This window comes from Jaculus jaculus, chromosome 8 (assembly GCF_020740685.1).
Source record: "Jaculus jaculus isolate mJacJac1 chromosome 8, mJacJac1.mat.Y.cur, whole genome shotgun sequence".
In the NCBI taxonomy this organism is placed as follows: Eukaryota; Metazoa; Chordata; class Mammalia; order Rodentia; family Dipodidae; genus Jaculus; species Jaculus jaculus.
In genome coordinates, this window is record NC_059109.1 from 135,354,872 (window position 1) to 135,498,265 (window position 143,394).

Consider the following 143,394-nt stretch of genomic DNA (forward strand, 5'->3'; position numbering starts at 1 on the left):
GGTACACTCACCTGCGGGGGTTACACTCACCTACAGGGGTACACTCACCTGTGGAGGTACACTCACATGTGGGGTACACTCACCTACAGGGGTATACTCATCTGTGGAGGTACACTCACCTGTGGGGTACACTCACCTTCGGGTGTACACTCACCTGCAGCAGCAAGTGGGACATGGAATATCCTAGTCCATTGCTTTTCTGCCTGTTCTCATTTGAACCAGAATCTCATTCTGATCTTGGAGCTTGTCTGTTTTTTTTGTTTGTTTGTTTTTGTTTTTTCCTTTTTTTCGAGTTCCAGTGATTCTTGGGTCTCTGCTGCCCTACAGGACTGGGGTTCCAGGCACACGTGGCCATGCCCAGCTGTTTCTGTGAGCTCTGGCAATTGAACTTGAGTGGTCTCTCAACTTTCTTAAGGGCCCTGTTACCTGCACAGAAAGTGCTCATAACCACTGAGCCATGTCTCCAGCCCTCATCCACCCTTTTTTTTTTTTTTTTTTGGCCTCTCATTGGCCTGGAGCTGACAAAGTAAGCTCAACTGGACTGGCTGGCCCGTGATCTCCAACAATCATTCTGCGTCTGCCTCTAAAGAGCTGGAATTACAAGCACATGTCGCCATGCTTGGCTTATGTTACATGAGTTCTGGGATGGAAACTTATCCTTATATGTGCCAATTTTGCTATTTTATTTTATTGCTTTAATACATATTTATTTGAGAGATAGAGAGAGAGAATAAAAATGGGTGTGCAAGGACCTCCGGCCACTGCAAATGAACTCCAGATGCATGCACCATTTCATGCATCTGGCTTTACATGGGTACTGGGGAATCGAACCCTGGTCCTTTTAAGCTTTGCAAACAAGTGCCTTCAACTGCTGAGCCATCTCTCCCACTCCAATTTTACTATTTAAAAATTGGTTTATGTTCATTTTTATTTAATTATTTATTTGAGAGTGACAGACAGAGAGAGAAAGGGGAAGATAGAGAGAGAGAGAATGGGCATGCCAGGGCCTCCAGCCATTGCAAACGAACTCCAGATGCATGTGCCCCCTTGTATATCTGGCTAATGTGGGACCTGGGGAATCAAGCCTCAAACTGGGGTCCTTAGGCTTCACAGGCAAGTGCTTAACCACTAAGCCATCTCTCCAGCCCAATTTTACTATTTTAAAACATTACATAAGGCCAGATGTGGAGGCACACACCTGTAATCCCAGCATCTGGGCGGTGGAGGCATGAGGATCAAGAGAGTTCAGGGTCATCCTGAGCTACGTATTAAGTTGGAGGCCAGCCTAGCCTTCAGGGGACCCTGTCTCAAAATGCTTCTCTCCTTCCAATCTCATCACTGTGGTACACAATCTTCCTGGCTTTGTTCTTGTTTGGGGGCAAGGCCCCTCCCTGCAGGCCCAGCTGGCCTCATGTCTGGGCTTGCCTCCTGAGAAGAGCTCCTTTCTCCCTGAACCACAGGGCAGATGTGCTTGGAGAACCCTTTCATTTTCCAGTTAAGTTCTCCATGTCCCCTCAAACGGATAAGAACTTTCTGGAGAGAGTCAGGGTCCATCAGAAGGGATTTCCCAGTTTGGCTCTCCTGAGTAAGGACAAGTTTCAAGGCTAGGAGGCAGGCCTCTATTGGCCAAGGATGAGGCAGGTCACCACCACAGCTTCCCCTATAAGGACAGCAGGACCTCCAGGACTCCGCATCCAGATGGCAGGTGTGTATCAAGAGCCACGGCAAAGGGCTCAGCCAGCGGCCGCTCCGCTTGTGAACATGCATCTGCTGCAGCCAGGCCTGTTATCAGACATTGTCGCAGTCAGCCAAACTGGAGTCTTGGTGATATTTTTGAGAGAGAGAGAGGGAGAGATGGAAAGAGGCAGAGAGAGAGAATGGGCGTGATTGAACCTCTAGCCTACTGCAAAAAAAAAAAAAAAAAAACTTCAGACATGTGTGCCCCCTTATGCGACATTGCACACTGGCATCACTGTGTGTCTGTGAACATGGGACCTGGAGATTTGAACATGAGTTCTTTGTTCTTTTCCTGAAGTAGGGTCTCATTCTAGCTCAGGCTGACATGGAATTCACTATGGAGTCTCAGGGTGGCCTTGAACTCACGGCGATCCTCCTACCTCTGCCTCCCAAGTGCTGGGATTAAAGTCAAGCGCCACCATGTGTGGCGAGTTCTTTTTTAATTTAATTTTTATTTTTATTTATTTCTTTTCAAGCAGAGAGACAGAGAGAAGAGAAACAGAAAGAATGGGCACACCAGAGCCTCCAGCTGCTGCTAGAAACGAACTCCAAATGCATGCACCACTGTGTACCTGGCTTGATCTGGGTTCTGGGGAACTAAACCTGTGTCATTGGGCTTTGCAGGCAAACGCCCTGGCCACTGAGCCATCTCTCCAACCCCTGAATATGAGTTATTAGACTTCACAGGCAAGCTCTTTAACCACTAAGCCATCTCTCTAGCCTGATATTTTTAATATTACAAATATTTAATAATGCTTTTCAGCTGTGAGGGTTTTTTTGTAGAGTATTTTATTTTTATTTACTTACTTGAGAGAGAAAGAGATAGAGAGAGAGAATGGGTGCGCCAGAGCCTCCAGCCAATGCAACTGAACTCCTTTTGTATCTGGCTTACACAGGTCCTAGGGAATTGAACCTGGATCCTCTGGCTTTACAGACAAGTGCCTTAACCGCTGAGCCATCTCCCCAGCCCTATATCAGAGTTACCGGAAGGCTGCAGGGAGTGACCCCGTGGGACGTGGGGTGGCTTTAGGTACCTGTGGGGGTTTGTCTTCATGGCCAACTTGATTTGACTGTTACCTAGGCAACACACCAGTGTCTGTGAGGGAGTTCCTGGGCAGGTTTAACTGTGAGGGTCCCCACGCTGTGGGTATGAGCAGCGCCATCGCGCTGCCCAGAGCCCTGACTGAATACAAATGCAATCAGGAGAAAGCAAGCAGTTCCCCAGCATGGAGCGCTCTCCACCTCCTGACCGCAGGCACGTGTGACCGCCGCCTCCTGCCCATGCCTCCTGGCCTCCCTGCCACGGTGACTGTGCCCACCTCGCACTGAAGAGAGCAAGAATGAACTTTTCCCTCCCTCCTTAAGTTGCTTTGCCAGGTGTTCTGTTGTGGCTACAAGGGAAGTGACTAACACCACCGAACACTAAACCTTTGCTGTCCTTTGAATTTATTTTTCTTTTTTTAAATATATATTTTTTAAATCAGCAGTTTTTATTTATTTATTTGAGAGAGAGAGGGAGAGAGAATGGGTGCACCAGGATCTCCAGCCACTGCAAAAGAACTCCAGACATATGTACCACCTTGCATCTGGCTTACATGGGTACTGGGGAATTGAACTTGGGTCCTTAGGCTTTGCAGGCAAGCACCTTAACTGCTAAGACATTTCTCCAGCCCCAAATATTTTTAATTAATTTATTTATTTGAGAGCAAAGAGGCACATAGAGAGAGAATAGTGTGCCAGGGTCTCTAGCCACTGCAAACAAACTCCAAATGCACGTGCCACCACTTTGTGCATCTGGCTTACGTGGGTATGGGGAATCAAACCTGCGTCCTTAGGCTTCACAGGCAAGTGAACTTCATGTGTGTGTGTCAGTAACAGGGGGAGTTGGGGGTTCTGGGGTGCTTTCTAGAACCCTAAGCCCAGAGTTCATATCTGCAAACTAACCAAATTGGCAATTCCAGATTTAAGAAAATGATTTTTAAAATACCACATTTTATTCAGGTCTTACAAAGATATGGGTAAGGGAGAAAACTGGGGTTACGGGGAGATAAAGTGCGGAGAAGGGAGATATGCCATGTGGAACCCAGGAGCCCGTGTATGCTGCATGGACCCCATGAGCCCAAGTAAATGAGCACGGATCTTAAAAGAAAACACAAAAAGGGATTTTAAAAAAGCATATGCTTTCAAAAATATTAACAGTAAAGACAGTAATAAAAGAGTTTTTAAAAAGTGTCCCTTCCCATCCCAGCCAGGGTGGGAGAGAATCCTGAGCCTTGGGAGACTCAAGAACATTACTGCCACTTCCGGTGAGAGACAGGAAAATGCCCTGCTCTCCCCACAGTCCGGAAGGATATGCTTTCAATTTTCGCCACCACACCTGGATGCACGTAGACAGGTGTCCCAGCCAATCGGCCTGGGCTTACAGGAGAAACCCGCCCCCACCTAGGCAGGGTGCATGTTCAAGAGAGAGATCAATGGGGTAAGAGGGGCAAGCAGCAAGGCCTGTGGTGGACACAGCAGGGCGGGCTGAGACAGGGTGTGCTGTCCTGAGATCCCTGCCCTTTGAGGGCCCTCCTGGTCCTGCCTAGTTAAACTAACTAACCGCCTATCACGGAGCCCCCACAGGTCAGAGGACAAATTTCGGGTGTCAGTCCTAGCCCTTCGCCCCCTTTGAGGCAGGACCCTATGTTGTTCTCTGCTATTTTTGCCAAATGGCCTGGTGGATTCTCGTGTCCTTCTCTGCCTCCCTCCTCACCCACGGGCCCACGAGGATGACACATACCTGCCACGGTGTTTGACTGTTTTCCAGGGGTGCTGAGAATCTGAACTTGGGGACTCATGCTTGCATGGCAACTGTTTTCCCCATTGAACCACTCCTTCAACCCCCCAAAGTTGGTATTTGAATGAGAGGAAAGGAAGAGGTGGTGTGAAGTGAGAAAATGGTGTGATCACAACAGTGGTTGTTCTATGGGCAGAGGTAAGAGTCACCGAGGTGACTGAGAATCGGGCAGCGTGCATTCGCCCAGCGGAGGACCACCAGTTCCGGAGAGCCCTGCAGATGTCTGCCAGGCGACGGGTGATGGGAGGCCACCGTGTAGCCCGCGACTCAGGTTGGGCACCCACACTCAGAGGCAGGGTAGCCAGGCTGGTGGTAAATCCTCAGCTCTGCCCTGGAGGCCACGTTTGACCCTCCAGCCCCCCCAGAACAGTGTGAGGCCCGTCGTGGGAAGATTATATTCATTCTGCGGGACACACTTTAAGGGCTTTTGTTATTAAAAGGGGAAAGCATGCCTGTGTCATGTTTTTATGTGTCCTGAGTTGTTTTTCAAGGAGGAAGGAGCGCTCTCACCCCCCTGCAGTCTCCCCGTTTGGCTTTCATTTCCTTTCAGTCCTCGGGTGCCGTGTAAAACGGGGCTGAGGAGTTCACGGCGAGGACTCGCGCGGCCTCCCTGCCCGAGCCAAGTTCTCAGCCTGTCCTCCGCATGTGTGGCGAGGGCTCCCGGGCGGGAGCGGAGACGCCCGAGGACCTTCTGCCAGGAGACCTGGGCCCATAGAGTCCGCTCGCAGGCTGGGCCCCACTGCCTGGCACCAGAACCCCAGACACTGGGCCTCCAGCATAGGTGCTTGACCTTCACAGAGGCTTGTCACGATGTGAGACGGGGGTGCAGTTAGGGTAACTGGAGCCCCGAAGGTAAAAAAGGCAGGGAGGTTTGCCCTTGCTAGAAACCAAAGATGATCTGACTTATCTCTTGCCTAGACCTGTTTGTCCACAAACAACCAGAACCCCCTCCTGGGAGGGCGGTCTTTCACAGGATTTAAACATCATGGTTGGTCAAGTTCAGCCCCCAGACCTTGGTGCCAGGCTAGCCTCTTCCTGAGATAGCCCCTGTCCTTAATCAACCAGCTGTCCCTCTGGTTCACCTGAGCTGAAAGACAGCCCACCCCCACTAACAGGTGATAGATATCTTTGTCAGGAGAAGGCAGGCTCTCTGATCCCTTGGGAACTTCCAGCCGTGGGTGAGTTCCTCCCCCAGCCCTTACTCTCCACATGGGCTCCTTACCCTCCGACTTCCCACACGGCAGGAGCTCCTTGAACTGTCCTTTTTCTTTCTGTGCTTTTATCCCCCAGGCCCTCCCATGAGATCTCTAGCCACGTGGGTGCCTTTCCTTAGCTCTGTACTTCCCTCAATAAACATAATAATTTAATAATTACCTCTCTCAGTCTTCTTTTTTTAATTCAATTCTTTGATTAAAATTAGAAATAAACCACCTAGGGTTTGGGGTTCAAGGGCTTTCCTGGATCCCGAGCACCCCATTATAGATAGATAATGCCATGGACACCCTCATCTGGAGAACTAAAGGCTGAGGGGACCTCATGTGGACACCAGATCAGGAGATAAGTTTCAAACTCAGCCCCCCGCCCGGCTTCCAGAAGGCGCACACACTGACAGCCCACATGGGGACCCTGGTGTCTGTGAGGTGGAGAGAGACCATGACTGGAGACGGTGGCCTGTGTGGGGCGGAGCGGTATAGTCTGTCCAGCCTAGAGAGTCCCTCCACCCTGGCCACTGGTCTTGACAAGGATGTTTCCCAGAAGATTTAGCATCTCCCACTTGGAACAGGTGGTTTGAACGCAACGTGTCCTCCGTAGCCTCGTGTGTCCTAACACTTGATCCCCAGTTGGCGGCACTGTTTGGGAAAGTTGAGAAGCTTCTGGGTGGTGGAGCCTTGCTGGAGGAGATGTGTCCCTGGGGGTGGGCCTCGGCACATGACGGCCCAGCCCCACTGGGTGCACGCCAGCCTGCTCCTGTGTTTTCTCCCTGCTGCTGGGAAGGCGTGACGTGCATTGTCTGCTCCTTCCATGAGCATCTTCCGCTCACGGCTGTCAGCCAGAAAAAAACCCTTTCCTTCCATCAGCTGCCTCTGGTTGATACTTTGTCCCAGCCAAAAGAAAGTAACAACAGGTGTTGCAGTCCTGGTGATGGGTGCTGGCCCTTCACACACTGGCCTGAGAGAGAGAGATCCTGGGCAGTGGGGTCCCAAGGGCTCAGAGCCAACCCTGCCAACTGGCAGCCTTTAACAGCAGCCACGGCAGGATCCGGCCCTTCCCCACTGCTTGAGAACAGCTGGGAGCCAGTGTCCTTTGTCCCCAGGAGACGCCCTCACACCCCCCACGGAGCTCTGCCCAGGAGGACAGAATCTGGATGGCAGCGGTGGAGAAGCGCCGAAAAGACACTGCGGGACGGGCACGGGGACATGGCCCTCCATGTGCAGGCCAGATGCAGGCCAGGGAGTCCAAACCACATCAAAGTGACCAGAGCCTGGGCCAGAGAGGGAGGCTCTGAGGAGTCACCCAGTTTGAGGACAGAACCCCAAGCCCTTCACAGCCAGGACCAGGGACACTGAGGTGTAGGAGAGATCCAGTGTGGGGCTGCTGGGGAGGAGGGCCTCACACTGCCCCTACCTCCGAGCCTGGGGGCGAGTCCTGGCTCAGCCTTGGCAGGCTCATGAGAGTCACAGCTCCAGCACAGCCCGGCTCATTGATCACCAAGCTGTTCTGCCCCTGGGCCTCAGTTTTCCCATCTTTAAAAAGAGAGTAATACTATCTGCCTAATGGTGTTGTTGGAAGAGTGAGTTACTACAAGCGGCACATGACAATGGCTCCCTGCGGGCTCTCCTCTGCGGGCAGCAGACCTCAGCTGTGCCACCAGCCTCTACTCTGTGTGGTAAACTGAAGTCCTTACAGTGTCCCCCCAGTGTCCCTGTGGCCATGACCTGCCCTCACACGTGGCCTTGGTGGCTCCCTCCTTGACTCGCTTCCTCACACCGCCCTCTGTGGCAGGGCTGGTCCTACGGATGACGCGGGCTCCGGCCAACAGCGTGGCCCCTGCTGCCTCTTGCAGGCCAGCTCACACTTCCGGCCTGATACGGGTCCTGGTGACCCTGGTCTAGGAGTCTCTACTTGTCACCTGGAGGACACAAACCATGGGGGCAGCCACCTCTCAGAGGAGGTGTCCCGAGGGTCAAGAGTGTGATCCAGACCCCGCACACTGGTTGTTACAGGTCCACAAGGGTCAGGCATGTCGTGTGCTTGGGGTTCTGTGTTTCTGACAATCTCACAGGGTTCCATGGCCCTTGTCAAGCTTTCCTTACCATGTTCCTGAACTGTTTTTTAAGTTAGTTTTGCTTTTTATAAAAATATTTTCATTTTTATTTATTTATTTGACAGAGAAAGAGGGGGAGGGAGAGAGAGGGAGAGAATGGGCACACCAGGACCTCCAGCCATTGCAAACGAATTCTAGATGTGTGCACCCCCTTGTGCATCTGTCTAACATGGGTCCTGGAGAGTCGAACCTGGGTCCTTCAACTTTGCAGGCAAACGCCTTAACCACTAAGCCATCCCTCCAGCCCTAGTTTTCCTCTTTGGGATAGGATCTTGTGTAGCCAAGGATAGACTCAACCTCACTATATAGCTGAGGCTGGCCTTGAACTTTCCCAAGTCCTAGGATTTATGGAGTGGGTCACCACACCTGTCTGGGTCTTGAATTTCTTAATAGTTTCTCAACCAAAGGCCAAGTTCTTATTTTGCACTGAGCTCTACAAATTGTGGGACTGGTGCCAGCAAGAGCTCTCGGCCTCCTCTTCCTTGTCGGTGAGGTGACGGTGACAGAGGACGAGGGCCCGGGCCACAATCTGGTCAGAAGAGAGCATGCCCGGAAAAGCTTTCCTGTGAGGAGAGGCGGTGCGGTGGTAAGTACGCTTCCTGCGCAAGTGTGAGAGCTGCGGGGGGCTGAGACCACCACATTCGAGTGTGCAGGATCCGTGAGAACAGCTGGGTGAGGACACCCACGTCTGTCACCCCGGTCCTGTGGTGAGCAGAGACCCGAGAATTGCAAGGAGCCTGGAACGGCAAGCTCCAGAGTGAGCAAGAGACCCCATTGAAAGAAGAGACTGAGGGGCCATGAAGCACCTGACCGAAAGCGGCTTGTGCGGGGAAAGGGTTTATTTGACTGATAGACTGGCGGGGAAGCTCCATGGTGGAGGGGCAGTTGTGGCATGAGCGGAGGGTGGACAACATCGGGCAGACAAGTGTAGCAGGAGAGCGTGTCAGACGCTGGCAAGGGGAAGCTGGCTACAACACCCATAAGCCTGCCCTCAACCACACACCACCAGCAGCAGGGCTCCAGTTCCCAAATTGCCACCGGCTGGCGACCCCGCATTCAGAGCACGTGAGATGATGGGAGGCGCTTAATTCCAACCACCACCGAGGGTGCAGCCAGGGTTGCAGGAGAGCTCAGGAGTGCTGCGGTGGTACGCGAGAGTGCACACACCACACACACACACACACACACCATACACCCCCCCACACACACACCACACACACACACACACACACACACACCACACACACCACACACACACACACCACACACACACACCACACACACACACCACACACACACACACACACCACACACACACACCACACACACACACACACACCACACACACACACACACCACACACACACACCACACACACACACACCACACACACACACACACACACACCACAGACACACACACACACACACACCACACACCCACACACACACACACACACACCACACACACACACCACACACACACACACCACACACACACACACACCACACACACACACACACCACACACACACACACCACAGACACACACACACACACCACACACACACACACACACCATACACACACACAACACACACACACCACAGACACACACACACACACACCATACACACACACACACACCACAGACACACACACACACCATACACACACACACACACACACACACTACAGACACACACACACACCACAGACACACACACCACACACACACACACACCACAGACACACACACACACACACCACACACACACACCACACACACACACCACACACACACCACACACACACACCACACACACACATACACACACACCACACACACACATACACACACACACACCATACACACACCACACACACGCACACACACACACACACACACCATACACCATACACCCACACCACAGACCACGCACCCACACACCACACACACACACCACACCACGCACACCGCACCACACCACAGTGCATGCACCACACCACACACACCACACTTACCATGCACACGCAAAAAGAACAAACAGCTTTCCCTGTCAAATAAAAGCCCACCAGTGTCTGGTGGACATCTTTCCCAAGAAGGTGCCCAGGTGGCCAGGAGGCTCACGGAAAGACTCCGCATCGCAGCTCATTACGGAAGTGCACATCAAACCATTGCTCCCATGCCTGTCATCTCCGCTCTTGGGAGGCTGAGGCAGGAGGATTGCTATGAGTTGGAGGACAGCCTGGGCTACATAGCAAGACCTCATCTCAAACAAAAAGGGGCATGGCTCCGTGAGCCAGGATGCCGCTGCCCTCAGGACGGCGGGAAGGAGAAAGGGAATGCCGCAGGTGCTGGAGAGGGTGAGGGAAGCCCCCCCTTCACACGCCGAGGCGACAGGGGATGGTGCTGTCACCCTCTGGGGAGCAGGCTAGCAAGTGCTGCCCGAAAGCTGCACGTGGGCTTCCCGTGATCCAGCGCTGCGCTGCGAGGCATGAGCCGCGAGGGAGGAAGTGGACGGCTGCGGCCAGCTCTGCTCTGCTGGACCAGCACGCAAACAGCGCGGCTCCGGGAGGAAAGGGGTTACTCAGGCTTACGACCGCCAAGGGACATCGTCAGCGGTGGACCAAGCTGGTTCCCTTTGATAGATCCAACGGGAAAGAGGAAAAAAACCAAACCAAAGCAAAACAAAAAAACCTACAGCAGCAAACACAAATAGCCAGAGCTCAAATTGACATTACCGTCCCTAGTAGGGCTGGACTGAAGGCCCCCAGGCAGGGGCTTGCCTGCTAGGGACCAGAGTTGCAAGCTCAGTCTTCATAAAAATGCCCAGCTATGAGGCCATACGCTCAAACCCCCACACGCACCCAGGAGGAAACCTGTGCATGAGAGACGGGGAGATGCTCCAGTGGGCCAGAGCTCGTGGCACAAGCATGAGGGCCTAAGCCGGACCCTCGATTCTCATGTAAAAACTGGCTGTAACACTGCGGGTGTGTAATCCCAGAGCTGGGGAGGTGGAAGCAAGAGACTCTCGGGAGCCTGCCCAGTAGCTACGCTAGCCAGATCAGTGAGCTCTGGCCTCAGTGAGAGACGCTGTCTCAAGACACAAGGTGAAGAGCAATTGAGAAAGACCCTTGTCAACCTCTGGCCTCCACGTGCATGTACATGTGCACCCACACCCACACACGTGTGCCCACACACACTTGAACACACATGTACACATGTCCACTACATACACATGAAGAAAGAGGGACTGAGAGGATGGCTCGGCAGGTGACCGCACTTGCTGTGCAAGCATAAGGACCCCAGTCTGATGTGCCCCAGTACCCACGTAAAAAAAAAAGCCAGGCGCGGGGCTGGTGAGATGGCTCAGAGGTTAAGGTACTTGCCTACAAAGCCTAACAACCCAGATGCAATTCTCCAGTACCCACGTAAGGTCAGATGCACAAATTGACACATGCATTTGGAGTTTATTTGTGGTGCTAGAAACCCTGGCATACCCATTCTCTCTCTCTCTCCCTTCTCTGTCTCTCTCTCTCTCTCTCTGCTTGCAAATAAATACATAAAAATACTTCTAAAAGCTGGGCATAGCCTCATGTAACCCCAATGCTGAGAGGGGCAGAAGGAGACAGACAAGGAAATGAAACAGAAGAGCAAGCGGGGACCCCTGACACTCTCCTCTGGCCTCTGCATACATGCACATGGAAGTGTGCGTGTGCCACACATACAATTGAAGAAATAAAAACATATTTTTAAAAAATATGCGTGAGAAGGAAAATACTTAGTAGCAGAGGCCAGTAAGTTTAAAAGGAGATATAAAGGGAAGAGAAAGGAAGGGAGGAGGGTACTTAATAGGTTGATATTGTATATATGTAAGTACAATGATTGAGATGGGGAAGTAATATGATGGAGAACGGAATTTCAAAGGGGAAAGTGTGGGGGGGGGAGGGAATTACCATGAGATATTTTTTATAATCATGGCAAATGTTAATGAAAATTAAAAAAAAAAGAAAATCAGATCCAATTTCCATATGTACTGGGTGTGGTGAGTGCTTGCTGGGAAGCTAGGAGCAAGAGCCTCTTGAATGTCCACAATATCTTGTATCTTTATCCATATTTTGTTACACAGGTGTGTACGTTTGTCAGAACTCAATAAATGATACACTTATAAAAAAAATGATGCACACAGGCGGGTGTGGTGGTGCACGCCTTTAGTCCCAGCACTTGGGAGGCAGAAGTAGGAGGAGCACCATGAGTTTGAAGCCACCCTGAGACTACACAGTAAATTCCATGTCAGCCTGGGCTAGAGTGAAACCCTGTCTCAAAAAAACCAAAAAAAAAAAAAAAGATGCACACAAAGTATTTACAGCAAGCCAGATATTCAGCATGTACATCCACACGGGACAGTTATTCAGCCAGAATGATGAAGGGAATATGGGCCCAGGCTCAGCATGAATGGAATCACCCTGCAAACACAATGCTAGATGCAAGAAGCCGCAGAGCCACACATACAAGAGCTCCCTTACGTGACACGTCTACGGTGGGGGTGGGAAGCCCACAGGTACCGGAAGTAGGTGTGTGGGTGTGGGGCCTGGGGGGGAGGGGCGGAGGTGGAGACCCTTGAGTCCACCCAGGGCGCCCCAGTGACATCACCACAGCCAAGCAGCTTATGACCGCTGCCTTGCTTTTTCCCCAGCTCTGGGGGGAGGGAAGGCTCTTGATCAGGTGTGGCCCCTGCTGAGGGACAGGCTGCCCACTTCCTCCTCTGTCCTTGCAAAGAGCATGAGGAAGGAGGGCTCTCCATAGAACTCAACTCTGGCCCTAGCCACCCTTCTGTAGACCCTACCTGCGCCAGCACATTGTGGTCAGACTCCAGCAGAGGAATTCTAGCATGATATTATTAGTCATAACACTTGGTATCGATGGAAGCAGGACTTCCTTGGGGACAGGAAAATGTCCCCAGATGATTGTGGTGAGAGTCACTCAGCTCTGAACACATGCCGCCATGGACTGCACAGGTCAGGGCGAGCTGTACAGCATGTGAACTGTAGCTCATGAAAGCTGGACAGACCTACATGTGTTTAGAAGTGTCTGCAAACTCGAAAGCACCAGGGAGGGTTGTCGTGATCACAGCACTGTGTTCCTGCTAACCACGTGCGTGCACACACACACACACACACACACACACACCACACTCATGTCCCTGTGAGTGTCCACCCCACTTGAGCTGCACACCTGACCAGCTGCACACCTGTCCTCCATCCTTCCGGGAACGTCCCTGTTGCCTTGTCCCCTGGGAGAGGCCCCAGATAAACACCCAACCAGGAGGACTCAAGAGCCCCGCTGCAAGACTTCTTGTTTTTGCTATATCCTACGTACTGAGGCAGAAACTGGCCAGACAGACACGTGTCTAGAAACTTCCTCAGGGCAGTGCCAGCTGTATCTTTTCACTTTGATTCCAAATGCAAGTGACAGCTGGATAGGGACAGAAATGTCAGACGGGGATGGGGATTCAGATGGGGTGGCTCCCCTGCCCCCCCACCCCAAGATTGTGCGTGTCCCTCTCAGCGCTCTTGATTTTAGTCTCGCAGTTGCAGGATGGCTCAGAGACAGAGGAGGGGCCACAGGGGTGGTTTTCCTGGGCCAGGAGAAGCTGGGCTTTTCTGAAACCTGCTGATCGCTTCTCTAAGATATGGTTCTGGGGAAATTGGAGCTCGGTATGTGGAAGAATGAAAGTAGATCCTGACCTCTCCCCATGCATGAGAATCAAGTCCAAATGAATCAAAGGCCTTTACATGATTCCCGACACTTGGAAAGTACTAGAGGGAAAAGTAGGGAGAACCCTTCAACATACAGACGTAGGCAAAGGCTTCTGAATAGAAGCCCAGTCATTCAAGAGGAAAGACCACTAATCAACCACTGGACCCCACGAAATCAAAACGCTTTTGTGCAGCAAAGGACACTGTAAATTGAGCAAAGAGGCAACCTACAGAGTGGGAGAAATCCTTGCCAGCTACACATCTGACAGAGGATTAAAATCTAGGATATGCAAAAAACTCAAAAAAAAAAAAAACCCTAATACTAAGAAATCAAACAACCCCCCCCCCAAAAAAAGGGCTATTAAAAACAACTGACTTGTTTTTAATGAGCATTTAAAAGAAGAAATACAAATGGCCAATGATTATTTTTAAAGATGATACCAACATCCTTAGCCATTAGGGAAATTAAAACTACTTTGAGATTCCATCTCACTCTGTCAGAACAGCTATCATAAAGAAATCAAATGAGGGCTGTAGAGATGGCTTAACAGTTAAGACACTCACCTACTAAACCTGACGACTCATGTTTGATTTCCCAGTACCCAGTAAAGTCAGATGCACAAAGTGACATATGCATCTGGAGTTCAGATGCAGCAGCTGAAAGCCCTGGTGTGCTCATTCTCTCTGTTTCTCTCTCTTCCATCACTATCTGCTTGTAAATAAATAAAATAAAATTATATATATATATATATATATATATATATATTTCCAACTCAATGAAAAAAAAAATAAATCAAATGACAGTAAATGCTGGTGAGGGTACAGGGAAAAAGAAACCTTTCTATAATGTTTGTGGAACGTAAATTAGTACAGCTATTGTGGAGGTTCCTGGGACAGCTAAAACTTGATTTACCACCGGGCGTGATGGTGCATGCCTTTAATCCCAGCACTTGGGAGGCAGAAGAGGATCACCGTGAGTTCCAGGCCACCCTGAGACTACGTAGTGAATTCCAGGATAGCCTGGACCAAAGTGAGACCCTACCACGAAAAACCAAAAAAAAAAAATTGATTTATCATATGACCTAGCTATACCACTCCTTGACATACTCCCTAAGGACTCTATTCAACACTTGTCCATCTATATTTACTGCTGTTCTAGTCAAAATACCTAGGCAATGGAACCAGCCTAGATGTCCATTAAATAATGAATAGATAAGGAAGACATGGTACAGATACACAATGGGTTTTATTCAGCTGCAAATAAAAATGAAATTTGCAAGAAAATGGATGAATCTGGGAAAGATTATAGTAAATGGGGTAAACCCAGGCTCGGAAAGTCAAACGCCACACGTTCTCTCTCTAGCTTCAAAGTGTTAGACTTGTGTGTGAGCTTGAATAAGAGTCAGCAGTAGAGGCCAGAAGGCTAGAAAGGGGTCATGAGGGGGGAGGTGTCGGGAGCTCTCTCAAAGATGATTGGTTGAGAGGATTCCGCCCACGAAGGTCAATGATACGGAGACACTGGTATACTTGCAAAGGAGTTTACTGGGATGAAAGTCACACACAAGCAAGTCCAAACTATCACAACTAATATTATAGCTAATATAATATATAACCAAATCATATTCATCACTACTAACACAAGAATATTTCTAACGAGTCTAACATGTATACGACCTGATATCGCGAGACTTGGGTTGCGACATCTCTGACGCTTTACGACCTGGCAACGCGGGGTCCGTGCTGCGACTTTTTTTTTCTCGGTTCGCGGTCTTTTCTCGGTTCGCGGTGTTTCAAACCGAGTCTTGATCGTTCGGACAGCGTGTCGGGCAGATGAATTCAGATTGGTGATGCGTCTCGCGGAGGTCTCGGTCCGGACTGCTGAGCAACCTTTCAGTCAGTCATAGTGTCGGGAAGACTGAGCCAACGGTTGCTGAGCAGCTGGGGTTTTTATACCTTCCACTACTTGTCTAGAGTTCCACACACACACCTGCTAATCTCCACTATGTCACCGCACACAGCTTAGTCTTAGTTTTGTTTTTTACAAGCTTTGACTTTGCACTTTTTACTCTCACAACAAACTTGTTTATCCTAAACTGGCCCTGGACCATATGCTGGTCCTTACATGCTCATAACAGGAGGAGCGGGGAGGGCTTAAAGGAGGCGTAGAGAAGGTGTTCCAGGAGGGGCAGGACACCGGGAATGGCGAGGTCTAGCAGGGTCAGGGGAGGAGGTTTAATCAAAATTAAAGATTTTATGAGTAAGCCACATGGAAGCCTACTTTGTTGCTGGCTAAATATATATTATTATATTATATTATACTGTATTATATATAAAGAGTTTGGTGTTGGGAGTGCTGCTGGCTCCTGGCCACTTTCCCCACTAACCCATGATACGGGGCAGCTCGCTGCTGCTGGCCTGTCTGTGATCAAGACCGTGGACTTGTCTGGACCCCTGTCTACCCAGAAGCACTTGCAGCTTCTGGAGGGAACATGGCTTGCGGACAGGAGGCAGGCACACAGCGTACACCCCTGCCATGCTCCATGGCTTCTAGGCCTCCAGACAGTACCATGGCTCAGTGCCCACTGGGCCATGGGGTGCACAGGGTACAGAGGGTGGATACAGGGTGTGGGAGAGTGGGGTCTGCTTAGCATGGCAGGCCGAAGCTTTGAGCAACCATGACTGTGGCCTCGCTTAGCCCAGTTTCACTGAAGGTCTGTTCCCATGAGGAGCGGTGGCACGGCAGCCTGTGGCCTCCACTGCCGAGCAGCGAACTGAAAGCGACCATGATGACAAAGGGCACACGGTCTCTACCTTTCTTCCCACCCTCCCAGCAGCCTGGTGCAGGGGGTGATAGAATTACACCCACTTTGTACATGAGAACGGTGAACCTCCCAGGGGTCAGTAGCGCGGTCAGCAAGCAGGTGAGCTGGATCTAACCACCGCAGAGCCTTGGGGATGGATGGGTCTCACTTCTAACAGCCACCACCACACCTCCATGGCACCCCCTGGACCAGGCTCCTCTCACATGGAAATGAATCCGCTCTGGTGTGAGTGTGCGGTAGGCTCAACTCACCCTGACGTTGTAGTTACTTGAACTTTATGAGCCAGGTCACCCAAAACACTTTCATGGCTGATATGCAAACAAAGACCTCCCATAGGGGCTGTCTATGACTGCAGGGTGCCTGACTGTTCAAGGAAGAGAGCCTCGCTCAATGAAGGGCCTTTCCCACAGGCCCATGTCCAGAGGGAAACCGGGGAACTGATGAAGTCCTTCTGTCTACAAGCCTCACTACCCACGCAGAGGCGGAGGGACCAGCCCAGGCATGCCCAGCCTACTCCTCCCCGCCGTTCCTCTCCAGGCCCAGCCTGCTCCCAGCTCCCAGCTCCCAGCTCTGGTTTGGACTGGGCCCTTTGAAATGCTGTCATAATTACAGAGGCACCGGGCCTGTGCAGCTCTGCTGTGGCCAGCAATTTCAGTAATGACAGTCCTGCGTGTGGTTTATCTTTGAGGTTTCCAGAAATACAGGGACTTTTCCAGACACTTGCGAGTGTCTACCACTAGTGACCGGGTCAGCATGGTCCTGGAAGGCCATGGTGATACGGGGTGTTAGGAGTTCAGGAACAGGGTTCTTGAACCCCAAACCTTTAGTTTGTGTCTACTTTTAACAAAAGCATTAGATAAAATAAAGTCTGAGAAGGATAACTATTAAATTATTGTATTTATTTAGGAAAGTACAAAACCAAGGAAAGGAAAATGAAGACACCCATGTATGGTCTGAGAGCCCGTGTGGATCCAGAAGAAATGTGAAACGAGATTTGAGAGAGAAAAGGAGAGAAATCACAGAGAGACCCTGCCCCGTGGCGGGCACGAGGGGTAGAGAGCCCATGTGGGAAGACACAGGAGTCTTCCCTTGTCTTGGCGCAGCCGGGCAGAGACAAGGGAAGCCTGCCAGACCTCCATGTTCAGGAGCCAGCCCCGAGAGACTCGCCCTCCCCTGGCCAGTGTACCTGTGACCTTATGGTGGCAGGCCCTCCCTTCTGGCTCAGGTGAGCCTCAGTGACACCTAATTGGTCTGGGCTAGATGCTGGCTCAGGAAGAGAGTAGCCATGATGCCAAGTTCTAGGAGCTGAACTTGACCAACCACAATGTCAGGATTTGATTTAAATTCTAAGAAAGGGGACCTCATTCCCAGGAGAGGCTCAGATTGTGGGGAAAAAAAAAAGAAAAACAGATCTAGGGAGAAGATTAAGAAGACTGCAAGGATTGCAAGGATAGGCCAAAAGACACTCCTGTTTTTACTTTCAGGGCTCCTGTCACCCTAAGCTCATGGGACATGCCCCATTGTCCCAGCAGAGTCCCTTGTTTTTATTTTAATCCTCACTCCCTCACTCCCTCTCAATGGGGACAGTCCCCTGGATGAACTGTGTGTTCCCTGGGGTGGCTCTTGGGGAACCCCAAGTGCAGACAGTTCTTGACAATCCATCCTGTGGAGCAGAGACCCAGATGGTCCAGCTAGAGGGATTCTGGGCATGGTGGGGATTTCCTGGGATGGAGTACTTCCTGTTTCAAAACCAGCAAGTCTTGGGCAAACCAGGACACCCAGTCACACTATTTCTGTGCCCCCTGGGAAGAGAACACACGCATTTCCTTTGATCCAGGCACAGGCCTTTCTTCAAAGAACTATTAAGAAGAGAAAAGGAGCCTGGTGTAGAGGTGCAGGCCTTTGATATCCCAGTACTTGGGGAGGTAGAGGTAGGAGGATCACCATGAGGTCGAGGCCAGCCTGAGACTACATAGTGAATTCTAGGTCAGCCTGGGCCAAGGCGAGACCCTACCTGGAAAAACCAAAGAGAGAAGGAGGGAGAGAGAGAGATGACCCAGCAGATGCAGGGGAGGAAGAAAATCGCAGGGGACAAGCCAGGAGCCCAAGGACAAAGCTGCAAGCACTGCCGAAGCTGAGGAGGGCGCTTCCTAACCCTGCACCTTCCCAGAAGGACTGCTCTTCAGTAACCGGCCAGGAGGTGATGGGCAGACCTGCTGTAGGATTTTTTTTTTTTTTTGGTCATCCTATTTGTTTAGATTTGAAGTCTAAGGCAAGGGTCTATCACACTGGCACTACAGAGGAAGCCATCAGTGAACACTTCACTCAGGTCTGCATAGTCAGAGCACAGTGCAGGGCTGAGCCGGTCACTTCTCCATCTGCTGGGCCCTTAGAGCAAAGGGGCTACTTTCTCCTGGATTATCAAGGTTGCCCATTGGGAGTGGCCAGTGAACAGGAAGTGTACTATGTGCTCATGGGACGTGCCCAGTTGTCACAGCAGAGTCCCTTGTTTTTATTTTAATCCATCCCTACACAGGTTTGGGCAAGATGTTCTTTCTCTGGAGTCTAGTTGAAGTTTTCAGAACATGGTCCCTGAGTGTGTCATGTTTATGGCCCAGGACAGATGCTAGAAGGAATAAAGTGTCACCATCAGTCTGTGGGAGGATCTAGGTCTCCCCTGTGTGACAGGAGACCATACTGACAGGCAGAATAGTGTAGGGAATAGGTTTGAATGGGAAACAAACCTAGGTTCACAGCCACATTCCTAGCCATGTAGTCTTGGGACAGTATTTTTCTCTCTTGGACCTTCTCAAAGCCCACCCAGTGCCTTTGTGTAAGTAGGAAAGAGGTGACCATTCTGGGTAGGTACAGCAGTAGTTGGCCTGGCAGTGGAGCTGGGCTGCTTGGTAGAGGGAAGTGCAACATCTTCCATACACAGGTTGGACCAGCAGCAAGGATGGAGATGCTCAGACAGACTCACAGCCGAAGGCTTGAAACAAGAATACACCTTGTCACGTTTCTGTCTCCAGCTCCAACGGTGCCCCTAATAAGTCAGGTGAGATTATGAACCCTCCCCCGATTTGATTTAAGTCAATAAATTCAAAATTCGATGGATTAGGATTGGGCAGTTGGCATGTGCGTGAGGCCCTGGGTTCAATGTTAGCACTGAAGAGAAGACCCTCCACTCCCTTCAAAGAGCCAGAAGAGAGTAGTGAACTAACTCACCGGAAATGAGAAAGATGCTTTCTCAGGAAACCCTTTCCTTGGTGTGGAGATCAAATTAATTGGAAAGCTAATTGGATGGAATAAGGCTAATCTTTGCACAGGCTGGGTCTGGGGACACGGTAAACCATGAGCCTTGGATGGAGCTTCGTGAAGATGGGGAAACTCACAGCTTCTCCAAGGATTTCCTGATGAAATAAACCTAAACAAACCACTCATGATCTGGCCTGATGTGAACTTGTGATCTGTCTTACGCTCAGACTCTCCATTGTTTTGACTGCCTGAACCTAAGTAAAAGCTGTGCGTACAGTCATTTCGGGGAGCAGTACAGTGCACCCCCTGACCCTCCTTTAACTCATATTTTGCCTGGTGAGTGTTCATTTCACGTTTATCCAAACACCACTGGACAGTGTTGCCGCACCTTGAGGTGACATGAGCACACATGTTCTCCCCACATAGGGCACCGATGACAGGTCAAAGGACAAGTACACCAAAATCAGTTCTGGTGAACCAATGAGCTTACTCATCAGCGCTACTCACAGAGCGGGGTGAGGGGTCGCTTCCAGGAGCAACAGATGACTCAAGGCAGCTGCATCACTGAAAAGCCCAGCCCAGCACAGGTGACGAATCACGGAAGCTGTGTCTGGAGCTCACTGGACAACACGCAGGCCGCTCGCTGGTCAGTCTCGAGCACACTGCACCACTTGGAGGCTGCGCGATTGGAGAGTTTGGAGCACACTTCATGGCTTTCCCTCAACTCAGTCATGAAGTCTCAGCGAGCCATTGGTTTGCCTTTATGCAGCCTTAGGGGAGGGAGCATCAAGGCAGTCTTCTTTTTTTTTTTTTTTTAATTTTTATTAACATTTTCCATGATTATAAAATATATCCCATGGTAATTCCCTCCCTCCCCACCCCACTTTCCCCTTTGAAATTCCATTCTCCATCATATTACTTCCCCATTACAATCATTGTAATTACATATATACAATATCAACCTATTAAGTATCCTCCTCCCTTTGTTTACTTTTTATTCATGCGTGGGTGTATGCTGGGGGGTTTGTGCACCACAGCACATAGATGGAGATCAGAAGACTGCCTTGTAAAGGTAATATGATGGAGAATGGAATTTCAAAGGGGAAAGTGGGGTGGGGAGGGAGGGAATTACCATGGGATATATTTTATAATCATGGAAAATGTTAATAAAAATTTTAAAAAAATAAAATAAAAGTAAACAGAGGGGCTATAGAGATAGCTCAGCGGTTAAAGTTGCTTGCTTGAGAAGGCTGCCACTTTGAGTTTGATTTCCCAGTGCCTGTGCCAAGCCAGATGCACAAAGTGGCACATGCATTTAGAGTTCGTTTGCAATGGCAAGAGGCTCTGATATGCCCATTTTTTTTTCTCTCTCTCTCTCCTTGCAAATAATTAAATATTTTTTAAGTAAAAATACTTGGAATCACATTAACAGGTACCTGCCTCCCTGCGGACAAAGCCTGCGGGGTCTGGGATGGGGACGGTCCCCCGTCACGCTGGTCTCAGCGGCATTGTCACCTCTCGGAAGGGCCATCCCCTCCAAACACACCTGTGGGAACATTCCACTGTCTGTCAGCCTCCCTGGGTGACACTTCCTGGGCTGGTGGCTGTCACACACTTGTTTGGGTCTGTCTCCCTCCTGGACTGAGAGTCAGAGAGCTGGGTGATGTCTGTCCTATTTCCTGTAGCATGTCTTGTTTCTAGAATAATCCCTAGTGCAGAAAGTGGAACGAGTGCATGTGAACGTGGATGTTGAAAGGATCTGTCAGACGTTTATCAACAGGACGCAGGGGTGGAAACATTCTGGCAAGCATGAGGTCTGGGGGCCAAGCAGGCCAGAGCAGGCAGGGGCCTCAGGCGCTTGAGGGATGAGGCCAGAGGCAGGGTGTGAGAGGGGGTTGAGGCTAGACGAGGGAGGAGGGCTCATGGGGCCTCAGGGAGTACTGGGACCTTGCTTTGAGGTCAGCAGGAGGTGACCAGTGTCTTCCCTCTTAAAGTATCATCTTATCAGTATATATTTTAATAATTTATTCGTATTTATTTATTATTAGAGAGAGAGTTTGTGTGATAAAGAGAGAGAATTTGCACACCAGGGCCTCCAGCCACTGCAAACAATCTCCAGATGCGTGCACCACCATGTACACCTGGCTTATGTGGATACTGTGGAACTGAACCTGGGTCCTTAGGCTTTGCAGGCATGTGCCTTAACCACTAAGCCATCTCTCCAGCCCAGTGTATTTTTATTTTACACATATGTACTTCATGTACACATTTTTTGTTTGGTGTATGTAGCAGGTATGTGTGTGGCATATACACACGGGTGTGCACATACACACAGACCTGTAAGAATGTGAGTGGAGGCCAGAGGAAGACAATGGGTTCTCCTCTATTACTCGTTTGCTTTTTTTCCCCTAATGCAAGGTCTCTTGCCGAGCCTGGATCTCCCCATTTTGCCAGTAGAGTGGCTGACCAGGGAGCCCCGGGACCCTCCTGCCTCTGCCTCACTCAGCACTGGAGTTATGGGCATGTGTGGTCATGCTTGGATATTTTAAATATTTTACTTTTCATTTTTTAAAATATTTCATTTTTATTTATTTGTGTGTGTGTGAGATAGAGAGAGAAAGAGAGAGGGAGACAGATAAAGAGGCAGATAGAGAATGGGCACACCAGGGTCTCCAGCCACTCTAAATAAACTCCAGCCTCATGTGCTACCTTGTGCATCTGGCTTACGTGGGTCCTGGGAAATCGAACCTGGGTCCTTTGGCTTTGCAGGCAAATACCTTAACCGCTAAGCCATCCCTCCAGCCCTGTTTATTTATTTTAGAGAGAGAGAGAGAATATGAAAGAGGGGGTGGGAGAGAGTGAGAGAATGGTCATGCCAGGGCCCCTGACCACTGCAGATGAATCCAGATTCATGCACCACTTTGTGCATCTGGCTTTATGAGTGTACTGGGGAATTTAACCCTGTCCTTAGGCTTTGCAGACAAATGTGTTAACCCCTGAGCCATGTCTCCAGCACTTATTTATTTTTTCTGTTGTTATTAGTTTTTGAGACAGGGTCTCATGGAGCCCAGGTTACCCCAGAACTCATTATGTAACTGAGGATGACCTTGAGCTTCTGATCTTCCTGCCTTCACCTCCCGAGGAATGGGATTATTGGCTCTAGCTTAATTGTCCATGCAAGCCCCACTGTGGGGAAGGCGGTAGGACGCAGGTGTCTAGCAGGAGACTTCGCCGAGCCAGGCTGGCTGCAGGGGAGAGGCAGGGTCCGGGATGCTCGGGAAGGCTGGGTGGGAGTTCAAGCACAGACTGGAGGCAGTGAGGCTGGGGAACAAGCTCTGCTGAGACTGACTTTCCGAAGTGGGGCTGATTGGATGGGGCTGGGGTTGGGGTGAAGGGAGAAGCAGGGGCTAGAGATGGAGGTGCATCAGGCTTGAGGTAGGGTGCAGCTTTGCCGTGCAGACATCGTGGGGCCAGCAGGATCCCCACGCCCAGAGGGCAGCTCTGCAAGTGAGCAGAGAGTGGTCATAAGCCACTGCAAATGCAAGCGGATGCTTCTATGCAGCCCTGCAGGGCGTCCCCACGTAGACCCAGTGGTTGGGTGGCTTCGCGTGGATGCTGTGCTGGACGAGACAGACACACCCACTCAAGGGTGTCGGAGTCCTCAAGGGGACATCTCTCCCACAGGGGCCAAGCCAGGTACAGGGGACCCAGCTCCAGGCCTCCAGAGCAACTTAAGGCAGCTGTGAGGAGGCCAAACTCCAGTGGCCCTAGAACTGGGCTTTCCGCAGATGCCATGCTGTGCACCAGCTGGCTGAGCATGTCAAGGGGAGGCTGTCACCTCAGGGCACACAGACTGCCACGGGGGCTCACGGAGACCCAGGAGAATCATTGTCACGGTATGAGCAAGAGGGACGAAAAACCCATGGGCAGTGTTCTGTGTAGGCAGAAAACACGAAGCACAGAGCCACGTGGGCACAGCAGACACCCGCAGGCCTGCCCGGGGCAGCAGCAGGACGAGCCGCTGCTTGTCACAGGTCACCGACGCCCAGCAGCAGCCCTGAGAGATCAGCCTCCCTCATCTCACAAGGGAAAACTCGGAGGCTTGGTGCGTCGCCAGCCCTTAGCTAAGACTGAGGGCCCAGCCTTCAGCCTGCTGCTTCATACTCACCGCCTGACCACTGGCACTTCCTGCCCCTTCCCGGCCTCAGTTTCCCTACTTGTGTGTGGGGGGACCGATGTGCAAACAAGTGTTTACAACAGTGGGGGGAAGTGCTGACCTGGGTTCCCCCAGGGCTCTGAGCAGCCTGGCGGGCCCTCCGGGTTCCTAGCTTCTCTCCTGCGGCCTGGACAGCATGCACTGTGGCCAAGCCACCCACTGCTTAACTGTGGCCACACTGGCTGCCCACTGCTTTCAGATGTGGTCCCTTGACTTGGTCAAGCCAGTAAAGTACTCACTTCTCTGCTCAAAAGCTACTTAATAGTATCATGAGTGTGGAGAACAATGGGCAAAAGGAAGGTGATGGTGGTGATGGTGGTAATGCTGGTGGTGGGAATGCCAGCGATATTTATGGTGGTGCTGGGGATGTGACGGTGGCGGAGATGGTGGCGATATTTATGGTGGTGGTGGGGATCCCAGTGATATTGATGATGGTGGAGGGGATGTGATGGTGGTGGGGATGGTGGCAATCTTGATGATGGTGGTGGGATGGTTGCAGTCATGATTGTGATGATGATGGTGGTGGTGGTGATGGTGGTGACTCAACGTCTCTTCCACATTCACTATGAGTCAGGTAGTCCTCTAAACACTGCATGTATGCCTCACTCAGTCCTCCCAACTCTCTCAGGAGACTCAAAATGAGTTTATGCAGGAGATCCTAACAGAGAGATTAAGTAAGCACCTTGCCCAGCATCCCGCAGCTGGCAGATGGAGCGAGGATATAAGCCCAGAAACCTCGAGATGAGATGTCTCAGTCAGATGGCAGGTGGCCACCCAAGACAGACCTGAGCCTACATGGAGGGAGACTGAGGCCAGAGGAGGATGAGTTCGAAGCCAGTCTAGGCTACATAGTGAGACCCTATCTCGGAGCTGAGAAGGCTGAGCCTGCAACAAGTGGAGGCACAGTGGCAGGAGGGGCTCACAGAATCAGAGAACAATCCCTACTTACTAAAATAAGATTAAAAACAAAACAAGTCCGCCTATGAGTAGGGGTGGGAAAGTTCTGGAAAGAAGCACAGCTCGCATCCACAGCGCTCAGTGAGAGTGAAACGCTGCTGCATGTGCGGTTTCCCCTCCACCCTGGAGATGGCTCGTAGTAATTGTCAACTTGACAGGACCTAGAATGTCCTCCGAGAGATTATCTAGACCAGGCGAGTCTCTGTGTATGCCTGCAACAGGTTATCTTGTTCGGGTTCATGGAGCTAGGAGAGCCCACCTTAGCTGTGGGTGCTGTCGTCTCATGAGCTGGGGCCTGCCCTCGACAGACAGGCGAGAGCTGTCTGAGCAGCAGCTTCCGTCGTTCTCCGCTTCTCACTGTCCTGAATGTGACCAGCTCGGCCTCAAGCTCACGCCTTCCCCCGACCAAGGTGGAAATGTAACCTGGAAACACGAGCCAAAAGAAACCCTTCCTCCATTAAAACTGATTTTTACTGTTGTTGTTGGTTTGAGTCTGGCCCAGACTGTCCTGGAATTCACCATGTAGTCTCAGGCTGGCCTCAAACACACAGCGATCCTCCTACTTCAGCCTCCCGAGCGCTGGAATGAAAGGCGTGCGCCCGCCACCACGCTGGGCAAAACTGAATTTTGTCATAAATCACTGCCCGCATCCTTGTCGCAACAAGAAATTGACTAATCCAGCCCTCACACCATTCTTTGTTTCCAAATCAAGGCTGGAGAAGTGAATAAGGGCAAGAGGTGACCATGGGTGAGCCAATGGAAGGCTGCGGCGTGATGCTGAGTGACCACCCCTGCCCACCCACCGCTCGCCAAGGGCTGCACCCTCAGTCAGCTCCCAGGTGTCCCTGGAGCTCACAGGCCCCACCTGTGACTGAGGACCCACGGTCAGAACCACAGTGTGCTTCTTCTAGGTGGGTGTCACACAACAAGTGTGCCCACTTCATTGCCAATGTCCCGCTGCATGGCAAGTGTCCAGCCTGCCAGGCTGTTTACACTCTTTGGGATGCCATCCACTGGGCAGTCGGGGGAAAGCCCGTGCTATTCATCCCAGGCACACACTGCCACCCCTCTCTCCATCTGGGCCCAGGGCTTCTGTGAGGACTGGCCCCGCGTTATCAGCAGGCTCACACCAGAGATAAGGAAGCTCTGGCTCAGCCCGCTAATGGTGTTATTTTAGGCAGCACTCAAAGGATGGAGATAAGGTCAGCAGTTGTCCCCTTCCTTCATCGACACCCCAAGCGGGTTAGATGAAGACAGGTGCTGGGTTTGAAGGTTGGAGTGGACTCAGGAGCCCAGAAACTGTCCTTCCCAAAGGCAGCTGGAAAGGAATTTCTCCAGAGTGATTCTACCTCTCACAGCACCACCGGGTGACCAACTCCTAAACCACGGTGAGAATGACCTTGCAGGGTGGGAGAGCCAAACCATGGGACTCCGGGTGAAGGATGTGGGCGGTGCCTTATGCTAATACCTCCTCAAACAGAGAGATCCCAGATTGACCTGGATTCCATTAGAAAGAGCCAAAGCTGGGCTGGAGAGATTTCTTAGTGGTTAAGGCTTTTTGTCTGTAAAGCCAAAGGATCCTGGTTCAATTCTCCAGGACCCACTAAGCCAGACGCACAAGGGGCCTCATGAGTCTGGAGTTCGCTTGCAATGGCTAGAGGCCCTGGTGCACCCATTCTCTCCCTCTCCCTTTCTCTCTCTCTGCTTTTTTCTCTCTATCAAATAAATAAACAAAATATATTTTTAAAAAGAACCCAAGGAAAAGAAAAAGACACAATTTTTTAAAAACATTAAAAAAGAAAGAGCCAAAGCTTACATAGAACTGATTTCTCTGTTGCCTACAGCATGTCTGTGACATCAGTAACTTAGATGAGCACCCTGAGGGTCAGACCCGAGCTCATTGCGGCCAGTCTCTGCCCTCCACCCACCTCTACCTCCCCCGCCTTCACAGCCCCTATGTGCGTATAAACTGTTCTTGGGGGTTATTTAGTCTGTTGTTTGTGGCTTGCTTGCAGCATTAAACAATGACGTGAGCTTGGGCAAACACACCTCTAAGGTCAGATGCATCATTCTATGCCCCGTCCCCGCCACTTCCTCTCCCACAACAACATGCAGAAACACCAGCTACAGCGTGGACTGGTCAGCGGGCAAGATCACAGCTCTGAGACCACGACTCCCTTGGAGCCCCTCCTGGGCACACCCTAGAAGCCTCACGGATGACCTCTAAACACTGGCTAGTTCTACCAAACAAATGCCACCTAAGCCCAGCCAGACCTGAAGGGGGAGACCCTTAAAGAAACACCAGGACTCCCTCCAAGGTCAGGTGGCTAGTTGAGGCGGGCAGAGCAGAGGTCACATTTCCTGATTCCCGGCCTGTGGGTAATAATGGCATCTGTTTATCAAACGCGGCCAGTCAGCTGTGTTGCGTTCCATGATGTAAGCACAATGGACGAATCACTGACCGCCTGTGACGGCCTCACCCACAGCCCCTCTCCCTTCCTGTAGGCTGGTGGGGCTGAAAGCCCAACACATGTACCCCAGGCTTGGTTCACTGGCCATCCAAGTGCCGCACAACCACCACAGCTCAGGTACAGCAGACAGGGCCTGCTACGAAAGACCACATCTTGTTTTGTTTTGTTTTTCGAGGTAGGGTCTCACTGTAGCTCATGCTGACCTGGAATTCACTATGTAGTCTCAAGGTGGCCTTGAACTCACGGCAATCCTCCTACCTCTGCCTCCTGAATGCTGGAATTAAAGGTGTGTGCCACCATGCCCGGCTTTTTTTTTTTTTTTTTTTTTTTTTTTTAATGACACCTGCAAAAGAGACTTTGCAGTTGGAGACAGGCTGAAGTTCTTGAGCCCGGAGATGGTGTCCTGAGTTCTGAGGTTATGCCCAGCTCATCACAGGCCTGCACACTCTGCGCTGCCCTCTTCCGTGTGTGGCCTCTGCCCACTTCCTGCCACCCACCTCTATGGGCCCTAGCCACTACACGCCAGACACATGTGCCACTTCGTGCATCTGGTCTTGTGTGGGTACTGGGGATTTGCAGACAAATGCCTTAACCACTGAGCCACATATCTCCAGTGCCCCCTTTTTTCTGCTGTTATAGTTGATTTTTTTTTTGTTTTTGAGGCAGGGTCTCATGAAGTCCATGTTACCCTGGAGCTCACTATGTAACTGAGGATGGCCTTGGGCTCCCTGGGCAAGTCCCACTTCCTTCTGAGATCCCTGGTTATGTCCTACCCAGCCCCGCCAGGGTCAGGACTTTTCCTCGGTGGCTGTGTCCTCATGGTGCCCTCTGCCACCGGCGAGCAGGATGTCCTTGTGGAGTGGCATACGTGGTGGAGGTCCTGCTCCACCCCTCAGGCACAGGATCCAGGGCAAGAAGAAAAATGTAGGGCTCGTGTCCAAAGGTACTAATCAACTCAAGATGGCCACGGTGGAATGTGAAACCACACTCGGGAAGGGGCCTTCAAAGGGTGGGCTGTGGTGCCCTGACCGGTGGGTGGGTTGTACCTGACCTGAGAGGGGCCCATGGAGCTGAGCGGCTGATCTGTAGATGCACGTCAACCCTCGGAGCTACTTGGGGGCCAGCTCGGGGCTTCCGTCACAGGGTCAGGGAACAGCTCTCTCCCCACCCCCCGTCACTGCTCACCGTGCAGGGCTGTGGGGTGGAGGAGCGCCGGACTCAACAGGGGTGCCGGAGTGCGCCTCTCCCCGCCAGGTGCACCCCGCCTCCATCCAAACAGCTGTCGAAACTGAAGGCCTTGGAAAGTGGAGTGTTTTCCTCTTCTATTTTTATTTCCTCAAATCTGGGACCAAGAGAGGCCAGTGCCAGAGCACTGAAGGGCCTGAGCCAGGAGGATGGGGCCCGCAGGCCAAGGGGAAATGTCTGAGGAGGTCACTGTGTATGTCTTTGGCAGGGATGGACATTCACCAGCCCAAGTATGGGCTGGGGTCTGGCAAGGCTGGGTCCTAGGAGAGAGGGTCCATCCTGGGGCTGGTTAGGACTGCCCACATGCCCACACTTGAGGCATCATTTTCATTGATATTATGCAAGCAGTGCCTCTCGAAAGCACCTTTTTACATTGCCCCTGTGTGGATCGCGCCCTCTGGAGGCACCTTTAGATTTTATGTGGATAACGCCCTCTGGAGCCAGCTGTTCAGTGCCCCACCCATGGAGGAATCAGTAACATCCTGCAAACATTATTCCCACCTGAGTTCAAGGTGGGAAGGAAAGTCAACTGCTCACTCAGCTTCCAGGCCTGTAACTGAGTGTGACTGAAAAGTGCAAAGTTCTCTGTGCCCTGGGCAGTTCCCCTCCTAGAGAGAGCCATCAGGGGGCCTGCTCTGGGATTACTAAGACTCTGATGACCCAGCATCCAGGCACACCAAGGAGTAGCTGGGAGATGGGTGACTTTCTTGGACGACAGTCATCATCATAGGCACATAAAACTAACCACCCAAACTGAGTCTGGCAGGAAGGAGCACGGACTGAGCTGCAGCCGTTACTGTAATGTACATGCCTTGTGCCCTCACTCCTTCCCGATGTGTGTGTCGGAACAGCTTTCTAAGAAGGCCCTCAAGAGACCAGGCCCTCTGCCTAATCCTTTTTCATTAGTCCTGTGGGGAAGGGATTTGCAAATGGGACCCCTAATCAGTTACTTAAGACTAATCAAAGGGGCATAGAATCTGAAGATACCCTTATTTTGGACATCTGGCCCTAAGACTGGGAGAATGAATTTATGTTGTTCTGGGCCACTAGTTTGTCAAAACTTGCTAGGCAGTTGCAGAATACTTCTATAGTCACCTTCAAATGGTCTATAGCAAAGGACTTGATGTCCACATGAGAAACACCTACACGCGGACCCGGATGACCCACTGCCAACCCTCCCTACCCCCACACCATGATCGCCAGGCATGAGGATCAGAAGAGGAGGATCACCCCAATTCAGGGGACTCAGAGTTGAACCCAAGCTTTGGAGTTCAACTCTCAGGCTCAGCAATTACTAGCAGGGGATTTTGAGCAAATTCTGTCACCCAAGACTGAATAGGGCTGGGTGAGGAGTGAAGGAGTAAAGGTTTTGAGGTGCCAATGGACAGAGAGGAGGACCCCAGCAGAGGATAAAGTGACAACAGCGAGGGCGAGGCCACGTGAGCCACAACACATATCTGCAGGGCCATGGGCCACGGGAGTGGGAGCCACGAGGACTCCCCTGCCCAAAGCTCTTGTCTCTCCCATTGTAGTTTTTACATGCCCACTCTGCCAGACGCTCGGGGGCAGGTAGATGTGCATCTGGGGACTGGGAGATGGCTCAGTGAGCAGAGTCTATGTTCAGATTCCCAGCACCCACATAAAATGCTGGGTGTGGTGGCTACCCCTGGAATCCCAGCACTGGGGAGGTAGAGTCAGGAGGATCTCTAGAGCTCACTGGCTAACCTGACTAACCTAGCTGGCAAGCTCTGGGCCAAGAGACCGTGTCTCAGTAACAGATGGGTATGGCCAGGCGCGGTGGCACATGCCTTTAATCCCAGCACTTGGGAAGCAAAGGTGGGATTGCTGTGAGTTGGAGTATAGCCTCAGCTGAGTGAGACCTTACCTTGAAACAAACAAACAAACAACAACAATAAACAAAGCCCCTGTGCTCAGTAAACCATTGAAGGCTGGAAAGATAGCTCAGTAAACGTACTTGCTGGCAAAAGTCTGCAGCTCCAGGTTCAGTTCCCCACTATCCATATAAAGCCAGGTGCACAAAGTGGAACATGCATCTGGAGTTTGGTTTCAGTGGCAAGAGGTCTTGGTGCACCCACACTTTTTCTCTCTACCTATGTATCTAGGTCTCAAGTAAATAAAATAAAACAGGTGGGACGCATTCCTAAGGAATAACACCTGAGGCTGTCCTGTAGCCTCCAGACACACACATGTGCACACCTGCATGCACAACCACACGACACGTGCCCACACACATATGAACACGGCTACACACGCACACACACAACACACACAAAATGTGCATCTGCTATTTAAAAACGGCTGTTGGCCCTCACCCCTCGGTGAGAGGCAGCAGGGTGTGCTGGGGCCTGTGGAATACTGGTCACACTTGTTCAGTCAAGAGCAGCGTGCAGGAAGGGCCCAGATGGCCAACTCTGGAGACTGCTCCAGAGGAGCCCAAACTTCTGACTTTCAAAAACATGTTGGCAACAAATTCATGTTTTAAAAAATGTGTAAACACCACTCGGGGGGAATAAGACACGTCTGGGAGGCTGCATCTGGACCTCCATCCGGTTTGTGGTTCTGCTCTTCGGCCTGGAAAACAGAACAAAAGCTAAATTGTGTGTCAGGACAATGACAGGAGGGTTTGGAAATTGCAGGGGCTGGAACTTGTTAGGAGTGGCCGCTGGGTCTGAGTCAATAGAGGAAGAGAGTGGCCTGTCCAAGTATCAGCTGAGATTCTAGAAACATCCATCAGGTGACCTCAGTGCATACTTCAAAGAGAAAAGGAGCCCAGATGAACGCTGCTCCAAGCACGATGGGGCATGTACCTTCCCCAGGCCCACGTGGGCCATCCAACCTCCGCAGCTGGCCAGCCACGGCAGCCCCCCGACTGCCCAAATTGACACACACAGGAGGACGCCAGCTTTGGGGCCAGCACCACTTTCAAGCTTTGGATGTGCGGGAGGCCCCTCTTTCCTCTTGTGCCTCTACTTTATTGGGATGACTGAATCCTTCAACTATGTTAGCAGTAAACACAGCTAATTTGCCCCCTGCCTCTTTGAAGCAGCTGCTGACAGCTGGGCTGTAATTCAATCAAGGACCTCTGCAGTCGGGCCTACCAGAGTCACATTAGTTGTTTGGTCCCCCCTCCTGCCTAGAGCCCCACACAGCTGCACCAAATACTGACGAACGCCCGCATCGCCCCAGGCCCGGATGATGCATAGCGGGTTATAGCAAAGGCCAAGGCCAAGGGCTCTCAGCCGATGGAGACTCCAGTGTCCAGGAATAGAGAGAAAAGAAAGAAAGAAACCAAAAACAAAACAAAACAACACAGACACATCGGTCCAACAACCAGAACCAAATGTCTCCTTTTATTGCAAAGTCAAAACCCTTTTTCTTTGTCTATTTATACAGAATTTTCACTAAGGACCACTTTATTCGACAGCCATGGGTCCATCGGTCCAACTGTTAATAAATAGTCTTAAATAGGAAAACAAACGTGGGGTGTGGGGGGGGGAGTGAGCTTGTCCTCAACAAGGATGAAAGGAGCATTTTGAAAAGGGCTTCTGGTGGAAATAAATAATTTCTTTGTCTTGTCACAACTATTTACATGTTTAAATGTACAAATGATGCTATCCAGGGGCCGCCTGGGGCGTTAAGTAGTAAGAAACTTATGCCAAGAAGGAGTCACGCAAAAAGCCCCGGATCTGCCAACACATGTAACAAATGACAGCAGGATTCTCTTCCCCAGTGACCAGGCGGTGGAGGTTATAACCCAGGGTACTGAAGAGGAGAACTAAGCAACAGAGAGAAAGAGCAAAAGCGCCCAGTGTTTCCCAGAACCCACCTGACAGAGACGGAGACCCGCTCCCCATTGGACCGGTCTCGCCTGGATCATCTCATCCTTTGTGGATGAAGGAAACGTTTTCAGACAGTCAGGACTCCCCACAGCTTCATATTGCGGGCGGGGGTGGAGCTGGTGCTAATGCAGTTATGGGACCACAGAGCCACACAAGGCAAGGAGTGGTCTGTGCCCAGAGCCACATCCCAGTCAACAAGTATGGTCAGGAGGTGACCCACCGGGTCCTTCTGTTTGTGAGTTGAGCCCAGCACATCCCACACCCTCAAGACTGCCCAATGTGCTCTTCCTCTCTCTCATGTTGGGGAGCGAGCCTGTTTGCCAGGCCCTCTGACAGAGGTCAGAAAGTGAGGCAAGGCTGTCACAAGGAGAAGGCTCTGCTCCCACTGTCAGAGGCGGGGGGGTGGGGGGTGCTTGGAGGACAGCGTCCCGCACACCCTATACCCGAACCTGTACCCATGGGACCTAGTAATCCTGTTTCTACTCGGGGTTGAGCTGCAAGGTTTGTCTTACTGTCCTTCCTTGCCCACACTGCTGCAGTTTCTCTCTGATTTCCTACCCTGGGGAGGGTGTGTGTGTGTGTGTGTGTGTGTGTGTGTGTGTGTGTGTGTGTGTTACGCATGCGCGCTCGTTCATTCCCGCCCCCGCATGCATACCTCCTCAGCCTCCTCCTCTGAGCAGACATTCCTCTTTTCCCCTCCCTACATCTCGAATTTGGGCAGGTCTGGGTAAACACAGGGCCCTTGAGGCTTCAGATTGAAACCCAATGGGAAGGAGGGGTCCTCCCCGCCTTCCATAGGCCCCAGCTTCTGTTTATTGAGGTTAGAATAAACCAAAAAGAAAAAAAAAATCAGGGATTAAATTGTTTAGGAAAATATATCTGTAACATCCTAACCATTTTCACTCATGGGTTTTATTGTGACATTTATTACAAGGACTTCCGCTTGACTTCCCTTTAGCACAGAGACCGAGCGCCCACCCTGGCCACACCTTTCCTCCCGCGCGGCTCAGGGCCCGGCTGAGGGGAACTTGTAATTACCTCGGGGAGCCAGAGCACCTCCGGACTGCGTGGCGGGCCGTGGCCAGGACTGGTTCTTTGGAGGCATTTTTTTTTTTTTTCCTGTTAGGCGCTGCTTGTCACAGCATGTAGGGTCTTGTCCATAGGATGCCTCTGATGACAATCTGCTTGCCAACCACTGGGTGCTCAGACCCTAATGCCTTCCACCCAGAGATCGCAGAGGAGGGCTCAGGAGAGGCGGCTGGTCTTCTGGCTCCTTGCCAAAGTGGGCAGTGGCAGATGCTGGACGGTGAGACACCGCAGATCCAGAGAAACGTGGCTCCCCCCTCCCAAGGGTCAGACTCCTGGCAGGGGCTAGTGGCAGCCGCAGGCCCGCACCACCATGTTCCTGTATTTCTTCAGGATGACGTTGGAGCTGTCGTCAAAGTAGAGGACGGAGATGGCGTTGAGCTGGGTGGGCGCGCAGCAGGGCTTGGGCACCGTGTCCGGGTTGATGAAATGGACCTGCAAGACAGCCAATGCCAAGAGCACTGAGAGGCGGTGGGTGCTGGCAGTCTGGCCTCTGGACTTCTCCAAGATGGCCACGTGGTTCACGTTCAGAGCACACCACGAGACCTAACCAGGTTTAGGACATGTCCCCATGTCACAGATGAGAGATCCAAAGGACAGTGTCCAGGGTGCACAGCGGGGGCAGAAGCAGCGGGGAGATGCGCGTGCAGCTGGGGAGCGGTGGGGCTGCCCCGCACCGCGAGGGGTGAGGCCTTCCCCGACTTAGGCAGAGGGAGGAAAGGAGCTTTGTCTTAAGGACTTGCCTTGCATGTGCAAGGCCATAGGTCCAACTCCCAGAACCTCAAAAGAAAGAAGAAAAAGCCCAAAAGCTCTTCCGTCGTCAAAGGTAGAGCTTGGACCAGAAGAAATGACGGGGTGAGGTTTCTCCCCAGGACTGAAGTAGACGGGGGGGGGGCACGGGACAAGGAGACAGCGCTCCTACACGGAGGGGCCGGGGAGGGGTGGCCCTGGCGGTGAGCGCTGCGTCACCAGAAACATTCAAGCCAGGGTATTCGAGCAGGTGTCATGACAGGCTCAGATGATGCTGGTGGCAGGGAGCTGAACCTGGGACTCTAGGCTGAAAGCAAGGCCCATCACTCTTCCAGAGGCTCTTGTTGGTACAGTGGGAATTACAGCATCTAGCCGGGCGTGATGGCATACGCCTTTAATCCCAGCAGAGGAGGACTGCCGTGAGTTCGAGGCCAGCCTGCGACTACATACTAAATTCCAGGTCAGCCTGGGCTAGAGTGAGACCCTACCTCACAAAAACCAAAAAAAAAGGGCTGGAGAGATGGCTTAGCAGTTAAGCACTTGCCTGTGAAGCCTAAGGACCCTGGTTCAAGGCTCGATTCCCCAGGACCCACATTAGCCAGATGCACAAGGGGGCACACGCGTCTGGAGTTTGTTTGCAATGGCTGGAAGCCCTGGCGCACCCATTATCTCTCTCTATATATCTGCCTCTTTCTCTCTCTCTCTCTCTCTCACTCTGAAATAAATAAATAAAAATTAACAAAAGAAAATTTAAAAAAAAGAAATAAAGAAAGAAAGGGGAGGGAGGGAGGTAGGGAAGAAGGAAGGAGGGAAGAAAAGAAGGAAGGGAGAGAGGGAGGGAGGGAGGGAGGGAGGGAAGGAGGGAGGAAATAAATTACAGTGTCTTCCCAGAGGCTTCGTGTGGGGTGCTGACTTCAGACCCTTGTTCTCGTCTCACGGTCCCCAGTGATCCTACAGAAGGTTGACTTGAACTAGCCATCTGTCCACCCCTTCACTCTGGCACTTTGTCCCTCTGAAACTCCCCCTCCGCCCACTGGACAACTTCCTCCCCTGGAGAACGACACCCTGTGGCCAAGGGTGTAAGGACTGCTCCCTGCAGAGTCCCCAGGTCCTGGGGCTCAGTAGACAATAAAGAGCTTGAAGGACTGAACCTCAAAACTGAGTCCAAGAGCAGGCTGGGAGGGGCAGCCACGAGCCCCTCAAGGGGCCTGTGGTCCTGACAAACTAAAGCCTACACCCGTTCCAGGGGAGGACCAGAGGCCGGAGGCTGAGTCCACAGCCAAGTCCATCTCAACACAGAGTGGCGTGTCAACACTCAAGAGTGTGGTCCCCAGCTCGGGCCACTGCTCAGTGAGGCACAGTGACCAGTGCCCACACTGCTGTAGGAGCCCAAGGAGTGGGAGGGTCTGAGGCTGCGTTTATTGTCACTTGCATAAGACATCGTCTTCAGCCTGCAACAGACATCACCGTGTGGCAGAGAACTGCTCATGCTCCAAGTTGGAGGCAACAGAAGCCACCTGGACCAACCCCCTTGCACTGATTACACCTCTGGGTGGCACCTACCAGTGTCTGCACGATGGCATGGTTGGTGGCATTCATGTAGGAGTTCAGAGGGAAGGCACACTCCCCCTCACAGTAGTAGGCGGCATAGCCTTCGGGCGCGATGATCCAGTCCTGTGGAGAGAAGAGAGTGGGTGTGGGGGAGCAGCTCCGATGTGGACAACCTCCTCCTGTCCAGGGGACCCAGGGTCTGGTCACGGGCCTCCTAAGCAGCAAAGGGGTCCTGCAGGGCCAGGAGAAATGGCCTTTGGTGACCCCAGCAGACAAGTTAAGGAAGATGGAAAGAAAATGGTTCCTGAAGGGACATCTCTGAGGCTGTGAGTCCTGGACAGGAGGTGGCACAGCAAGGCAGACTGGTGTGACAGAGACCACCCAAGGAACCAAGTCTGCCCCTGTGAGGTGGTGACACACCCAAGCCCGCCTGCATAAGAGACTGGTGACCTGCCGAGGCTCAGGTGACCATTGCAGACAGGGCAGACTCCGAGCCCAGGCACGCTGATGGCAATATACCCTTCGCGCTGGCGCCAGTGTCTGCTCGCACAGCAGTGCTGCCCAGCCCACCTTTAAAGTCCTCGCTGACCCTCGGGCGCGCGGGATCTTCCAGCAGCAACCCTGGAGTCCGGTTTCTGCTCTAGCTCCACAGTGCAAAGCCGCTCAGCTGCCCGAGAACGGCGGGGAAGGGCCCCGTGGCTTTCTGCATGCCCCGTGCGCTGCAGGCAACTAGGCGCTGTACCAGCAGAAGGGCCTGGACTCTCCTAGCTAACGGGCAGGACATCATACCCTCATGATCTCGCGACGCCACACTGGGCAGGGGCATCTGAGCTGTGTACAGCAGACACAGAGTCAAGGGCACTGCTATGGCTCCAGACCCCACGGCGGGGGGAAGGGGTGGTGTCCATGAGCAGATGCTGGGTCCTCAACATGCAGGAGACCTTTGTCATGCATAGGACCTTCCCTGTTGTCCCTGAAGCCACAGGTTGGCTCAGGAGCAAGTACCTGACCCCATCGGGAATCTGAGTCATGGGAAAGGGTAGGAGAGGCCAGGGGAGGGAGCCGGCTCTCCAGGCTGGGTCCAAGATTCCAAGCCCCCAGTGTTGGGTTCCAGGTGCCAATGATATTCCTGCCCTTTGGGTCACATGGGATGTCCACAGGCCCAAGTCCTACTCGGCCGTGGCTGGACACGCGGGGTGACGGGGACTGCGGCAGCCCCTGCCCTTACCTGCCAGCCCAGGTCTCGGAAGCTGACAAACAGCTCGTGCTTCCTGCAGGCCTGCCTCTGGTCGCCGCTGCTGGCTTCTGTGTTGACAAGGAGGAGAAAGAAACACGTGTTTGGGACCCTCTGGCTCTGGCAGTGGGGGAGCAGCCGTTGAGCATGGCGCTCCGAGCTGTGTGGCCTCAGTGGGGCCTCCAATCCCGCTCAGAAGGACCTGCCTCTGGGCGACCTTGCCGGGGCGGCCAGCCTGACTCAATCCCTGCAGGGCCGGGAAGAGCAGCGCTTGGGCCTGGGGCCCAGGCCCTCCCTGCCACCATGGGGAAGACCCTGGAAGGCATCGAGTCAATGCCCCTGGCCCTCCAGAAGTGCAATACTGAGGGTTCTCTAAGAAGCAAAAATAGTGTGCTGGGGGGTTTTCCAGAAGGACATAAGCTTGTCATCATTTGGGTCAGAGATCAAAAACTTATAAACATGGCCCGAATGTCTGTTTGTCTGTCTGTCCATCTACTCTCCCCACACCAAGTTGTTTATTCTTCCCTCCAAGCAACTACAGGATCGGCCTTTTTCTGAGCTTCCCATAGCATTGTGTCACACTCAGCGTCTGAAACACCAAACCTTCCCGCCACCGCCAGCCTGGGCCCCGGCACTCTCCTATACTTGAATGCCTGACCTGCAACCTGTATATGGCTGGCTCCTACTTGGCAATCTAGCCTGGGTTCCAATGCCACCTCCTCAGAGTCCTCCGATGTCACCGCTGTGTCCCTAAAGCCTAGTGCTTGTCGGGGGAGCGCACGGGTCCACAAAGACACACCACAGCTTCGGCCCATGCCTCTGATGCTCTGCACATGGGAAGGCCCGGGAAGGAAATGAAAGCAGTGGGGGAGGTGGCCAGGGGCAACTCACAGAACAAAGTGGGAACGTCCAAAAGAGCAAGGAGGGCTTCCTTTGCTGACCTGACCCCGGGTGAGTCCCCACGGGCTCTCACGTGGACCTGGACGGAACAGCTCATGTCGCAAAGGCCCCTGGTGGCAAACCCACCTTTCCCCAGCAGCTGGTTCCAAGGCTGAGGACTGCCAGCACATGCCCTGCCCTGAAGGCAAGGGCAGGTGGCGCAAGTCAAACCTCAGAACCCAGGGGTCCGCCCCCCCTGCCACGGCCTGCAAGAAGAGCACGGCTCCGTGTGGCTGCGGCCTCAAGGCCGAGCACGCTGAAGACGGGCCGGGCAGCAGCTGCAGGCACTGGGCTGGGCTTCCACTGCTCAGCTTTGGGCCGGCCGAGCCCAGATCTGACCTGCCTGCTTCTGTAGGCTAAAGCCCAATGGGCTTGGGTTTCTGTGGCTTGCAGCCCACCTTTCTCAAGGGAAGCCCATCCCAGTACAGGGAGTGGGTCAGCTGGAGGCCAGGGGAGGATGATGGAGGGGAGAGCCAGAGTCAAGCCAGCCTGTACGGTAAGGCCTGACCCCAGAAGGCAGGGCCAGCAAAGGGGCTGCCCCAACCCCGGATGCCACGCTGCCTCCCCCAGCTGTTCTGCTCTGGGGGAGAGCCCCCCCTGCCCAGGTGCCTGAGTACTCAGACTGGCGGCTTAGCCAGCGTCTGCTTGCAGCAGGCGACCTTTCCCTACACACCCCTGTAAACATGTGAATATCATAGCCTTTTCCTCTGAGCCCACTGACAGGCCACTAGGTGTCTGTGAAGGGTGACACTCCTTTGGGGTCTGTCTTCTTGAATCACAGGTAGCCCACCTGCAGGAGGCTTGGAGGTTAGTATGAAATGGTGCAAGGCCAGGCAAATGCTAACACTCCAAGGTCAAGACCAGAGCACCATGAGAGAAGAGCCCACAGAGCTGGGTGACGTGGTCTGCCCTCTGGAACAGTTGCCAAGTGGACATCTAAGATGGCATCCATCCATCACAGAACCAGAGCCTGGGGCTGCAGTTGGCTCTGCAGACCCCACAAGCCCATACCCCTCCTCCCTGTCCCGGGACACCGTGCTTTGCTCCACACACTCAGTTAAGTAGGCTCTTTTAAGCAGGACTCGAGAAGAAAGTGCCACGATCGATCAGCAGCCTCCGCCAGGAGTTCAAGAGGGCGAGTAGCGGCTGAATCACTTTCTCAACTCTGTCTTGAAGTCAAGCAAAGATACATGGCTTCATGTCCAGACCTAAGGCCCAGCAGGAGGGGCCGGGGGGGGGGCAGTGTCCGAAGCTAGTTGTGGGCCTGCTGTGGAAGGCAGCCCTGTACTTCCACCCTGGGACCGTGCTGCTCCGGGAGGAAGTGGTTAGAACTCCTGGTTCTAATCCCAGATCCTTCTCCACAACAAAAAAGCACCAGCCACCAGCCATGGTGCAGCCACCTCTGCCAAACCCTGCCAGGACAGCTGACAAGTTAAGACAGGTGTTCAGCCTCACGGCCACCCCCGTGGGTCAGCTGAGGAGGGTGGCCGATTGCCAGGGTGTTGGGTTGAAGGAAGTGAAGGGCCCAGGTTCCCCACCCAAGCGGCAGCATCTCAGGAGCAGTCGGAGTCCTGAGGCGGGGAAAGAGAGCTTCATGCAGAGGCATGCTAGGACCCGGGCCCCTCCCCGGGCCGTGTGCGTGCGTGCGAGACAGCAGTCGACCTGTGTGGCCCTCCAGCAGGATTCCTGGCTGGTGGTCACGTGAGGAGGTGGGAACACTTCAAAAGGTGCTGGGCCCACACCCACGCCAGCGCCTTCTCACCAAACCCAGGGGCTTATTTATTTATTTATTGTTAAGTTAAAGTTCCAGGCAGGGTTTGGAAGCACTTAAAACAAGCATAGAGAGTCGGAATCCACAAGGACACGGACTTCAAGCCAGGTACAGAAGCCACCTGTGAGGTAGTGGCCGCCCCACCCTGGGGCTAAGGTAAGTGGGCATCCTGTGGGAGTGGGAGGGGCAGTGTGGGGAGGGCAGCTGCGAGTCCTCAGGCCCAGGGCACACAGCTGTAAGCCGAGGGAGACTTGGCTTCGATGGGACTTGCCAGCACTTCTAGCCAGGTGGGTTTGCAAAGGCCTCTGGGTCGCCTCCAGCGGGGAGCCACACCCTCCCGTCACCCTGTCCTGTTCCCTTCTCAGAGCAGCCAGCCTGGCCCCACACCTGCGCCACACTCCTCAGCCGGAGACTAAAACTCCCACGTGTTCTTGGGATGGATTTCACACCACGTTTTAGTTCCCAAGAGAATGTTCTAGCCGCCCACACTTCCAGCTCACTCTCTGACGCAACTACTCTGACTTAAGGTGCCACGGAGCCTTGGCACCCACAAGGCCAACAGGCCACTACAGTGGGACCAGCCTGGCCTCGCTCAGTGCCCTCGGCTCACTGCCCATGGGAAGTCTTGTCTGCACCCCTGGCATGAGCCTGGTTACCTAGTCGTTGCCCTGTTGACGGTTGCCACACACAGGTAAGGGTAACAACCACTTTAGCCTGTGCCACACAGCTCCTCGGGGCAGCTTGCACCCAAACCTACCACTGAACCCCAGTCCCAGCAGCCCCCAACTATGAAGGGGCTCAAATAGGTTCTAATTTGGGGGAAAGCCTATGAAAGGCTCCACCGGTGAGAGAGAAATCCTTGTGAAGTCCCCAGTCACACACTCTGGAGTCACGTGGGTCACTGGCAGAGAGCAGGAGGGCCACCCTGGGTGACACTGTCTCACGAGCATCAGCTGCCACCCTGAGCCTCGCCTTCAGTTACTCCTGAGTGGCTCCGTCTCGGGCAGAGGAGTCCCGGGCAGAAGTGAACGGCCGCCATCAGCCAGCACACCAGCGGGCTCAACTCACAAGTAGCTTACTTGTGCCAATAAATATCCGACTTGTCAATATGCCTAATCATATCAGAACCACCAGACACGAGCTGATCAGTCACACGGATGAAACCCCTGCACCCGCACTATCAAAGAAGGAGCACCCCAACACTGAGACATGGCAGTCACCCGGTCACGCCATCGCGAGCCTCGCCCAGTGAAATAGCCACAGTGAAGGAACTCCGCCTCTTGTCCTCGGGCTCCGACGTGAGCGCAGTGCCTCCCGTCTGACAGTGAGCCCGCTTCAAGCTGACCCTTGAGCCTGCCTCCCCCCAGACTTGAGTTTGACAGCACTGCCTGGAACAGCTCTGAGCTGCCTTTGGTAACACAACTTCTCTGTCCCCACAGTTCCCCGTGGGCGCGCCAGCTCTCTGCCACGAGCTTCTGGTCAGCCTCAAGCCCCACAGCCCTTTAACCCTCTCTAAACCACTGTCGTAGCTGGCTAGCTGGGGCTGGTTACCTCCAGACCCTTCCCTACCTCTGGGGCCAGGAATAACCGCCCCCCCCCCCCCCACTGTGAAAGGGGGTTGCCAGACAGACACGTCCTCGCTGGCAGATGAGAGAGAGAATCACTGGGTTTACAGCACACTCACTGCTCTCCAGTGCTGTTTCAACTCACCACACCGTGGTGGCTTTATGTCACACAAATGTCATGACCATATCCTCTCACAGCTTAGGAGCTCAAAAGTCCAAAACTGCCCTGCCAGGGAAAGACCCAGTGTCCCGGGCGCCTTCCTTCCAACGGCTCTGAAGATAGTCCCTTTTCTGCCCCTTCTGTCTTTGAGAACCGCCCACATCATGCCTCGCGCCCCTGTCCCACCTCACGGCCCCATCCGACCTCCAGAGCCAGCTCCCAGCGTGTCTGACTGTCCTCGTGTCTCTGACCCCAGAGGCAAAGGTTCCCTCGCTCGAAAGCCCATGTGATTGCTGTTCCACTGGGCCAGCTCCTTATTGTAAGGGAAGAAGATGGCACCCCTAATTCTCCCGGCAACCCTAGCCCATGGTCAGAACCTATACACATGTTCTTGACACACATGTTTTTGAGGGGCCACTGTTCCATTAGCCACAAGTGGCTTCCCAAGGAGCCAGGAAAAGAGCAGCTCCCAGGTCACCCAGCCACGTGACGTGACAGGGGTTTCTTTTAGCCACACTCTGAGCTCCTGGGATCTGAATAGTCACCTGTACTGTCTAACAGAAAGTGGTTTCCTGGTGACATTAATTGCCCAGAGCCTTGCTTTCAGTCTGGGAAACCGAGACATTTTCCTACTTGTGGAGGCAGCCCTCTGCGTGAGGCAGCTGAGGCAGTGTACGAACTTGAGCACAGAGGTTCACAGCACTGGCCTCAGACCCACTCCAGACCAAAATGTGCCACCACAGGACCCTGGCAACTCAGGCGGCCAGGTGCCATCAATGTCCACCCCCTCGTCAGCGTGTGTGCCAGCTATGCCTCAAGTGCCACGATCAGCCCAGCCATGTGGAGCACAGTAAATACCCGGCAAATTAGAAAGTACTTAATAGGTATTGTGGGGGGGGGGAGCAACAAAATTCACCTAAGATGGGCAGATGCCACCAAGCAATGCCGACTAAGGAAATGCGTGCAGTGTGAGGGACAGCCCTGGCCCTAGATTCCAATGCCAGATCTGCAACCCCACGTCCCCAGGCAAGCTGCTTAACCTCTCCAAACCCCAGCTTTGCTCCTCTGTAAGGCAGGAGGCCATCTGACACTGGCCTCAAGAACATTACACTCCCGTGCAAAAAGCTGTGCCCCAGCCCCCAGGAAAGACTGAACCCTGCCGCCCCCAGCAGCGTCCCTCCCGGAAGGCCTTACCTCTCATCCTTCAATGCATTTCTGAACTGTTTGCAATGAAAATGTCACTTTGATTTGGAAATTTTTTTTTTTCCTGATACTAATGAAACATCAGATAAACCTAAAAGTATCTTAAGTAATACATATTTTAAAAGCCTTGTTACCACTACTGAAAAAGTATTCAAAGCAGTCATGAGGGTCAAGCTGTTTTATATTTCTGGAAACAAAATAAAGACACAGCACTGTTTCTCCTTGGCTCCCTCTCCAGGCATGGCCTCCCCACTACTGGAAAGCATTCCATGCATATTTTCATGCTCTCCTCTGCATGCAAGTGCGTGTGTGTGCGTATGTGTGTGAGTGAAGTGTGCGTCACGTATGAGCAAATGTGTGTGTGTGCGTATGCATATGTAAAGCAGAGGTCAACGTCAGAAGTCTTCCTCATCATTCTCCATCTTATTTATTTTATTTTTTGGTTTTTCGAGGTAGAATCTCACCCTAGCCCAGGCTGACCTGGAACTCACTATGGAGTCTCAGGGTGGCCTCGAACTCACGGTGATCCTCCTACCTCTACCTCCCAAGTGCTGAGATTAAAGGTGTGCACCACCATGCCTGGCTTCCATCTTATTTTCTGAGAAAGGGTCTCTCACTGAGCCTCAAGCTCACCATTTTGGCTAGACTAGCTAACCAGTAAGCCCTGGGAATAGGTCCCCTGCCTCTGCCTCCCCAGCACTGGAATTATGAGTGCACCCCCATGCCAGGCACTTTACATGGGTGCTGGTCGTTTAAACTCAGGTCCTCCTGCTTTCATGGCAAACACTTTACCCACCGAACCATCTCCCCGAGCCCCTAGCTTATTGCTTTCACAGAATGGAGATATATGCTGGGAGTGGGAAGGGATTTGGAGATGGCTTTGGGCTGCCTGTTTTTTCAGAGGGATACTCCAACCACCTGCACAGATTCCAAGTGGCCTCTCTGCTTGCTGGGCCTGCTGTCCTCCCGCTCTGTCCACTCAGACCTCCCATGGGAGTGTACCTGTCACACTGGCCATCCTTAGCGCCTCCTGGTTCTTGGGTGTCTTGGAGCGATTCTGGCTACGCTGCTTGCCGCCTGTGGACCGGATGCTGCGGAGATGGACTTCGGTGGCCTTAAAGAAGGCCACCATGAAGGGCTGCTTGTTCTGTGGCCCGTGCCGCCCAATCAGTCCGGCCAACTTGGGGTTGATGCTCTGCCCTGGAGAGGAGTGGGTACAGGGGAGGGGTGAGCCGCTGTGTGAACAGCCATGACTCCGCCCACACCCCGCAATCCATTCATGCACCTGTCTGAGTGCCCACAGGCTCCAGGAGCTGTTTTAGGGGCACAGTGTTTTCTGGTAGGCCCTGCCAACGGCAGGAGTCAGCACGCACTGCCCCAGGCTTGCAAGGAGGTTATGAACAGTAAGCCAGCACGGGGAGGGCTGCAGAGCCAGGCTGAGGCTTACCTAAGATCTCAGCCTTGCACCCCATGGAAGCACCACTCACGTTTCACTGGCCAGGGCAGGTCCTGCAGCCAACCTGATTTTGGGGAGCAGCGAGCATGCCCGTTGTGTGCCTAAGAGGTAGGCCAGTCACCAACAACCCCAATGATGGTGGACAGGCCATTTGAGCAGAGACCAGATGACAGTGTGTAGGGATGGGCACTCTAGGTGCCCTTGGACGAGGCCTTGGAGGACAGAGAGAAGCTGGCCTCCAGGAACTCAGGAGTCTACTAGGTAAGAGGGTGTCAGGGGATAACTGATAAGGGGCAGGGCACACAAACCTCCCAAGGCCCAGGGGCAAGAGCGAGCATTTTGCCGGAACTGTTTGCTGGATGGATGGGTATTCCTTAAAATCCACGTACTCCAGAACCTTAGAATGTGATTGGTATTTGGCAAGGCCATACTGCACCCATGAAGAGCCATGGAAGGTAAGCAGACAGACACAGAAGGCAGAAGCCAGGACTTGCCAGGCATGCTGGGAGCTGCCTGCAGCAGAGAGGCCAGGTCTGGCCAATCCCCCACCCCACCCCGAAGGAGCACAGCCAATGACACCTGGGGACTTGGAGCCTCCAGGCTGTGGGACCTTGTCACAATCTCTTCCAGGTAGGACAGGCAGACAATGCTACTGTAAATGAAAGGCACTGGGCTTGAAGACTGCCTCAGGCCCCCTCTGGAGGCTGAACGTTGGGCTCAAGGACAAAAGCAGGAGGCCAGTAAAATAACCGGAGCTGGGACCTGGGAGCCTGGGGCAGCAGGGGAGAGTGGTAAACACGCCGGATTTTGAAGTTCGTGCACATATATATTGTTTCACACGTGTGTGTGTGTGTGTGTGTGTGTGTGTGTGTGTGTGTGTGTAGAGAGAGAGAGAGAGAGGTGCACCAGGGTCTCTTACTGCTGCAAATGCATACCAGATGCATGTGCCACTTTTTTGCATCTGGCTTTATACAAATGCTGGGGAAATCAAATCCAGGCTAGCAGGTTTTGCAAGCAAATGCCTTTAATGACTGAGCCATCTCCCCAGCCCAAAGTTTGCTTTTGAAGAGCACATTTGGAATGTGTTTTAGTTTCAGTTTTATGTTTGGAAATAAGTTATAAAAGCTGAAAACTTCTGGGCCCAGTAGCACCGACACGGCAGTCACCGCCATGACTCCAGAGGTGGAGACCAGGGGATCCCAAATTCAGGGCCCAGCCTGAGCCTGGGCTGGGAGCGCGGCTCGGGGGACAGCACTTGTCTAGCACATGGGAGGACCTGGCTCCACCCCCAGCCCCACCACACAGACAAGCAACGAGAAAAAGGAGGATATAAAATGTTCACGGAAGCGCCACCATCACCCGGCTTCCGCAGGGGTGATGCCTCCGCCACAGTGGTGTGAGTCCAGGGCTGGAAAATGGCAGGTTCTGATAGTCTTTGAAGGAGTGTGTTGAGAGACTATGGAAGGTATGTCAAAGAAGGCAGTTCTGGGCTGGAGAGATGGCTCAGTGGGTAACCCTGCCTTAAAAACAGTGGGCAACACCCGAGTCCACACCACACAAGGTTGTCCTGCGGCCTCCACATGCACACCTGCTGTGGCATTTTGAATGGGTGGCCTCCCGACCCCCCACCCTGCCTTTTTGTTTTTGGTTTGTTTGTTTCTCAAGCTACGGTCTCGCTCTGGTCCAGGCTGACCTGGAATTCACTATGTCGTCTCAGGGTGGCCTCGAACTCCTACTTCTGCCGGTATTAAAGGTGTGCACCGCCGCCGCCACCACCGGGCTCGATGTAGGAATTTTATTAAAGCTTCTTGGATTTTTAGCTACCTGGCTGGAGGAGGAGTCACGGTGGGCGGATCTGAATTCCAACACAGGACATACAAAGTGTCTGAGTCCTGCCTGGGCTCCTGTGGTTGGGCTGGGTTTTCTTTTCTTATTTTTTTATTTTCTCTCTCTTGCTTTTGTTGGTGGGTTTTCTCGTTTTCGACATTATGGACCCTCGCCTAGACCTGTAAGCTTCAAATAAAATGACATTCCTCCCATAAACTGTGCCTGCTTTGGAGGCTCGTCCCAGAGACCTTCCGCTGTCTAATACACCTGCACACATACAAACATGCATGCACAGACAGACAGACAGACAGACAGACACATGTCCCCCCACATGCCCCCCCAAAAGGAAGGCAGCTCTACAAGACCACCATGTGCTTGGCCTAAGCCCCTTCAAGGAGGAAGGGCCTTTACCAAGGTGGAGAAACTTAGGGGTGAGGAGGGGCACACAGCCCGCAGAGCGTAGGTTGGCATCACAGATGTTCTCTGAAGTCCCTATTTGGCACCCAAGGGACGCAGTCAGGCGGGCAGCAAAGGTTCCCACCTGAGCTAGATGGGCTCTGGCCGAGGAAGGAACAGTTCTTGTGAGTTGAGGGGACCGGGCACAGAGAGGCGGTGGACGAATGCCAGCCCCTCAGGGCGGAGGGAGGCTGCCGCCCACGGCTTGAAGGGTCTACGCCGGGAGGCTGGGCGGGCTCACCCGAGACAGCTTGGGGCTGGTTGACAATGAGCAACAGAGCCTGGTGCCCACTCTCTTCCACGGACAGCCCAAGGCCCATGGCAGATGGCATGGAGCGCCCAGTGTGGAAGGATCTAGAAAGGATAGCATAGAGGATTCCAAGAGAGCCTGAGGGCTAAGGAACCCAAGGGAGAAGACGGGAGTGATGCCCAGACCTGTGGATCAATGAAGATGATGTCAATGGACACAGAAATTTAATCTGGTGGCGAGTATTCCGGAAGGGGGGAGCATCAGATGGAGAGCATGCCCTCGCACACGCGACAGGATGAGCTCACAGGCCTGCCTGGGAACACGCAGCTTAGAGGCAACAACACGAACCTGAACCCACACGAGACTGGCTAGGACAGCGTTTATGACCTCAGCTGCGGCACCTCCACATTTAGCGACAGTGCCCAAGGCCAGCAAAAGCAATGGTTCTGGAGGCCACTGGCCCGTCCACGTCTGAAAGTGACTTCATCTGGGGTCTCCAGATAGTTTAGAAGTCAGAAGCCCAGCCTCCCAACCTCAGCTCAGTACTGGGGGCGGGGTCGCATGGGGTTTACAAGAGTTCACGTTTAAGAGAACAATTTCCCCCGCCCCTACAATCTACCTCCCCACCTTTAATGCCCAGCATTCCTGCATTCTTGAGTGAGGGTCCTCCAAGTTCATCCCTCTATACTGGGAGCCAGTCTATAAAGTGAAACCATAAAGCTGGGTCCCGAGGAACTGAAGGCTTTTAGGGCAGAATAAAAATGCCTCGCCTGAAACCCCAAGGCCACCACAGAACCTTTAAATCCAAGCATGGGAAGCAGGCCCCACTGTGCAATGGGCTGGCCAGCACCCACCGCATCCGTGTGTCCATGGGACCCTTTCCCTGGATTCCATAGACAGCTGTGGCCAAGCTGACCTGACCCTGGCCCCAAGGGTGGGAACCTGGGGTTTGACAAGAGATGCCTACTACTTCCTGTACGGTCACTGCTCAGGATTGGGACATGACTAGTTCCGTCTGTGCATGGAAGGGAGGCATCCTAGAAGTTTCTAGCAAACACAACTTCCACTCTTAACTGTCTCCAAGCAACCTCCATGGCACGAACAGCAGAGACAGGGTCTCTGGTGACAGTGGGCCACCAGAAAAAAAATGGCTTCCATTCTTACTTGCATTCAACTCATGCACCTCCTCAAGACGGCTCAGTCTAAGCTGATGTCTGGGGTTGTCCTTAGCCCTTCCCCCGAGGCTGATGTCAGGGGACACGGGCACAAGCTGCCACTGGGCTGGTGTGGAGCAGCCCCTCCCCCCCACGGGCAAGTGCTGACTCTGAACCTCTGACACCTATTTTGGGAGAGATTCGGGATTTCTGCCTAAAGGCTGGAAGACAGCCCAACAAACATCCCACCCGCGTCCACAGAAAAGAGCCTGGCAGGTCCTCGGATTGGTCAAGTGCATGGTCAGCACAGGTGATGTTATCTTCACTGTTAGTTTGAGGGGTTTAAAAAATCACCTGGCAGCCAGGCGTGGTGGTGCACACCTTTAATCCCAGCACTCGTGAGGCAGAGGTAGGAGGATTGTCATGAGTTCAAGGCTACCCTGAGATGACAGTTAATTCCAGGTCAGCCTGGACCAGAGTGAGACCCTACCTTGAAAAACCGAAAAAAAAAAAAAAAAAAAAAGAAAGAAAAAATCACCTGGCAGACACACCCCAGGTGTGTCTGTGAGATTACTGCAAGACAGATTTACATGGACTGGGGAGACGCTCAAGGGATAAACTGCTTGCTACCCAAGCCTGAGTACCCGAATTGACATCGCCAGACTCCAGGTAAAAGCCAGACACTGTGAGGGCCTTTCTGCAAACCCAGGATGCCATGGCAAGATGAGAGGCACAGACCAGAGAATCTCCCAGAGCCCGCGGGCCAGCTGGCCTTGTCAACGCAGAATGGAGACAATGAGAAGAGACCCCGCCTCGTTAAAATGAGGTGGAAGACTTATGAAGTTGTCCTCTGACTGCCCCACATGAATCATGTCATGCACAAGCCCCTATCACCCCCCACATAAATATATGCTGAAAAAAGTTAAATAAAAAAATGTTAAGAGAAAGTTTTAGCTGAGGAGAGAAGATCCACGCTGCACGTGGGCAGAACTGTCCTGTAGGCCTGGGATTCTGGACTGAATGCCCAGGAGAGCTGGCTAAGAGCCAGCGTCCACCTTCTGCTTCCTGACTGTGGGTATGGGAAGCTGCCTCACTCCTGCCGCCGCCACGCTTTCCCTACCACGATGGACTGTGTGTCCCCAAGCTGGGAGCCAAAATAAACGCTTCCCTCCTAAGCATTGCCAAGTACTTTGTCACAGCAGTGAGCAAGGTGACCGACAGACACCAAGGATGACCAGAACCGCTGCAAACAAGCTCACTCACAGCACACCTCCCGCCCAAGCGTTCACGGCTGCACTGGTCCCAACAGCCCAGAAATGGAACCTCGAAGGGACCGCAGACACTGCACGGGGCAGAGGGGAGTGGACAGCTGGAGCGCCGAAGGGCATTTTACACAGTCTCAGGTTCCTGACAACCGTCAGCATCCTCGGGCAATGTCACGTGGTCCCTGACAGGCAAAATATCCCCATGGAGAGCCATAGCTGTCTCCTTATTCAGTCTGCTTGATCTTTCTTTTACTATTTAAAGAGATTTTTAAAAAAATATTTTACTTATTTATTTATTGGGACTGACAGAGAGAATGGGCATGCCAGGGCCTCTAGCCACTACAAATGAACTCCAGATGAATGCACCACCGGGTGCATCTGGCTTACGTGGGTTCTGGGCAATCAAACCCAGGTCCTTAGGCTTTACAGCAAGCACCTTAACTGCAAAGCCATCTCTCTAGTCCTTTTGTAATATTTATTTAGATATTAAAGAAAGGAAGAGGGAGAATGAATATGAATGGGCACACCAGGAACTTGCTGCTGAAAACCAACTTCAGATGTTGCACCCCTTTGTGCATCCGACTTTACGTGGGTACTGAGGACTTGAACCCAGGCCAGTGGGCTTTGCAGGTGCCTCTAACCTCTGAGCTATCTCCCCAGCCCCTGCCCTTGAACTTTGATCCTCCTGCCTCCACCTCCTGAGTGCTAGGATCACAGGTACAGACCACCGTGTCCAGCTGTATTGTTGCTTTTGGATTTTGTTTCTTTTCTTTTTTTTAACTAGGGTCTCCTGTAGTTCAGGATGACCTTGAACTCGGTCTCCACCCTACTTCATCACAGCAGCTTTGGTGTGGAGCTGGCACTCAGACTCAGCACGCCGCATGTGCCAGGAAAACACTGTGCCAGCTGAGCTCCATTCCTAACTCTGTTTTATTGCTTTCTTAAAGTTTATTGTATTCCTTTTGAAAGTAAGAGATACTAAACAATGACCTCTTGGGGTTTGGAGTTTCTCTTTCTTTTGTTGGCTTGCAAATCCATGTGTGTTAACAACATGTGTTAAACAGCTACTAGAATGAGGACACACAGCCTTCATGCACACGCAACACACACGCAACACACACGCACACACACACGCACACACACGCACACACACTGTGTCTTCTCACTGCTCTCAGCAGCTAACTGCTCTCAGGCGCTGTGTCTGGAGACAGTTGTCCCAGCTGGCCTGACACCGCTGCCCTTGCACAGTAGAGACCAGGGAAGCGGCTGTGTGTCCTGTGGAGCACTGCACTCTCAGGGTCACGGCTGCAGCCTCTTGAGGCTCTAGCTAGTCCCCATGGTGATCCATTCACCTTCCTGGGGCTCGGCATCTTCTAGCCTTGCCACGCAGATGTGCCCCTGCAGGCCTCTGTGTTGGCTTATTTCAATCTGCCTAATGTCTTGCAGGTTTGTGTGCAGAGCCCTGTGTCCCTACTGCTTTTCCTTCGTGTTGCTGAGCGGTCTGCTTACCCGGTCACCTGGCTGGGTCCCAGGCGGTGCCCAGGCTTGGGGGTGTAATAGGAAACAGCCCTGCGCAGGTTGTCGTGGGAACTGCCTTTGTGTTTGCCCGAGACGAAGCTGAAGCTAGCTCCTTCCTGCGTCCCGCTTTCCTCAGCCCTCTGCTGGCTGTAGGTGGCCTCAGGTCAGCGCACCTGCTGTCTGGGGGGCCGGGGCAGCTGCTTGGCCAGGCCCGCCTGAGGATGCAGGCTGTGGTGAAGGTGGCCATCTTGCCAACTGTGCTGGGATGGGGCCCAGGACAAAATTCCAGGGCTCGAGATGACGGAGCAGAAGCTAAAAGCCTGGCGACACACACACTGGCCCAGGAGCCAGCACACTATAGCCTGCAGGCTGCACCCGGCCCACTGCCTGCTTTACCCAATAAGGTGGGTCTTTTTGTTTTGCTTTGTTTTTCCTTTTGTTTTCAGAGAGACATAGCAAGAGCTGGGGGGGGGGGGGGACAGGGAGAGAACTGACACACCAGGGCCTCAGCCATTGCACTCGAGCTCCAGACACGTGTGCCACCTAGTGGGCATGTGTGACCTTGCTCCTGCCTCACCTTTGTGCATCAAGCTTATGTGGGATCTGAGAGAGATCGAACCTGGGTCCTTAGGCTTCGTAGGCAAGTGCCTTAACTGCTAAGCCATCCCTCTAGCCCCCAAATAAAGTTTTATTCAACCAGCCAGTGCACATTTGCAGATGTAGTCTGTGGCTACCTTCCTGGCTAACTAGCACTGTGACAGCAAGCACCTCCCCCCCACCAAAGCCACACATCTAACCTATCCTGTTATGCTCCAGAAAGTACTTGCTGACCCCCAATCAGCTCACAAAGAAAACCACGGATGGCCCCATGAGATAAAACAACACTGTGTTCTGTTAAGTGCCAGCATGACCATCCTTCACACAGACGTGAAGTCACCGGGTCAAAAGGCTGGCCCACTCAAGAGGACACATTTTACCACTACACTTTCCACTAAGGAGTCCAAGTAGATGTTGAGGGGAAAAGAAGACCCCGGGCCTGGATGTGAGGTACTTACAAGACCTCCCAAAGGTAAGGAGGACCCCCCAAAGATGTATTCCAGGACGTGAGCAGGTAGACAGGGGCTCCAGGGTGGAAGAGCTGAGGACAGGAACCAGCAGGTACTCTGTGGTCCCAGGGGCCATGAGCAGAGTCAGGGAGCCCGACCCAGAGCATCTAAGGAGCGCTCTGAGAAGAGCCCAGCTCAGGGAGGGAGCGTGGAAAGGGCCTCCCGGGAAAGGCGGGGTGCGCTCTGCTCAGGGAAGGGCGGCAGCCCAGCTTTCTTGTGGCTTCTTCATTCTCCAGGCCCTGAGCTGCCCTCTGAGGCCCACAGCCTAAGAACATTCCTTGTTAATTGTGGAAAACACATTTATTCCAGCCACTGCTCTTGATGGGCCGTGGACGGCCCCAGTGACAAGTGAGAACATAGTTAACACTTGTCACATCTGCTTGGCACCAATGACCCAATTCTATCCAGGCCAACACTTCCTGCCAGGCCCTGGGAGGACAGGTCACAGCCGCTGGACCACTGAGCCTCTTCCTTTCTCTCTGCCATTTGGGCTTCTGGACAGACAGGAAGTGAAGCAATGGCAGGGAGCCAGCTGCACCGTGGGCAGGACCGCCCGCCTGCCTTCCTGGCTTTATGGTTTAGGGTCGCTCACCTCCTGCTTTCTTCCTGGTGGCTAAAGCAGGCATCACACTTGGGCAGCACGTGCCCTTCAGTCCGTTAAATGTCCCTCAACCACATCCGACCCATCTGGGACGGTAGGAGGGAGGCTCATGTGTTCTCATGGCCTGAGGAGGGAGGCACGGGCTCTACACACACGGGCAGCACATGCGTGGATCTGAGCCTGGCTGGCTTCGGAAGGCAGAGATGGGGTGGGAAGGAGAGGTTGCCCCTGTGGCCTTAGAGCTGGGGAGTAAGTCCTGGAAGGTGCTAGAGAAATGGTCCGTGAGAAGCATGGGGGGCCACTAGATCATCTGCCCGGATGGGCAAGGCTGTGACGGACGGTGTCTTCCTGAGCCCCCAAGTGAACAGGGAGAGGGAAGAGGACCACAGATCACCGCATGCTGGGACCCTCATCTTGGGGACCCAGGACCAGAGTCTGCCTAGCCTGAAGTGTGTCATCGTGGAGACAAGTCAAGTGTGGAGAGCAGCTTGGGAAAGTGGCATGTCCGTTCCAAAAGCAGCAGGAACCCTGTCAGAGGACACGTTTGAAGGCAAGGACTTGTCCACATGACCCTGTCTGCTTGAGACCCATCACTGTCCACCTCTGCCTGGGAGGGGGTGGCCACATGACAGCAAATCGTCAGCTTCTTCAGGCTGTTTGAGTGACTATATGGGCGTCCAACATGCGCCAACAAGCTATCGGCTGCAGAAAGCTACTTCTAACAAGCAGGGGAGTGGAGCGGGACCAGCAGGACCTCCATGCTCGTTCACTGTCGTCCCCAGGTCACCAGGGCATCTAGAGGCCCGTGAGCAACATGTTTTCTATTGTCTCTTTGAACACAGTCAGAACATGGATACATTTTTTGTGCTTGTGAAACTAATTTTTAAATATTTTATTTATTTGAGAAAGAAAGAGAGAGGGGCAGATAGAAAGTGAGAGAGAAAATGGGCACACCAGGGCCTCCAGTCACTGCTAACAAATTCCAGATGCATGCGCCCCCTTGTGTATCTGGCTTATGTGGGTCTTGAGGAATCGAACCTGGGTCCTTAGGCTTTGTAGGCCAAGTGCCTTAACTGCTAATCTCTCCAGCCCAAAACATGGATTTTTAGCATTGAAGAAATAGCTTTTTGTTTGCTTTTTTTTTTTTGGTTTGTGTGTTGTGGGTTTTGAGTCAGGGCGTTCTTCTATGGCCCAGGTTGGCCTAGAACTCACTATGTAGCCCAGGCTAGCCTCAAACTTGTGGCGATCCTCCTGCCTTAGCTTTCCAAGGTCTGAAAGTCTGGGATTACAGGTGTGAGCCATCATGCCTAGCCAAAAAAATGTTTGGACTTTTAATCCAGCCAGGATTATAGTGACCATTAATGCCAGCATGGTCATAATTAGACTTCTTAATATTTTTGTTGTTGTTGTTTGTTTGTTTTTTGAGGTAGGGTCTCACTCTAGCTCAAGCTGATATGGAATTCACTATGTAGTCTCAGGGTGGCCTTGAACTCTTGGTGATCCTCCTACCTCTGCCTCCTGAGTGCTGCGATTAAAGGCGTGTGCTACCACTACCATCTCTCTTAATTTTTTTTTTTAATAGAGGAGGTCTCACGAAGGTTTTCTATTGCTTGTTCCCAGGGAGTAGGCACGGTGAGACTGGTTGGGTGAGACCAGCTTGCACAGGGGCCTGGGTAGACCTCAGGTCTGTATGTCTCAGCCAGGCCCCAGTGTGACACCTTAGTTCCCAGCAGTACCCTCAAACCCACCCCACGCCGTGCATTCCTCCAAAGTGTTTCTGGTAAAGGAGGGGCTGGAGTCAGGGTCCTTGGTGACTTAATGCCTGTACTCTCTCTGCCTTGGTTTCTCATCTATAAAAGGCTGTTAGTAACAACTGCTCCCCAGCAGGGTGACTGAGAACTGAATAAATCGACATTAATACCCACATCTACCACTCGTGCAGTGGCCAAGCTGTGCTGGGGACTCAGCGTGTCCCACAAATGCACCCTTTTCTTCCTCCTAGCTGCCTACAAAGCAGGTGATATCATGATCCCAAAGCTGATGAAGGAATGAAGCATCAAGAAGTCAGACAGGGGCTAGAGAGATGGCTTGGCGGTTGTGCGCTTGCCTGTGAAGCCTAAGGACCCTGGTTCGAGGCTCAATTCTCCAGGACCCACGTTAGCCAGATGCACAAGGGGCGCACATGTCTGGAGTTCATTTGCAGTGGGCCCTGGTGCGCCCGTTCTCTCTCTTTCTCTCTGCCTCTTTCTCTCTTTGTCTGTTGCTCTCAAATAAAAATAAACAACAACAACAAAAAAGAAGTCAGTCAGGCTGCCAAGGCCACACAAGGTCTACCTGAGGAGCACGGTGGGACTCCACAGGACAACTGGCCTGTCCTGCTTCCAGTAGCTATGGACAAGGTAGAACCAAGAGGTCCACCAGGACGAGCTCACCAACACGAGCAGACCCAAGGCCACAAGAGCTTGCCCACCCAGGGCTGCACGCCTCTCTCCTCTCCTGGGCTACCCAGCCCCCAGCATGAGCCCGGTGAGAAGGGCGAGGCGGAGCAAGGGAAGGGAAGCACAGGCCGTGGGTCTGGGTGAGAGGAACAGTCACCCCTTCCGTCTTCTCCTCCATATGCAGGGAAGGACAGAACCAGCCGGCGCTCGCCCCTCCCATCACCACCATCTCTCCCTCCCCGGGGAAATGAGGCCATGCTGCCTGGCTGTCTTCCGAGAGCCGCAGGTGCCCGGGGGGGGGGGGGGTAGTGGCTTCCCTCCCACGCAGCACGCGGGCCCCGAGCACACTGCCAGCTGTGCCGCTCCAGTGACTAGCAGGAGAGCTGCAGCTGGAGGACGGGGAACAGAGGCCGGCTTGCCTGCTGCCTGGGTGGTCTCAGAAGGGCACCTCTGACCCGGGACCTCCCCCAGGGCCAGATGGCAGTGAACACACTCGGGGTGGGGGTGGTGGGGATATGGGAGTTTGGCAAGCTGCAAAGACTGGGCTAACAGGCCCAACATGAGGCTCCCAGAAAAAAAGCTGATGCTTCACCAGCACAGAAGCAGCTGGGCCATGCATGTGGGGAAACTGAGGCCCGAGAGGCAACCAGAACCAAATTCCAGCCACCACTGGGGAGACCTTCTCCATCCAGGCCATGTGGTCTCAAGGCCTGGTGGCCACGAGATGCACTCAGAGTCAGGGTGAGACCTGGCGCCTCTTACTGATGGGACTACGCACTCTGGTGTCACCCCTGCTTCACCTCCTCAGGGATGGCCACGGGCACTGAGGCGATTCTGAGTCAATGCTAGCAGGAGGTGACCAGGGAGAGTACCAGGGACTCTGCTGCCAGCTCAGGCCTTGGCACCCCTTAGACTGCTGACTGATGGATCTGACTTCCCCCGCAGACCCCAAGGGCCTTTCCCCTGCGTGACATGTGACAGGAGCAGAGCCTGCCAGTCACTCAGCGCTCAAATCTAATAGTTGTCAGGGATTCACCATCTGTGTGCTGGGGGGGGGAGGTAGCACCCAGACCAGAAGTCTGTGTGTTCACAGGATCCCCATGGACCCCATGCTGAGGAACGACCAGGTGCAAAAGACCATGAACCTGGGGCTCAGAGGTGTTGGACCAAAAAATGATAACATCAGAATAGAAGACAGACTAGGTGGAAAGAAGAGATGCAGTGGAAGAGGATTTGGGAAGGGAAAGAAAGGGTGGTGGCAGGGGATTGTGGTCATGGTATATTGTCTATATTCATGGAAGTTTAAAAAAAAAAGAAGAACAAATGTTGGACCAAGACCGGGAAGATGGCTCAGTGGATAAAGGGTTTGCTTTACAATGACGAAGACTTGAGTCTGAACCCCCAAAACCATGTAAAATTCCACGTGTGGTGGTGCTTTCCTGTAACCCCAGGGCTGGGGCATACACACTCTTTAACAAGAGCTGAAGAGCTCTGTAATGGACAGAATAACCTCCGAGACAAGTAGCTGAGAACGCTGAATAAACTACGCTATCATTCCCAGAAGGAGAAAGAACAGCAGCATCTATGCTTAAGTGACAGGATTCTGACAAGGTCCCCAAGCAATGGGAACCTCTGGGAAGTGGAACTCAGAAGCTGAAGGGAGGAAGTCAGAGGGAAACCATTTACTGTCACACATTTCCACAGTATTTGATTGTGGAGCTGTGGGTGGGTATTCCAAAGTAAATGAAAACAACGGAAAGAAATTATACACGCAAGAGGCACCCTAATTTAATTAGAAATACACTGAGAGAAGGAGAAATTGGCTGAGGATGGCACAACCAACCCCCAATAACTCCCACTTCCCTTCTTCTTGCCTGCCTATCTCAAAGGAGGTGGATTGTGGGAGGAAGTGTAATGTGCCAGGGAAGACCAGATGACAATGGAGTCTCTAAGAATTTGGATCTCAGAGTCACTAACGTGGAGGGCTAAATACCTTAATCGGTAAGTTCAGAGGTCTTTGACCAAGGACAATTCTGCCCCACAGAGGACACTGGCAAAGTCTGGAGGTATTTTCTGGTATCAAAACTGGGAGCTGCTACTAATGTCCAGTGGGTAAGAGGCAAGGGATGCCAACAGCCACGTCCAGGGCCAAGGACACCCGAGGGCCACATTAGGAGGCAGAAAGGCTGTGCTGGCACCTCTGACACTGCAGCGAGCCAAGGTCACCTCAGGGCTCTGGCTCATGTGCAGTTCTCATGTAGCAGGTCGGGGTGCCCAACACAAGGAATACCAGCCCTGTGCTGCTGTGGGCAGCTTGGAGCAGCAAGGCTCTTATCCCACCTTCTCATGTAAAGGCAAAAGGGCTATTTGGGATTCGGAACTAAAGGTGGGGCACCAAGTCCACATGTTTGGGAGAGGTGGGGAAACACTGCTCACTGCAAACACACGGCTGAATCTCTCCTGAGGCCAAGAAGCACTGCCGGAGGGGAGCACTGCCGAGGGGGGCCCAGCACTCACCATCCAGAGTCTCCACAGAGAGCTGCAGGCCCAGGTTGTGCCGAGGGTTGACCACCCAGTGGTTGCTCGTGGCTGTGATGTCGAACACCAGCCAGCCCTCCTCGGAGGCCCAGAGGGTGCGACTGTCCAGCAGGAAGAGGTCCGACTCTCTGGAGAGAGGAGAGGAGAGAGAGACAGACTCCGGGTTAGGCAGACCACGACTCAGCCACCCCAACAGCCAGCAGTTGACCGGTCCCACCCAGCGGGTCTACCAAACTAAGGTCTAGGTCTGACAAACTGAGCAGCTGTGATGAGGAGAGAAAGTGCAGAAGAAATCTAGATGCACACAGGAAAACAGGGAGCTGCCACAAGGCAAGAAAACATCTGTCAGGATGGAGCAGAGGCAGGCAGCAACCCCACTGCCCGCGAGGTGCTGGGAGTGCAGAGGGTGACACTGGGCAGGTCATCATGACTGCCTGACAGCATCCCAGTGGAGCCACACACACCACTCATCCAGTTCTCACACCCCGGAGCTGTGGGGAGGCCAGCAAGGCTCAGCGCACACAATGCAGGATGTGCTCGAGGTCATTCATCCGGAAACTGCCGGGCTGGAGTTGAAGCCCAGGCCACTGAGCACCAGGACAGATGCTCTTCACCCCAACTCCACACAACTTCTCCACCCGCCCACCAAGTCAGGACCTGGACTCTTGGACCTACGTGATTAAGAGAAGATGTGCTTTCATTCTCTCAGTCTTACTTTTTGCGGGAGCAAAATGGGTAAGATCACAATTCACACTGTGAGAGGTAGAATGTAGATGGATGCCTGCATGGACAGGTAGACTGGAGTTGGAGAGGTGGCTACATTGATGGATAGAGGGTAGATGGATAAGTGTGTGGATGGATAAATGAATGGACAGACAGATGCGAGTTGGAGATAGGTAGATTAACCAACAGAAAATGGATGGACAGAGGAGAGACTGGATAGATTGATGGACAGAGATGAATGGATTGATGGATAGACAAGTGGGTGGGTGGGTGGATGGATATGTGTATGGATAAGTGACCTCTTCCCCACCTTGCACACCAAAGACTAAAGTCATAATAGCATCTCATGAATTTTTCTCATGAAGACTCAGTTCCAATACATTGAGCCCTTCAACAGGCAATTAAAATATGAGACCCCTCCCACTGTGTGCAAGGCACTGGGGCAGGATGGCCACCACGCGGCGAACCCCTGCCCCATGGCACTACCTCCATCATTCCTGGAGCTCTCTCTTGCCTAGGAACTGGCGGAAGTTGGTATCAGGCTCTGGGCTGAAAAGCCGGACAAGCATCATACCACTGGTCCTTGCTAGAAACCAGTGAGGGCAAGAATACACCCCACTGTGCAGATCTCAGGCTGAGGCTAGGAAAGGTGGAGTTGTCTGCCCCAGGTTGCATGGCTGGGACTGGGCCCAGAGAGGCGGAGCCCAGCCAGGCTCCCTGCAAGCCTGCTCTTGCAGCCACCCATGTGGACCAGGTCTTCTGAATACTACCTCTGCTCAGATCTCAGAGCCTGTGGCGAGTTTGAGCCGTGGCAACATGTCCCCCTAAGCCAGCAGCTGGAGCCAAAGACAAGATGCCACTTGGGATGAAGAACATGTCTCCAGCTGGCCCCAGTCCCCTCTTCTTACTAAAATACTGTCAATCACCCTCTCATCTACCATTCCCGTCCATCCTGGAGAACCTAGGTTTGCAATGGGTGTCACAGTGCATTATATAGCCATGAGGCCCATCAATCAACACACAATGCAGGAAACAAATATAGAATGTAAGCTTGTGTTTTCCATCCATTTTCACTCAGAACCGACCAGCTTCATGTTGGCAGATGGTTAGTCACTCAGAGAAGCCAACATGGGGACAGGAACCAGGCTCAGACACCTAGCGCCAAGGCAGATGTGAGGGAACAGGAAGCCTCGCTGAGCCAAGTCTCAGAGGGACCAAGTCTAAGCTGGCTTTCCTTCCCACGGCTCCAGCCAAAGTCTGGGCACCGAGAACCACGGTGGCTGAGGCAAGCTGTGTGGCCAGGCCTAGGGATGGTTGAGCAGGCGCTCCAGAGCTGGACAGCATCACCAGGATCTCATGGTGGAGACCAAGGTCGTCTCCACTTATTTCCCCAAACCCCATGTTTAATTTTTTTTGCATGTGTATTTGTCTGTGGTGTGCATGCATATGTAGGGGGGGGGGGGTGTAGAGGCCAGAAGCAGGCCTTTTCTTCAGTTGCTCTCCATTTTTTTTTTTTTTTTTTTTTGGTTTTTCGAGGTAGGGTCTCACTCTAGCCCAGGCTGACCTGGAATTCACTATGGAGTCTCAGGGTGGCCTCAAACTCATGGCAATCCTCCTACCTCTGCCTCCCGAGTGCTGGGATTAAAGGCGTACGCCACCACGCCCGGCTTTCCATTATTTTTTAAGACAGAGTCTCTCTCTGAATCTAAAACCCACCAATTCAGCTATGCTAGCTGGCTGGCAAGACATAGGGATTCTCCTCTCTCAGACTCCCCAGTGCAAGGATTACAGGTATGTGTCACTGTCTGAATTTTTTTATGTGGGTGCTGGGATCCAAGTCCCCTATGTCCGCATGATCTCCTTAGTCCCCAACCCCCATTTTTAGAAAAATAACCAATGACCTGTGAGCCCCATTGAGAAAACGTTTAATACATCACTGCTCCAGCCTGTATGCTTTCATATCTCTTTCCAAACTCATGGGGAAATTTAATTGTCAATGTCACAGCATCAGGAGGTGTGACCTTTCTGAGGTGATCAGGCCATAAAGGTCCTGCACCTGTGACTGATCTGGAACTTGGGTAGAGGCTTCAAGGGAGGGCATCTGACTCCTCTGTGTTTCAGCCTCTCGCTGTGAGAGGATACAGCAATAGGGTGCCATCTTAAAATAAATAATGCTCACCATTGAGCCCATCAATGCCTTGACCTTGGATCTCTAGCCTCCAGAAGTGTAAACCACGAACTTATGGGTTTTTTTTTTTTGTAACTTACCCAGTCTGGGGTGTTTTGTTACAGCAGCAGAAATAGACTGAGACAGTTATGCTCCGTGAATGTTTGAATATGATGATTTCTGACCTGACAATCAGCAGAAGAACCACCACACAAAAGACCATGTTGTCTCCTAGTGGGGCAAACCAAAGTCCTGCAGGATCTGTAAGAAGGTTGGTGCTGTCAGTAGTAACACAGTGATTACAGAGGCGGGAAGTCTTGTTAGGGCCACACAGGATTTTAGGTAACTCAAGTTTGACTTTCCTGTCAAAACTGAATGAGAACACTCATGACCCATTTGCCTCTCTCCCAGTGGCCTTTGAGAACTCATATGGGAGCATTCCAGAGCTCTCAAACCCACAGATAAAACTGTTCTACTGTCTTCATTTGAATTTGCCTGAAGGCACCCCAGGCTCTGGAGAGTTCCCAGGACCCTCCGTGAACCAGCAGACGGAAGCAGAAACCTCCCTGGAGTATAAACAGAGCTGCAGAGAAATCAGAAGCCTGTGTGGCAAAGTTACTGGGAAATGGTTATTTACAGGAACATGTGAGCAGATATCTGGTCCTCATGCACAGTAAACAACGCCTGTGACCAGGGGACGAACCTGGCCTTCACACACAGACGGCCCTGCCCATCGATGCTAAACCTTCTTTTATGACCAGCCAGATGTGACAGGCCAGCGCTGACTCATCCCCAGAGCATGGGAAGGCAGCCACTCCCCACCTCCAGTCAGTCTGTAGTTGTCCCAGGCACGCAGGGAAGAGCCACATCTTCGTGTGTGCGTGTGAAGGCACAGGAATGAGAATAGGTAGGAGATGCTGGCTGCTTTTAGAGCCACTGTGATGTGAGGCGGGGCCTCACAGATGGACAGCAGGGGACCTGCTCAGCAGCTACCACCCTGTCCTTGACCCAGCTAAGAAAGGAAGATTCCTAGTCACACCCAGAGCATGGCTCCAAATGTGCCCTCCGTGGCATTTTTATTTACCCTGAGCAAAATGGGCCTACCTGCCCGGCCCAGGTGAAGGCAGAGGTGTGGATGGATGTTGAGGCGTAGGGCTCCAAGGACCAGGCAAGCATTCTCTGCATTCGCCACTCCTGAACCCTAGGTCCTTACAAGCCTGGAACTCTGAACCTCCTGGCAGGCACATCTGTTATCCTAGAACATGGGAGGCAGAGGCGGGATTGCTATGAGTTCAAGGCCAACCTAATCTACATGATGAGCTCCAAACCAGCAGATAATGGTTCCTGTTTTACCGACTTTCCTCATCCCTGTGATAAAATGCCTGACAGAAGCAAGTTAAGAAAGGAAGGGTTTATTTTAGCTCCAAGTTTGAGAGTGCAGCCCATCATGGCAGGAAGACATGGTGGTGGGAACTCAAGGCAGTGGCCACATTGCATCCACAGTCAGGAGGCAGAAAGCAGCTGCTTTCTCTTTTCAAATCAGTCCAGGGCCCCAGTCCATGGAATGGTGCCACCCATCACACCTCAGCTAGCCTGATCTAGAAAGTCCTTCACAGTCATGCCACAGGTTTGTTTCCATGGGGACTGTAGATCCTGTCAAATTGACAACTGAGATTCACCATCATGGTTCCCATTTCAAACATGAGCACAGTGACAGATGGACAGTGAGGTACAGCCACTGTCCCAGGGACGGGCTTTAAAGAATCAAGTTGTGGCAAAAGAAATCATACTCCAGGACTTCTGAACCTAAGCACTATAGCCTCCTTAGCACACTGTCTCACCAAGGGATGAGAGGAACGCTGGAGTTCCTGGGCTCCACAAGATGGATGCTATTGTCATAGCACTGTGTGGGCCAGAGAACTGGGAAGAAAGAAGGCAGGGTTCAGACAGCTAATACTGGGCCTCCGTGTGCCCCTTGGAAAAATGAGGGCAAGGTCATCTTTGTCATCAACTTGTGAGAATCAAGTGAAGATGAGGCATCCTCTCCAGAAAAGTGTCTATAGTCACACAGTGCCGGTTATGGCACAGCTGGTGAACCTCCTGGCTACATGGTAGAACACTCTAGAATGGGCATGCAGTGAGGCTTGGACTCAGAGGTTATGACTTGCTTGAGATTTTTCTTATCCATATTCATCCACCCAAAGACTGTCCATCTTGGATTCCAAAATTCATCACACAAGTGCACAAGGATGCTCCCTCTGTGCAAGATCCTAGACAAAGATGGCCACTTGCAGTTCCTCCCATCTGTGCCCATGATCTGCTGGCCCCTACAGCAGTGGACTAAACATGTGACCAGTTATGAACAGAAGGCTCTGGGCCAGGCCTTAGGAACCTTAGTGGCTTCTAGTTTGACTCTTAGCAAGCCACTGAGTCAGAAAGCCTGACACTGCAGAAGAGAGGGGCCTTCTGGAGGGAGAGGGTCAGGCACTGGCAGTGCAGAGTAAGGGAAAGATTGAGACTAAGCCATCCCCAGGTGAACCCTCAGCTTCAACAGTGACCACAACAGCAAACCCAGGAGCAGAAGAACCACCTATCTGAGCCGTGCCCAGTTCCTAAGCAACAGAATGGCTACTATTTCAAGCCACTGATGGTGGACCGTCAGTCCGAGAGAGAGAGAGAAGCCAACCAATATTCACACTGCTTATTACAAAAAGGCTAAATAACAACCTCTCCTTAAAGGACTGGTTAAAACATCATGACATAGTCAAAGGAAAACAAGACTACATGACTGCTTCAGAGGACCACATATACCTACATGTTGGCAAGGGGAAATATGGCACTAAGCAAAGTGCTACAAAAACAGAATGTGGAGCTGGAGAGATGGCTTAGCGGTTAAGCGCTTGCCTGTGAAGCCTAAGGACCCTGGTTCAAGGCTTGATTCTCCAGGACCCACGTTAGCCAGATGCACAAGGGGGTGCATGCATCTGGAGTTTGTTTTTAGTGGCTGGAGGCCCTGGCGTGCCCGTGCTCTCTATCTGCCTCTTTCTCTCTCTGTCTGTCTCTTTCAAATAAATTAAAAAAAATTTTAACCCAGAATGTGTACTATGTAAATTTCTGGGCAATTACAAAATAGCAAAGTCCAAACAAAAAGAAACGGAAAATTTGAACAGCCATTTGAACACACTGAGGTAGGGATAAAAGGTCTTTCTTATCTTCACACCTAAGTTTATATCTTTTTAAAAACTAATATTATCAAATCCATAGTAATTCCTTGTGTGTGTGTGAAAGAGAGGGAGGGGGATGTGCATGCAGAAGCCCAAGGTCAAGGCTGGGTGTCTTCTTCCTTCACTTTCCTCTTCGCTGACACTTGAGCCAAGAGTTCCCTGATTCAGCTAGTCTAGCTAGCCAGCTTGCTCTAGGGATCCCCTGACTCTGTCTCCCCAGTGCTGGGATCAGAAGGGGCTAGCGCCCCTCCCAGCATTTAAGCGGATGTGGATGCTGGAGCCATGGACTCTGTCCTCACGGTTACTCAGCAAACACTCTATCCACTGAGCCAGCTGTCTAGCCCCAGGAACTTACTCTCTTTTTAGGAGATGAGGGATTTCGAGGTAAGGTCTTGCTCTAGTGCAGGCTGACCTGGAATTCACTATGTAGTCCCCAAGTTGGCCTCGAACTCACAGCAATCCTCCTACCTCTACCTCCCAAATTCTGGGATTAAAGGCATGTGCCACCATACCCAACCCAGTAACTTCTTCTTAGACAAACTGGCTAAGAAAGTGGAAGAAAGGTGAGTTCCAAGCACCTACAGTAAAGCTGGCATTCCACTGACCCCCAAGGGCTAATGAGGTCAGTTCGAAAAGACCTTTCTCTATAGATGTCCAAATGGCCAGTAGACACAGAGAAGAGGCTCCACAATGTTAGCCATTAGGAAACGGCAAATCTAAACCACCATGGGATGTCACTTCAGCCCACTGGGACAGCCGGATGAAAGGCACCAAAGACCCATCCCACACCACTGGAGGGTGCAAGATGACCGGACACAGCCGGGCTGCTTCTCAGAGGTGAGCAACAGAGCTGTAATGGTTGAATGAGAAATGTTCCCCACGGGCTTGAGCACTGGGTCCCCAGCTGGTGGCGCTGTTTGGGAAGGTTGCGGAATCACTAGGAGGTGGAAACCTGTGGGAGGAAGCTGGCCACTATGGGGCTGGCCTTGAGGTTTTAGAGTCCAGCCCCACTTCCTGTCCGCCCTCTGCTTCCTGACTCTGGGTGAAACGTGACTGGTCCCCCGCTCCTGCTGTGCCTTCCCTGCCGTGAAGAACTCTTGCTGCTGGGATTGTGGGCCAAAATAAACTCTGCTTCCCGACGCTGCTTCCAGCCAGGTATCTGCTCACAGCAATGAGAAGGTAACTGATACCAACGTCATGACCTAACTCATCCTGTCTGAGAGAAATGAAGACTTGTGTGCACACCAAATCTTACACACAAATGTCGCCAGCAATGTTAGCCAGCATGGCCCAAATGTGGGGAAGACCCAATACGCCTCCATTGAGAGTGAACAAAGCGTGGCATAGCCATACAGTGGGGCAGCATTTAGCAATGAAAATGAATGAAACACTGACATTGACTACAACATGCTACAGGATTCGGCCACACGCAAGGTCCACAACAGGCAAACCAACCGAGACAGAAAGCATACCAGGCGGCCTAGTAGCTGGGCACGGGAGAAGGGCAACGCAGAACACGGTGCCATCACAGAAATACCTTCCATATCCCAAAGTTTGCTCGTCTCATACAAGACACACACTTCCCCACACGCTCAGCATGGAAAGTGGGCAGCTCGGGTTCCATTTAGCAAGCACACTGCCCAGTTCTGCCAAAATAAAATAAAATAAAAACACCCTGGGACAACCCATTCCCACGTCCTCTTCAGCTTGTGGGAAAGCCCCGGGTGTGGCTGGCCTTGTTTCCCCCACATGGGCATGGATAGATAGCGTGGGCCTGTGTGCAAAGCTCAGGCGAGCCGTTAGAGCCAGGTCCAGGTCATGCACTCCCTGTATGTTCCTCCCACCTTCTCAGGCAGCAGCAGCAATACCCAGAAAGCCAGCTTCTCCCTCCCCAAAACCCAGGTTCCCCCAAAGCCCTGCTCAGCAAGGCGTGAACCCCAGGTGACCCCAACCTGCTGGCGCTGGTCATGTTAATAATTAACCGTCAGGCTACGGATGGCAAGTTGCTGGGCTCCAGGGTCCCTCCTCCCAGGGACACGGGGTGAGCAACTGAAACCTGACCCTAGGGGGAGTGGGGGAGGAGCCACACACAGCAGCACCACCCCTGGAAAGTTCTACGCATGGAAAGTGGGTATTTTCAATCACACGTGTGGGAGGGGGACAGGCATGTTTTGAGCATCTGGCTACTTAGAGGCTATTCTGAGACTATGATCCTCAAAGGCCTTCGCCCACAACCCTCCCTCCCAGGAGGACTGAGGCTCCCCTGGGGGTTGGTGACTACATGACCCCTCAAACCACAACCTCGAGAACCCAAGGTTTCCTGTAAACACAGCCCTGGGGAGGCAGCCCTGGACCTGGCCCCTGGAAACCAAGGGTAGGTGTGGAAGCCTCCAGACTGCCCACTGCACCAGAGCCCTTAGCCTCACCACCCTGGCCGGTCCATGGCCTGGAATCGCAGGACCCAGCCTCGGGCCCGGAGGACAAAACCTCCAGTAGACCCTACACCCAGCATCTTAGCCACTAGGCCCCTGCTGTCCCCCACAGTTTCTTAGGGGCACCTGAAGACAGGGGGTTCTGTCTCATGCACAGGCTGCTGGTGGCAGGATGGGAGGCAGAATCCAGTTCTGGATCAAAATCTTGAGTAATGTGATCGAAAGCATTCTCAACACCAGGCCTGGGCGGGGGAGGGGGTGGGGATGAGGAGGGGGAAGACCTGTAATTCCCACATACTCAGGATGCTGAGGCAGTACAATTCAAGTTCAAGGCCAGCCTGGGCAACTTAGCTAGACTCTGTCTCAAAATAAAAATGAATGGAGCTGGGCATGGTGGCACACGTCTTTTAATCCCAGCACTCAGGAGGCAGAGGTAGGAGGATGGCCGAGAATTTGAGGTCAACCTGAAACTTCATAGTGAATTCCAGGTCAGCCTGGGCTAGAGTGAGACCCTGCCTCGAAAAACCAAAATAAATAAAAATGAATGAATGAAAGGGGAATAGGGAGATGGGTCAGCAGTTAAAGGAACTTCCTTGCAAAACCTGCTGGCCCAAGTTCGATGCCCCAGTACCCATGAAAAGCCAGATGCACAAAGTGGCACATGCGTCTGGAGCTCATCTATAGTGAACGGCAGTAGGCTCTGGCACACGCATTATCTCTCTCTCTGAAATAAACAATTTTTAATTTTGGGGGGGTTGGTTTTCCAAGGTAGGGTCTCACTCTGGCCCAAGCTGACCTGGAATTCACTATGTAAGTCTCAGGGTGGCCTTGAACTCACAGCGATCCTCCTCCTTTGCCTTCCAGGTGCGCCACCGCGCCCGGCTATAAAATAGATAATTTTTTAAATGGATGAGTGAACGAACAAGGTGAGGAAAGGGAGGGAGGAGAATGACAGAGAGAAGGAAAGGAAGGGAGGGAGAGGGGAAGCCTGGCAGAGGGGTATAGTTCAGTAGTGCAGTGCGGGCTGGTGGCACGCCCAGAGGGCAGGTGGGCATCAGCTGTCAGTGCCACAGCCGGAGACCTGGCTGCAGCTCCCCAGGGAATTTCAGACTCAGCCACTACAGCAAGACAGCAGGAACACGCGGGAGACAGGCAGGACTGCTTTTGGAATTCTTCAGGGTCTCTCCAGGAGGACTGACTGGGGGGCCAGGGATTTCCCGCTGGTCGCTCTCTTACCTAATCCTCTCCCCCAGTTTAACGGCTGATGTAACTGAGTTGTGAGAGCCAAAAGCCCCACGCCTGGACATGCCTCATCAAGCCCTCTCCACATGGGTGACGGACTAACGGGGGCGGGCAGAAGGGGATGTGGCTGAGGTGGGCTGAGTGGCTCCTTCACCAAAGAACGAGCAATGAGTTTCAGATGAGAGCTGAACAGACAGTAAGTCCCTGGGAGAAGTCCCCATGCTCAGCACCGGCACCTGAGTATGTCACCCGACCCAGCACAGGGGCCTGTAGGCAGGAGGAGATTAAGGCTTCTGCAGATGGTCCCGAGGGACCTAAAGTTATCACAAGTGTCCTTGTGAGCGAAAGAGGCAGTCAGAGAAATTGGGTCCCCAAAAGCTGAGATCAGAATGACGTCGCTCTTCTAAACCAGCAAATAAGGAAGCTTTTAGAAGCAAGACAAGGCCTGGAAACAGATTCTCCCCTGGGGTCCATTTCAAACTTCAGACCTCACATGGATAAGAGAATAAATTTGAGCCAGGTGTGGTGGCACACGCCTTTGATCCCAGCACTCAGGAGGCAGACATGAAAGGATCACTGTGAGTTCGAGGCCAGCCTGGAACTACAGAGTTCCAGGTCAGCCTGAGCTAGAGTGAGACCATACCTCAAAAGCAACAACAACAGAAGAGTAATTTGTGTTTTGAGCCAGTAAGTAAATGAGTGGCCACTTATTAGTGCAGTCTAAGGAAATCACGAGCTCACTCATAAAGCCCTCAGGGGACACCTCATTCCCTTCCTTGGACCCACGCTAGGAGCTGGAGAGCCAGTGGTGGCCAGAGCAGCCTGGGAACCAGAGGCACAGACAGCTATCACACGAGACCCCTGTACTTAGAACCCCACAGAAGTGGCTGGACAGGACATAGACCAGTGCAGACGCCCAAGAAAAGGACGGACACCTGCGGTGTGGGGGTGCACGGGTTACCCTCAGCGGGGCAACCAAAAGAGGCCAGGGCAAGTGTTCCCCCACAGGGAACAGAGCATGCGAAGTGGGGTGCAAGGTAAGTGAGGAGGGAGGAGAGGTGTGTGGCGACATGCTGGGGAGTGGGGCAGGTTCAAGTAGGATGGCATTTCAAGCAACCCTCCCTGATCCACCTGGCTCTGGCCCGCAGCGATCTCACTCCACTGGACATTCTGAAGGGCCGCATGCTGCAAACTCCTGCTGAGCCTCAAGAACATTCCTCAGCAGGCGGGGAGGTGGGGGCAGGGAGAGAGCAGCCAGTGTTCTCAGGGAGCATGATGTCATGTGGGCAGAGCCCTGGTTGACTCAGGCTGGAAAGGCAGAGGTGCCTCCAAGCACCTGGATGGGCCTACGGGGAGCCCCGGAGGGGAAGATCAAAGCGCCCGGAGGAAGTGAGCACTGCCCACCCACCTGGGTCACCCCGGGTCCGGAGGACTCCCACCTCAGCTCTAGGAAATGCCCAGTTTCCCGGCAAGAGCCCCAACGGTCCTGGCGTCCCTGAGACTGGGCAGATGGAGTCAGAGGGCCTGGGGAAATTTTTTTTTTTTTTTAAACTACTTTCTTAAGGCCCTGCACGTCCAGGAAGGCTAAAATTAAGTCACTTGGGTGAAAGGTGGAAAAATATACAAAGAACCACAACACCGGCCCCAGAACATGCTCGGGGCCACCCACAGCCTTCCCACTGGAGTCTGGACCCACCGCCCACAGAGGGAGACCGCCAGGTATGTGTGGAAGGTCTGGGACACTCCTGGCCAGTGCATGTTGAAGGGCTGGGCTGTGTCCTGAGGGTCAGGAAGCAAGAAGCAGCCACACATTCAAGGCCTCAGGTGCCTGCCTATCTGCAAAATGAAAGGTTAGGGTTCATCAAAGTCTCAAAAACACACCTCATTAACAAAGGTCAAAGGTCAAAAAGGCTCTGTGATGAAATAAAGACCAGGTGATGATGGCATTTAGAAACGTCTCACCGCCCAATAGCACACTAAAGATTCTGAGAAGTTCTGCAGCAGAGAAGTGCCTATTCCAGCCAGGAGGCCGGTGAAGGAGCTCTCAACCTTGCCCGGGATGTGGCTCACAGGGGCACAAGTGGTCGGGAATGGCAGTGTAAAATGGAAGGCTCTCGTCGTCAGAGATATGGTACAGAGCCAGGACCTTCTGTGTGAAGAAATCCCCAGGTGGTCTTTGGGTCACACTGTGTGCAGTCAGGGAGTTGCAAGCTTAAGGCCAGGAGAATCACATCCCAATGGAGAGCTCTTGAGTCACTTACATTCTTTCTTTTCTTTAAAAATATATATGAGAAAGAGAGGCAGAGATAGAGAGAGAGAGAATGAATGAGTATGGGCACGCCAGGGCTTCCTGCCACTACAAACGCACTCCAGATGCATGTGCCACTTTGCGCATCTGCCTTTTACTGGGGAATCAAACCCAGGGCCATCAGGCTTTGCAAACAAGTGCTTTGAACCACCGAGCCCACTTTCCAGGCCCTATGTGATTCTTTATTGGTGTGTGAATGTTTCTGTGTTTGAGTGGGGGGGGTACACACTACATCATTGGTGCGGAGGTCGGAGGAAAAGCTGAGGTGTGGTGCTTACCTTCCCCCTTGTTTGAGGCATGGTCTCTGGCTCACTGCTGTGTTCGCCAGCGCTGGCTGGCCCAGGAGTTGCTGGGGGGCTCTTCTGTCTCTGCCTTCCTTCTCTCTGTAAGTGCACTGAGGAAAGGACGCTCGCCCTGCAGCGCTCGGCTTCACTGGATTCTGGGGATCTGATCTCAGGTGCACCTGCACGGCAAGCCCTTTTCCTTTGAGCCATCCACTTGTTACCTGCCAGTTACCTCTGCTTCACAAATGAGGGTGACTGTAATGATCTCAGCACAGAGCCAGGCTCCTGGGGCCTCAGAGCAGATCTCAATGTCAGTCTTCCAGACCTCAAGGTCAACATGAACTTTTTCATGGTGGCCTGACCCTGCTGAACCCACATGACACTGACACTGACCTTGATTCCAGAAGCCGCCACCTGGCCTGACACAGAGGAGGCCATTGAACCCTAGACCCGAGAGGGAAGAGACCACGGCTCAGAGAGGCACAGGTGTGTGTGCAGGTGGTAAAGGGATTCCTGGAGGAACCTCTGAATCCTTCCACTGTTCCCACACCACGCACGCCATAATCCCGTTCCTAGTAGCTTTCACAGGCAAGAAGCCAGTGGCCTGCCTGAAACCCCTTATTAGCCCTTTGGTTAGCAAGTAGCCCCCACCCTGTTCCATAATTAGGGAGATCACGTAAGTGGCCAAGAAACTTTGGGGGCAGAAGGAAAACAATATCAATTTCCCAGGAGCCCACAGGACTCTAGACCGTTAGAGTCCGCCTCTAGACGGTCTCCTGCAGGCTCATGCTTGGGGCTCGTGGCCTCCGGTCTGTGGCACTAATTTGAAGGCTATGGAGCCTGGCTGCGGAAGTAGGCCACATCCACTTCTGGTTGCAGTGTACGCTCTGCTTCCGGGACTGCATGAAGGAATCATTGCTAACGGCTCCCACCACCGCCACCGCCACCGTGAATGCAGCCGCCGTGCCTTCCCGGCTGCAGTGGTTAGAGCCAGACATCCCCCATGCACTCGTGTGTTCTGAATGCTTGGTCCCAGCTGGTAGCAATTAGGGAGGTGGAGCCTTGCTGGAGGAGGGGTGCTACGGGGGCTGGGATTATGAGCGTTACAGCCAGCTTCCCCTCAATAGAATTCAGCTCACTGTCCTGCTGCTGTGTCCCACCTGCTGTGGCAGAGGTCAGGCCCTGCTGCCCCCTGCCTTCACGGAGCGTCCCTTCAACACTGCAGCACAACATAAACCCTTTCCTCACATCAGTGGCTTTTTTAAAAAGTTTTTATTTATTTATTTGAGAGCGACAGACACAGAGAGAAAGACAGATAGAGGGAGAGAGAGAGAATGGGCGCGCCAGGGCTTCCAGCCTCTGCAAACGAACTCCAGACGCGTGGGCCCCCTTGTGCATCTGGCTAACATGGGACCTGGGGAACTGAGCCTCGAACCGTGGTCCTTAGGCTTCACAGGCAAGCGCTTAACTGCTAAGCCATCTCTCCAGCCCGCATCAGTGGCTTTTGATCAGGTGGTCTGTCCCAGCAACAAGGAGGGAACAACACCCACTATGACGGACTACCCCGGCTGAAACGGAGTCCAAGCAAACCTTTCTCCTGAAGCCACTTCTATCACAGTTTATCACCAGTGATAAGAAACGTAGCTAGCATTCACCCTACTTGCTGTGGTGGCCGGGTCCTCTCAACACCTCCTCCTCTCCCACAAATAAGAAAAGATTCTCATTTGCAGTGGACCCTAGCCCAGGACGGGCCGAGGCACGTGCTGTTCCCACTGGGTGCAACACTGGTTCTTGCCTTTCCACTCCACCAGCCCGAGTATGCCACGCAGCTCCTCATCCTCAGGCACCCCACAGCCAAGCCCGACACCTGGAGCTGGAGGCTGGAGGGAGTCACACCAGCTCTGAGGTTAGGAGCCCCCTCCTTCCCGCGTGATTTCAAGTTTGCCACTGGGGGGACCCCATGATGTTCTGCTCTGCACTGTGCTGGGCCAGCACCCAGCAGAGGTCACAGCGGGTCTGCAGCCCTACTGAATGAATGCGCAGGTATGGGGGAGTCCTCACCACCAGACAAGCTTGTCCCTTTCATCCAAGGTTGTTTGTAATAATTTTTTTTTTGAAACAGTCTCATATAGCCCAAGTTGGCCTCAAATACCCTATATATCCAAGGGTGGCTTTGAACATCTGAACATCCTGCCTCTACCTCTCAAGTGTTGGGATACAGATGTGCATCGCCACACCCTGGTTTTTAAATATTTTATTTATTTATGAGTGATAGAGGACAAGAAAGGCAGAGAGAGAAAATGGGCACACCAGGGCCTCTATCTACTGCAAACAAATTCCAGATGCATGTGCCACCATGTGTATCTGGCTAACATGGGTACAGGGTCCTCAAGCTTTGAAGGCAAGTACCTTAACTGCTAAGCCATCGCTCCAGCCCATGACCTGCTCTTAATGCAGTGCTGGGGACGGAGCCCAGGGCCTCGCGCGTGCTAGACAAGCACTCTGCCTACCGAGCCATTTATACTATTCAAGGAAGAAACATGACTTGTTTTGTTTTTGTTTTCTTTTTCAAATTCCACAGGTGCATCCAGAAATGCACTGGACCCCAAGTTGCTTGGGGCCTTCATCTATCCATCCTACCCTGAGCCCCCTGGGAACTCAATCCTAGGTTCACCGGCTAAGGAAAGACCGTGGTCAGCTCTAGGTACTTAGGCTGGAACTGTGTGCTTAGGGGCAGGGCATGTCAAATTATCCCAAAGTGGCCCCCAGGTGGAAATTGCTAGAATATTTGATTTCCCTACTCCTGCTGCCTCTTTGTGTCCCCTGTGACCTAGGCCACTCCTTCCCCAAGTCAGAAAAAAAAAATCAAAAAGACTTGGACAGGCCAGGGCAGCCTGGAAAGAAAGAAGGTCTTTCATTTGCTTTCGGACCAGCTCTTGCCTCCCTTGCATAAGACTCCAGAGTTCAGACCCCACAATTTCCAGAAAACTGGGGGGCCTGTCCTTTCGTCGCACCTGGGTGGGGTCGTATGGGGACAACAGCGGCAAGGGCTGAGCCACTCCGTCCGTTCTATGGGCACATCAGGCAAGTGACAGCAAGACATGGAAACCTTGGGAGCCCCCCGCCCCCGCAAGAAACCCCATGGGGAGCACCACAGGGAGCCCCACGGAGTTTCTGAATCAGCCGGTGACTCCTGCTGCCCGACGCGGAGGTGGATCTTTCTAGACTTTCCCTGTTTGCCGCATTTCCTCCAGCCTCCAGCTCCAGACCAAAATAGAGCAAGATAACCTCACAGCCTTCTCAGGGACACCAAGGAATAAACAAACCAACATGGTTTTCTAGCCTTTAAAAAAAAATTTTTTTTTCCTAAAGAACCACAGGCTGTTTTAAGACTCCACAGCAAAAGAGGAGGAGGGACAGAAGATGCTTCAGGAAGGAAATGAAGGGACGGCGAGCTGCGTGACGCTGCTGGCCGAGGCCAAGAGGCCGTGCCTGGCCCTGGGTCCTCCGCGGCACAGGGACAGCGGCTCTTGGGTTGCGCTAGACTCTGAGTCCGAGTCATCATATAGAACTTTGCACCACTTTCAATGCAAATGCTGAGGGACAATGATTCTGCACTAGATTCTTACAAGAAAACCGCCACCACCTTTCCAACCAAAACCTCTCGGCACAGAGTGACAATAACATCCTGAGGCAAATAAAGTGTCATGACCGATGTTACCGGACGAGGCCAGTGACTCACGGACACACGGGCATTATCCAAACCGTCTCTGAGGGACCAGGCCAGTGAGCACATGGAACAAGCCAGAGCCGGGAATGCTACAACCCCCCGACCTAGGTCATATAAAATAAAGGGAGACAGGACTGCAGGGATGGCTTAGCGGTTAAGGTACTTGCTTGTGAAGCCAAAGGACCCAGGCTCAATTCCCCAGGACCCACATAAGCCCGATGCACAAGGTGGCTCATGCATCTGGAGTTCGTTTGCAGCAGCCGAAGGCTCCATCATACCCATTCTCTCCTCTATCAAATGAATAAAATAAGCAAAAAATATTAATAAAAAAATGGGAGACACCTAAGGCTGAAGCACAGTGGCTGCCACTGATCTGTATACACTTGGATGCTGAGGCTCCATGGGTCTCACCGTGAGGCATCTATAAGCATCCTGGTGGCCCTCTGGGAATGGCAGCCTCCTATCCATGTGGCTTCTCCACCATCCTGACCCCAAGGAACACAGCAAAGAGAGGTGGCTCTTCTGGTTTAGCCTCTGAGTGCTGGGGTGAGTCTGAGAACTCACAGGTCAAGGCCAGGGCCACGCGGCACATCGCACAGCACAGCCCTCCTCAGAGAAGAGTCCAATGCCAGCAGCGCCCAGGCTGGGAAACTGCCTGAAATGACACCTGACGGGGAAGGGCGTCACAGGGGGAGGGTCCAACTGTGACTCGGAACCTCTGCGGGGGGAGTGGACCAGTTACTCTCCAGGGGTCCTTCCTTGCGCAGTACCATCCCTTCACCTGGCCTCTCTTCCTCACCCCACGGCCCTGTGCTCCTGTGGACCTTTCCTGCGAACATTTCCTGGGGATTCCACATTCATAAGTCTTCGTTTCACAGTCAGCCTTGGAGAAGTCCTGGCCTCGATGGCAGCTTCACTCCATTAGCAGTGGCTGTCTCCTTTGGTGGAGATGTACTAAGGCTTTGGGAAGGAGTGCTGTGATCCACTAGTCATGCCTGCCTTGGCTCCCAGAGGAAGGCTAGTGCTACCCATGCTGGAATGGAGGCCAGATGTCAGCTTGGTTTCATCCATCCTCAGGCAATGTGGAAAGCCATCACTGAGGAGAAAGATGGCGGCCCAAATGGGGACACCAGCAGGAAGTTGAAGGAAGAAACCAGCGTTTGAAAGAACCTTGAACATCCGCCCAGACCTGAATTTGAAGTCACAGAGGCCCAGACCTGACTTTGAGGCCTTGGTGAACACAGTTGAGTTCTTAGAAACAGTACATCCCCAGGGGTACCTGATTCCCATCTGCAGAGCTGGTATCTGAGCAGGCACTTTTTTTCCCCAGCTACACATGACTGCTTATTGACCAAATTGAAAAATATTAATTCTCTTTGTCTCCTGCCAAAAGGGCTAAAACAATTACAGGCCCTGATATGAAACCCAGATGTTAATACATTTGGAAAAATAGGTTCCTATAGCCGAGCAGAGGTCCTGGTCCAAGAGAGAAGTGCTTTTGGAATTAAAGTGTCAGGTCAAGTTATCCAGACAGCCCCGAACCTAAAGTCCATCACCCCCAAATGCATTCCAGAGTCAAGACCGGGCCCAGCACACGCTGACATTTCCTCATGGCCGGTGTGGACCAAAGTACCCCGGGATACCCAGGGCCCCCCAGCTCTGCATAATATAATTATAACCATCATAGGAAGACTTGCATGGAATCGAAAGTAGTCTAATTACAGGCAATTTTCACTTTTTGGAAATTGAGCTCAGATGCTGAAGAAACACTGCAAACAAGGCGTGCTGGAGCCTCGTTCTGGGAAAGAAGCCCTGCGAAGTCTGCTGGGAAGGACCAGCCCACCTCCAGAGGCTGGTGGCAAGCACACGTGCGACAGGCAGGTACGTCTGTCCTCATACCAGACCGACACCCCCACGCGAGAGGAAGCCCACATTCCACACAGAAGGTCAGATCAGACTCTCGTTCTTCCTCGCACCAGGCATAGCATGGAGTGTCTACCACGCACCAGGCTGGTCAGGGACTTCACTGCAATGATGTAAACTTCTGTTGTCATGGCCTCTGCGAGAGGTGGGGGTGGGGTCACCCTCAAAGCCACTGCAGTTCTTGCTCGGACCTTCACCGTGGGCCTCTGCCAGGCTCACAACCAGCCGAGTTCCCGCAGCTCCGCGTCGGCAGGCGGCAGCCTGGGCCACTTGGCTAGAAGAGGCTAAGCAAGCTGCCTGTCGTCTCCGGCTCAGTTACCTCGGGTGTCACTGCGATCCGACCCACGCTCACTGTGAGCAGGACGGCAGTCAGGGGAGTGAAGGCCGTCCCCACAGGGTGAGGGGGAAAACCTCATGTGGCCAGGGAAAGATGAGTTTTTTCCATCATGTCTGACTGGGCACCAGGCCTGTTTCCTCATCTGCAAAATGCGCGGAAGGGAGCCTCCACTGAAGACTTGGTGGCAGCTGCCCACCGATTCTGTCACCATTGCTGGTCCCAAGGGCAACGGTGTCTTCCCATGCGCAGAGATGCACGGCGGGGCAGAGGCGGCAGCGGACTCTACCTTGAGCTGGGCAAAGTCGATCCAGCCCCAGAGAGCAGCCTGTTCCCATGGAGGGTTTTCAAGACCACCAGGCATGGCCAGAGACCCCTGCCCAACCTGACTCCCTGTCACTCAGGAGACTCTTCCCTGCGAGGAGGCTCAGAAAACAAGACAACCCCACCAAGGACGGCAAGGAGCTCCGCCTTCTGCAGACCCTCACCAACACTCCTCAGACCCAGCCTGTTCCTGCTCTGCCGATGCTCACCCACACCAGAAGCCAGGCTGAGGAGGAACGATGGAAGGAAATAAAAGGCAAAACAGATCAAAACAGCCACCAAGGCTCACCACCCAACCTCAGACCACGGGACAGGAAGGCAGCTTCCTGGGATGCTAAACAGGGCTGGTGACCGCATTTTCTAGCATTAACTGGATTGGATACAGGGCAGTCCTGCCCTGCTGGGAGGCAATGAACTGGGGGCTTTTACCAGAATGACCCTAGCAAATCAGTGAGAGGGCCCCGAGAGCATCCAAAAGGCACTAGCCGGCACTAGGTCCAAGCAGCTGGGAGCTGGGTAATGGGGTGGCCCTTAGAAGGTGCCTCAACGGAGACACGTCCAGGGTCCTCAATCAAGTATGTTTCACAGCCTTCTCCTCTGACCTCCCAAGACAGACTGGGAGCTTACAATCAGCTGCTCCCTCCTGCTAAGGTGGCTCAGAACCCAAGCTCATGCCCTGGGACTGAGGTGTTGTGGTCGAGTCAGAAGGTTTGGCCTTCAGGAGCAGGGAGAAGGCTTCTGAAGCTTCTGGTACACTCTCTTCCCTACACTGCTGAGACTGACAATTGTAGTCCACACAATGAGTTGGGCTCCAACCTGTGAGAAGAAAACTAGTCAAGAGAACAAGCCACAGGCTGCAGGGGCTGCACCAGAAGACGTGACCCCCCTCCACCTGCTGGGCACCCAGCTTTCCCAGGAGCACCGGTGGCTCCCTGGCTGCCCAGTTCAACCCCCCCCCCAAGTTCTCCCAATGCCATATCAGCAACTTGGATAGATCCGATCCACTTCGCTGATGCTAATGCACAACCAAGACTGATAAGCTCACAGCAGCTCCGAATGCAAGCCAGATGATCTGGGAGACTGGGGTTCAAGTCCCCCTCTGCTACTTAGAAGAGTCACTTCCCATCTCTGAGCCAGTGGGAATAGCATTGTCAGGGCCTATTATAAAGATGGGCTGCCTGCGACATGGTTGCAAAAAAGTAAACACCAAAACTGGAGAAGCCCCAACCCTACTGGTGGGGACATTGTGACCTGTAACCTCTGCAACTCATGGTGACAAAAGTCAGATCCAAGCCTGCCCAGAGTCTTATCACCAAGTCTCAGGCCTACACCCAATGCAACAGCCACCTGAATGTCTCCACCGAGGACTGGGAGACTGAAAGTCAACAAACCATCTCCTCAGGGCCACCCTGAGGCCGCTGGTAGGGTTCAGGGCCTGCCTTCTGCACCTAGCATTAACGACCTTCTCCCACAGAGCTCCGGAGCGCAGCCTTGCCGTGTGCGGCTCCACCTGTCCTGCAGTGGGTCCAGAGCCGCTGCTCACCCGGGCTGGCCAAGGAAGGGAAGCTGAGCTGTTAGGGAGGCCGGGGCTCCACGGCCCACCGGGCAGGTACCAGTCACCTTCCTCATTACTGAGACAAAAATACCAGGTAAAAATTCAGTTACAGGAGGGTTTGCTATTTTGTCCTCATGACGGGGAAAGCCTGGTGGTGGGAGCTGGCAGCCGCTCGTCACATTCAGCCCCCTGTGAGGAAGCAGACGGTGAGGAGCGCCGGTGTGCAGACAGCCCTCTTCCTTCTATGCAGCCCAGGGTTCTGCCCACACTTGAGGTGGGTCTAATCAAGAGAACCCCTCACCAATATTCTAAGTCCTGTCAGGTTGACAATCAATATAAACCATTCTGGGGCAGCTCTGCATGATGCATCCTTCTCTAGAGCCACGGAAGAGCCACGGTAGGTGTCTGTCAAAGACACCTTTTCCACGGCAGAGCAAGAGCCAGGCACCCTGGGGAGGCCACTGTTGCCACCCAAGGCAGCTAGAAACAAGGGCACTAAGCTAGCCTGGACTGAGGAGAACTGGCACATGGTCCTCTGGCCTCCTCTGCCGACCTCTCTCCCTGCAAGGACAGGCAGGGAACAAGGCCCCTCTGCCTAGAGTGACTCAGGCTGCGGCTAATCCAAATCTTGGCACCAGAGACATGTTGAGGTCACCTTCCTGGCAGCCAAAATCCTTGGGATGGATCAAGGGACATTTTTCATCCAGCTGCCAACATCATCTCAACCTTGGTGGTGATGAGGTCTGGCCTCCCAGGGTTCTCAGTGCAATCACAGCCCTCCAGGCAGGGCAGGGCAGCAGCCCGCACAGGCCTGCCAGCTCCTAGGACGGAGGGGGAGGCTGGGACGGAGCGTGCAGGGTAACTCCTGCCCCAAACACCCTGCCCTTCAGCTAGAACCACAGCACGCACAGAGACAGAGGCAAGGCCAGGTCCTGAAAACCAGGCCCCAGGACCAGCAGGTCCAGCCTCAGGCCCTGAGCTCAGGAAATGAGGGGTACGTCTCAGCCCCGTCCCCAACTCCAGCAAGGCTTCTAGAGCCGGGGCCACCATCCCCTGGCCCACCTCTGAGCCTCTGCTCACCCTGCAGCTGGCCAAGGGCGGCTCCGACACGACTTTCCAGCTGTCTGGGGCCTGGCTTGAGGCAGGGCCCAGGGCCATGGAAGGCCTCCAGCTCAGCTCATTATCGGAATTTAATCTGGATTCTGAAAGATCAAGAGGATGGGCTGGAAAGTGACTCCCACAGGGAGAGGGGCTGAGGCCAGCCCACAGCTGGCTAATCCGGCACCCCGGGAGTGTCCCCGGGGCTCAGCAGAGCCTGCCAGACAGCCAGATGTCCCAGCCCAGCACAGCTGGGCAGCTGGTGGCAGCAGGAGCACAGCTCCCTCAGCACAAACACCAGACTGGCTCCCTGGCCACGAGAGGGGTGATGGGGCACAGGATCTGGGCTTCTCAGAGGACACGGGAAGTTAGGAAGCTTTGGGCTGGAAGAAGATGTACCGCTGGGGAGATCAAAGGAGCACCCCACCATGTCCCCACTGGATAATGCAGACGGGGGGGGGGGGTTCAGCACCGCACAAGGGCACAGGAGGTGGTAACACAGCCAAAGCGGAGGTCCTGCCCGCTGCCCTCCGGACTTGCTCCCACAGTGAGGAGCAAGGGGAGAGTGTGTAATGAGCACTCGCGACACAGGAGACACTGTTCTAAGTCCCTTGGCTGTGTCCCGCCCCTCCAAGCACACCCCTGGGTATCTGAGTATCACCCCCAGCACAGAAGACGAAACGGAGGCTCTGTGGTCACTCTGTCCCCACGCTACACTGCGCCTGGTGGCAAGATTCAAACCCGGGTTCTCAGCGCTCACTTAGCCTACCTAGGGAAGTACTTGCATTCCAAAGCAACCCAGGTGGTGAACGCACACTGTTGTTGCTTTTTAATTTACACGTTTATTTTGATGTGTGTGTGTTCACGTGAGTGCCAGCGTGCGTGTGCCACAGCATGCACGTGGAAGTCAGAGGGTCAGGCCTTGTGCCTTCCACCTGGTTTGAGGCAGGGTCTCCCTCTCATTCATTTGGCTGTTCACCAGGGTGGGGAAGGGAAAGCTCCCGGGCACCTCTCCCATCTCTGCCTCCCAGCTGCATTGACGCACTGGGATTACAGATGCCTGCCACAATACCAGACCGTTACTGGGGATCCAAACTCAGGTATTCACAGCTGCCCAGCAAGCGCTTCATCCGCAGAGGCAGCCCCTGAACACACAATGCTTTGGTGTCTAGCTGTCTAACGTCTCGAAAGGGGAGAGCTGTTTCCAGCTCTCGCACTCAGGAAGAATGTTTAGAAACCTGGGAAACACAGCGCTTTCCCTCCCTCCCTGCCTTCCACCTGCCAGGCCCACCCTCTACTAGATGGCCCCTCCTCTGCTCAACCAGGAGCTCCCAGAGGGCACAGCTTGGCACTGGCTTTGCTTCTGATTAGTTCCCCGGTGTGTGGCACGGCTGGTGAAGGACCCTACAAGTCACGTAGTGCCCCTGAGGCCACCAGTTCTACCAGCCCGCCGGGAGCTGAGGACTCCGGGACCACACGTCCTTCTGTCACCTACAACGCTGAGACCTGGTCTTCCCTGAGCACCAGGATCCAGCCATGGAGCTCGGTGGGAGGCAGCCGCTCATGCGTCAGGGACGGGAGGACTCAGGAAGGAGAGGAACCGCTGGCAGCAGGGTGGGAAGGAGGACAGCCTCCTCCCAAAGGCCTGTGTCCTTCCAGGAAAGGACTGCACGGTTCACCCCGTGCACTGAACTTCCCCGGTCCACCTTGAGGCAACTTTAGGGCTCTGGTGGGTCCCGAGACACTTCTCCCCTAACCTCTATTGCCAGAACCCCTGATTGCACAAATGTCGTCAGCTCCACAGGCCACGAGTGACCATACCACCGAAAGGACACTTGCCACACTGTTCCTTCCCCAGAAGTCCTAAGTCATTAGCTTCTCTGTTCATTAACTCCTAGGTTCACATCTCCTCCTCAGTCAGTCATGTTGCTGTAAAGGCAGATTCAGTTCCTAAGCCCCAGCACCTAGCAGAGGAAGCATGTTTGGAAACAGCCTGTCTATGGACATAATCAGCCAAATGAGGTCATAGGGGAGCAGTGAGGGGCCCTTATCCTGTGTGAGACAACCACGGGTGAAAACAGTTGGGACCCCACGACAACACAGGTCAAGACTAGTCTGAAATATTTGTAAAAACTAAAAGCTGACGGCCATCCCCAGATGCTGGAAGAGTCAAAGAACCCCACACAAACCCATGTAGGTTTCAGAGGGGACAGAGCCCCAACTGACACAATGATTCTGGAATTCCAGGCTGCAGAATAAAGTCTTATTTGTATAAGGCCCTTTGTCTATGCTACTTTGTTATGGCTGCCCTGGGAAACTCAGACATGCCCCCAGAAAAATTTTAGGCAAGGCCCCCACTCACATGACCATCTTTATGTTTTTAATTTTTATTTATTTATTTATTTGACAGAGACAGGTAGAGAGAGAAAGAGAGACAATGGGCACACCAGGGCCTCCAGCCACTGCAAATGAACTCCAGATACGTGCACCACCTTGCACATCTGGCTTACGTGGGTCCTGGGGAATAGAATCTGGGTCTTTTGGCTTTGCAGACAAGCACCTTAACCACTAAGCCATCCCTCCAGCCCGACTGCCCTTTATCTTTACCTGTTGTCTGGCCTCTGAGAACAGCACCTGGCATGTGAAAGGTTAACATTCGTTGACAAATGAATCATAGTCCACCTGCCTACGTTAACACCGTAACCTTGACCACCATGAGGGCAGCTTAGTCCTGAGTGTGGGTCCCAGACTTCCAGCACCTTCTACCACAGGGCAGAGATGGGCACTAGTGTGGGAGCAGCGGGTGGAGATGGCCCCTCGCAGGAAGAGCAGCATCTGGGGTTATGAGGTCAGGAAGTGAACTCATCATGGGAAGGGGGAGCTCAGTACTAGAAGTGACCCTCCCCAAAAAAAGCCAATGGCCACTAGCTGCTGGAGGGCCAGTGTTCCTACCAGAAGGCTCAAAGAGGACCGTGCAGGAGGCAGGCTGACCCTCCCCACTATGTTGGGCCAGACCCACTCAAAGCTTCCACACTCTGGAAGTTAGGCCTCCACAGGGCTTTTGGAGAAGCAGGTCTGAGGACCCACCTGCCAGGACCCCGGGGGAGTGAGCAGACCCAGGGTTAGCACAAGTGGGTGACCCACTTGTTGGCAAACAGCCTCCGAGCACCCATCTCACTCCAGGAAGACCAAGCGCGTAGTTAGGTCAAGAGTCCTTGGGGGTGGAGAGGTGGCATCGGGGTACAACACCTGGTACTGAAAAATGAACACGCATACTGCACTGTGGGTGTCTAACTCAGAGAAAGCACCTCTCACCCCCAAGAATGAACTCAGTGTCTCTCCGTGAGGCTGTGCCAGGGACTGGGGCAAGGCCAGCGGGCACCTGGGTGACTGTGATAAGATTCAGAGTTGATCCTGAGGCTGCCTTCCGGGGACCCATCCACCTCAGCGCCCTCCCTGGCCACACCCTCCACTCCAGGGAGCTGCTCTCTAGCAGAGAAGGAGTGCACATGAGCACCTGGTGGGGGCGCTAAACACCAATGCCACCTACTGCCCATCACACTGAGATCAAAACTACTCAGCAAGAGACCTTGGTGAATGTGTGGTGACTGAGCCTCGCCTCACTGTCTGGGGGGTCCTCGGTGAGATTTGCCAGAGCCATTTGTGTGTGTGGTGTGTGTGGTGTGTGTGAAGGGGAGTGCATATATGCCCATGCATGAGTGGTCTATGTGCACACGTGTGGTGTGTGTGCCTGGTGCCTGTCTGCACATGTGTGTGGCAGGAATTGTACAGTGTGTGGGGTGCACATGTACACACATGTGTAAGGGGTATGGTGTGTTCTGACCACAGTTCTAGAACTTTAGACAGACATGCACAGAGCCACCCCACAGCACCATGCACACCAGCAGAACGGAGGGGCTACCGGACCCAATGACGCCACTCACAGCTGGAAGAACTGACACCGGAAACTGACCAACAGGGGAGTGGATGGCGGTCTCCATGGGAGCACATGGGTTCGTGGATGGCTTGTGGAGACTCCAGACGGTGGGGGCGGGGCTGCCTCAGGACAGGGCCTGGGACTTGGTAGCCTAGCTTTCCACAGTGTTTACCATTCTCTCTCTTAAATTTTATTCCACTCAAGTGTCTTATCTATCCAAAACCTTTTATTTATTTATTCGTTTTTCAGTACTGGGGACGAGCCCAGGGGCTTGTGCATGTCAGATAAGCATTATATCACTAAGCAACATCCACGGCCTTCTTTTGAAATTGCCCACACTAGCCTTGAACTTGCTCTATAACCCAAGCAGGTCTTGACCTTGTAATCTTCTTGTCTCAGACTCCTTAATAGCTTGGGTGGTGGCCTGTGCAACCAAGCCCAGCTCTAAACCAGTTAATAGAGACCCAGTTTGTAGACCTGGGGTCCAGCCATCCTTACCAGTCTTCATGTGAATGCCCCCTCAATGGGCAGCCTACCAATGCTGGTTTTAGGCCACTTGAGTTCTGCCCACTTTGCAGACAAGTTACCTCAGAATGTATATAAAACTGACAGGTGGGTGTAAGACTGGAAATCCTCCACCAATGCTGTTTTCTTAATAGCCAAGATGATCCCCAGAACATCCGTTTGGGGGCCAGGATTCCTCAGTCCCTGACTGTGGTCACAAGTGCCCTCTAGCTGAATAAGAGTAACCACCACCTTCCTCTAAGTACCAAAACTTACAGTCTCTCAGAACAAGCCTTTGGGGCTGGACAGATGGCTTAGCAGTTAAGGCACTTGCCTGTGAAGCCTAAGGACCCATGTTTGACTCTCCAGATCCCACATAAACCAGATGCACAAAGGTGAGGCAAGCGCAACATCGCACATACCCACTAGGTGGCACAAGCATCTGGAGTTCGATTGCAGTGTCTTAGGCCCTGGCACACCAAGCCTCCCTCCCTCTCTCTCTCTCTCTCTCTCTATCTCTTTCTCACTCTTCTAAAAATAAAATGAAAATGAAAAAACAAGCCCAAAGGGTTGGAGTTAAGGTTCCTCGCCTAGTGATTCTTGGAAGGCTGAGTGCCTCCATCCCACCTGTTTGCTTTCAGTCAGGGTTTTCTCCCTTGAACTTCTTATTTTCACTTAGTGTCTGGCACAAGGCAGGGCTGCGGAGTGGAGCCATACCAGCTCTTCCCCACTCCTCGTTCCCAGCATGCCTCCGGATGCAGGCTAACCATACACTCCCACTGCACAGGGCCACACAAGCTGAGGCTTCCCGACCTCCTGGGACTCCTCCCTGGTCACACATCTTTACAGCAGTCCTTTTGTCCAGGTCCAAATATGGCTGCTCCTCCCTGGAGGAGGCACCATGACAGGCCCTGCCCCTGTCTGCCCCAGCCTGCAATGGCCCCTGCTTCCACTGCAGCTGAGGGAAGCCCCCAGCACCACAGCACCCACCTGCCCAGGTGCTCCTGCAGCACCTGGTACACACTGATCCGGAAGGTCTCGTTGTTGAAGCGTTCCCGGATGTAATCCTTATAGATCCGGAACTCGGCTGCGGTCACCGCTTCCCCTTCCGGGATCTTGGAAAGGTCGAAGCGGAATTCCCGGTGGTGGTAGCGTGGGTGGAAGAATTCCTTGTCGTGCTCCACTGCAAGGGAAAAGCACACGGCAGCACCAAAGCCCGTTAGTCTCTGGTCTCTCTCCCGGCACAGGGTCTACAGCGGACGCCCTGCATGCAAACAATACCTTCCCACCTCCACATGGATCCAACACACAGATGACCTCCAAGCGAGTGACTCCAACGTGGGGACAATTCCCGGCACGCAAAGGACCCCCGACACGCAGATGGCCTTGTCTCCGCCTCTCGTGAGCCTGGCGCTCCTGTGTACAATTCCCTCTTATCCCCTCTCACCGTAGGCCTCACAAAGCAATTCCAAGTTAGTCCCCCATAACGATTCCTAAGTCACCCTTGGCCAGACCCGGCTGTCTTCCAGTGCCTCCTCACTTTGGCGGAATGGCCCTCAGCATTTCTCTGGCTCAGTAGTGTCCCTGAGGTCACCTAGATATGTCATTCCTCTCCCCTGCCCCCCGCCACATTCTAACCTCACACCAAGTTCTGCTAATCTTAGCACTTTGATGCCTTCCTTTCTCTCCAGCTACCCAGAGCTGAGTCTCGACGATTCTGTTCACAGACAGACCGGGCTATGGTGGGACTGTCCCCCGAGAGCCCCATGGTACAGTGCAACGTCAGGATTTTGCTCACCGTCCCACCACCCCACTGCTGACAGACAGCACCCATACTCTTCCAAGCACCTTCCCTGATCCTTGCCCAACAGAAGATCACCCGGAGCATCACAGGCCCTATCCGAGTCCCTGACACACCTCACACCTTGGCCTTCAGAGCAGCCCTACTGGCTAACGCAGCCAGAGCAGCGGAGAGCGGGTGGAAACCGTGCCCTCGGCTGGGGCTGCCCGACGAACCTGGAAGTACCAAAGGGATGTGCCCAGCCTGCAGCTCTGTGCCACCCAGCACTGACCCCTCTTAGCCATTGCCGGATGGGGCCTGTGAGGCTAAGGGGATCCCCATTTTACAAGAGAAGGTCGAAGAAGCCAGGTAACTTCCTCACTGTGACAGGTGAGCTCGGAACTCTGAGGCCGACACCCTCTGGAGCCACATTACTTGAGCTTCCCGGTCCTCGGACGAGAGCAACAATGGCTCTGGCAATCATAAGGGTGTGGCTCTTACATCAGCACTGGCCACAAGTATAAGCAATGTGTGTCTGCCCCTGTCATGGGACCTCAAAATGATGAACCAGAAACATGCCCGTCAGGACAGAAGCGGCAAGGTAGACAAGGGGGCACTTACGTCAACCTGTTAGCACAGGCTTACTCGCAAAAGAAAGAGAATTGCAATAAGGAAGAGAAAAGAAATAAGAAGGGACACAAATAGGAAAGCAAGAAGTCAGGTCATCCCCACTTGCACATGAGGTGACCCCATCCTTCTTGGACCCAGGAGTCCTCACCAGAAGACTCAGGTCCCATCAGCACACTCAGCAAGAGGCGGAATACAAAGTCAGTGGCCTTTCTACATACTAATAACAGACGTGTTGAGAAAGCAGCCCCACGCAAAATGGTTTGAAAAAATCTAATTTTAAGCTGGGCATGGCGGCACATGCCTTTAGTCCCAGCACTTGGGAGGCAGAAGAAAGAGGATCACTGTGAGTTCGAGGCCACCCTGAGACTACATAGTAACTTCCAGGTCAGCCTGGGCTCAAGAGAGAGACCCTACTTCATAAAAACCAAAAAGGGGCTAAAGAGACAGCTTAGCGGTTAAGGTGTTGGCCTAACCAAGCCAAAGGATCCTGATTGGATTCCCCAAGACCCACGTAAGCCAGATGCACAAGGGGACACATGCATCTGGAGTTTGTTTGCAGTGACTGGAGGCTCTGGCGTGCCCATTCTCTCTCTCTCTCTCCCTCTTTCTCTCTCAAATACATTATACACACACACACACACACACATACACACACACACACACACACACACACACATACACACACACACACACACACACACACACACACACACAAAGAAAATCTAATTTCAGATGGCGGTGCCCACTAGGGTGACTCAAAACTCCCCAAAGTACTAAGAAGTGACAGTGGAGTGTTCAGCACTAAATGAGACATCTATGTTTATCGCATCACCCAAGGCTCAGGGACCATTGTGAAAGAGATGGCAGAAAGAATGTGAGAGCCAAAGGAAGGGGAGGAGTGCTTGCAACATTGTCTCCCAGACACAACGATGCCTTGATATTCATGACCTCACAGTGCCTGGCACTGCCTACACAAGACCTTCATAATAGGAGGTAAAAATGATGACATCGAGATAGAAAAGAGACTAGTTGGGAAGAAGGGATTCAGTGGACAGGGACTTTGGAGGGGGAAAGGAAGTGGTGGGAGGGGAGTATGATCATGATATATTGCCTATATTCATGGAAGTTGTCAACAAAATGTTTTGTTTTGTTTTCTTTTGTTTGTTTGGTTTTGCAAGGTAGGGTCTCACTCTAGCTCAGCTGACCTGGAATTCACTATGTAGTCTCAGGGTGGCCTTGAACTCACAGCGATCCTCCTACCTCTGCCTACCGAGTGCTGGGATTAAAGGCGTGCATCACCATGCCCGGCTTAAAAAAGTTGTTGTTGTTTTTTTTAATCTAAGGATAAATCTAACCATGGAAGTTCAATACCTCAAGGAACAAAACATTCCGATTAGCCAAACAGTGATGAAAGGTCTCCCCGATGGGGCAGAGAACAGGAGCGTTTGCTGCGGTCCCACGCCAGCCAGGAAGAGAAGGCGGCTGGGAATCGCACAGCTCCACGCAGCCATTCATGGGCAGGGGACGTGCTGAGAAGACAGCGAAGCTATCACGATTATCAAGTGTTGTCTTAAAATTAAACTCACAGGTGAAGTGGACAACTGAGTGTCTTGCAAACATGCGTGAGCTCGTGGGAATGACTTTCTGAATGAATTTCCTCCATTTTTCCACTGCTTAAAGACGAGAAAAGCAAGAACCGTGATGTCCTCTTACTCCTGAGACCCACATGTATCGTTGAATGGCCTCAAAATGGAGGGCCAGAGAGACGGCTTGGTGGTTACAGGCCCTCGCTTGCCAAGCCAGCTGGCCCAGCACCCACGTAAAGCCAGACGCGCAAGGCGGCACATGTGTCTGGTTCATTTGTGGAAAAGAGCCCTGGTGCGCCCTTTCATTCTCATTCATTCCCATTCTCTCTCTCTCATAAATAATATATTTTTTAACTCCATGTGTATCAGTTGCCCAAACAAGAGCACTCTCCCCCAGATCACCAACCCAAAAAGAAGAGTGGGGAGTCACCTGAAGTCCAAACCCGACTCCAGCTCGGTCCTCCCAGGGCTCTTTTCCTGGGGAAGCCACTCCGTGGGCGCTCTACTCACTGCCAGCTCGGCACCCAGATGGCTCCGTTGCTCAAACGAAGGCCTCGATGAGGGATGATGCGTGTCTAGCCCTTGCACATGCTTTGTCCTTCCTGCACCCAAGACAGGCGTCACTAAACAATCTCCCAACTTTCCTTCCTCCGGGCACTCACTTGGATTGCCACTAACCAAGCCTGGCTGACGCCCGAGAGGATGGCTGGACTTGCCATCTTCAGTCTGGACAACGGACAGCAGGGTGGACAAAAAGCCTCCTCCAGGGAACAGACGAAAGCCAGCAGCCGATTCAAGGCAAGGATTGGAAAAACAGGAAGAGAAGAGGGGCCCAGAGCCACTAGGGAGCCACAGTGCTGTGGGGACAGAGAACAGGGAGGTGCAGCTCAGGAGGAGAGACTGTGCTGTGGCCGGCAGGCTCGAGGGGTGGTGTCCTGGACATGTGACATCTGCAGAGAGGTTCCAAGCTACTGCACGCTCGTGGCTGTGGCTGTTGAACTAGCTTTTGGGAGTCATGCACCAAAACCGCTTTGACAAGAGCCTGGAGACAGCACTGCTGGGCCATGTGGAGATGGAACCAGGGCCACCATGAGAACGTGGCCAAAGGGTGGTGGAGACGCCCAGCCTGCAAAGGGCTTGCCTTGCAAGCATGATGACCCAAGTCTCATCTCCAGAACCCATGAGAAGGGCCGGGTGTGTTAGCACGCATTTGTGATCCCAGTGCTGGGGAGGTGGAGACAGGAGCAGGCTTGGGGTTCCCTCACCAGCCACTCTAGCCTACCTGGGGAGCTGCAGGCCAATAAAAGACTTCGTCTCAAAAAGGGAGGACAATGCTGTGGGATGACACCTGAGGTTGTCCTCTGGCTCCCACATCCACGTACGCATACACACGTACATCTGCACACACACACACACACACACACACACACACACACACACGCACACACACGAGGAATTTGGCCAAAGCAGAGGCAGGACCAGAGGACAAACCTGGCATAGTGACCCAAAGGTGGCCCATTCAGATAAAGAGGCCTCACTCACTGGGTCTTGACCCTGGCTGCCGGAAGACCTGAGAAGGCAGCCTCGATGGGGACGGCAGTGTAGAGGATGGAAGAGAAGCGAAGCCAGTTGTGAACGAGGTACCCAGATGGTGGAGGGGGGCCGTCAACCCCGCAGACAGCCAACTTCCTCCACCGCAGCTGGAGGAACCCAGGTGGGGAGCAAGCAAGTCCATCACTGGGCAACTCCTTCCAAAATTTTAAAGTTTTCAGGAGACAATGGTCACCCTTCCAGACCTCTGTGGTCCTCTCATTGCCCCCAAAGGTGGCACAGAGCTGTCCATCAGAGAGAAGAAATGAGTTAGGGACACAAGGATGCTTCCAGGCAAAAGCCACAGGCCCGGAGCTAGAACCTGACCCCTGAGCTCAGACCCTTGCAAAGTTTATCAGCCGCTGTGAGGCTAAAATGAGGAGGACCCCCAAGGAGCAAGAGACCCAACAGAAGTCCACAGTGACCATGGCTCAAGGTCCCCTAGGCCAGGGCTTCCTGTCCCTAACTCAGAAACAACCCTCTGAGGCCCCTCCTTTCTTACAAGGACACAAGTTATCTAAGGGTTCTGGCACACAACAGAACTCCCCAGGGGCCAACATATCCAGGCTGCCGTGGAGAGGTGATTTATGGCCCCATAGCTTTGGGGATGTAAACTAGGAGGATGGCTCTTCATTCTGAGATTCACCTGGCAAGATTATGGGGCTTGAACAAGCCACCAGGGGCCTGCGGTGAAGTGGGAGGCAGAGGACTCTCACAGGAGGAGGCGGTCCCACTAATGAGCAGTGCCACACCTGGAGATGCCAGGCTGTGACACACTGCTCATGGGGGAAAGAGAGCGCCCGGCACATGAGTCTGCAGCAATCACACTGCCCAGAAAGCACCCACAGCCCCCCATCAACACATAGCTCTTGCCTGTCCTAGCAATGAAACAAGACGTTGCTATAGGAAAGATGCAGGTCGCAGCCAGTTCACCTACTGCGCCTGCAGCAGGAAAAGCCCCTACTCCGGGTTACACCACCACCGTGCTTTTTGAATTTTCATGCCTTGCTATGTGGTAACATACACCCTTCTCAGGCTGGAGAGATGGCTCATTTAGATACCCAGAGCCCACGTTAACAATAATAATAATTAATAACAATAATAATAATGAAGAAGGGGCTTGGCAGCATACATTCGTAAGTGCTGGGGATGTGGAGACAGGCGGACCCCGGGGTTCACTGGCAAATTTCGGACCACGGAGAGAGCCTGTCTCAAGAAAAGTGGGCATTGCTGGGCATGGTGGCACATGCCTTTAATCCCAGCCCTCGGGAGCCAGAGGTAAGAGGAGTGCTGTGAGTTAGAGGGCAGCCTGGGACTACACAGTGAGTGTCAGGCAAGCCTGGGCTAGCATGAGACCCCACCTCAAAAAGAAAAAAAAAACTGGGCAGTGCCAGAGCAAGCCACCCAAGGTTGTCCTCTGGCCCCGCACGCACCTGGACACACACATGCATAATAAAATGCGCCATCTTACCACCTTTACATGTGACACGCACGTGTGACACACATTCACGCTGTGCAACCATCTGCAGAAAAGCTCACCTGGCAAAAAAAACGCAGCCCTGTCTCCAGTAAACACGCTGCACTCCGCGCCCTCAGCCCTGGGGCAGCCGTTCTACTTCCTGTTGCTCCGAACCTGACTCCTGGGGGCCGGCCTCTCAGTGGGGACAGGTCGTTTCTGCCCGTCCCTGACTGGCTTGTTTCACTGGGCTCCGCGCCGTCAACGCCCCGCCAGGCTGCGACAGGAGTCACTCCTGCTCAAGGCCAAGTAACATGCCCCGCATGGACGGACAGCCCTGGGAGCTGGCATCCTCGGTGGGACCCGACTGTGGCCGCCTCTCGGCTGCTCTGACGGGCACTGCTGTCAACATGGGCACACGAGTTCTTCGCGAGGCCCTTGCTCCGGGTTCTTCTGGGAGGAGACCAGGAGGCAGAACGGCTGGGCCATGCGCTGAGTCTGGTTCCGTGATTGTCGGGAACTGCTGGCCACCAGAGCTTGCCCCATCTTTACCTTCTGACCAATAGTGGCCCACAGCTCACTACCAGGTGCTTTTTGCTCTGTCTGCCGGGGCCATTGTGACGGACGGGTGTGAGGTGGACAGCCATTGAGGTACAAAAACCCTCTTGCTGGTCTGGCTGGGCAGCCCGTACAGTACCCACCATACCCTTGATCCCTAGAGAAGCTCTGCTCACGGCCCAGGACGCCCTAAGGCTCGGAGCCTGCGCCTGCCCAAGGTCCCAGGGCCGCGAGCCCCAGAGGCCTGTGCTGCAAGGGAGCCCCCCCAGGCCACTCCGCGCCACCGACGACCTCAGCCCGGGGAGACGGAAACGTACGGGATCTCAGCAGTACACAGAGCCCCTGGCATGCCAGACTTAGTGCCTCCAGTGCCAACTTAGGCCCCTGAGAGTCCTGCCGGCCACCATGTCATCTTGAGACCCAGGGCCTCGCGAGCAGTCAGGAGCCGCACGGGCACCTTGGGTGTCTTTCTGACCCACGTCTGCAGCCTGCACAGATGCCGGGCGGGGGCGGGGCCGAGCATGATGGCTTTGCCATAAGATTAAACACTTCACTGTCCACATGGGCTCGGCACCGTGCGAACAATGTGACCGTTGTGAACTGCGTAAGCCAGAGGTTTGGGGCCGGGCTGGGGAGAGGAGGAAAAGATGGGTCTAATTATCTCTCGAGGGCTAGGCCAGGCACTGAAGGGCCGAGAGCGAAGATGGGCTATGAGAACGCAAGCCTTCTTTCCTCCACAGTCTTCTCGACCCTCTGTCCGTCCCTCGGGGAAAGGGGCCAAGCGTCCAGGGCTCTCCGGGTCCCAGCTCCATCCTTACTTAGCACATGGAAAATGAGAGAAAACGTCAGAAAGCAGTGTCACTGGGTCTCCAGCAAAGAATGGTCTAGGGGTGTGCTGACCCAGCCTGAGACCCCACATATGAGGGAGGCTGAAGCAGTAAGAGGTCATTTGAGCCCAGGGACTCAGAGACACTCCGGCAACATGGTGAGACTTGTCCCAGATATTTTTTGATTTTTGTGAGACAGGGTCTCATGTAGCCCAGGCTGGATTCAAATTCACTGTGTAGCTGAAGATGACCTTGAACTCCTCACCCTCCTTCCTCCACCTTCCAAGCGAAGAGATAACAGGCATGCACGTCCCCCCAGATATTAACTGCTGCATTAGGGCTCCTGGGCTAGCCAGACCTCAAGAAGTCACAGATACTGGGCTTGGTCCCCATCTTGGTGGCCAACTGGCAGGATAGGACCCCAGCCTCACCAGGCCTGTGCTTCACTCGGAAAGGATTGTCTCTTGTTTACTCTGAAGTTTCCTGTCTCCTCCAGTAGCTTTTTTCTGTATAAAACCTCCAGCATCCCACCAATGTTGACTTACATGTGCCTCAGGGGCCACTCTAACCCTGGGAACTGCCCAGGACAGACCGCATGTGGCCACTGGGCCCTTGGGATGTGACATCTGTGGCTGGGGAACTGAGGACTTCACTTGATCTGTTATAATTAATTTACATGTAGTCACTTGAGGCCTATGGCCTCCCTGCCGGACAGCCTAGGGACATTTGTATCACGGTGGAAAGTTCCGTGGGTCACCTCCACAGGACCCGGGCAGTGCCCACTCCCAGCAGCCCAGTTCACACAGCTCGCATGTGAGGGGACCCACACTATGCTGAGATACACGAGGCCATTTTCTTCAAAAGAGGCTCCAACCTTTAATTCCAGCACTTGGGAGGCATAGGTAGGAGGATCACCATGAGTTCGAGGCCAACCTGAGACTACATAGTTAATCCCAGGTCAGCCTGGGCTAGGGTGAAATCCTACCTCGAAAAACCAAAAAAAAAAAAAAAAAAAAAAAAAAAAGAGGCTCCAGAGTGAGAAGTGTGGACACCAGAAGAGTCCCATTCCGGGGCTGAGGAGGTGAGGATGTGAGGCCCACACACGGGTTTCATGGACCCTGGCGGCTGGTGGCCTCATGGCTTCTGGGTTTTCCCATAAAACAGGCAGAAAGACCCCTGCTCTTGTCACAGGCACACATGTGGTGTCCTTATGAGGACAGCTCTAAGAGGTGCCAAGGTCAGACGTACAAGGGCTCTGTTCAGGGCCTGCCCAGCACCCCCGACCTTCTCTGCCTAAGCAAGCCTCCAAGTAGTGGACACAACGCATGGCCACCCTCTTCTGGCCCCTGTCGTTTCCTTCCTAGAATACAGTGACTCTTTCTCGGCTGCCCTGCTGACCTGCCATTCACTCCCCAAGGAGGGAACCGGAACTCTGGGTTTCTACCAGGAAGCGGGGCTGCAGAATGAGCCCCAACTCACCCAGCCTGGGCACAAGGCGCTGGCCCGTGCATGGGTGACTGGGGCCACAGGAAGAATGGCTCTGGTTCCCCGGGCTGCGACAGGGTTGACTTAGGCCTGGGATTCTCAAGCTTCAATGTCACGGGTCCTATGCTGAAGGCTGAACCCCATCCACAGTGTAGCTGGCTCAGGTCTGAACTGGGGCGAGAATGCTGGCCTGAGTAACCCACTTTGAGAACCCCAGGGCACACACCATCTGTAAAGTGTCCAGCACAAAGGCCATCTCAGATTGCCAGCCGGCATTCCATCACCTGACCTCTGTGCCACCAGCCACACTCTCTCACCTGGCACTTGCTAGATTCCCCAGAGACTTGATGTTGTGCGGGGGGGGGGGGGCATGAGCCTCATGGTCTGGTGGGACACGGGCTCTTCCAACTTTCGGCACAGGCTCAGGACAAGTTAACCCATCTCCAGGGAGCTCAGCTTCCCCCCAGAGGCCCGTTACAAGTCTGCGGTGGGAACTGGAGGCCACACGGGCCGGCCAGCACACAGTGTGGTGGAGCTGTGGCCTCACGCCGTGGTCAGCCCAGCGGGCGCCCAGGAGCAGCAGGGTGAGTCACGGCTATGGCCTCTCCTTTGGGCAAGAGGGGACCCAGACCCCCACTATCCCCAGGCAGCTGGAGCCCCAAGCTCAGCTGGGCAGGCACAGCTGCTTCCAGGTATTTTAGCAGCAAATCAAATCAAATGAGAATTTGTAATCCTTCCTGGGGTCTGGGTTCCATCAGCCTAAACTCATTAGGCCAAGAGATGCAGGTGCAGAAGAGGAGAGGGCGCCCACCTCCCCTTCAAAATAAGAGTCTGCCCTAAGGCTGAGCTCTGTCTCTGGACATGAACACCCACAACAGCTTGATCGGCTTCGTCCCTGAAAACAGAATGGTGCAGACGTGCCACCGAGGCTGTCCTAGGGGCTTCTGGGAGATGGCTGGGTAAAACTGTAAATTTCCGTGAGCCACAGTAAGTGTTTAAGTTCCCATTCTAACAAACAGCAACTTGAATCCCTAGTTTGAATAGTCAAAGTACCCTTAAAACTGCCTGCGGCCCCTTGGACCTGTTTGCAGCATGAGAAAGAGAAGGATCTTTTAAGCAACATTCTGCACGCCACCCCCCCCACCCCGCAACACACCACCAGCTGAGCTTCAAACAGACTTCAAAAGAGGATTCTCAGACAATTAAAATTACCTAAAGTTTAAAAGAAGCAGTGACAGGCTGGAGGGATGGCTTAGCGGTTAAGCACCTGCCTGTGAAGCCTATGGACTCTGGTTCAAGGCTCAATTCCCCAAAGACCCACGTTAGCCAGATGCACAATGGGGCACACGTATCTGGAGTTCGTTGGCAGTGGCTGGAGGCCCTGGCGTGCCCATTCTCTCATTCCCTCCCTCCCTCTCTCTCTCTCTCTCTCTCTCTCTCTCTCTCTCTCTCTCTCTCTCTCTGCCTCTTTCTCTCTCTGTCACTGTCAAATAAATACATAAAAATAAACAACAAAAAAAAATGAGGCAGTGACCACTGGGCGCAGGAACATGGGGATCTATCCCCAAAAGGGGACACACCATGTCTCCATCAGCACTTCTTTGGTGTGCACATTCATGGGGACACACAAGTGTTCCTCATTTGTACAGGCTGCGCCTTCACAAACAGTTTTATCAACAATGAGGCCCGGCACATGTCACCATGCCTCCTGTGTTGTAAGAAACACAACTGACCCAAGGGCAGATCCTTGGGAGATCCGTGCTCTCAGTGGCAAGGTAACAGACGTGGGCAGCCCCGTCTACAGCACCTGAAGTGCAGGCCAGCTGTGTGTGGTCCTGCGGTCCCCACACAAGGCTCTCCCTTAGCCTGGCCAGCTCTTGTCCTTCCCTCCAGCTGGGGATGCAGCTCAGATGGGGAGCCTCAGATGCCAGACCTCCCAATTCAGACATACTGACTGGCTGCGCAACTTGGGGTCAGTGATTTACTGCTCTGTGCTGTTTTCAAGTGTGCAAAGTGGGGTGATAATAACAGTCCTTGCCTGAAACGGCTGTTAGAAAAACAAAGTGCTATGCGCCAAGAGGGGAGCTGGCATGGAGTAGCCCTTCAGCAAATATTAACTTCTAAGGTCATCATCATTATGATTATGACTAACACAGCTATAATCAGCGAGTACACACACCCCTCCATCCCCAATCCAGCCACAGGGGGCCAGAGGCTGACTCCCCATTCATGTGGTGAGATCCACCTTCTAGACCAACTGAGTCATGAGGGAGCGTGTGGTGATTCAAGCAGCTTGAGTCTCTCCCAGGACTTCAGTGACTACACAAGGTCAGCCATGTCATCAGGAACTCAGGTTTCTTGCATCTCCCTGGCTCTGCTATCATTTGCACACTGACTTCTCGCCGCATGGTCACAAGATGGCTGCCATGGCTCCACACATCATCACATCCGCCCAGAACCACGTCCAGGGCAAGAAAGGGGAGAAGGCGATAGTCCTGTTTGCTCAGCTGTCACTCGGCAGGGAGCAAAATATTTTTTCTCTGAGCCACCTCCTAGCCCATTCTACCACCAGCGGGCTTCCTGTTGTGTCTACTGATTGGAACAATATCCCAAGGCCATTCCAACCTTCAAGGGAAGCTGAGCAAGCGAGCTTGGAGCCAGTGAGGTCCCGTCCCTAATACTCACCGGGAGCATGGAGGAAGCCGCTCAGTGAGAGGTGGGCATGACGAGGGTCCCCGGGCCCTCCAGGACCTTGTAGGCACTGGGCTTGGTGTGTGCACGTGCGTGTAGAAGCCAGAGGTCAACACCAGGTGTCTTGCTCAATCACCCTCCACCATGTTTTCTGAGACAGGATCTCTTACTGAACCCAGAGCTCACTAACCTGGCTAGTTAGCCAGCAAGCCCTAGGGATCCTCCTGTCTCTGCCTCCGATGAGCTGGGATGACAAGCGCATGCCACTATGCCCAGGGTTTACGTGGGCCTAGCGATCCGAACTCAGGTTCATACTTGTACAGCAGGTGCCTGACCCACTCAGCCATCTCTCCTCACACAGCCAGAGGATGCAGACAAGTGTGCTTTTGTTCAGAACAGTCTAGGTTTAAAGAGAAACTAGTGGGCGGGGGGGGGGGGCGGCTCAGTGGATAAGGCACTTGTCATGCAAGTTTGAATACTTGAGTTTGGATCCCCAGACCCCACAAAAAAGCTGGAAGCTGTGACAGGTTTCTGTAATCGCAGCATGCCTACAGTTCAATGAAAGGTGGAGACGGGAGGATTTCCTGGAAGCAACCCTGGAGGGAGTTGGAGACCCAGTCCAAAATGAAGTGGAAGGTGAGGAACGACCCAGACGTTGTCCTCTGACCTCCACACGGGCATCATGGCATATGTGTATTATCCATACTAACAAACAAATCTTACACACATGCCAAAGAATAAACAAGCAAAGCAGGGGCAGTCTGTGAACTGCAGAGGGTCATGTTTGACTAACATGAGCACAGGAGGGAGGGAGGGAGGGATAGATGGATGGGTGGATGCTAGAACTGAGGATATAGACCAGTTGGTAAAGTGCTTTCCTATCACGCACAAGACCTCAGCTCCCTCCCCAACATGGCATAAAACCAGATGTGGCGGCAAACACCTGTAATCCTGGCACTTAGAAGGTCGAGGCAGGAAGATCAGAAGTTCAAGGTCATCCTCAGCCGCACAGTGAACTGAGTCCTGACTTAGCTGCATGGACCCTGTCTCAAAGAAGAGGAGGCAGAGCACTGGCACATGCCCAAGGCTTACAGCATGTCCTCAGCAACAGAAAACCATGGTCTGAGGCAGCCTGCCTGCCGCAGACGCTCACAGTGGCATCTGCAGGCAGAAGTCAGCTCTGGCCTCCACTTGCCCGTGCATACAGCAGAACTAAACCACATGTGCCAACGGTGGGGTAAATTCCATGCGCATACTCCTTCAATCCAACCCCCTGACATGTAGGAAACCACAAAGGAGAAAACTCGAATGTTCTGAATGTGTCTCCCAACAACCAGCTCCAGCCCCTCACCCATTGCTCCTCCTGGGCCCATGCAGGCCAGAAGCCAGGCCATGCCTTCCTGCCCTTTCAATAAGACACATCCTTATGACCCAGTGTGGCCTGTGAGAGTCAAGGCGGTATCAAGCGAACTCCAGGGAGTCACCATGCCATATGTGGGGTATACCCCCAGCTGGTCCTTAAATCCTGCACCACTAACAGATCCTAATCAGAGAGACTTTCCAGTATAACAGGATTTGCCCAGTGTGGTGACACCTGTTTTGCCTCGTGCCCTGCTGAGGCAGATCAGCTTCCCATCTGAGCTGGTGGCCCAGTCAACCACCCAGATCCAAATGTCCTAGATGTGAGGCTGAGGTGCGATGCTCAGAGCCTTGGGCACGTGTACAATATGCTCTTGGTCCAGAACGGGCTGGGCACTGTGCCCCATCGCCCTGGGTGCCCTGGAGGGGTCTAAGGTTTAGCTAGTGGCAGCACTGCAGCCTGCAGCCAGGACAGAGCCCACCCTTCCTCCTTCCTCCACGTGCGGATCATCTAGGCACCCAGGGGCCACGCAGCCACGGCACCTGTAGAGGGACCAGGACACCAGTGCAAAACCCTGCCCGAGGTCTCAAGTTAGACTCCTGTGTTCTGACCCCAGAGGCGAAGCTGAGCTGCTTAGGAGAAAGTCTCCATAGATGGCCCCCTAGGATGGGACACAAACCGGAAGTGGAAGAGAAGCCAAGTGGGGCAGAGAAAGGACTGGCTCGTGGGGACAAGATGCCACCAGGAGACACGTTTCAACTCACCCAGGAGGAAGGCCACCGGCAGAGAGAGGAGGGGGTCCCCGCAGAGACTAAGCAGCAGGGAGAATGCTCACTTGCTCACAGACTGGGGACAGCAACAGCAGAAGGCAAAGGTCCTCAACCACCCACGATAAGCCAGGCATCAATGCTCCGGGTTTGGGCCACCATGCAGTCTGACAAAGTCATGTTGGCCCCTGGCTGCAGACAGAACGGCAGTAGATAGCGTAGCATTCCCAGAGTGTGTGCCAGAAAACTTCATTTAGAAACTCTGATACTTGGGCTCGAGAGATGGCTTAGAGGTTAAGGCGCTTGCCTGTGAAGCCTAAAGACCCAGGTTTGACTCCCAGGAATCAACTGATGCACAGGTGGCGCATGCATCTGGAGTTTGTTTGCAGTGACTAGAGGCCCTGGCACATCCATTTTCTCCACCCCCCCCTTTCTCTCACTCTCATATACAAATAAAATATGCCTTAAAAAAATGAGACCCTGGGCTGGAGAGATGGCTTAGCGGTTAAGCGCTTGCTTGTGAAGCCTAACGACCCCAGTTCGAGGCTCGATTCCCCAGGACCCACATTAGCCAGATGCACAAGGGGGCGCATGTGTCTGGAGTTCGTTTGCAGAGGCTGGAGGCCCTAGTGCACCCATTCTCTCCCTCCCTCTCTCTCTCTCTCCCCCTCTGTCTCTGCCTCTCTGTCGCTCTCATATAAATAAAAATAAACAAAAAAAAATTTTAAATGAAACCCTGATACTTGAATTTCATGTAAGTTTCACTTCTTTTTGCTACCAATACCATTTGGAGATCACAGGGTGATCAGCAGCTGGCCACAGTGAACTCGTGGGGCAACCATAGACTAAAGCCAGCTGGAAGGAGCTTGAAGGCGTCCTGAGACCTGGAAAAATGCTGCCCACCCCTCTGTTACCTGGAAACATTATCTGTCAAGAGAGAGGAGAAGGTGAAAGAGCCTGGCCCAGCCAGCCTCTTTCTGGGGAAAACCAAGGTGCAGGCCCAGGTGTGGTCCAGGGACCCACTTTAGCATCTTCACCACCATGGAGTCCAGGGTGCAGTGAATGTGGGTGAAAGGGAGAGGACGGCTGGCCGGTGGTCCTCTGAGTCTGCTGGGTGTCTTGGCAGGCAGATTGGCTCCCAGAAGTCCCCGTGCTTAGACTCCCGCTGCCTGCCCTCCAGCCGGGAGGAAAGGGAGCCCTCTGCTCCCCTCCCCCGCCCGAGAATGCGCAGCGCACAGGCCGCTGAGTAGACGTCAACTCCCAGACAGCGTCCCGGGCTGCAGAAAAGTCATCTGAAGTCGGTGATTCTCAACTGGAAGGCAGCTTTGTCCCCTCCAGGAGGCACTTAGCAATGTCTGGGGCCTTATCTGGGCACCCCACCTTAGCGCAGGAGTGCTCCTGTTGTGGGGAGGCCTCAGGGAAAATGGCCGTGGCCACGGGACCTGGCTGGAACACCTGCCTTGTGTCACCCTACGCAGGGCACTCCCGTGGTCCTGGGGTCCTCGGCCAGCACAGGCCCCAGGCATCCTGGGCCCTCCCCCCCCCCCATGGGACATTAAGACAACCCGGAGCAGAGCTGAGTAGGCACCAGGCAAGTGGCTTCATTTATTGTTTCCTCCTGAAGGAAATGACCAACCAGCGCCTCCATCCCATAAACATTTACTGGCCCTGGAAGGTTCCAGGTCCCTCTGCCATTTTTAAAGGCACTCTCAGCAAATGCGAAGGTGGAGTCAGTCAGAAAATGGAACTTGAGAAGGGGAAGGTGGGGGCATTTTACAAAGTTCAAAACTAAGGAGAACATTGAAAGACCCCCAAACAACCTCCTACACACACACACACACACACACACACACACACACACACACACCGCTCTCTTGCCCATTAACAGCCGGCTGCTTTACATTAGACATCTTAGGAGCAGAGCAAGCCAAGATCGGGAAAGGTCTCCAGACACCACCCTGTGGGGTTTTCATTTGCTCGCTGGTCTCCACCTTGTTAAGGCGTCTGACGATTGATTGGTTATTGGCCTATGGGGTGCAATGCCCCAGCACTGCACCTAGACTGCTCTCAGGGGCCCCAGCTTGGAAGAACCGCCAGACGGCCTTGTGACCCAGCCTAGACTGCACCAGGCAGGCTCTCTCTCGTAGGAGAGGCTCTGGTTTGCTGGGGCCTGAGAAAAGTTTAATCACAAAGAAAATGCAGAAACAGAGCTGGAGCGATGGCCTAGTGGTTAAGGCACTTGCCTACAAAGCCAAAGGACCCAGGTTCAATTCCCCAGGACCCACATCAGCCAGATACACAAGCCGCATGTGCCTGGAGTTTGTTTGCAGTTGGCTGAATGCCGTGGCGTTCCCGTGCTAACTTTCTCCCTCCCTCCCTCTCCCTCTCTCTCTCTCTCTGTGTGTGTGTGTGTGTATGTATTTCCCCCTCTTTTTCTCCCTCTCTCAAATAAATAAGTATTTTTTAATTATTTATTTATTTGAGTGAGGGAAAGAGGCAGACACACACAGAGGGAAAGAGAGAGAGAGAATAAGAGCACCAGGGCCACCAGCCACTGCAAACAAACACCAGACACATGCTCCATTGTGGGCATCTGGCTCACGTGGGGCCTGGGGAATCGACCTGAGGTCCTTTTGCTTTGCAGGCAAATGCCTTAACCACTAAGCTATGTCTCCAGCCCCAAATAAGTATTTTTTAAAAAAAAAGAAAATGCAGAAATAAATACCACAGATATCCATGTATCCAAGGTAGAACATTTTAGTTGCCTTCTGTTTGTTTCTTTCTTTTTTCTTTATCAAAATATTTTTAAATAACTTATGTATTTGAAAGAGACAGAAAGAAGCAGATACAAAGAGAATGGACCCATGAGGGCCTCTAGCCACTGCAAACAAACTCCAGATGTGTGTGCCTCCTTGTGCATCTGGCTGACGTGGGACCTTGGGAATTAAACCTGGTCCTTTGGCTTTTCAAGCAAGTGCCTTAACCACTGAGCCATCTCTCCAGCCTTTCTCTCTCTCCTCTCTCTCTCTCTCTCTCTCTCTCTCTCTCTCTCTCTCTCTCTAACTACATGATCAAGGATGGCCTTGAACTCCTGACCCTCCATCATCTATTCCTGAGTGCTGCAATTGCAATCATACACCACGTACCTAGTTTGTGGAGATGGAACCCAGGTTTCTGCATGCTAGGCAAGCACATTACCACTGAGCCTCATGCCTAACTAGCCCTGGTCATTTCCTTTAAAACAAAATAAACTAGCCAGGCATGGTAGTGCACACCTTTAGTCCCAGCACTTGGGAGGCAGAGGTAGGAGAATCGCCGTGAGTTCAAAGCCACCCTGATGATACAGAGTGAATTCCAGGTCAGCCTGGACTAGAGTGAGACCCTATCTCAAAAACCTAAGTAACCTGAGATACAGAAGAAAATCACAAAGCTAGATACAGAGGTGCCACATGGCCCCTTCACCCACTGTCTAGGTAGGGGACATCTGTCAGAACTGAGGAACACTGAAGTGTCACAGTAACTGGTCACCAGGAGCTCTGTAAGCTGCACCAGCATGCTGTCCCCCTGACTGGCTTGTCCCCAGACACAGCCCAGGATCAGTCACTTCCTTCCCTTTGGTCTCCTACTGTTAAAAGAAAGGCTTGTGGCCGGGGAGCTGCTTGGTGGGTAAGAGAGCCGTCCACACGAGCTTGAGGGCCTGAGCTCGGGCCCCAGCACCAGTGTGGAAAAAAAGTCCACGCATGGCAACTGACATCTGTAAGGCCAGAGTTCAGGGAGGCAGAAGGAGGAAATCACTGCAACTTCCTGACAGAAAAAAACGGCAGCTCGGGGTGCAGCGAGAGACGCCATCCCAAGGAAAGGACAATGATGAGCAACAGAGGACTCCCGTCGTTCTCTTCAGACCTCTGCACACGTGCGCACAGGGATGCACAACTATGCACACACCTGCATATATGTGTGTGTGGATATGCATACATACATACAACATTCCATACATACATAAACACGCATAGTAACAGCAGAATAAAAATAAAGACGACTTACCTGGAACAGATGTTTACTGAAATATCTCCCTGTCTTTGTCCCTTGCCTAACACCAAGCCCCCACCCCTGACAGGAAGCTGTCATCCTGAAAGCCACCGGTCCTCCCACGATCCATGCTTCATGGTGTCACTATACTGGATGAGCCACAGTCAACAGTGGCCTGACGCCCTGTGAGCATGTGCTTGGCTGACCAAAGGTTGAAACCTGAGCATGTCCTGCTCTCTGTTCTGCTCCTCGAGTCCTCTGAATACACGCATGCATTCCTTCCCAGGAGCCAGCCCAGCCCCTCAAAAGGTGGGGGGTTTCCCCTATTCAACCTGCTTGCAATGGCAACCCCGTAGGTGCTGAGGGTCACTGCCCCAATGCGCTCCTCCAAGCCCCTGAGGCATTGCTGTTGACAGACCGATTTGCTGCTGCTCACAGAGCTCCTTGTGAAGGGCTGCAGAGGATATGTAGGGCAGCGCACATTTTAGTTTTTTGAGGTAGGGTCTCGCTCTAGCTCATCTTGACGTGGAATTCACTCTGTAGTCTCAGGGTGGCCTCGAACTCACAGTGATCCTCCTATCTCTGCCTCTCGAGTTCTGGGATTAAAGGCGTGCGCCACCACACCCAGCCAGACAATTCTTTCAAGAAGCAGGATGGGGGCCATTTCTGCTTAGATCTCAGTGGTCAGGCCCACAGAGAGACAGAGTAGAAGTCAAGGCCTTGCTTCTGTTGGCACGAAATCCACTGAACCTCCCCGCTATTGCCAGACAGCAGTACCCAGGAGGCCAGGGTGGCTAGGCCTTCGTTCCCACCAGGCAAGGCAGAGACACGTCAGACCTCTCTTCCCTCCACAGTCATAATGCCATGTCCCTTGCAGAACAGAGAGAGAATGACTTAGGCACAGCACTGTCCAACCCAAGGACCGCTTTGATCTGTGTCCATCTATTCCAGTGACACACTTGGATATCAAAGTCTCTGAACTCAAGTTTCTGGAGTCAGCCATGGAGGGTCCTGAGCAGGTCAGGAAATGTCTATAAGACACATGAAATTGATGCGGCTCTCCTAACTCAGGCCAAGGTTTGGGGACAACAGCAGTGGCCTCGGTCACTAGAATCTCACATAACAGGATTCTGGGCTCTCTGAGTAGAGAACCCAACTAGGGCCAAGGGCCACCTCAAAGATGGTCCTAACAAAGGTGGAATTTTCCATGTGGAAATTGGAAAGAAACTATTACTCCTACTGAACCATGTGTGTATACCATGGAAGCTTCTAAACACACTGGTCTCTAAAATGGGGTGTCAGCCCTTATGAATAAAAACAAGAAGGACCCATGATATTCAAGAAACAGATAGACATATTCCATTATAATTAATTAGTCACTAAGTTTCATGGAAATTTACCAAGTTTCAACAATCTGTGTGATTGACAGCTGGACTTCAAAGTGAGATGCATATGTCTTGAACCACAGGCAACTTTTTGTCACTACTAACTCCCTGTCTTTTTGGTTTTTTGTTTTTCCACTCAAGGGTTTCACTCTAGCCCAGACTGACCTGGAACTCACTCACTCTGTAGCCTCAGGCTGGCCTCTAGCTCACGGCAATCCTCCTACCTCAGCCAGGACTAAAGGAATGCATCAACATGTCTGGCTTAGCTCCTTGTGTTGAGCCACGCTTCCTCTGGGACACTGGTCAGGTGGAACCCTTCCACATCCTTCCCAGAGCTCTGCCTTCCAACGACGAAGGCCACAGCCTCCTGCCCACCCAGGACCAGCCATGACCAGTGAAATGTGGAAAGAGGAGTGGCGCCAGTGCCACAGGGAAGTCTGAAAAGACAACGCACCACTCATAGCACATCTCGGGCACCGGACGGGCGACATTCTGAAAACCAGAGCCCCCACACCCATGCCAGCAATGTACAGAGCATCGCCCTCAACCCAGGACACAGCCCTGACTTCCTGCGAGTGAAAAGCAGGCCTCTGTGGCTTTAAGGGGTGGGGACAGTGGGGTTCTTTGTTCCCAGGCAGTAACTTCATTTATGCTGACTGGACAATGGGTCAACGTCTTACAAATTTGGAGGGGGGGGGCCGTGAGCTCTGTGATGTCATACTTCTAGACCATGATACGGGAGGGAAAACAACAAGATTCCCCCACATAGCAAACTTCAGTGACAGGAACAATCAACCGCCATGGTTTTGTTAGTTAGCATTCTGTCGATTAAAATTACATTCGTAATGGCCAATTAGAATCTATCAGTTGCCACATTGCGGGGCTGAGGAGATACTCAGTTGGTAAAGCATTCTTGTGCAAGTATGAGGACGTGAGCTCAGTTCCCCAGCGCCCATGCAAACGCTGGGCACAGCACGTGCCAGTAGTACCGAGGAGGTGGAGACAGGAGGAGCGGCAGCGCTGCTGGCTGGCTACTTTAGTCCACGCCGTGAATCCGAGTTCAGCGTGACATGCTGCCTCAAAAACTAAGGTGGAAGCCGGGCGTGGTGGCGCACGCCTTTAATCCCAGCACTCGGGAGGCAGAGGTAGGAGGCTCGCCATGAGTTCCAGGCCACCCTGAGACTCCATAGTGAATTCCAGGTCAGCCTGGGCCAGAGTGAGACCCTACCTCGAAAAAAGGTGGAAAGGGACTAAAAGCGGGCTACTCTGCCCCACACACACACACACCTCACACACTCACACATGAAAAATAAAAAGTAGCCGGGCATGGTGGCGCATGCCTTGAATCCCAGCACTCGGGAGGCAGAGGTAGGAGGCTCGCCATAAGTTCAAGGCCACCCTGAGACTACATAGTGAATTCCAGGTCAGCCTGAGCTAGAGTGAGACCCTACCTCGAAAAAGAAAACAGAAAAACAATAAAAATGTAGCAACGACTGTATTATTTCTCTCTTTGTTGTGATGAAAACCCTGCTATGAAACAACTCAGGAGAGGAAGGAGTCACTCCGGCTCGCAGGGTGAGAAAGTGCATCTGTCGGAGTGGGGAAGGTCAGTGGCAGCAGAAGCTCACAGCTGTGGCAGTGGGGACCTGAGGCGGCTTGCTCACATCTTGGTGGCTCACAGTGGAGACAGAGAGAGAGACTCAGGCCAGAATCAGGCTGGGGTGTAACCCCATAAATCCTACAATACAAACCCCTGTGTTGCGATGATTCCACAACCCCCCAAAACAAAGCCACCAACTGGGGAACCAAGTGTGCTGACACGTGAGCATAGGGAACAGGTAACATCCAAACCACAAGCGCTGTGCAGGAGATTTTGTCCCGGTTAGTTTGCATCTTTGGGACACCTACCTGCTTCCTTTGTCACCTGTGTTTTGATAAACGATCTAGATACAGTGATCCCTACATGGTTCAGTGGTGTCGGGAGCGTGAGATCAGACACAGCCAGAGGACAGTGCCTGGAATGCGGCACTCCACCTGCACAGCACACGGCACACGGCCCGACCATGGACATCTGATGCACCCCGGGACTCGTCTAAGGCAGTGCCTGAGTGACGCAGCAGGGAGGGCTGAGAAAACAGAGGAGTCGCTCGTCAAACACCAAAGCAACCAGATGCCCTGGGCCGTGTGTGCGCGCGCGTGTGCGTCGCGGGGTGCGCGTGCATGAGTGCGCGTGCACGCGTGAGAAGCCACTGGGCAGGTGAGCACCTGGCCCATCAGATGCCTAGGGTCCCGATCAGACATGCAAGTGAGAGCAGCCGGCACGACAAGACGGTGCAAGCCTCAGTCCGGGGCTTCAGAACACAGGAGCCCTCGGTTCTGGAAACAGTGCCAGGTTTTATTCCCAGCCAAAATGAATGAAGCCAGACAGCAGAAGACTGGAACTTAAAAGCTACTCGGAGGAGATCAAGATGGGACAGATTGTGTGACCTCAGAGAGGCCGAGAAACCCAATACAGGCTCGCCCGGCTTCTCCAAGTAGCACAGAACGCTGGGGGGAGTGTGGTCAGGCACCTGGAGGGAGGACGCCCACCCTCTGCCTCGGGCCCTGGACATGCTCTCTGGTCCTGTGGCCTCCCTGGAACCCACACACAGGGCTTTGTTGAGGTTTCCTGCTAGGATCCAGCTGCAAGAGTGGGGGGCCGCCTTGCACCTGCTCCCATAAAAGTGGGAAGTGGCCACATTCTGTTAATGAATGCTTCGGGCTTGCTACTCCCTTGGAGGAAAAGACCATCTGTACTTTGACCAGCTTCCAGAAAAGGGCGGGAAGAGATACTTCAGTAATAAGAGTTTTTTTAATTAAACTTTCTAATGTTGGAATAAGTTTTCATTTGAAGTAGCGGAGTTGATATTCAAGGCTCCTATATTGCCCCAACTCTCTTTCAGTCTCTCAGGTAGCAACATTTTAAAATAGCCATAGATGCAGAGCCAGGCGTGGTGGCACACGCCTTTAATCCCAGCACTTGGGAGGCAGAGGTAGGAGGATCACTGTGAGTTCGAGACCACCCCGAGACTACATAGTGAATTCCAGGCCAGCCTGGACTAGAGTGAGACCCTACCTCGAAAGACCAAAAATAAAGAAATAAAATAGCCAAAGATGCTGATCCCAGAGAGACCGGGCAGCAGTACCCTCTGTTCACCTTTGCCGATCCCCACGTGGAGTGGCTCAAATTTAATGAGGGCTCAGAACACCAGTTTCATTAATCTATAAAAGAGAAAGGATACTCACACACAGACAAACCTCAGGTCACCTTCTTATTTATTTATTTACTTGCAAGGAGAAAGACAAAGGGAGAGGAGGGAGCGAGGGAGGGAGAGAATGAGCATCCCAAGACCTCTTACCACAGCAAACTAACTCCAGACGCATGCACTACCTTGTGTAGCTGGCTTGAATGGGTACTGGGGAGTTGAACCTGGGTCGTTAGGCATTGCAGGCAAGTGCTTTAACCACTGAGCAATCTCTCCAGCCCAGGTCATGGTCTTAATATCTTTAAAATACCTGTGATCCCAGTGTGTATGATGTGTATTCACATGTATGTGAGTGCATGTGTAAGGGGTACATATGTATTCACAAGCAGTGCACACAGGCCAGAGGACAACCTCAGGTGTAGCTCCTCAGGAAAGCCACCCATCTTTTCGTAAAACAGGATCTCTCATTTGTCCTGGAGCTCGCCAATTAGGCTAGACTACGTACCCCACCAACCCCAGGGGCTCTCCTGTCCCTGCTTCCCCAGAACTGGGTGACAAGGACACGCCACCATGCCTTGCATTTTGACTTGCGTACTGGGGATTGAACTCAGGTCCACATGCTTGAGAGGCAAGCTCTTTTATCAATTGAACTACATCCCCATGGACCTCAGTATTTTAAGTACTCAAAAACTGAGGTGGGCTGGACAGATGGCTCTGCAGTCAAGGCACTTGCCTGCAGAGCCTAACGATCCGGGTTCCATTCCACAGTACCCACATAAAGCCAGATGCACAAAGCGGTGCATGCATCTGGAGTCCGTTTGCAGCAGCAGCTGGGGGCCCTGAGGCACCCATTCTCTGTGTGTGTGTCTCTTCTATGTCTCTCTGCTTGCAAATAAGTCAATAAATAGTTTAAAAGAAAAAACTGAGGTCAAGCACGCCTTTAGTCCCAGCACTCGGGAGGCAGAGATAGGAAGATCACTGTAAGTTCAAGGCCACCCTGAGACTACATAGTAAATTCCAGGTCAGCCTGGGCTAGAACCAGACCCTAACCTTGCAAAAACAAACACACACAAAAAAGTTTGTCTTGCTGGGCATGGTGGTGCATGCCTTTAATCCCAGCATTCAGGAGGCAGAGGTAGGAGAAGTGCTGTGAGTTTGAGGCCAGCCTGAGACTACATAGTGAATTCCAGGTCAGCCTGGGCTAGAGTGAGACTTTACTTAAGGAAAACACACACACACACACACACACACACACACACACACACACACACGGAGATGGAGATGAACAGACCGCAGGGAATGTCACTGTGCCCAGTAAAATAAGCACTACTGTGCATCTATTTCCCATGGCACATGGATGATACCCAATTGTTGTTTCCTTGGGATTGCTGAGGAGGGATCACCCAGCCTTTATCAACTGAGGAGACAGACTCAGAGAGGCTGAGCAGCTCTCTCGGGGTCACCCAGCTACTACACAGCCACGATGGAAACAGACATGGGGACTGGAGCGATGTCTGAGGAGAATCACTGTGAGTATTGTTCCATTCTCCCTTGCCAAGCCACACCCACGGCTGTCACCAAGAACTTCCGTTACATGGCAGGGAAGCCCCCCCTCAGGCCCCCACTCCATATATCACCCAAAATTGGCTGCAAAGTGTCAGGAAACTTGGCCCGGCAGCCCCAAGCATGAGTGAGGGCTGGAAGCCTTCACTGTGAACCCTTTATAGAAAAGCCGGTTGGCAGCCCAGGCTCCTGCATGGGAACAAATTAACATTGGCATTCCAAGCCCAGGAAAGGAAGGAAATTGGAAACACAGTTTATGCTTGGCCAGCCCTTTGAAATATTGTACCATGCTACCGCCATCAATTAATGAAAAGCAGGGCCGTGCTCAGAGCCTCTCGTTTGGAAGTGCATTAACACGCGTTAAACATGTTTGTACAGGAACTAGATTAGAAGCACTCTGGCTCCCAAACAATAAAGCAGTTACTCAAAACCCGGTGCTCTCTGAGTCGTCATTAATTCGACCCACTCCACAGGGATCAGCGAAGGCTTTGCGCCCTCCCCACAATGCCTTCCGACAGGAACGCTGGAAGGACGGCCGGCACATGCTGCTCTGAGCCTCGCATCGGGGCGTGTCAGGCTCTGCGCACCCCTGACATCCCCCAAATCATAAACACTCCGTCCCGGGAGGGAGGGGCCGGGGGGTACCCAGCCCCAGCCCTGTGTTCACTGGCACTCCCGCTGCACTTGGGGTCGGGTGATTTTGGCGCCCGGGAAAAGCTAGCCATGAAATGTCTGTTCCACATTAAGAAATCCCAAGTCACATTTTTTGTCAAATAGTATTTGTCAAATGCCATTTGCTGCAAAACCCGGAATTCGATCCCAGCTGAACGCGCAGCTAAGACCAACCGGCCCACATAACAGCCGTGGTTGTACATGCGATCATTGGCAGTGAGCAAGCCCTCCTGCCTCTATAAACGGTTGCAGGAACTGGGAAAGCAAGCTCTGGAATAAATAAAGCACATGCCTTGAGTTGCCCAGCACAAAGAATCCCAACTGCTGGCAGGACGGAGTCACAGCCGGCCCAGAGCAAGCGCCCCCTGCACAGCTTTGCAAGGGAATGGGCTGAGGGCTGTCAGCCTTTCTGACCTCCGAGACAAAACCCAGGTTCTAGAGCCTCCTACCTTCCTAGGAGCTGCCTCCAAGGACACGCGTACCTGTGTTCCAGCATCGAAGAGGCCCAAGCCCCAAACGTTGCTGAGGCCCCCTCCCGGCGCCTCATCCTGCTGCCCTCACCCCTCCCGACTCCACACCAATCTGCGATCTATCAAGTAAAGCCAATGGAGTGTGCAAAGCTAAATGTGTTATCATTTGCACCACAAATTAACAGTTTCTATATAAATATTGGTGTTTCCTCACCCCACGGAGGCGAGGGGAGGTGAACGGCATGGGTGCGTTTGATTGAGACTAATTAAAAGCAGAGGGCTGTGCAACTCAATATATTGATTTTACCAGTGGGACTTAAATCTTTTATAATAAGTGTACACAGCTGTGGTTCCCTCCCTCCACCATGCTCTCCGGCTAATCCTCACATTCCTTCTGACAATAACATGACAGGTTCCACACATCCCTGCCTCTGCCTGACCCCAGCGACACTGCAGAGAAAGCCAAGCTGGGCAGCCACTAGTTAGATCCCCCGTGTGTCCCCACGGTCCCCAGGACATCTGCAGAGCGGCAGCTGGGGGAAGGACGATCCACCCCACAGCTCTGCGAGGGAGGGGGTGGGGGAGGCAGCCTGCGGACACACTGATGCTCTCCTTGGGCCAAATATGACCTTACTGAACGGGGTGGGTAGATATGAAAGCAATAGGCGCGATCAATCAACTTTGATGGGACTCTCCCCGGAATGAAGTCATCACTTCATTCTCGAAGTTCTATGGACACGTGACATGTGTTCACGTCGCAGGCATGCCAGCGGCCAGGGGATCGTCCACTGGCTGTGTTTATCTGGGCAGAGGCTAGATAGCCGTCACCACCAAAGTCAGGTCGAATCCCAGCTCGCACGAGCTGCATCTCAGATACACTTTTCTTTTCCTGCACTCAATCATCACACACCACTTTTATCGGTGTCATCCCCCCATTACTCGTTCCATGGGGACCTCATAAACAAATGACAACCATGAAATAAAAAGTCCCGAGACAGCCACCCAAGCTCGCATCCAGGGCCCACCATTACCTTGCCTGCGTACAGAAGGGAGGCTACACAGTAGAACCAACAAGTTCAAATCTGGGTCACACAATATCCTTGGGAAAAGGGGCGGTGGGGGGGGAGAAGCCTTTGATTTATAGATGTAGGAAAATGAGGTTTAAAAGAAGTGATTTTGAAAGGGTTACTAAAAACACAGCTGTTGGTACACTCCTCTAGTGAGCTTGCTCTGCAGAGAGAGAAGGGAGGGCAGTAAGCCGGGGAAGGCGTGAGAAGTCGGCATTAGCTCGCAGAGAGGGCCGCGGAGAAGGCCGCCAGCTTCCAGCTGCAGACGCCTGCAGCCAGGCTCAGGGCGCACTCCCTGAAGGAGGTTTCTAAATGTAACACAATCTTTCCCTAATACTCCACAGTGGTAGGGCCTGTTCTGAAGGGTAAAGGAGAGATCTTAACGCCAAACACTTGTCAACAAAAAGGACAGCCAGATGGGGTAGAGCGAAAATCAAACCGCTCAGCCTTCTCCCCACTCTCGGGCCACATTAACAAAAGCTACTTTTTATACACTGGCTCCAATAATGACAGGCTTCTAACTTTCTCCTTTGGCTAACTTAGCTCCAAGGATTCAACCAAATTCATTCCTTCAGAACCTGGCCAAGAGGTACACAGGAGTCACATCCCCTCCCACCCCCCACTTCATGCCAGCCAGCCTCTCTAGAAGATTCCAAACAGAACTGCTGCATTTTCCCAAAGAAAGTGGTCCGGGTTAATGGCTACACTGAGAATGGAGAATCGTCATGGCCTGGGGACTGTTTAAGAGAGCATGGCCTGTTTTGAATTCCAAAATTAAGTCTACATGGAGGAGTCAGGGGCTTGTTAATCTAAGCCAGTTTACAGACCCTGCCATTGAACTTTGGGGCCTGGGCTGGGAAGATGGGAGTTCCACTCAAGTCGCTAAGTGGCGGTACACCGGGCTTTATGGTACAGGCTGGTCTTTGTCATGGTGGGGGGCAGTCTCAAGTCCCCACTAGAGCACCTGGTTTTGTAGTAAATGTCCTTCTACTGTAGATCCCACTCAGCCTGGCAAAAGGCTTAAATTCCAAGGGGAACGACTTATAGGAACAAAAACCAGCTTGGCTACAGACCGAAGGAAGAATAAAGGCGTAGGGTCTGCAAAAACCTTCAGGACTCAGGCAGGGGTCCCCAGACAGGCGGGCCTGAAGGACAGCAGAGGTATGTGGGAGGGGGAGGGGCGGCTGGAGAAGTCAGCCTGCCCCCACCCCCAAGATCCTCACCAAGGCCCCTGAGGTCCCTGCAGTAATAACAAGGAACAAGTGATGTTTTCCCCTTCCCAGGCAAAGGGTGAGAATTAAACTTGGCTTTAGAAAACCTTGTGTATTACCGGCCCACGTGATTGGCAGCCCAACTGTGCTTTCTCAAACACATTGTCAGGCCAAATCTCCCCAGGCACCACCCCTCTCCAACCCAAATACCACCAAGTTCCTTCCATGGAGAAATACCCAGCCATTCATGACGGGAGGGACAGATGAGACAACACACTTTATTCCTGCACGGAGGCTGAGCAGAAGTTAAAAGACCATGGGCAGAATCACCTACGGGAAGTTCTCACCAACTGGTCCCGGGCTTCCCCTAATTACCTCGCTTTTAGCGACAGAAAAAGAAAGAAAACAAGGTCCAGGGCCCTGCGTGCTCTTAAAGGCCCCTCTGCTATCTAATTCAGAGCGATGTTCCAGAAAGCCAGACCTGAGAAAGTCAGGAAGGTCCCACAAAAGCCCAAAGCCAGCCCAGCTGATTAAGAGGCTCAGACAAGCCGGTCTTTGTCCTTTCAAGATGAAAGAACTGGATTGAAAGGTAGTTTGCAGCCACAGGAAGCCACCAGCTGAGGCCTCCCCAGCATGCCCCAGCTTGCACCCAAGGCCCCAGGAGAGGGTGGGGGGCAACTCCCCCCCACCACCAAATTCCTAGTGGAGCCGCCCATGAGCCACCTGGTCCTCCGGGATGCTGGGGGCCACTTGGGGCCACACCACCCCTGTTCAAAAGCACCAGGGCAGTCTTGGTACTGGGATTGCCCAGCCTGTTACCACCAGAGTCGTCAAAGGGTACAGATACCTTCTTAATGAACCTAGTCGGGTACTGAAAGCTGTGGCTGAGACCTGCTGTATTCAGTGGAAATCACAGGACTGAACAGCACTCACTGGAAATGCCACCGCTCCACCTCCAACTCCCCCCACAAAGGACCCAGTTAACCCTGGCCTCAAGGACAGCTACAGACCGACAGAATGGTAGGTCGTTCCTGTAGCAACAGGCATGTTATTTAGGAGCTGTCTTTAGTTTTTGCTTTAAGTTATAAATCTGCCCATAAAAATCACAGATATAAGCAGAGACAATAACGTATTAGACCCCCTCGCATCACACACCCCTCTAAGCCCCACCCCCTCAGGAGACTTCCTTCCCAACTCGTGGCGTCTTCTTCCAGTGGGACACACCTTGCTGTCTCCCTCCACCCCTGTCCATCCTGGGGGGTGTTATTCTAAACCAGTTCCTGCGGCGCTGACTCTGGTCTTTAAACGTTCTTTAAGTTACCCTGGCATCTCAATCCCCCTGGTTCCATGAACGTCCTTTCACTCTTTGATTTTTGACCATTATTCGGAACAGACAATGGCCTCCCGGGAACTCCAGGGACCTTATCTGGAGCTGGAAGCCTTAAGGTGGATCCTCCGCTTCCCCGATGCCCCCCTCCAGGCCCCAAGCGCCCAGCTGGGGGGCTTCAAGCTTCATTATTTCCAAGTTGACACAGCGCCCCTGGGTGTGTTTGCTGTCGACTTGGTCGGGGTTTTCGCAGCAACTTACACAAGTAGAATGAAAGCGGCTCAGGAAACAGCACTATCGGGGCGTGTTATCTCCAAAGCCAAATATTTGATCTTCAGCCCTACAGCGCACGGTCGGGGGTTAGTTTGAGCAAGTTCGAGTGAATTTGCGTGCAGAGACGAGAGGGAACGACATAGACACGCCACAACCCAGCCTCGCGCCCTCCCGTCCCGGGGGTCCTTGTGACCTCAGCCCCCCCTCCCTCCGCAGCGTCTGCGCCAAGATCCCACGCCACCCCATTGCCAAAACCCGTGGTTTGCGCGCCACACGTGATAAACGCTGAAAATGGATGCTGCCTGTCCGGGACCTATCATTAAATATTTAAAATAGAAAACTTGCAATGGCAACGTTTTCTTTCCCCAGCTCCAGCTTGGAGAGCTCAGAGGTGGGCGGCTGGCGGCTGGAAGGGGGACCCCGAGGCGCTCGGGGTACCCAGCACGCAGGGGCAGGCGCACCTTTGGGGCACAGGTTGAATTGGCCAGGGCGGAGATGGGAGGGTGATGCCCGCGATGTCAAGGCCAGGCCTGTGCTCCGAGGGGCCGAGGAAGGGCGGGAAGGCAGCTTCGCCCACAAGGGCCCTTTAAAAATCCAGGTAGCGCGGGCCACCGCGGCGGGGGCAGCTCACATTACCCGGCCCGGCGCTTTGAACTGAGCCGCGGGCGGGCCGGCGCCTCCTGCCGCCCCAGAGATGCGGCCGGCGGTGGAACGGCGGAGACTTGGGACGAGTCCTACCCACCCGGTGCCATACAGGCCAGCTGAGACTGCGTGCCCCAAGGAGGGGGGTGGGTGGAGGGGCTCGCGCAGCTTGGAGGCCACTAGGAATCACCACCACCAGCCCCCCTCACTGTGCGTTCAAGTACTGCAGCTTTGCAAAGGGCCGGGAAGGGGAAGGTAGCCGGCTGGCTGAAAGCAGTAGTCTCCCACCTTGTCCCATAGCATCCCCCACCCCGGAGACGCCTCGCACACACCCCCTGCTCCCGTCGTCGCTCACCGAGATTGACGAAGCTCATGACCATGTCGGCATCGGTGAGGAAGTGGCTATCTTGCAGGCTGGCCAGAGGGGGGCCCTGGGTACTGAAGACGGCCTTGTAGGGGTAGGAGAAGCCCTGGCCGTCGGGCCCGCCGCCCTCCTCCACCGCCATCGCGTTGTAGAGGTCCAGCATGAACATGGGCGCGGAGTTATGCTTGCCCTGGAGGTGGGGACGAGGACGATGGGGCAAGCCCAGGATGGAGAGGATCTCCCGCTGCATCTCCCGCCGCTCCTGGCTGCGGAGGCGCCGGTGGATGAAGCTCGAGTGCACCTCGTTGTCCAGGCTGAAGTCGGCCAGGGCCGAGCGCAGCAGGAACAGGGGCGCCCAGAGCGCCACGAAGCTGTGCGGCGCCGCGGCGCGCAGCGAGCGCACGTGCATCGCGCCGGCTCTGCGCGCGGCCGGCCGGGGCACCGGGGCCCCAGGTGGCAGCAGAGGGGGGCAGGGCGGCCGTCCACGCCGCTCGGTCACTTGCTGCACACGAGCCCCACCGCGCCCGCGCCAGACATGGCCACTCCCCGGCCGGCTGCTCTGGGGCCCGGACCCCCGCCCCCCGCTCGGCGCTGAGCCCCCCCCCTCCCCGTCCCCGGGCCCCCTCGCCCCGCACTGGCCGGGACGCACCGCGCCGCGCCGCGCCGCACGGCTCCGGGGAAAGCAGCAGCTCCCGAGAGCCAGCGATCGGGCAGGCGGGCAGGCGGGCGGGCGGGCAGGCGAGCGAGCGAGCGAGGAGGCGGGCCGGGTGTGGGAGGAGCAGCCGCCAGCAAACCTAGGAGTCCCGAGAGCGAGTGCCGGGGAGGCGGCGGAGGGCGGACGGGCAGCGAGCGCGCTCTCTCTTCCCCAGCTCCGTCCGTCCGTGCGTCCGCGACCCACCCTCGGCCAGGCTCCTGCGTGGACAGCGGCCGCCCAGGCTCGCCCTGGCAGCCCCGAGCACCCTCGATCGTCTGCGAGGCCGCCCGGGAGCCCTGGAGTGGTCCGCGCTGGGGCCTGGGAAGAGGAGGAGGAGGAGGAGGGTGGACTTCCAGGGCCCCTCCCGCGCCCGCGGCCTCCCACCTGCGCTCCGCCACGCCCTCCCCCCCCCCCCCCCAAGCCCAATGGCTTCATTCATTCCTCGCTAGGGCGGTCTACAAATATTTACCCGGAGTGCCCACTGGCTGCCCCGTACCGGCACGGTTGCCGCCGTAGGAGTGAGCAGAGAGAGGAATCCTAGAGGCAGCCTGGCCCTCTGCAGACTCGCAGCTGAGACTTTGGGAGACCAGAACGGACAGATGAGATTCAGGCTACGATAGGAAGAAGCATCAAGAAGCGTGGGAATCAGAGAAGGCTTCCTGGAGGCAGTGACCCTTGGGCCTTTCTAGACCCTCGGTTTCCCCAACGTGTCGTTTACTCCAGCTCAGCTGACCCCTCCCAGCCTGCTGCCAACTCGTCTGCCCCTGCCATTCCTCCACCCGGAGCTCACCTCGTCCCCTAACCCTCTGCCATGGTGCCACTTCCTCTGAGAGACCTGAGAAGATAAAGGGACCTCCTGCACTTACCCAGGAACACTTGTTTTATTTTCTGGACTTTTGTTTTCCCCTGTCTGGAATCTCACTCTTTACTGTACTGCCCCCTCACCACACACACACACACACACACACTAGGGCATCCAGAGTCCAAATCTTCTGAGCCTGTACTCCTTAGTGCCTGGAACCCAGACCCGGGGCACCCCTGTGGCTGTGTTTGTTCAGTGCATCCATGTTATCCGGGGCCAGGGAATACTCCCACCCCTCCGTGTTGAAGCTAAATATTTCCACCCAACCCTCAGCAAGGAGGCAGTCCCTCAGTCCCCGTATCCCCCACTGTCTGACCTACACCCCCTCTCAACCCCTCCCCCTCAACTCCCCCACCCCCCGCAAGGTCCTCGGAGTAGCCTGCTCTTTGTATCCAGTTCATGGCCAACTGCCTCTGTGGAGCCCTTTCCCTGTCTCAAGAAGACCCGGACACCTTCTCCTCACATGGCCCCCAGGCATTAGAACTACCAACTCCTATGCCAAGTGGTTCTGACTTCAGTTTCCTCGTCTGAAAAGTGAGAGCAAAACAGCTCTCACCCAAAGTGGCAGCGGGGCTGTGGGGTTAAAGGTCAGGTCTCCCAGCTCTCCTGAGGCTATCTGGGATGGGGAGCCTTACTTGGGGGGTATCAGACCTAGAAGGCTGAGGGGGGCTGGGCGCCCTGGTTTTTCAGTTTCCTGGAGCAGAGATGGCTGCCTTGTCCCTTTGGAGCTTTGGGCCCACGTGGCCACCTGAGGGCTCTAGGTGGAGAAAGGAAAGGCTTGGGCGGCACTGGGAGCAGCAGCGTGCCAGCCTCAGGCCCCAGCGGGTCCTTCTCAGGGCCAGGCCTCAGCTGCCACAGGTGCTGCACCGCCTTCCTAGCCCAGGCCCAGGACAGCCCCCTGCCTCTGCTCCGTTTCTGGGAACTCCTGTGGCCACCCTGGAGAGCAGTAGGTGGCTGATGACCCGCAGCCTGTGCAATGGCCTTGTGGTGACCACACTGCAGGTCTAACAATAGATGAATAAAGGGCTCCGGTTCCATTTGACACCAGATCCAGAATATCCCGTGGCCAACCCGGCTGGCCCGCACAGAGCTGGGCAGGAGGACACGATGGTGAGTCAAGCCGACATGGCAGCCTCCCTGGCTTGGGAGAACAGCAGTGACCCTTAGTGAAGTCCAGGATGGGAGACGGAGCCATTCATGTCCTTTGCTTCTCTCTGGGAAGCACTCTAGAGCCAGGCAGAGGCTCCAAAGCATGGGGGACAGTGACAGGACACCTGGCCGCGGGGCACCTGACCCAGGAGCATGGGTGGTAGCAGGAGAGCCCCTGCCCCATGGACTTGGGGCAGCCTGTGACTCGAGACCCCCAGGTCATCCTAGTCTCCTCGGGGATAGGGGACACATAGTGAGGTAGCCACATGGGGCGACTGGAGGAGCAAGACCTGTGCTCCCGAAAAGGCATCCCGGAAGAGCCCGGCCAGCGCGTGAGTGCATAGCAGGGGCAGAACTCGGCTGTCCCCCTGCGACCCCCCCCCCCCACGGTGTTCCAGAGCAGACACCCAGGGCAAGACCACTGCAGCCATCCTGCCACCCCTAATGCCAGCCGTGTGGAAGGAGAGGGCTTCCTTCCGAAGTCTGAAATGTTGGACTCACAACAGCCTCCCTGCTCTTAAACGCCCTCCCTGCTTGGGGACATCTCCACAGCAAGCAAAGTGGGGACACTAGGGGTGTGAGGCAAGTCTGGGTGATGCTAATTTGCATATTAAAAACACCGCTTTGTCCTCAACTACTCACGCCCCATCAGCCCACGAAGTCCTGGAGGCAGGACCCTAGTGTGCCCAACTTGGTACATCCCACCTGGGCCTTCCCTGAGCTCCATACGCAGTGCTCAGGAAGAACTCCCGTAGGTGAGGGTAATTGGCACAGCCGAACCCGGAAACCCAGTGACTGAGGGGAGCTTGTGGGTGGCTTTTCCTGGGGAGACATGAGCCATCATCTCCTCTCCTCAGATAGGCTATCAATAACCAAAGCAACAATCTGTTGAGGTTAGCTTCTTGTTCCTGGGACCAAACACCCAAACAAGCAGCTGAGGGGGTGGTGAAGGGCTGATTTCGGGTTCTCGGTTGTGAGGGACACTTCACCACAGTGGAGGAGGCTGACTCACGTCATCCGCATCCACAGCAGAGAGACGTGAGCTGACTGTGAACACACAGCAAGGGCAGCAGGACCCCCCCAAGCACACCTGCTCCAGCAGGGCTCCACCTCCCAAAGACGCCCCCAGCTGGCTTAATCAAAACTACTGCCAGGCGTGGTGGCACACACCTTTAATCCCAGCACTCGGGAGGCAGAGGTAGGAGGCTTGCCATGAGTTCGAGCCACCCTGAGACTACAGTGATTTCCAGGTCAGCCTGAGCTAGAGGGAGACCCTACCTCAAAAAAGAAAAGAAAAACTACTGGAGGTTGGCTGGGCGTGGTGACGCACACCTTTAATCCCAGCACTTGGGAGGCAGAGGTGGGAGGATCACTGTGAGTTCGAGGCCACCCCGAGAGTACACAGTGAATTCCAGGTCAGCCTGGGCTAGGATGAGACCCTACCTCAAAAAAAAATAACAATAATAATCCTGGAGGCTATAAGGGACATGACATTCAAACCACCATATGATTCCACCGAAGCCCACCAGTGAGTTTAGTGGGCATGAGTGGGGGTTACTTGTAGAGCATGGGTGACCCCAAAGCAACTACATCATTGAAAGCCTCTCCCCAGCCTGGTTGACAACTCCCTGTGGCTACATACATGGAGTGGCTCTCAGTCAGCCTTCGGGACTCTGCACACTTCACGGGACACAAAAGGACCTGTGCTGGGGCAGGGAGGCGCAGGAGTGGCTGTGAGGTCAGGTGAGGGTCTGGTGACCCTCCCAATGCTCCTTCTGTGAGGGAAGGTCAGTGGGGCCTGATCTTGGCCTCTCTCGGGAGTAGTCCCACCTGGTTATGGCTGGCACTCTGCATGGCTACACCCGGCTGAGGCGTTCCCAGGCCCCTCCCCCCGCACCCCTCCCCACAGGCCTCCTCTCCTCATTCCTCAAACCCAGGACCTGGAGATAAGAGTTCTTCTGAACTCTCACTACCCCCTAGTTAGCCTTATCTCTCTGATCACTCTGCAGGGAGGGTGGGAGGGCTCCCTTTCCTGCACTTTCTTCCCCAGAGGCATTCCCCTAGAGCCCAAGCAAGCAGGAGAGAAGCACCCACGGGCTCCATGTGTGCTCTAGGGAGCTGCAGGCACCCCAGGGAAGGGTTTGAAATTGCTCGAGAAAAGCCTTGTTGGGGGAGGGGAGGTGGGAGGGGAAGGTGGCAGCCTGAACTCTGGGAGCCTGCCCATGGATGGTGTCTCCTCCTGTGGTCAGTGAGGGACTTGGACTTCTCCTTGACTCAGTTTCCCCATCTATAAAACAGAGAACTAGGAACCCATGGAAAGGGCTTTTCTGGGTGCTTGGAGCCCAGAGGATGCCCTTGGGAAATGCTAATTGCCATTGAACATAAAAGGGAACCATGCCGGGCATGGTGGCGCACACCTTTAATCCCAGCACTGGGGAGGCAGAGGTAGGAGGATCGCCGTGAGTTCAAGGCCACCCTGAGACTACATCATGAATTTCAGGTCAGCCTGGGCTAGAGTGAGACCCTACTTCAAAAACCAAAAGAGAGAGAGAACTATGCCAAGGACAAAACTTCTGAGGTTAAAAATAACAGCCAAGGGCTGGAGAAATGGCTTAGCGGTTAAGCGCTTGCCTGTGAAGCGTAAGGACCCCGGTTCGAGGCTCCCCAGGTCCCACGTTAGCCAGATGCACAAGAGGGCGCACGCGTCTGGAGTGCATCTGGAGTTCGTTTGCAGAGGCTGGAAGCCCTGGCGCGCCCATTCTCTCTCTCCCTCTGTCTTTCTCTCTGTGTTTGTCGCTCTCAAATAAAATAAATAAAAAAAATTATAAAAAAAAAAAAAAACAGCCAAGGGCTGGAGAGATGGCTTAGTGGTTATGGCACATGCCTACAAAGCCAAAGGACCCAGGTTCAATTCTCCAGGTCCCACATAAGCCAGATGCTCATGGTGGCACATGTTTTTGGAGTTCATTCGTGGTGGCTGGAGGCCCTGGCATGCCCATTCCCACTCTCTCCTTCTCTGTCTCAAATAAATAAATAAATCTTTAAAAAATAATAATAATAAGAGCCAAGGGGCTGGGGATACGGGCTGGTGGTTAAAGGCACTTGCTTGCCAACCTTCTGACTGGAGTTAGTTCTTCTTCGGCACTATGGAAACGGGATGCAAAGTGGCACATGGGCCTGCAACCCCAGTGTGCCTGTGGCATTGAGAGATTGGAGCCAGGAGAACCCAGAAACAGCAACGGGAAAGACGCAGGAGGGTAGAAGGAGAGGAGAAGGTCCCGAAGTTGTCCCCTGACCAGCACAGGTGTGCTATGGCACACTACAGCCACATGTGTGTACACACACACACACACACACACGCAGAGCCAGGCAAGCATGCCTGGACTGCTGGAGAACAGCCATGGCACAAGAGGGAAGGGGGCCCAGCCAGGGACAGAGATACAAACTCTAATCGATTCGTTCGTTCCTATGGCCCATCTGCTTTTGGCCCCCAAGGCCCCACCCCAGGCCGGGCAGACCCCAGCTGCGCCACCCCCACCTCCATGCGCCAGCGTGGTTTCCCCAGCCAGAGCACCCTTCTTGGCTCCGGAGCCGTAATTCGATCCCCCAGGCTGCTCCACACCTGGGCCACCTGGGCCTGGGACTGTGAGGGGTGTTATTGTGTCAGAAGCCCCCTTCCCCGCCCGCCCGCCCCCATGGGGTCCACGGCGCTCGCTCACTTGCTGGCTTCCCTCTGCCAGGCCAGGAGTTTTCGTTTCGTACATCATCAGCCACATCTTGCAGAGGTGATTCTGACCCAGTCAGCATATGTCTCCCAGGCAATAAAAAGAAGAAAAGAATTCTGCTGACACACACATTGCTGAGCGAGGTGGGCCCTCGCTCTCATCAGCAGAGTCTGTTCCATCTGCCCAGGGAAGTGGGAGCCTCAGGGGCACCCTACACAGTGAGGGGGTGGGGGGCTGGGAGCAGCTCCCCCTCCCACCACGAGGCTGAGGCCAGGGGACCTGGACCTCACACCAGCGAGAGCACCCCCCGCACCCCGCAGAGGAAATGTTCCAGCACACCTGTAATGCAGTTCTCATGCCTGGCAGGCCCTGGGGAAGCTGCAGCTGCCTTTCCGATGGAGGCTGTCTTATGGGTATTATAGCCAGCTCTGCTGGAGAAAGGGTGGCTGGTTGCCTGCATTAGCTGCCCTTGGTCCCACTTTAGAGGGCGCCCTTCCCTCTCTTCCTATCCAAAAGTGACCCAGATTCCCCAACCCCAGGGAAGCAGACAGCACCTGTAAAGCCACATCGTCTCCCTCGTTCGGTCCCAGCGCTGTGAAGAGACAGTCAAGATTCTGAGGGCCTGGCCCCAGCGGCACAGCTAATCGGTGGCAGAATCAGGATCCCACGCCTCCTGTGCAGACAGCCCACTCCACCTGGGAATCCAAGGCCTCCTGTGGGGACAGCCTACTGCCCCATGACAGTCCAATACCTCCTCTGTGGACAACCCACCTTGTGAGAGTCCAACGTCTCCTGTGGGGACAGCCCGCCACCACCCGAGAGTCTAACATCTCCTGAGGGGCCAGCCCGCCGCCACCCGAGAGTCCAACGTCTCCTGTGGGGACTCCCACCGCCATGTGGGAGTCCATTGACTCCAGCCAATAATTCACACACAGTCATACATGCATGCAACAAAACAAAACAACAAAATCGAAAGCTCGGTTTCCTTATTTGCAACAGCTCAAACTTTTGGTTGGGGTGCTGTTCATAGATGCTCAACATGAAACTGGACACACAGCCCCTCTGGTTAAATCCAGCAGGGACAATGACCAGGAAGACTCATTTATAGAAGACAAATCAGCTGGTGGCATGGCACTTATGAGAGGTGCTTTGGACACAACGGCACTAACCCCTTGGATCCCTTCTCCTGAGGGCCATCAGGAGCTGCCGTGTACTGTAGGAGTGGGATATGCCCTCCAGGGGTCTCTCTTGTCCGCTGCCCAGTATTCACTCTTTGCTTCCAGGCAAGGGCCTTCATAAGAACATCACTCTCCCACTCCACGTGGTCCCACTCCCAAGGTGCTCTGCCTCATGGCAGGTCCAAACCAACGGAGTAAGCTGGCCAGGCGCCGAATCCTCCCTCCCTTCAGTTGTTTATCTCAGGTGTGCTGAGAAAGCATTATAAAGTTAACTAATGCAGGGTTGGGGAGATGGCTTAGCGGTTATGGTGCTTGCCTGAAAAGCCAAAGGACTCAGGTTCAATGCTCCAGGATCTATGTAAGGCAGATGCACAAGGTAGTGCATGCATGTGAAATTCATTTGCAGTGGTTGGAGGCCCTGGCATGCCCATTCTCTCTTTCTCTCTTTATCTGCCTCTTTCACACTCTCTCAAAAAATAAATAAATAATGAAATATTTAAAGTTAACTAATGCAGGGCTATCTAATTCAATGTGGGTTTCATCAAAGGGCCTCAGTTGGAAAAGAGAGCATGCACAAAGCCCTAAGTTCAAACCCTGGCACCACATAAACCAGGCATGGTACAGCATGCCAATTATCCTAACACTTAGGAGGTGGAAGCAGAAGAATCAGGAACTCAAGGGTGTCCTTCACTGAACAGGGAGTTTGGAGACAGTCTGGCCTAGTGTGGTGTTTTGAGTCAGGTGTCCCCCATAAACTTAGGTGTTCTGAATGCTAGGTTCCCACCTGATGGAAATTTGAGAATTAGCACCTCCAGGAGGCAGTGTATTGTTGGGGGCTGGCTTATGGGTATTATAGCCAGCTTCCACATGTCAGTGTTTGGCACATTCTCCAGTTGCTATTGTCCTCATGTTGGCCAGGGGGTGATATCTACCCTCTGCCTATGCTATCATTTTCCCCTGCCGTCATGGAGCTTCCCTATGAGTCTGTAAGCCAAAATAAATCCCTTTTTCCCCAAAGCTGCTCTTGGTTGGGTGATTTCTGCCAGCAATGCAAACCTGACTGCAACATAAAGTGGTACCAGGAGTGGGGTTGCTGCTAGTCACCTGACTGTGTGCTTTGGCCTTTTGGAGCTGATTTTCAAGAGGAATGTGGAAGGTTTTGAAATCTTGGCCTAAGAGATGCCTTGCAGTGCTATAAGTACAGCTTGATGGACTATTCTGGTGAGAGTTGCAAGACCTGAATGCAGTAAGAACTATGGATGTGAGGGTGAAAAGGAGCTTTGCCTTGACTGGGATAGAAGAAGTTTGTGTGAGAGGCTTGATGTTATGCCTGTGTCCTGAGAAGTTGTGCAGGGTTGCTTTGCATAGAAACAGACTGGTTGAGCAGAGAGATATAACACAGAAAAAAATGAAATCTTTGGGTGAACTGCTGCCCATTCAGCTGCAATTGAGAGATTACAACCTTTGAGATCGGTCCAGCTGACCTGCACTGGGACAACAGGAAGAATGTAGACCCATTTGAAGGGGCCTGAGTACTCAAGAAATGTCCTGTTCTTCAAAGTCTCTTTATTTCCCCCTGGATTAACAAATTGGCACCCCACCTGGTAGTATAGAGTATAAGAAATGCAGGAAAGAGAGAGTCATTGAATTTGCAACACTGTCTTGTGTTTTGGAAACAGCCATAGGCAATGTGAAGCAAGTTTGCTGGATGCCTGCATGGAGACCCAATGGAGCCGTGAAGATGAACCCTGGCTTGCAGTGGAGACCCAGTGGAGATTCTGGGACCACAAGATGGCTGCCAAGGAGAGCTGACGGCCCCAGATGAAGTTTTCCAGGGCTGTGAGTAGCTGGAGGGGCAGAATTAGAAATCCAGAGACTTGTTGCTGGTTAGGATTGTCTAGAGACTTGTCACTGGCTAGAGTTGTTGGTCTTGGAGTTACAGAGTTTGATGTTTACCCTGGTTGTTTTAAATCTTGTATTGGTCGAGCTGGGCATGGTGGCGCATGCCTTTAATCCCAGCACTCTGGAGGCAGAGGTAGGAGGATCGCCGTGAGTTCCAGGCCACCCTGAGACTACATAGTGAATTCCAGGTCAGCCTGAGCCAGAGTTAGACCCTACCTCGAAAAACAAAAACAAACAAACAAACATATCTTGTATTGGTTGAGTATTTCTTTGCTATGCCCAATGCCATTTTTTGCAGTGAGAAAATTTATTCTGTGCCATTATGTTTTGGGTTTTTTTTTTTTTTTTTTTTGGTATTATGGCTCAGTTAAAAGACCTTAGATTATAGGGATGTTTGAACATCATTAGGATTGATAAAAAAAAAATAATATGGAAACTTGAGGCTTGAGGGATGGCTTAGCGGTTGAGGCCCTTGCCTGCAAAGGCAAAGGACCCAGGTTCGATTCCCCAGGACCCACGTAAGCCAGACGTACAAGGGGTGCATGCATCTGGAGTTCGTTTGCAGTGGCTGGAAGCCCGGGCACACCTATTCTTTCTAAACTCTTGCTCTCTCTCTTTCTGTCCCTCTTTCCCTCCCTCAAATAAATAAATTTTGAAAAAAATATGGAAACTTTTAAAGTTTGACTGAATGCATTGCATTTTACATCATGTATGGTCATCAGTTTATGGGGGCCAGGGGCAGAATGTGGTGGCTTGATTCAGGTGTCCCCCATAAGCTTAAGTGTTCTGAATGCTAGGTTTCCAGCTGGTGGGGATTTGGGAATTAATACCTACAGGAGGCAATGTATTGTTGGGGGCAGGTTTATGAATGTTATAGCCAGCTCCCCCTTAATAGTGTATGGCACAGTCTTCTGGTGCTATTGTCCACCTTATGCTGGCCAGGAGGTGATGTCCACCCTCAGCTTATGCTGTCATTTGCCCCTGCCATTGTGGAGCTTCCCCATGAGTCTGTAAGCCAAAATAAATCCTTTTTTTTTTTTTTTCCCAAAAGCTGCTCTTGGTTGGATGATTTCTTCCAGCAATGTGAACCTGACTGCAACACATAGGGTATCGTTTCCTTGTCTAATTGCTGTGACAAAATTCCTGACAAAAGCAACTTAAGGGAGGGTTTACTTTGGCTCCAAGTATGAGGGTGCAGTGCAGCATGTGGCAGGAGCATGAGGCAGCTGGTCACATTGCATCCACAGTCGGGAAGCAGAGCGCAGTGAATGTTGGTGCTCAGCTCTCTATCTGGAACTCACTCCATGGCCTCAAGCTGTCCTTGACACATGGTGATCCTTCTACCTCATCCTCCCAAGTGCTGGAATTAAAAGCATGTACCACCATGCCCAGCTTTCTCTCTCCTTTTTATTCAGTCCAAGATTCTAGCCCATGGAACGGTCCTGCCCACAAGGTAGGGTGAGCAGGGGAGTCTCCCAACCTCAGTTAACTCAATCTAGAAAACTCTCTCCCTGACATGCTCAGAAATGTTTCTTATAGGTGATTCCGATCCTCTCCAGGTGACAATCAACGTCAACCATCACAGACGAAGGCCAGAGACAGCTGGTGGAAGGAAAGAGTTATTTTGGGCTCAATATCTTGCTGAGGAAGGCCTGGCAAGAGCAGACAGGAGTGCCACATCTTCACATCAGCCGGAGGAAAAACAGAGTCAAATGCCAAGCAGGGCTGGACTATAAACACTTAAGTCCCAGTCTCAGTGACTCTTCTTCCATCAAGGCCACAGCTCCACAACCTTCCAGAACAGCACCACCAGCCACGAATCAAGCACTCAAATGCAGGAGGCTCTGGAGGACATTTTACATTCCAACCACCACAGACCCTAACAAAATAATTTTCCCCCACATATACAATAAATGAATTTTTACTTTAAATGTGTCCTATGCACTACTGGGGACACATGCATAAGAAAGCTTCATTATTGTGTGTGTCAGAAATGCATACTAACCAGTCATCCCACATCTTGTCTGGGAACCCTTGGCAGGGTTCAGGCCAGTCCAATGTGGCTTTCTTTTCTGCCCCCTTCTCCCCACCCCCAGGATCCACCAAAATCCCTTTGAGACTCACACAGCTAGTCTGAGCCCCCTGCCTTTCCCCTTCTGTGTACAGGCCTTCTGTTTCCCCCATGGAAGGTCCCTTCCTCACTCTTTTCCTTTATGAAAGGTTAGATCACCCCATACCCAGTTTCAAGGACAGGCCTGAGCAATCAAGAGTAGTGAATGTAACAGGTCAGTGGTGGTCCTATGTTTCAGTCCAGGCCAGGAAGGCTTGGCTTTAGGACTTTTGCTGGAAGTACTGGGTGAAGGGGTGGTGGGGGAGATATCTCCTTCACTGTGGCTGACAGGGGCTACTGGCAGAGGTTTCTACCCAACAGGGAAAACCTACCTGAAAGAAAAGCTATGGGACAGGAGAATGGAGGATGACAGCATTCACTGGTGAGGCCCTGGAGCCCTCCTTGACTGAAGTAGACTCAGCCAGGACATTCTCAGGGCCAAGGAAGAAAGAGAGAGAGAGAGAGAGAGAGAGAGAGAGAGAGAGAAAAGAAAATGAAAACTGTGCTGTGATCCTTCCTCTTAGAGATGGAGAAATAGAGACCACAGAGAAATTGCCGGGCCCCGAGTCTGGCCAGGGTCAGTGCAGAGCCGGGGTTAGAACCTGAGCACAGGCTGCTGGGGTCCTGGAGGTGTGTCACCACTTCACACAGCGCCTTCCCACGGCTGGTCACTTCCTCTGCTTCCCACACTCGCTGTGCTTCCACTCATTTTAAGACAATACGGTGCTGGGGAGGTAGCTCAGTAGTTAAAGGCACTTGCTTGTAAAACCTGACAGCCTGGGTTTGATTCCTTAGTACCCACACAAAGCCAGATGCACAAGGTGGCACATGCATCTGGAGCTCATTTGCAGTGGCAAAAGACCCTGGTGCACCATTCTTTCTCTATCTCTCTCACAAATAAATATTCTTCAAAAAATGATATGAGGCTGGGCGTGCTGGTGCACGCCTTTAATCCCAACACTTGTGGATCGTCGTGAGTTTGAGGCTACCCTGAGTTCCAGGTCAGCCTGGACTACAGTGAGACCCTACCTCGAAAAAACTGAAAAAAAAATGATATGGGAGCTGGAGAGATGGCTCAATGATTAAGGTGTTTGCCTGCAAAGCCAAAGGACCTCGGTCCGATTCCCCAGGACCCACGTAAGCCAGATGCACAAAGTAGTGCATGCATCTGGAGTTTGTTTGCAGTTGCTAGAGGCCCTGGCATCCCCCCCCCATCCCCGCCCTCATAATTGTTAAGCTTCAGGCCAAGAAGAGACCCTGTCTCAAAGGAAGTAAATAGTACCTCTGGTCCATACACATACGCACACACGCACACATGCACACACGCATGCACACCCATGCACCTGCACACTCATGAACAGGCACACACATGATAATTATAACAATAAGACAGTATGCTTCCTTCTTTGGCTTTGTAGTTTACTGTTACTGCCTCCCACTCTAGCGGGGTCAGGGCTGCCTCATGTGAAAAAGATAATGCAGGAGGATTAGCGAATCCTGAACTTGATGCAAAGCCTCCTGAGAGCTGATTAGTGACAGCTTCCGGTGTCAGCGCGTTCCACCTCGTCTCTAGCCTGACGCGCGGCGCCGTGTCTCCCGTTTCACAGATAAGAACGGAAGGTGTGCAGGTCCGGCAGTGGGGCCACAGGTGTGTGTGTCAGCCGGGAAGCCAGTGTTCAAGTCAGGACCCCTGACTCTGTCACCCCGTCCCCTGCAGGTTCTGACTGCCGCAGCTCTCATGATCGCTGACCGGGGGTCAACAGATTTAGCAAATGAAAGTGTGTTACCCTCAAATCTAAACTTCAGATGAACCATGACCAAAGCTTTGAGTATAAATACATGCCAAACTGCGAGGGACACGCTTATGCGAAAGTTAATCACTGCTTATGTGAAATCCTAATGTAACCAGACTTCTCTGGTAAGCCTACACTGTGGGGCTTCTCCCTAGAAAGCAAGGAACATCAGCTGGGCTCTAGCTTCTGACTTGTAACAAATGCCTACCTTAGGGCCTTCATACCGCTGCTCTGTCTGTCTGGGGGTCTGTCTGTGGATGATCAGACCTCCCAACTCCTCTGGCTCTCACCACTGATGCCTTCCTTACCACCCCATCAGGAGCGACCTATGGCTTTCTCCGCGACACAGTCCATCACCCAAAATATTAGTGTACACTTGCTTGTTTACTGTCTTTCTTCCCCCACTGAAATGTGGGTGTAGATTCTGCTGTGATTTGCTCACGGCTGCGGTGAGGGCCCAGAAGAGTGTCCCAGCTCTATCGGATATCCAGCCATGAATGAATGAACGAGAGAGCTTTCTGGAGCACCCTGTGATTTCTCTAGAATGACTCTTGACTCGGAATCAAGAGCCTAACTGCCACCCCCACACACTCTGTCACTTCCTCCCCTCCTTTGAAAGGGATTGTCAGACAATCCTTTGTCCTGGGAGGATTAGGTGACAGAAAGGCCTAGAACTACATGGAGTCATGCTAGGCATCAGGTGGGCCCTCCTTCCCTTCTGCCCAGCACACACGCCACAGCAGAGCCTGGGGACACGGCCCAGAGGGTCCACCACCCTCTTTTGCCTCTGGCACATCGGCAGACAGGCCAGCACAAGGAGCACAAGGCAAGCGGGGCTGTCAGCAATTGGCTCCCAGGCACAGCGCGGACTCTGATCCCTCGGAACTCCTCGCTGCTTTTATTCTAAACCGGTGCCATTGTAGGCCCATTTTACAGAAGAGGGATCTGAGGTTCTGAGAGACTAAGCCACGTCTCCAGCCAGAAAGCAATGAACCCAGCCTGACTGCTGTCCTGATCGTTCTCCTACTGATAAATAGGGTTTAATTATAGCGCCACCTTCTGGTAGTATGGAATAAGGCAGCATTATGAAGTGCCTGGCAGAGCCAGGTGAGCTGCAAAGGGGATCCTTAGCCCTCCTGACCAGACACAGTCAGGCCAGAGCATGTCACGCCAGGCCCACAACTCCAAGCCGAGCAAGCCATCCAATGACACAACTCAAAACAAAACAGCTAGGCAGATTTGTGACATCCACTCTTGCACATCTGAAGTAGCAAATCCTGTGAAAATGATGTCTTAGGAGGGAGAGGCCAGAAGAGATAGGAAGTAGGGCCGGCACAGCCATGATGAGGGATGATCAAACCCAGCATGGTAGGGGAGGCCGGGACCCGAGTGTGCAGAGATGCCCTTCCTGCCTGGCACGCTGGTCGGTCCCTGTTCTCGTGATCGTCTTTGGAGCGACGACCTCTCCTGCACCCGGCAGCCTTAGAGCGACTCACTGACGATTCCTTCACACGCAGCTATTTCCCGCCATCCTTTCGGGCTGGCAGCAGAAACAGCAGAAGGACCTGCATCACCACTTCCTTTTCCGTTTAACCTGGGGGAGAAAGACAAGAATGAGAGCCAAGGAGAAGCCCCAAGGGAGGGCCTGAAAGCAGAGTGAGGAGTGAGGGCGACCTCCCTGGGGACAGGACTCCTGCCAAGGAGCCCGGGAGGTGGCGGCAGATGCGGAGGCCCTACAGCGAACTCTTAAGACAAAATGGGCTGCTGGGTCCAGAGTCACTTTCTAGTTATTGTAACATTTTTATTTATTTGTTTATCTGCAAGCAGAGAGAGACAGAAAGGAGAGAGACAAACAGAAAGAATGGGCCACTGCAAATGAACTCTAGATGCATATACCACATTCCACATCCAACTTTATGTGGGTACTGGGGAATCGAACCCTGGTCATTAGGCTTTGCAGGCAAGCACCTTTACAGCTGAGCCGTCTCTCCAGCCCACCTTTTTTTTTTGAGTCCAGGTGTTAAGTAGCCCAGGCTGGTCTTGAACTTGCTATGTAGATGAGGACAGGTTATAGGTACGCTATGCCTGGTTCATGCAGCACTGAGGCTCAAACCCAGGGCTTCATGCATGCCAGACAAGCACTCTATCAAATATGCCATAGCCCCAGAATCACCTTCTAACTCTGGCTTTTCTACATGCTCTCATCTGTACCTTGTTCCTCACAGTGGCTAGAATGAGGACTGACTTTCTTTTCTTTCTTTTTTATTTTGAGAGAGAGACAGAGAAAGAATGGCACACCAAGGTCTCAGCCAGTGCAACCGAACTCCAGACACTTTCGCCACCTAGTGGGCATGTGGCACCTTGCACTTGCCTCACCTTTATGTGTCTGGCTTACGTGGGATTTGGAGAGTCAAACACGGGTCCTTAGGCTTCGCAGGCAGGTGCCTTAACCACTAAGCATCTCTCAAGCCCCCCAGTTTCTACCACCAAACTAAGCTGAGACTCTCAGGCCAATGTCTCCCAAGGAGTAAGTTTCAGACACAGCATTGCAGGGCCTCATCTTTTGCTTCTGGTTGAGGGGAAGCCAAATCCTTCTCTAGTCTGCTCTAGCCAGCATGCTCCAGTAGGCCTTCCATCCATCCATCCATCCATCCATCCTTCCATTCATCCATCCAACCCCACACAGAGCCAGGTACCAGGATTGTGCCAGACATCAAACAGCCTGAAAAAGAGCTATCACAGTGGTCTCACACCAGACCCACACACTGAGGCCACTGACCTGTGAGATTCTGGGCCAGGCTCTTTCTCAGGGAGCCCACAAAGGTCAGAAGGTATGACTGCATCCCACCCGGCCAGGGTCTGTGGCTCCCTGCGCCCCTCTGTGTTTCTGGCACTGTGGCCCTAACTTTGTTTTTATGGGATAAAAATCCTTTGATTTTTCAATGCCATGTGGGAATTTGCTGGGGGCCTGGGGAACCACAGAAACAAAAGAATGATTTGCGGGGCTTCAAAAGCCTCGTTATAACCAGAAAATTTAATTTGCAGACATTTGGCTCTTTCATGTCCATCTTTGAAGAAGGAAGGAAATCAGCAGAGGGCAGCCATCCGGGGTCCCCAGCTCTGAGGCTGGTTTTCAAGCATCTGGGCCTTCAGATGCTGTCTCGGAGGAGCAGGAAGCAGAATGAGCATGGGAAGCCACCCGGTGTCACCCACATTTTTATAGGGAAACAGCACAGCAGGGGGTCAGAAGTCCTCCTGGGAGAAAGACCCCATATGGATCCCAAAGTGGTGTCTCGGGAACTAGGTGAGCCCCACACAGTGTGGGCAGGGCTGGGCGTTGAGAAGCTGCTCTGTGTGTCTGCCTTCTAGCCAGCACCTGGAAGCTCCACTGTCCTGAAGAAGGTTCTGTTTTGCTGGGACAGTTATTTATTTGTTTTGCTTTTGGAGTGTTTTGCTTTTCGGTTGTCTCTTTGTTTCTGTTTTTTATTTGTTTTAAATATTTTTATTTATTTATTTGCAAGAAGAGAGAGGGAGAGGGAGATTGAGAATGGGCACAGCAGGGCCTCTAGCTGGTGCAAACAAACTCCAGATGCATGTGTCGCGTGTACATCCAGAGTTATGTGGATCCTGGGGAACTGAGCCTCGGCTGCCAGGTTGTTGGGCTGTGCGGGTAAGCACCTTAGCCACTAAGTCCTCTCCAGCTCTTGCTTTTTTTGTTTGTTTTTGTTGTTGTTACTGTTTTTTTTTGTTGTTGTTTTTTTTTCTTGAGCAGGGTCTCAATGTGTAGCCCAGGCTGATCTGAAACTCACAGCAATCCTCTTGCCTCAGCCTTCCTGATAAGTTTTTTGCTGCATATCCCACATCCACCAGTTAGCATGGTATATGATGTGTCCACCATCGGGACACTTACACAGGTCACAGGGGAAAGGGTTTCTTGCCCAGTGAGTGAAGAAAGTGATGGTCTCCAGAAAAATTAGCAAGTTTGTAGGTGATCCTCCACCTACAAATAATGAGGGGACAGAGGGTGCCATGTTTCTGAGTTTTCTGTTTGCTTGGAACCCAGGACTTCGATGCTGAGCCATGCCCTCAGCCTCTCATTGGTGGATTCAGAGCTAGCCATCTTCCAGCGAGTTCCCCAGACGCTACGGTGATCCCAGTCATTTCCACTTCCTGGTGTCCCTGCGGTGTTACCCCTCCCCTTACAGTGTGGGCGGGACCAGAAGGCAAAGGCGATAAGGGGCCACTTCTGTGATTACACAGTGTGGCTCCTGTCCTAATGGCTGACTCACCTCTGTGGGTGCTCTGACGGAACCCTAAATGACAAGGAACCCAAGATGATAGCCAGCCCACAGTCAGCAAGGCACCAGTTTGCACCCATGTGAGGGTGGATGCCCATCTTCCTTAGGTGAACCTTTGGTGAGAACCCAGCCCCAGGCATGCCCTGACCACAGCATGCTAAGGAAGCTGCCGCCACCAAGCCATACCAGACACCAGATACCCAACCCTGGAGCCGGAGCTGTTTCAAATCCACAGCAGTAGAAGGTCCACACGGGTGAGGACTCTCAGTCTAAGTCTGGAAGTCCTTGGAGGGGCCTAGAGGGAAAGGAGCATTGTCAGAATAGAAGCGTAAAGGTCACCCACAGGGGCTGGGGAGATGGCTCAGTGGATAAATCATGTGCTGTGCAAGCATGATGACCTGAGTTCAGATCCCCAGACCACACGTGAAGCTAAACACGGTAGCATGGGCACCTGTAATCCTAGTGTGTTCATGAGGAGAAGGGAGAAGGAGACAAAAGGATTGCTCTGAAGCCCATAGGCTAGCTTACCCTGATGAATGCAGTGGTGAGTGGGAGACCCTGCCTCAGACAAGGTGGAAGGTGAGGACTGGCATCTGGGGTGGTTTGATTCAGGTGTCCCTCAGAAATTCACGTGGACTGAATGCAAGGTCCCCAGCTGGTGGATTTCTGGCAGTGGTGGATTACTGGGGGCGGCCTTATTGGTGTTCTAGCCAGCTTCCCCTTGCCAGTCTTTTAAAAAATATATATTTATTCATTCATTTATGAGAGAGAGGGAGAGAGCGTGTTGCGCTAGACCTCTAGGCACTGCAAACAAACTCCGTAAGTATGTGCCGCCATGTGCATCTGGTTTATGTGTTCTGGGGAATCAAATCTGGGTCTTTAGGTTTTTGCAAGCAAGTGTCTTAGCCATTAAGCCGTCCGTCCAGCCCCCACTCGTCACACACACAGACCAGTTTTTGGCATACTGTCCTGCTGCTGCTGCCTACTTGATGTTGTCTAGGAAGTGATGTCTAGCCTCTCTGCTCACACCAAGCTTTCCCCTGACATCACGGAGCTCCCCCTCCGGTCTGTGAGCCAAAATAAACCCTTTCCTCCCACAAGCTGCTTTGTGTTGGGTGCTTTCTGCCACCCACAAGAAGCTAACAACAACAGTAAAGTTGGTACTAGGAGTGGGGTGGTTCCTGCCAGAAACCTGATTCTATGGCTTTGGCCTTTCGGAACTGGTTTGTAGGAGGAATGTGGATGAAGTTGAAACCTTGGCCTAAGAGATGACTTACAGTGCTGTAACTACAGCTTGATGGACTATTCTGGTCAGAGTTGAAAGAACTGAATGCAGTAAGAACTACAGACTCTGAGGCTTGGCTTATGAGAGTGAGAAAGAACTTTACTGGAATGGGCTAGAAGCAATTTGTGTGAGAGGCTTGCCGCATTCTGCTTGCCTGTGTCCTGAGAACTTGTGCAGGGTTGCATTGTATGCAAATGTACAAGCGGGAGCTGAAGGATGTGGCACAGAAAGAAATGAAAGCTTTGTGCTAAAGACAACAGCTCAGGTCAGTTGCAATTGTTTCAGAGGATACAACCATTAAGACTGGGCCAGGTATTCTGCATTGGGACAGCCAGAATAATGGGATGAAAAGCGCTCCATTTTCCAGGAGATCCTGGGGCTGTTGAAAGGAAAGGCTTGCAACAAACCTTGAGGCCCCTGCCTGGGTCGGTTTCAGTGGTAAATCATCCACTCTGGTCTGCAGACATCTCTGCCAGGGCCGGAATCAGAGGCCTGCAGCTTCCAGATCTGAGGCTGATCAGATCGACTTTCAGCTGCTGAGTCCAAATGCAGCCAGGGGGACAATAAGAACAGACGGGCCTTTGTTCTGATTAAACTGTTTTAATAGTCCCTTCCAGGCCAGCCGCAGCGGAGGCTCAACAAGGGGGCCCATTGAGCCAGCCTGAGAGCACCAAGTGAGGCTGAGCAGGAGAAAACAGGGAGGGCCAGCAGCCTTTGCTCGGCTTTGGTGGTCCAGCCACGAGGGAGGCAGGGGCTCTTTTATTTGTTGTCTAGGATGGAAAGGGGGCGGGCACCAGGCAGACAGAATTGACCCACAAATTTCCATAATTAGTGCCTGCAAAGTGTTAGGGATGGAGGCACGCATGTGTAAACTGCCTCATGGACGTCCTTCTGGAGGAGACAAGGGTACCCAGAAGATGACAGAGTAATTTCACTGAGTGGGGTGGCTTGTGGTGCTACAGCCAAGCAGCCTGCAGGCATCAAGAGACCCACAGTTCTGACCCTTCACTGGTCATCTGGAGGTCTCCAAAACCCTTGACCTCAGACAACCCAGAGCCCAGAAGAGAGGACACAGACCTCATTAGGCCAAAGGCTGTCAGGTACGAGTTGGCTGCCTGCTCGGTGCCCTATTAACACCCGCATCTGTGTGAGGCATCATCCATGCCAGGCGTGGTGGTATATACCTATGATCCTAGCACTCTGGCGGTAAAGCAGGAGGACTGTTATGAGTTCAAGGCCAGCTTAGACTCCATAGACCTTGTCTCAAGCTGGAGAGATGGCTCAGTGGTAAAAGGCACTTGCTTGCAAAGCCTGACAGCCTGGGTTCGATTCCTCAGTATCCATGTAAAGCCAGATGTATGAAGTGACACTGTGTCTGGAGTTTGTTTGCAGTGGCGCTAGACCCTGGTGCACCCATTCTCATCCTCTCTCTCGCTCTCTCTCTCTCTGCCTGCCAATAAGTAAAAAATATTTTTTATTTATTTATTTGGACAGAGAGAGAAAGAGAGAGAGAATGAGTGCACGAGAGCATCTCCCCACTGCAAACAAACTCCAATGCATGCATCACTTTGTACATCTGGCTTTACGTGGGTATTGGGGAATTAAATCCAAGTTATTAGGCATTGCAGACAAGCACCTTAACTGCTGAGCCATCTCTCCAGCTCCCCAAATTTTAAAAAATTTCTTAAATTTTTTTTTCATTTACTTGCAAGTAGAGAGAAAGAGAGAATATGGGCATGCCAGGGCCTCTAGACACTGCAATTGAACTCTAGGCATTTGCTTCACTTTCTATAATTTTTTTCATGAGAGCAAGAGAGAGAGGAATGATGCACCAGGGCCTTAGCCACTGCAATAGAACTCCAGATATGTGTGCCACCTTGTGTGCATGTGTGACCTTGTGTGCTTGTATCACCTTGTGCATCGGGCTTACGTGGGATCTAGTGAGTCAAATATGAGTCCTTAGTCTTCACAGGCAAGTGCCTTAACTACTAAGCCATCTCTCCAGCCCCCCAAATGTTTTTAAAGAGGAAATACCTTGTCTCAGAGCAGAAACCCCTATCAGCAAGTCAGACCTCAGAGGGTCTCCAGGTGGTATCAAGGAGCCACTGTCCCTACGCACAAGACACAAGAAAGTAAAGCTGTGTTTCGGCCCCTGGAGGCGGCTCCCCTCCCACGGCACCAGCGAGGCTCCAGGGTGTGTGGAGAGCACGTGCCTGGCTCGCACGCTCATGAATTCCAGATGCTTCTCCTCGAGGACAGTCATGCCCCCACAGAAGATAAAAAGCAATTGTTGGAAGCCAGGCGTGGTGACACACACCTTTAATCCCAGCACTTGGGAGGCAGAGGGAGGATTGCCTTGAGTTCAAGGCCACCCTGAAAGACTACATAGTGAGTTCCAGGTCAGCCTGAGCTAGAGTGAGACCCTACCTCGGAAAAAAAAAAAAAAAAAAAAAAAAAAAAAGCAAAGCAATTGTTGGGATGTTCCTGAGTGTCACAACTTGGGGGGCTGTCACTAGAGCCTGGCTTGGTGAGGAACACAGCTTCACAGTCTGAGGGACACTGGGCAGGCCCTACATCCAGAATGAGAAGCCCTGGGAAGGATGAGCTGCCCCAGACCCCATTCCAGCTCCCATTCCCAACCATAGACCAGATTCTTGGGAACTTGGAAGGTCAGGTCACTGGGAAACCTGTGCGAGCTTGGTGGCTCTGTCACAGCGGGGCCGGGACAGCCAGAGCCTGGGGCTTCATGAAGAAAAGGCTTTGAGGTCCCTCTTTGTGACATTAAGTCATCCTAAGTCATGTGGGGAAACAGAATCCAATTCAAGTTGCATTACTAAGGAGTCCTTGAGAGAAATAAATCAGTTACATGATACTGGATGAAATCTGTGAGTAATTAATGGCCATGCACACTGGGTGGGAGGAACATCGTACTTCCGTCAAGCTTTGTTCGAGCCCATTCTTCCCCGAAATGCGCTTGCTTCTATCCAGGAACTGTCTGGACCAGACACAGATTTATTGATTACCTCTGTGTCCCCTCCCTCCCTGATGCCACGTAAGAACAAGAAGGGTTAATATCGAGAGCAAGAGGGTGAAATAGGACCCTGAGGTTTGAGTCCCAGCTCTCCAGCCTGGGGCAGTCTCCCCCTCACCTCCCCCTTCAAACTTTGTTTTTTCTCATCTGTAAGAAAGAAGAAAAACAGTTCCTTCTTCTCCTCCTTGTGCTCTTGTGGGGATGAGATTATGGGTGAAAACTGCTTGTCTAATGTCCACCCTGGCCCAGAGACATCCTGGCCAACCTTGTCTGTCTCTCGACAGGCTCAGGGAAGCCCAGAGGGACAATCTACTCACTGTGCTGTGTGTTCTCCACACCTGAGCAGGGACAGCATGGGGGGGGGGGCATGGGTAGTGTGCTGAGGGAGCTGGGGCAGTGCAGATCGGGGCCACCCCAGACCCAGGGACACAGGAAGCATTCTGTGAAAACGTGGGGTGAACAGGGAAGGGGCCTGGACCACTGTCAGAGCCCAGGCCTGTAGTCCCTTCTGTTTGGGGATGTCCCCCCATGGGTTTGGAGAGCGCAATAGCAGCCTTCTCTTACCCTGTGGCCCAGGGAGCCCAGCAGTGACTCAATCCCCACCCGGCCCCCGCTGTGTCTCCCTTCCTGGCCCAGAGGTCCACTCCACAGTCCACAGCTGCCCTGGCTTTCTCCCTCTCCCCCTCTAACCTAGATGCCCACTCTTCCTTGGTGTCCCTTCATCTTCCCTAGCATCTCCTCAAGGTGCGTCCTCTCCCGTCCATCACTAAGCAAACCGACCTCTGCAGATACCTCCTGAACAAATGACTGGCAGTTGGTTCCTTCCTTGAAGGTCAGCGACACGGCTGTGAAGCAACACTGCCCAGGGGAATCCGGAGTACCTCATCCTTCTCGTTAGACATGTGGAGCCCACGTCTTCCTCATCCCGTGCATGGGACAGCAGTCCTATGTGCCTCTGGAGTCAGCATAATACCAACATGGGCCGGCTCAGCCCCACACTGGACCTCACAGTGCTTAGTGGCTGCTGTAGGGTTAGCACATGATGCTCTGGACCCCACAGGCCCCCCAGGCCCAGCTCAGGGGAACTCAAGTATGGAAGGAATGGTACACTGCCATCTGCTCCACAAACACGGGCGTGTCATAGGCTCAGTCTACGAGGTGGGCAGGACACGCACATGACTGGCTTGTCTTGTAGATGACTGGAGTCGCTGTGAAGTAAACATGCAGGACGTGTCCCAAGGCCACAAAACAGACCCAGAAGCCTGTGTCAGAGCTCTGGCTCTGAGAGCTTCCTGATTCCCTTGGTCTCTTTAGAAGGAGCTGGTTGACGGGGCCTGGGTGGGGAGAGGATGGCAGAGGACAGCTAGCTGAGAAGGGCCAGGCTCCCTTGGCTCGGCCAGGAAGGACACGGATGTACACTGAGGTAGAGATGTCCCACCCAGCCTCAGTCCCACCTCCAGACATGTCACTCAACTCCCTTCTTTCTTCCTTTTTCCTTCCCTTCCTCCTTCTCTCCTTCTTTCCTTGCTTCTCCCTGTTATTATTATTATTTTCTTCTTCTCCTTCCTTCTTTCCTTCATTCTCTCCTTCTTTTATTTCTTCCTCCCTTTCTTCCCTCCCCTACCCTTTCCTCCCCTCTCCACTCCCTCCTTTTCTTGTCATCCTTCTTTCTTCCCTTCATTCTTTAATTAAATGGGAACCGGATGCCTTTCCAGTGGCTGCACCAGGAGCAGTGTCTTGGCAACCTGAATTATTCCCCGTGGCTTTGCAGGGCAGGAGGCGGCTCTGGGCATGGCTCTGGTTAAGCTGCTCCGAGCGGCTCTCAGGCAAATGAAATGACCACCAAATGCCTCTCATACTTTCCTTCTCCCTGGTTTCGTGTGCCCCCAGGCGCCCCTAATCTCCCCCAGCCCATGGCAAATACTGAGTTACGCTGCTTACTGGCCATGGCTTCAAAGGTTTGAGGGTTTGAATTCCAGACTTCAATTACTTTCTTTTTTTTTTTTCTGCTCTCAGACACATCTACCACAGATAGGAGAAATGTTAATTTTATCTTCACATAAAAGAGAAAGAAATAGGGTCTGGGAGTTATGATCAGTGGTCAATGCCAGGAGCAGAACCCTCCCCCACCAAGGATCCCTGGATGCCACTGACCAATGGCAGGGAGGCCAGCCTCGTGCTGACAACCCCAGAAACAGACAGGCCTCAGCGCTGACCAGGGACTGACACTGGGAAGAGCCCTCTGGAAGGAAGGTGCCACTGCAGAAGCTGAGGTAGTGATAGGTCAAGCGACTCACCCTTGGTACACAGCTCCACACCCAAAGGTGGTTTTTCTCCAGAGCCTGCCTGCCTCCCCCAAGTCTACTCCTTGCACTGAAGGACTGACTTGCTATGAGCAAGCAGCTATAAATCAAGATGAACCAAATATCTGCTTTGAAGCGTTGCCGAGGTGATTCAACAAGATAAAGGGCAAAGAGATTGGACTGTGAATTCCCAAGGAACATCTTCCCATTTCCTGCCTCTCCCAGCTGGCAAGGCACATCCGTGAATACCAAAGGCAAAGATTCCGACAGATTAGGGTTCACGTTGGACACCCATCAATGCCTGGCCATTTGACCCTGGGTGAGTCACTTAACTCTTTCTGAATTTAACTCTTGCTCCTAGATGGGAAATGGGGTGAGGGAGACTGATGGCAAAGCCAATCTCAGTTGGTGTGGGAAATAAAGATAGGGGCTCTGAAATGCCATCTACATTTCAAAACAAAACAAAACAACAACAAAATAGGCATGTAGCCTAGAGAGATGATTCAGTAGTTAAGGCACTTGATTTAAAGCCTAATGACCTGGAGTTCGATACCCCAGTACCCATGTAAAGCCAGATGCACAAAGTGGCATATGCATCTGGAATTTGTTCAAAGTGGCCAGAGGCCCTGGTACATCCATTCTTTCTCTCTGCTGGGCATGGTGGCACACACCTTTAATCCCAGCACTTGGGAGGCAAAGGTAGGAGGATCACTGTGAGTTTGAGGCCAGTCTGAGACTACATAGTGAATTCCAGGTCAGCCTGAACTAGAGCAAGACCCTACCTCAAAAAACCTAAATAAATAAATAACTAAATAAATAAATACTAGTCATGCCAGCCTATACCTATAGTGCCAGCTCCTCAGGAGGCAGAGACAGGAGGATTGCTAAAGTCCAGGAGTTCAGAACCAGCCTGAGAAACATAGGGAGACCCTGTCTTAAGGTGAGAAACTGGAGAGGAATTGCTTTATTGGGGCAGGGGCTATACCTCAGTGGAAGAGTGTTCACCTAGCATGGTTGAAGCCCTGGGTTCTATCCCCAGCATCTCAAACAACATACATAAAAAAAACATAAACAACAAAAACATAAGAACATGGGCTGGTGAGATGGCTCAGTGGGGAAAGGCACTTGCATGCAAAGTTTGCTAGTACAGGTTTGATTCTCCAGTAACCATGTTAAACCCAGATGCACAAAATGGCACATGTATCTGGACTCTGTCAAGAAGACTCGATGTCCATAGTCTGTCGTCTGTCTGTCTCTCTGTCTCTCTCTCTCTCTCAATTAATAAATAAAAAAAATTAAAAATCACATAAGAGAGCTGGAAAGATTGCTTAGTGGTTAAGCCTAACAACCCAAGTTCAATTCCCCAGTACCCAAGTAAAGCCAGATGCATAAAGTGGTACACGCATCTGGAGTTCATTTACAGTGGCTAGAGACCCTGGCACACCTGTTCATTCTCTCTCTTTCTCTCCTCTCTCTGTGCATGCAAACAAACAGATAAATAAATAAATAAAGTAAGTAAGTAAGAAAGATACTATTACTTTTAAAATACACATAAGGACCCGGTGAAGCTGAAGTGTCTGCTCAAACAGAAACTGTGTAGCAGCCTCAGATTACTTTCCTGGGTGCCCGCTTGGTACAGGGCATGGGGCTAGGCTGTGCCTTTCAACCAGTCCAAGAGAGTTGCTACTCTCTCCTTTGTAACCCTGGCAATGACCTAGCAACCAGGTCCAGGTATTATAAATTCCTGGAAGGTTTTTTTGTTTGTTTGTTTGTTTTAATTGACAAGTTCCTAATTATAGACAATACGCCATGGTAATTCCCTACCCCCCTCCCCCCCCGCCGCCACTTTCCCATTTGCAACTCCACTCTCCATCATATCCCCTCCCCCTCTCAATCAGTCTCTCCTTTATTTTGATGTCATCATCTTTTCCTCCTGTTATAATGGTCTTGTGTAAGTAGTGCCAGGCACTGTGAGGTCATGGATATCTAGGCCACTTTGTGTCTGGAAGAACACATTGTGAGGAGTCCTACCCTTCTGTCGGCTCTTACATTCTTTCCACCACCTCTTCCTCAATGCACCCTGAGCTTTGGAAGGTGTGCACTAAGGTGTTTTCATCTGTAGAGAAACTGACTCTTGAAGAAAAGTCACTTCCTCAAGTCCACACAGCAAGGGTGTGCCCATCAGGCTTCCAACCTAGGCCAGTCCAAAGAAGGGCTTCGGGGCCCGCCCCCCGCTGTCCCTCACTGCTTGGACACCTTTGCTGCCTTGAGGGACAGGAGGGCATTACCGTCTGTGATGAGGAGGGACCTCTAGGATTTTTCATACCACTCCTGTAGTAACGGGGTTGGCAGCTTCTTGCCACTGTCAGGAAACGTCACTCACACTCGCTGCAACGAGAAGAAAAGCAAATCCCCACATTGGGGCTCCCCCCCTCCCCCCGCTCACCCCTCCGCCCCTGCCAAGGACTGCCTGCCAGGCCATCCAACTTCCCCTATGCCTGGAGACCTGCAGCTCCTCGGCATGTTAATGAATCATTTTAATTGGGTGTTTGAGCCCGGACATTCATCACTTCTCCTTTAAGGATTTTCATCTGTATTCCACTTAAACCCTTAAGGAGGTGATAAACACCTGTCAGCTCCAGGGTACAGTTTGGGGTTCCCCTCCCCCCAAACCACAAATCATAGGAACGTTATACCGCCCTGATAAATTTACACTGTGAGCTGGTGATGTGGCACACACCTCATCATCCTAGCACTTGGGAGGCTGAAGCACAATTGCTGCAAGTTTGAGCCCAGCCTGGGCTACCAAGTGAGACTGTCTCCAAAAGACAGATTAGGAGCCGGGCGTGGGGGCACACGCCTTTAGTCCCAGCACTTGGGAGGCAGAGGTAGGAGGATCGTCATGAGTTTGAGGCCACCCTGAGACAACATAGTGAATTCCAGGTCAGCCTGGGCTAGAGTGAAACCTTACCTCAAAAAACAAACAAAAAGACAAGCTAGGAGTCTGGGGAGATGGCTCAGTGGATAAAGTGCTTGCCACACAAGCATAAGGACCCGAGTTTAGATCCCCAGCACCTATATAAAATGCCAGACACAGGCTGGAGAGATGGTCTAGTGGTTAAGACACATGCTTGCGAAGCCTAAGGACGTAGGTTCGATTCCTCAGTATCCATGTAAACCAGATGCATATGGTGGTGAATGCATTGAGAGTTAATTTGCAATGGCTAAAGGCCCTGGTGCACCCATTCTCTCCCTCTTGTCTCTTTCTATATATAGAATAAATTAAATTTTTTAAAAAATTTACAAGGAGACATAAAGGGAAGAGAAAGGAAGGGAGGACAGTACTTAATAGGTTGCTATTGTACATATGTAAGTACAATGATTTGAGATGGGGAGGTAATATGATGGAGAATGGAATTTCAAAGGAGAAAGTGGGGGGGGGAGGGAATTACCATGGGATATTTTTTTATAATCATGGAAAATGCTAATAAAAATTAAAAAAATAAAAATAAATAAAATTTAAAAAATTTAATATGCCAGATACTGAGAAGGTGGAGTTAGGATGCCTGGGACTTGATGGCAGTTGGAATCAATGAGATCTGGGTTCAGAGGACACTGGAGCTCCCTGGGATCAGACAGCGCCTTAAACCACTTCAGTTAGCAAGGCTTCCTCCTCCCCCGTCCCGCGCCCCACCCTGCAGTGGCGGCACCTCCTGGTCCTCAGTCAGTCAGCAACATGTGAACTCAAGGTCTCAGGAGCTACTCTGAAGGAATACATAGACATGCATCGAAACACTTAATTTTTGCTTCTGTTTCAGATTTTGTTTTGAGTCAGGTTCTCACTATCTAGCTCAGGCTGGCTTTGAACTCTCAACCCTCCTACCTTCCCTTCTTGGGAGCTGGGGTTATAGACATACGCCATCATGCCTGACCAGACCAGCACATTCAAGTAGCAGTTTAGGAGGCTAAATGACAGCATTAAACATTTAGAAATCAAGCCCAGGGTTATCAGTGGGCAACAGGAACTTATTTTAAGTGATACCCCATTAGGGCATGCTTTGCGTTAAAGAGAGAGACTCCAGGCCAGGACTGGAGGACACTGATGCCTTACCCACCAGTACTTATAGCCACACAAGTTCCCACCTATGGGACATGTTGGGGCTGAAATCAAGTCCACTGAGATGGCCAGGAGGCATGGGCACCTTTGTGTGGTTTATTTATTTTTTTATTTTGGAAATCATTTTAGGCTTATAGCAGAGATGTGGAACAATGTGGAGCTCCTATGCACCCCTCACCTTGCTTCCCCTAGCGTTCACATCTTCCATGACCACATCCAAGGCCATCTTTAAAAGTCCACAGTGAGAGTCCCATAGCTAAACAGCTGGACTCTGGCTGCAGTGAGAGGGTTGAGCCAGGCAGCAGGTCACCTAGAGCTGAAGGATGAGTACCCTTCACAACTTGAGGGAAGAGAAGGTGCCCCAGAAGGAGGAACAGCTTTGGCAAGAGCAGAAAGGATGTGGTGGGGGCAGAGCTGAACAGGGCTCAGTCAACAGTGGGAGCAGTTTGCAGTTGCCAGGCCATCAGGGGGTCTGTGGGTCTACTTGGGGGATGGAGGGCTCAAACTGGAGTTTGTTGTCCTCCTTGCAAGGGGATGAGTAAAAAGATGGATGAGGGCTGGAAAGGTGGCTTAGTGGTTAAGGTGTCTGCCTGCAAAGCCAAATGATCCTGGTTCATTTCCCCAGGACCCATGTAAGCCAGATATACAATGGGGCGCATGCATCTGGAGTTTGTTTGCAGTGGCTGGAGGCTGTGATGTGCTCGTTTTCTCTCTCTCTCTCATCAATAAATAAAATATTTCAGGCTGGAGAGATGGCTTAGTGGTTAAGGTGTTTGCCTGCAATGCCAAAGGATCCTGGTTCGATTCTCCAGGACCCAAGTAAGCCA

At 52.9% G+C, this 143,394-nt stretch overlaps 1 protein-coding gene across 1 annotated transcript; it reads right to left on the reverse strand.

The window, feature by feature from the left end:
* Positions 1-33,379: 33,379 nt before the first annotated feature.
* On the reverse strand, positions 33,380-114,529 carry Bmp7 (bone morphogenetic protein 7). Its single transcript, XM_004663841.2, has 7 exons — positions 114,112-114,529; positions 84,133-84,325; positions 57,337-57,485; positions 43,751-43,948; positions 37,105-37,181; positions 35,889-35,999; positions 33,380-34,010 (listed from the first exon to the last, which is right to left on the reverse strand). Exons 1-7 carry the CDS (start codon positions 114,527-114,529, stop codon positions 33,861-33,863), a joined length of 1,296 nt encoding a protein of 431 aa, XP_004663898.1. The 3' UTR covers positions 33,380-33,860.
* Positions 114,530-143,394: the final 28,865 nt, after the last annotated feature.

What these genes read in the sequence shown, in the direction of transcription:
- Bmp7 (XM_004663841.2), bottom strand. Translation starts at nt 114,529, where the DNA reads ATGCACGTGCGCTCGCTGCGCGCCGCGGCGCCGCACAGCTTCGTGGCG. An exon ending in CATGAGCTTCGTCAATCTCG is followed by an intron (nt 84,326 to 114,111) that starts GTGAGCGACGAC and finishes TTTCCCTTGCAG; the next exon opens with TGGAGCACGACAAGGAATTC. An exon ending in CTGCAGGAGCACCTGGGCAG is followed by an intron (nt 57,486 to 84,132) that starts GTGGGTGCTGTG and finishes TCCTCTCTCCAG; the next exon opens with AGAGTCGGACCTCTTCCTGC.